Source organism: Peromyscus maniculatus, chromosome 5 (genome assembly GCF_049852395.1).
Source record: "Peromyscus maniculatus bairdii isolate BWxNUB_F1_BW_parent chromosome 5, HU_Pman_BW_mat_3.1, whole genome shotgun sequence".
NCBI classification, from domain to species: Eukaryota; Metazoa; Chordata; class Mammalia; order Rodentia; family Cricetidae; genus Peromyscus; species Peromyscus maniculatus.
The window spans coordinates 55,034,165-55,174,128 of record NC_134856.1 but is presented as its reverse complement, the minus strand read 5'-3'; the positions used below and the strand labels follow the sequence as shown (position 1 = coordinate 55,174,128).

The window sequence follows — 139,964 nt, the reverse complement described above, 5'->3', positions numbered from 1 at the left end:
ACTCCAGTCCCAGGGGATCAAATGCCTTCTCCTGGCCCCCTTGGGCACCAAGCATGCATATAGTACACAGACATACATGCATCAACACATAACATATTTTTCAAATGACCAGATAAGAGCTGGGGTGTGGCTCAGTGGGTAGAATGCTTGGCTAGCATGCACAAAGTCTTGGTTCAATTCCCAGCACAGCACAAACCATGCATGATGGTGCATGCCTGTCAAAGCCAGTCTGGGTTATCTTTGAGACCTAGAGAGAGAGGGAGGGAGGGAGGGAGGGAGGGAGGGAGAGAGAGAGAGAGAGAGAGAGAGAGAGAGAGAGAGAGCAGCCAAGGACGAGGTTGCACACCTGTAATCCCAGTGCTTAGTAGACAAGAGGCAGGTCAACTACCTCAATATTAGACTGGTCTAAATGGGGAGCTACAGGCTAGCCTGAGCTGCATACAGAGGCTTTGTCTCAAAATGACAGATTGGGGGAGATGGCTCATAGGCGTGAGGATCTGAGTTTGGATCCTACCGCCTACGCAAAAGTCAGGTGTGGTGGTGCACACCTTTAATCCCGGTGATGTGGGGGTGGAGACAGGAAGACGCCTGGGGCTTGGAGCTTGCGGATCAGCCAGTCTAGACACAATGCTAAGCTACAGGTTCAGTGAAAGACCCTGTGTCAAAACACAGGTGGAGAAGTGACAGAAGACACTTGGCATTGACCTCTGACTTCCACAGATGTACACACACACACACACACACACACACACACACACACACACACACACACAGCAAAGATCTATGGTCCTCATTGGGGGCATCGGTGCTGCCCCCTGGGGGCATCCTGGAGACTTGCAGTCTCCCCATTTTCCCATGTCCCACCAGACCCTCCAGCAATCAAACGTTCAAGGGTCTGGAAGGATTTGGCTTTCTGTTTGTTTTTTCCAAAGTTGTCACACAGCTTGGATGTTCTAGGAAGGTGCCCGCCATGTCATCATGGGAACTCCTTTCCTCTGCCTGGAAATTTACTGACCCTCTAGCTTTGTCTTGCTGCAAGGCTGCCGTGGTCTCTGGGTCTCCACGTGACACACACACCAGGATGATCGACTGGGTCACAAGCATCCGCCAAGTTGTCTGAGAGGCCAGACCTAGATACGTCTGTAAATTCCTGTCATTTCATTATTACTGTTCTTTAAGGTACACATGGGGCACTGCATTTCTCTTAGTGTGTAAGGGAAGTGTTGTTTTGTTTTTTTAACATTTATTTTTATGTGCATGGGTGGTTTTGCCCGCATGTACATTCAGTGTCCTTGGAGGCCAGAAGAGGGCATTGGATCTTCTGGGACTAGAGTTAAAGATGGTTAGGAGCTGCCATGTGGATGCTGGGAATCGAACCTGAATCTTCTGGAAGAGCAGCCAGTGCTCTTAACTGAGGAGCCATCTCTGTAGTCCCAGAGATATATATTTTTTTGTGAATTTCATTTCAAAATAATTAAAGCATCATCTTGAGTATTTTCAAAAGCCATGGTGGGGTAGGAGGGATGGACAGATGGTTCATTGGTTAAGAGCACGTGTTGCTCTTCCAGAGGACCCAAGTTGTCCTCTGACTTACACTCACAAACACACACAAACACACACACACACACACACACACACATACACACACACACACACACACAATGCAATTTTACAAAGCTTTAATGCCATTGGGTCAATGTGGTTCTAGGAGCTGCTGAGACAGGTAATTTAATTCCTTCCAGCTTTCAGAACATAATGAAACTGGATCGCAGAAACAAACAAACAAACGTTTTCCTTGACTTAGTAGAGCAAAGTGTGCGGGGCTCTTGTAGCTCATGCACTCTGTGGAAGAGCAACGTGCATCTCACAGCCGGCAGACGTCTCCGGCCCTGAGGACTCTTCGCCGATGTCCGGTTTTGTTTTCTTTAAGACAAGGTCTCATTGTAAATGGCCTCAACCTCACAGAGTCACCTGCCTCTGCCTCCTGAGTGCTAGGATTAAAGGCGTGCGCCACTGTGCCTGGTCCCATGCCAGTTTTTCAAAACAGGGTCTCCCCCCAGCTGGATCAGGCCCTCTGAATAGGTGAGACAGTTGATTGGCTTGATCAGTTTGGGAGGCAACTAGGCAGTGGGACCAAGTCCTGTGCTCAGTGCATGAGTTGGCTGTTTGAAACCTGGAGCTTATGCAGGGACACTTGGCTCAGTCTGGGAGGAGGGGACTGGACCTGCCTGGACTGAGTCTACCAGGTTGATTGCAGTCCTCGGGGAGGATTTGCCCTGGAGGAGGTGGGAATGGGGGGGTGGGCTGGGGGCAAGGGGAGGGGGTGGGAGGGGGGAGAATAGGGGAACCCGTGGCTGATATGTAGAACTGAATGGTATTGTAAAATAAAATAAATAAAATTAAAAAAATATTCATACACATAAAATAAAGAAATCTTAGAAAGACAAAACAAACAAACAAACAAAAACAAACAAACAAAAAAAAAACAGGGTCTCCCTATTTGCCCAGGCTGGGGTGGAACCCACAACCCCCGTCTCCACTCTCTGGGTGCTGAGACAGGTGAACACTGTCACACCTGGCTCTGAAGCTCAGGAGACGTCTCCTCGGTTGCCTTGTGAGACAACTTCACACGTGACCTTCAGCTGCTTGTTTTCCCTGTTTATTTCCTTTTTCCCTTCAAAAGGGTGATGCTGATATCCCGGACTGAAAGTCTTTCTTAGGCAATCTTTATGCCTTGACAAGTTACATGCTTAACCGGAATGCTTCGTCGTCGTTGTTTTACTGGAAGGGAAAAATAAAATAAGAACCAGAGCTCCAAGGAAGTGTCTGGTAACAGATTCCCACGTGCTCGTGTGGTTCGAGCCTCGTGACAGGCTCTGCTGATGTTCCCGGGGCTCGTCCCCTTCTGCTAACATGCTCTCTAGCAGCAGCCCAGAAGGGCTGGCTGGGCGCTGCCTTTCCGCCAGTGCAGAACAGACCGTTCATGACGGCTGGTGTCAGAGACGCCTTGCAGAACCCTCAGATGTGCCAGGGAAGTGGGGGGGGGGGTAGGAGGGGGAGAGAGGGGAAGGAGACTCACCCAAACAGAGCCAGGTCCACCGCAAAAGAGGGGGCACTCAGGGCTGCACAGTGTCCTCCAAAAACCCGCAGGCATCCATAACCACAGCATGTTGTTTTGCTTGGAAATAGGTTCTCTGTTGATGGAGTTAATTGGGGTAAAGTCAGGCTGGATCTGGGGATCCTGGATATGACAAGGAGTGTCTTAGTAAGAAGAGCAGAGGTCAGAGGGACACATAAGGAAAGCCATGTGAAGACGAAGACACAGGCTGGGGTGGTATAGTCCAAACTAAGGGACCCCAAGGACTTGAGGAGCTACCAGGAGCTGGGAAGGCAAGGCCAGTTCTCCATGGAGCTGTCAGAAGAGGGCAGCTGCCCACACTTAGTCTCGAGGCTGTGCAATCAGACACTTCAGGAAACACATTCTTGTAGGGTTCTCCTTGGTTATCTGTTATGGCAGACATGGGAAGCTCACCTAAGCTATATGATGGAAAACAAGAAGGTATGTCTGGCAGCGGTGGCGTATGCCTTTAGTCGCAGTCCCAGCACACAGGGGGCAGAGCCAGGCGGATCTCTGTGAGTTCGAGGTCAGCCTGGCCTACAGAGTGAGTTCCAGGACAGCCAGGGCTGTTACACAGAGAAACCCTGTCTTGGAAAATAAAAACTTATTTTCATTTGTGCATACGTACAAATGAGTTCAGTGCCCTTAGAGGCCAAAAGAGGGCATCAAATCCCTCTGAGCTGGAGTTACAATTGATGTGAGCCACCTGATGTAGGTACTAGGAATTGAATTCTGGTCCTCAGCAAGAGCAGGAATCTCTCTTAACTACTGAGCTGTCTCTCAGGCCTCTGCGTTAATAGCTTTATCAATGCATAGGAGATGTGAACTCCACTGACGAAGTTACCCTCCCAACAACTGAACTGCAGGTCATTGAATATCAGGTTCCATTAACTTGCATGATACACTGGTATAGATTATTTAAGAATGACTAAAACTGTCCTTCAAACATGTCATTGCTTGTAAACATATCTTAACTTTAGAGACGTTAAAGTGCAGTATGAGAGTTGGGGAGATCTGGTGTTAACAGCACCTTGCGTCCCAGATAAGGAATGCGAGGCTGAAGTAATGTAGCTGTTCCAAGGGAGAGCCAATATGACACCTCTAGACCTGAGTCTGTTGGCACTGTTTGTCTGTACCTCACTACGGAGCTTGCCAGCTAGCCAGCGCAGAATGTCCAGTGTCCATTCTTCCCACCATCTTTTAACATTGAACCCTTAATCTTCAGTGTGGCACGTGATCACTCACTAAAAACTACATGTCCCAGCCTCCCTTGCAGTTACATGTGGCCATGTGATACAGTTTTAACCAACTGGATATAATCAGAAGAGGGGGAACCTTCTAGGCATCCTCCTTTATAAGGAAGACAGTTCCCATTCATTTCCCTTCCCTTTGTGCGGCTGGAATGTAGATGTGATGGTAGGAGCAGAGGCATGCAGCATAGGTCTTAGGGTACCAACCCCATGTTAGGGTTGGCAGGCAAGAAGATGAACACAAAGCCCAGAGAGGCCTGTTGGCTAGAATTCCTTAGTCCTTGCCTGTTTCCTAGGCAATGATCTGCTCTTGTCTAGAAGCCGCTGTTAGTTTGGTCTTTGTTCCAGCAGCAGTGTGGATGAACCCACACCTTTCTGTCTCCATGCCACCCTGGGGGCTGTCCCTGTCCTCTGAGGGCAGCAGGCTGACTAAACAGGGGTGTGGATCAAATGCCTAACTCAAGGCTGAGCCCAGAGCCTGGACGTCAGCACCCTGTCTGGCTAGGGCAGGAAAAAAATACAATTCTCACTCTCCTGCATTCCCCTCCCCCATACCTACACCCCCAATAGCTAAAACGTCGCTTTGCTAGGCAGCCCAGACATGCCTTCCTGTGCTATAATGGGCCCTGACCTCCCTCCCCCTAACAGACATCCCCGCTGCCCCCCAAGGAGCCCCCCGGCCAGTTCCTCGTAAGCCTGCTGAGGTGGAGACTCTTTTTGCCCCCACCGTTCGTCAGGACAGGGGGCCACTTGTGACCCAGCCTGGGCAGCTAGCTAGAGTGTGCCATCCCTCTGACCACAGGGATTGTCTAGGCTTGAGGCCTTAATAACGGAAGGGAGAAAAAACTGGTTTCAGCGTTTTTGTGTCTGAGGCTCCAGTCTGTGAGGGTAGGGAGGGTGTTGTAAGATTGACTCATACTACGGAGGAGAGAGAATGTGAAGGAGAGGAGAAGGAATGAGAAGGGAGAGGAGAAGGAAAGGGCCAGGGAGAGGAGAGAGAGAGTGTGTGCATCTGCAATCCTTAGCGGTTTCCTCTCCCCCCCCCCCCCCCCCCCCCCCGGTTCCATTCCATCCAGGCTCTCAGCCTATGGGATGGTACCACCAATATTTCAGGGCTCCCCACACTCTCCCAGACACACTGGTGTGTTGCCACCCCCCCTCCCCCCCGCCAGCTCTTCTCAGTCCAGTCTAGTTGACAGTCAAGATCAACCATCAAAGGCCCTGAACCAGAAGGGAATTTGACTAGGCACGGCCTTGTGGCTATGGGCAACCTGCAGACTTGCCTCCTCTGCTGGGATATTGAGCTGTAGGAACCAAGGGAGATGTCATAGTCATGATGGCTGCATGACAAACTACTCCAAAGCTAGGACAACCCTGGCTCTGTAGGTTGGGATGAAGCCATGTTGTGAACTTTCTGCTCTGCACCATGCGGATGGGGACTGGGGGTGCAGATCTGAAGGCTGGGACTGTCTGAGGTTGGGCTGGTGTCCTGTGCACCCTGCAGTTGGTACTGGCTGCCCAGGGGGTCTCATCAGGCCCTCTCCTGTGGTCTCACTACAGACCCTAGTGTGGACTCACACCCCGTCCTCACACTCACCCGTGTCACAGGGCTGCTGGTTCAAATGGCTACATGCCACTGGAGCGAGAGAATCAGGGAGAAGCCATGTTACCTTTTAAGATCCAATCTTAGAGGTCACGTGCCCCTTCTACCTTTCCAGAGACAAGGCCAAGAGGAGTGGTCTGAAGGACACTTGCTCACATTGTAAGGACATTTGGATAGACATTAAGTTAGAACATACAACCTGCTATGGCGTGTAGGTTTGCCGGCCATTTTCCCTTCTCAAACAGACATGCCTATCTACAAAATAATCCCCAACACCCAGAGCAAAGACAAGGGTGGATAGCATCTTAGTCCCTGAATCCAGACTCATGTGTGGCTTCCCTTCCATTTACTAAGCCAATAGAGGGACTTTCGTTCTGAGCCGGTCAGTAGAGAGCTCGTCTGGTGTGCATGAAGCCCTGGGTTCAATGACCAACAGCTCATGAAATGGTGTGTGGTGGTGCACATCTGTAACCTCTGAACTCTCAGGAGGTGAAGGTGAGAGAATCAGAAGCTTAAGGTCATACTCAGATACATAGAGGGCTTTTATTTTAATTCTTATTTTATTTTGTGGGTGTTGGTATTTTGTCTGCATGTAGGTCTGTGCACTATGTGTCTGGTACCCCCAGAGGCAGGAAAAGGGACTCAGATGCCCTAGAACTAGAGTTAGAGGCAATTGTGAGCTGCCATGTGGGTGCTGGTAATTGAACCCAAGTCCTCTGCAAGAGACTGGAGAGGTGGCTCAGCAGTTAAGAGCACTGACTACTCCTTCAGAGGGCCCAGGTTTGATGCCCAGAACCCATATAGTACCTCACAGCTGGCTGTTACTCCTGTTCCAGGGGATCTGAGACCCTCTACTGACCTCTAAGGGCACCAAGCACCCATGTGGCGTGGACATACATGCAGGCAAAATGCCCATACACACGACACAAATATTTTTATTTTAATCCCAGCACTCAGGAGGCAGAGGCAGGTGGACCTCTGTGAGTTGGAGGCCAGCCTGGACTATGTGAGTTCCAGGACAGCCAGGGCTACATAGTGAGGCTCTGTCTCACAACAAAGAACAGCTGCTGAGCCATTACTCCAGCCCCAGATCCAGGGAGTTAGAGACCACCCAGGGCTTTTGAGACCCTGTCTCAAAAGAGAATGGGAAAGAGACAGAGACAGAGACATACAGAGAGAGAGAAAAACTTAATAGACCAGTAAAAATTACTTGGGGCTGTGAGTGTAGCTCATTGGCAAAGTTTGTTGTTAGTGTGATAGTACAAGTCCCCCTGAGTCCTCAATTTTACACACACACACACACACACACACACACACACACACAGAGAGAGAGAGAGAGAGAGAGAGAGAGAGAGAGAGAGAGAGAGAGAGAGAGAGAGAGAGAGAGATATTCATGCTTAGGAGTTGCTGCCATTGGCATTCAGGAAAGTCCTGAGTAAGGCTAGGCGTACACGGAGGTGCCCAGTTGGTACTAGGACACTGGCTCATGCTGTTAATTTTCCTTTGCTTGTGGATTTTTTTTTTTTGAGATAGGTTTATTGTAGCTCAGGTTGGCCTTAAATTGACTATGCAGTTCAGACTGGCCTCCAACTTGTGATCCATCTGCCTCAGCCTCCTGATTATGGATATGTGCCACCACACCTAGTCTCACTGGTACCTTGAAGGGACAGTTTCCCTGTCTAGCAGATGCCTCCCTGGTGTGAACTGTCACTCCTTACGGATGCAAGCTTTTGATCAGTCAGGTTTCATTTATTATTCTTCAATTTACTCACTTATTTATGTGTATGTTCTATGGGGAACGACACAGGCATGCCATAGTGCACATGTGGAGGTCAGAGGCCAGCTTGAAGGCACTGGTTCTTTCCTCTCAACTTGTAGGTTCCAGGGATTGAACTCAGACCGTGAAGCTTGGCAGCAAGCGCCTTTACCCGTGGGGCCATCTTGCTAGCCTTTCATGAGGTTTTTAGTGCCGAGAGCATTCCCTTCTTGCCCTGGGGACAGCACAGCATCCATCTACAGCCCCTGGATGGTGCTGGGAAGTGGCCTGGTGCAGGGGTGGGCAGCTCTAGGCTGGAACGTTCCTCCAGACCTGGGATGAGTAGCAAGCCTACAGGACTGACGTGCATTCCATGCCTGGCATCCACCTGCTGACGGACAACAGTCCTGCAGAAGAGGTCTCATCCCTCTGTCACACAATCTTGGTTGTCAGCCTGATATCAGCCTGGGAACGGGGACCCTCAGTTGAGGAACTGGCTCTATCAGATTGCCTGAGGGCATATCTGTGAAGCATTTTCTTGATTGTTAATTGATCCAGAAGCGTTCGGCCCACTGTGAGTGGTGCCAGGCCTAGGCAGGCAGGTCTGGGGTGTGTATAAAAAAAGTAGCCGAGCAGGCCTTCTGTGTTTTCTGCTTCAAGCGTCTGTGTTGGGTTCCTGCCTTGACTTCTTTTGATAATGAACTGTAATATGTAAGCTAAAATAAAACCCTTTCCTCCCCGAGTTGCTTTTGGTCATGGTTTTTTATTACAGATCAAACCAGAACATGGAGGCAGATAAAAAGTGGTACAGCATATCCAGGAGCCACCACTAAGAAGCTGTGAAGCCAGGTTGTGAGGCCAGACTTCCTTCATACCCGGCCCAAGGAGCCTGAAGGGGCACAGGGAACGGAGGCCAGGGAAGAGAAGCGGTGGGTGGTGATGTACAGTAAGGAGGGGGTGCTCAGCGGGAGGAGGGGAGGGGCTTGGCTTCTGGTGAGTCCAGCCTAGCCAGCTGAGATGGGGTTGAGTGGCTGCAGACCGCCCCCCTGCCAGTCTCTTGGCTGGGTGGCCACAGTGAGTCACACTCCCCGTGCCTGCCTGGCCCCCCCTTCTGCCTGGTCCTCGGTCTCATGATCCAAAGAAACAATGTGTCTGAGGTTGCAGGATCTGGGAGGGAGCCCTGATCCGGGTGCCTAGGGATGGAAACCTGGCTCTCTCTAACTAAGGAGGACCCTGGTGGCCTTAGCATTGGGGAGAGCCTTGCATGCACAGAGGTCCGACCGAGTTCTTTGTAAAATGCAAGAGTCTGGAGGAAGCAGAATCCCCCTATGGCCTGCATACCCCACTCCCACTCCCCCACTCCCACAGCCGCTCCCCTGCAGCCTTCCTGCGACCTAGTTGTCACCTTCCCATTGACAAGCAACTGTCCTAGCCCCATCCTGGCTAGCCAGAGTCTGCTTCTGTTATTACGGCCTCAGAGTCCCACAAATGCCAAGGTTCAGTCCCAGTGAGAGGGGCCCCGGCTCCTGCGGTGCCAGGACAGACAAAGGAGGTCCCCGCTGGAGGGATCCAGCAAGGGAGGCAGCAGCCTGTGCAGTCTGCAGGGAGGGTGCTCTTGAGTGGGGTGGGGCCACATGTGTCAGAGCTGCTGAGATGCCAGGCAGGATGTGATTAACGTTGCAGTGGGTGTGACAGCCCTCCCGCCTGCCAGCCCCCAAGCCCCATTGTTCGGCAGCCCGGCAGCCCCCTTTCCTTTGCCCCACCCTGCTGCAGCATGCCCAGCCCCTGCGTGTCAGGTCCCCTCTGCTCCCTACCCAGCACTTATCCACGGTGCCAGCCCCCTAAAAATAGCAGCCTGCCTGAAATGTAGGCCTGAGGCGGAACTCCACAAGAGGAGGCGGCCTCCCCCGTGGGCCTTGGCGCACGCCATTCATGAGCTGTCCACCCAGAAGCTGAGCCGAGGGTCTGCCTGCCTCCACGGCTGCTCTAAACAGAAGGAGAGCCATCCGAGCGAGGGCTTCTGCTGACGGCTTGGACACTGACTCTGCTTCTGCCTTTCCAGGGACACTCATTTCTCTCCAGGCTCGCCGTATCCTACTGGGTTTAGCCTTGGCGTCCAATAGGAAGGAGGGAGACCGGCCGTGACCAGACGGAGAGCTTGGAGTCCTGCACCTCTCTACCTCACCTTTGTTCCACTGTTTGGTCCTGGAATCCTCTGATCACGTCTTGTTGGCATCGTTGAAAATAGAAGAAAAAAAAAAAAAGAGCTGGAGAGATGGCTCAGTGATTAAGAGCACTGGCTGCTCTTGCAGAGGACCGGGTTCGATTCCTAGCACCCATGTTGTGGCTCACAACTGTCAGTAGCTCCAATCCTAGGGGGTTCATACATTTTCTGGTCTCCATAGGTACGGCACACACATAGTTCACAGACATACATTCAGGGCAAATACTCATATACACAAAATAATTTAGATTAAGAAAAAATTAGCAGCAGCAGAAGAGCTGAGCATGGTGATACACACCTTTAATCTCAGCACGTGGGAGTTAGAGGTGGGCAGACCTCTGTGAGTTTAATTTATATATATATATATAATCTCGGAAGAACGCTGGAGACTGGAGTGGGCTGCGGTGGGTGTGACGAAGCACTGAGGGGTCCTGTGTGACCTCCGGAAGCATCTTCGTCTCATCTCTGCCTCAGATGCTGTCACTCGCTAGTCATGTCACTGAGTTGGTAAGCCCCATTTTAGAGGGAGGAGAAGAAATGGGTGGGATGTATCCTCTGAGGCATAAAACATCTGTGAGCCTGGTGTGTTGATGTACCCGAGCACTTGGGAGACAGAGGCAGGAGGATGGTGAGTTTGAGGTCAGTCTGGGTTATATGGTGAGTTCCGGGACATTGCTCAAACAAAAACCAGAAACAAAACCCTACAAACTATGACAAAGCAGGGCGAGGTCTCTCACCTGTTAATCCCAGCACTCTAGGGGTGCGGTTAAAAGGGTCAGGAGTTCAAGCTCATCCTTGACCATACAGCAAGGCCCTATTTCTAAATAAAAACCTACCAGCAAACAACGAACACACCTTTGTTTCATAAATATCAAACTGAAAAGTACATGCTGTGGTAAACCATGGTAACTTGGGTGTATACACTATTTCAAGATTTATGTGTTTGGATGTTTTGCCAGCGTGTGCGTCTGTGCACCACATGTGTGCCTGGTGCCCTCTGAGGCCAGAGGAGGCTTCGGAGTTTCTGAAACCGGAGTTACAGCCGTGACACATGGTTATGAATCACCATGAAGATTCTGAGAGGGGGAGGGGAAGAGGGAGAAGGAGGGAGCAAGAGAGGAAAGGAGGAAGGGAGGAAGGGATGGAAGGAGAGAGATTTGAGACAGGGTAGGAATATTTTATTTTATTCAGACAGGGTCTCACTGTGTCACCCAGTGAGGTGGTCTGAAAGAAAATGGCCCCCAAAGGAAGTGGCATTATTAGGGAATGTGGCTTTGTGGGAGTGGGTGTGGCTTTGTTGGAGAAAGTGTGTGTCACTGTAGGGGTGGGCTTTGAAATCTCATATATGCTCAAGCCATGCCTAGTGTCTCAGACCACTTCCTGTTGCCTTCAGATCAAGATATAGAATTCTCAGCTACTTCTCCAGCACCATGTCTGCCTGCACACCACCATACTCCCGGCTGCCACGCTTCCAACCATGATGATAATGGATAAACCTCTAAAACTGTAAGCTGCCACCTCAATTAAATGTTTTCCTTTATAAGAATTGCCATGGTCATGATGTCTCTTAATACCAATAGAAACCCTAACTAAGAACTAAGACACCCAGGCTGGCTTTGAACTCACAGAGATCCACATGCCTCTGCCTCTGGAGTACACCTTGGAGTTAGCAGTATATGCCACCACACCCAGCTGACTTGAGTACATTTTTAAGTTTTAAAAAAGTAGTATGTTGAGGAGGAAGCTCAGTTGGTAAGTGTTTGCCATATAAGCATGAGAACCAGAATTCAAATCCATAATGTCCATGGGGAAAGTCAGTGTTGGTAGTTCATGTTTGAAATCCCAGCTGTAGGGAGGAGTAGGAGGGTCCCTGGGACTCCCTGGCCGGACAGTCTAGGTAGCTGAACTGGTGAGGTCTAGGTTCAGCAGGAGACCCTGTCTCAAAAAGCACAGTGGAGAGGGACAGAAGCCTGGAGACACACGGCTGCCCTTCTCGGTTTCCTTCCTCGGCTGTGGGAGGTAATTGTGCACGTGCCATAGGCCCGTCTATTGTTGCATAAGTACGATTTACATATGGACACACGTGCTAGCTTTTCCCAACACTCAGCAAGCTGTCTTTGGCCTATATGTGGCGTGTGTATATATGTCCATGTAGACATGTTCATGCATGCAGACCAGAGCTAGACATCTGGGAACTCCAGATCTTCCTGCCTCAGTGTCTGAGAGCCAGGATTACAGAGGCAGCCACCGTGCCGGGCTCTCTCCAGCGCCTGTGATTACTTTTGATTCTTTTAGTATTTTCTGCTTCTGTTTTCATAATTAGACCACTAAAATAACCACACCTGGCCCTTCCTCCGTTCCGCACACCAGCTCTTCCTTCCCTCTCTGTAAGGACTATCCCACTGAAGCTTCCTAGCAGTCCATCAGAGTAGGTAGGATAGAATATGGAATCATGTCACCAAAGCCACACAATCAGTGACAGCATTGGGATTCAAAGCTGGGGGCATTCTGATTCCAGAAGAAGCTATAACCATTCAAGGGGCTCTTTCTTTTCTTTTCTTTTTTCCTTTTTTTTTTTCAAAGAGTTTCTTTGTGTAGTGCTGGCTATCCTAGAACAAGCTCTGTAGACCAGGCTGGCCTTGAACTCACTGCTCGGATTAAAGGCGTGCACCACCACTACCTGGTTGGAGGCTGTTTCTTAAGAACGGAGAAGATCCAATGACGGAGCTCAGTGGGTAAGGGTGCTTACCATTCAAGTCTTGTGACCCAAGTTTGATCCCTGAAGCCCACATAAATGTGGAAGAAGACCTGACTCCACAGACCTGACTCCTCTGACCTCCATGTGTGTGGTGGCACATGCCCCCTGCCTAAGAACAAATACAATTTTTATTACTTATTTTTAATTTTTTAAGACCACAGTTTAACCTGGAGTGAAAAGAGCATCCAAGAAAAATGCCGGCTGTTGGTCATGATGCTGTGCTGTGTTTCGTAACACCAGACGGCCCCGTGGCTTGAGCAGGTCAGCAGAAACATCAAGCGTCTAGTGTTGGGCACAGATTTCTGCACTGTGGCAGAGCAGGGCGAATGAGGGGGTGGGTACTCAGTGCACACTAGGGCTGGAGCAGGCCCTGCACTAGCTTGAGACTGAGCTGCTTTGGCCCAAAGGAGCCACCGAGGGACAGCTGGGAGCCTTCCAAAAGCAGGCAGTGCGGGCTCACTTCCTGGAACTCAGCTGAGCCTTTTTCTCTAGGAGACCCCAGACGTTGTCCAAATAAACAAAAGGCTGCTGGGAAACAGTGGCCAGGAGGTCAGGGAGGCTGGTGCTGCTGTGGGGTGGGGGGGGTGGGGGAGGAAGTCACTGGTTCCCTGGATCCTGGGATTGTGGGCTGTGGGCTCTGTGGCTAGCAGCTGGCTCCTGGAGTCTAGGCTCTTTGCAACAAACAGTCCATGTGCTGGCAGGCCTGTCCCTACATAAACCCAGGGGGGTGAGGCACTGGGGACCATGGCTTGTACCGGGCTGAACACAGACGCTCATGTCCATTCTTTAAATTCCCATGGTCCTTCAGCATCTTGTGAAAGTTCCAGACTCTTGGGCCTTAGAAAGACTGGGGCTCAGGGGGTGACTGTCCATAAAGTGCTGCCCTTCAATACACCAGAACCTGAGTTTGAGCCCCATAACCACGTTAAAATAAATAAATAGATAAATAACATATGCTGGGTATAATGGCCTACACTTGTAATCCTAGCACCCTGTCTCAACTACAACAGAAAAGTCTGGAAGGTGCCTGAGGAATCATTCCTGAGGTTGACTTCTAGCCTCCAGAAGACAGAAGGCATACACACACACACACACACACACACACACACACACACACACACACACTGAATAGGTGTCTTCACTGGGTGCAGATGTATATAAATGCAAAGAGGTTTTCATCTGGACATCAGGAATGCCCTCAGCCAATCAAAACTACTCACTTCCCCTGTATCTGTGGATGCTGGGAGGAACTTTTCTCCATTAGTTCCTCTTAAAAATGACCCAGAATCATACCTTCCCTGGAGCTATATGGCACGTTCAGGACCAGGATTCTAAGTAGAGGCCAGAGGGGCCAGGACTGCCCTGTAGTATCTGGCTACTGGGAGCTGAAGATTCCCTCCAGCCAACCTTGACACCTACGAACTACCCAGAAGAGAGTAATAGAGAATGAGTCACTTTGTGTTGTAACACACCCATAAGACTGAATAAAACCAACACTAAACATGCAAGTCCTTGTCTACCCACAAGACTCATCCAGAGCTCTGTCTCTTGTCAGCCACTGTGTGTGCGTCCCAGCACACTGCATGCTGTATGCACCTGGTCCCCAATTTCCCAGCACACTGCATGCTGTGTGCACCTGGTCCCCGACTTATGTAACTTCCACTTCGAGATGGTGTGAGAGCAAGCCCCACTTCATGGAAGCTGTTTTTGTAGTCTTTTTTTTTTTTTTTTTTTTTTTTTTTTTGGTTTTTTGAGACAGGGTTTCTCTGTGTAGCTTTGCGCCTTTCCTGGAGCTCACTTGGTAGCCCAGGCTGGCCTCGAACTCACAGAGATCCGCCTGCCTCTGCCTCCCAAGTGCTGGGATTAAAGGCGTGCGCCACCAACGCCCGGCCTGTTTTTGTAGTCTTACACTTGACTTTCTCCCAGGTGAGCGCTACACCATAGGAAGATCCTCTCTGGTGGTGCTGGACAGGGACAAGGGAGAGAAACCCATGTGCTGTGCTTGCCCAGCAGTCTAGCAGATTCAGTGTACTGGGCCATTTTCAGTTTAGTGTATGAATTCAAGGATGGCTTGTTGTGACAAAGTTCATCTAGGAGCACCCATAGTCAGTTTGGGTTTTCTCAACAGGTACTACACGTAAACTTGTGGGGTTTGCTTGTGTGTGGTGTGTGTGTGTGTGTGTGTGTGTGTGTGTGTGTGTGTGTGTGTGTGTGTGTGTGTGCTGTGTCTCTCTCTCTCATACACAGGTATACGCCACCCTCTACAGCACACATTAGATCTTTTGTAGTGTGAGGGGATGATGTGGACATCAAGGCTCGGAAGCCAGGGGACCCTTACTTCATGAATGCATTTACTTATGCTCCCTCATGGGGAACTAACATCCTCAGAAGAAGCCAGGGCCCCCTGTGCTGGGTCCAGTGCTTTCCTGATTCACTACGAGACTTGGGGGACTGTCTGCCTCACCTCACCTGCAGCCCTGCCACAGGGCATTGGCAAGAGATCCCCACAGAATGGTCAGTTATTCTGCCTCTCCAGGTGGGCTGAAGTCCCGAGAGGACTCTGCTTGTCCTTTGACTTCTTGGTGTCCTTTCCAGGCAGGACTTGGTGAGCATGCCTCTGTCGCCTTCAGCTCGTGCTTCTCTTGGGTCCCCTGGGCGAGCCACTCAGGCCACCTCAGCTGTGGTGGCCGTCCATACAATGTCTGTGTTTTAGGGTTTTGTTGTTGGTTTGTAGTATGTGCGCACGTGCGTGCGTGCGTGCGTGCGTGCGTGCGTGCGTGTGTGTGTGTGTGTGTGTGTGTGTGTGTGTTCCTGTTGCTGTAATAAATTACCCCGATAGCAACCTAAGGGGGGAAGGCTTTATTCTGGTTCTGAGGTCAAAGTTACAGTCTACATGGCGGGGAAGCCAAGGCAGCTGGGGTGTGAGGCAGCTGGGCATATCACACCCACAGTCCAGAAGCAGAAAGAGCACAGTCAGGAGCAGAAAGATGCTGTGCAGCTGGCTTCCTCCACGGTATACAGTCCGGGATCCCTACCCAGGGAATGGTCCTGTCTAGTCAAGAAGGCTCTTCCACATCAATTAATATATAATAGAGACAATCCCCTACAGGCATGTTCAGAGGCCTGTCTCCAGGTGGTTTTAGATTCTCTCCAGTTGTCAGGTGACACTAGCCATCAGTTGACAAACGAGATTTAAGCAGAAATCTCTTAGAGGGCCTCTCAGGAGAAGGCAAATGGGTTTGTTTTTTAGCTCTATAAGGAGGTATTACATCTTTGCCTCCTGGTCCTGCATTGACTGCACAGTGTGATGCCTGGAGCTATGGCAGCCATACTGGTATTAGAGAAAAGACCCGAAGACTTGGGAACACTGTCCTTGACATAAGTGACCAACACTGGGCTTCCTGTCCTGTGAGAAAATAAACCCCATGTTTATGTCACTATTCATTGTCCCCAATGACGTGGCAGCATTGCAGCTGTTACTTGTCACTGTGATAAAATGCTTGGCCAAAGTGACCTAATGGATTTATCTGGGCTCACACTTTAAGAGTATAACATGTCATGGCAGGGAGGGCATGCGGAGAGCTGCTCACTGTTTGTTCACATTCAACTGATCGGGAAGAAGACTGGAACCAGAGTGGGCTAGGTTAGAACCCTCAAGGCCCACCTCCCAGTGATCCACTTCTTCCCGTGAGGCTCCACCCCTTCGTGGTGCCACAACCTCTCTAAACAGCACTATTTGGGAGCCAAGTGTTCACACACCAGCCTGTGGGGGACACTTCACATCTAAACCCCGACAGAAACTTTTGAGTGTAATCCTGAAGCAAATGAACAGCATAGACCAGCAGACCGGAAGCCACAAGAAGGGACGCTTGGACTCAATGGCAAGCTATGCGCTGCAACTCCCTTCTGGTTTCGTGGGACATTCAGCAGTGCATACACCCCGACTGATTACGGCAGGCTAGCCTCCAGGGGCAAGTATACCTACAGCCTGCCTCTGAAGGCTTCTGGAGGGCAGGTTAGTTAGACACTGTCTTCTCTAGAGACACAAGGACAGCAAGTAGCATGTGTCTTTCAGAGGGTTGTCACAGCCAGGACATGGAAGAGTCTCGCCAAACACATAACTGAAGCCAATCTGAAATTGCTAGATGGGGCTGAAAAGATAGCTCAGTGGTTAAGAGAATGTATTGTTCTTGCAGAGGACTCGAGTTTTATTCCCAGCACCCACATCAGGCAGCTTACAACTGCTTGTAACTCCAGCTCCAGGGGATGGCCCTAACCTCAGGTACAGGCACATATACAGACATACACACAGGTACACATAAAATAGTAATATTTAAAAAAGAAGTTGCTGGATCAAGCCAACCAGCTCCCCAGCCTCCCCCCCCCAATATAGTTAGTGATTAGTGGCTAAAAATGTAACCTGTTTGGTTTGTTTTTTGTTTGTTTGTTTGTTTGTTTTGAGCTGGGGTCTCATGCAGCCGAGGCTGGCCTCAAACCCACTATATAGCTGAGGGTAACCCTGAACTTCTGACCATCCTGCATCTACCTCCTGAGTACTGGCATTACAAATCCGTGTGACCATATCTGGTTTGTGCAGTGCTGGGGATAGATCCCAGGGTTTTCCTCATAATGGACAAGAACTCTACCAACTGAGCTGCATCCCCAGCCCAAGTTGCCTCTGGGAATTGACTTTTTTCATTTGCTGACTAAAGGGTTAACCTTGATGGCCCAGTAGTTTGCTTCCAGCACAGGTCTTTCCCATCCTGGGATTCATGCCAAAAGATAAGGAAATACTAACACTATGTTGGAAAATTTCCATTTTGCAAGCATTCCAAGGGAAAGCAGATACTCACATGACTAGTCCTACTTGATGGATAAGGCATACATACCATTAAGGAGGGGGACGACCAAAGTCCATAGTCTGCACAGAGTGGACTCTGTTTGGAAAAAGCATCAGCAAGACTTAGACAGAAGTCATATCAACCACTGACAAGCACTGAATAAGCATCTACTGCATACACAGGATCCTCCAAGAGTTGGAAGTCCACAGTGACAGGGAATTAGAGCGAGCCTTGTTCTATAGGACAGGGTTCTCAACCTTCCTAATGCTGTAACCCCTGATTATAGTCCCTCATGTTGTGGTGACCCCCGACCATAGATTTGTATTGCTACTTCACAACTGTAATTTTGCTACTGTTGTGAATGGTAATTTAAATATCTGATATGCAGATGGTCTTAGGTGACCCCTGGGAAGAGGTCTTGACCCTAAGGTTGAGAACCACTGATCTAGGAGCTGCTGCTCTCATTAGGTCCTGTGTTGTGTATCAGCAGGGCTGATCTTCTGCCAGAGCACCACAAGCTACATGGTGTTTGATCACATTGGTGACTGTCCTGATGGTCTGCACAGGTGTCCCAGGGGAAGTCATCACTGGAGAAGAGTATATTGGAATATCAAGGAGGATCAAAGGGTTGAAAAGGACCACGGGGGGGGGGGGGGGGACGGGACAGGTGGACATGCAGGTTTAATAACATCTAGACCCAGGGCTGGGGAAATGGCTCAGTCAGTAAAGTACTTACCCTGCAAACAAGAGGGTCTTAGTTCAATCTCCAGAACCCATGCAAAAAGAGCCAGACGTAATGACATGATGTGCTTATAATCGTAACACTGGGGAGATGGGTAGATCCCTGCCTGAGGCTGGCTAGTCTAATGGGTGAGTTCCAGGCCAGTGAGAGATGCTGTTTATAAACAACAAAGTGAAACTGGGCAGTGGTGGCGCACGCCTTTAATCCCAGCACTCGGGAGGCAGAGCCAGGCGGATCTCTGTGAGTTCGAGGCCAGCCTGGACTACCAAGTGAGTTCCAGGAAAGGTGCAAAGCTACACAGAGAAACCTTGTCTCGAAAAACCAAATAATAAAATAATAATAATAATAATAATAATAATAATAATAATAATAATAATAAAATAAAAAAATAAACAACAAAGTGGATGGCATGGGGAAGAGCAGATGAGCTTGTACTCTGGTCTCCATTTTGCACACACATGTGGGGATGATCACATAAACACATACACAGAAAATACAGACCCCCCAAACTTCTCCAAATGGGCTAGATCACAGGCACACACGCACGCACGCACGCACGCACGCACGCACGAACGCACGCACTTTCCCAGAGCCCCTGGGACTCAAACATGGGGGACAGTGGGGGAGAACACGGGCACTGTAATCAGCAGACTGATCTGCTTCCTGTCTGTGCCGGGCAACTCTCTGAGCTTCAGTTTCTCTGGCTGTAAGGGTAAGCGGTATGACACTGGTAAAGCTGTGAGGAGCCGCTGCAATGAGACGTTAAGCAGGGCAGAGGCATTTGCCTGGCTCATCCACAGCATCTGAGATGCTGATTGCCACTGTGGGCTCCCCTCCCACACAGCTGCCATCGGGACCTAGCCTCCATCTGCAGCCCTTCTTGGGGAACAGGGCAGTGTGATCAGGACCTCATGCTGTCCCCACCGCCTGACCTCCTCTGCACGTGGGGACAATGATATACTGACTTCAAAGTGTACCACAAGGATGAAATGAGCCATGAAGGTGCTCTGTCTTCTGGCATCGCTTCCCTTCCTGTTCTTGATGCCAAAACCTTTACTCTGATAGGCTTGGCAGGAAGCAAGAGAAGGGGGTCAGCCTAGCTCTGCCGTTTGCTGTGTGTCTTCCCCAAGTGACTTAGCCTCTCTGTGGTCAGTTTTTTTCACCTGCAAAATCATGATATGAAGAACTGTGGTGTATTAGAGTTAGCCCACAGGAAGTTACCAGTTCATGTTGGAGTGTCTGCCCCCCCCAACACACACACACACACACACACACACACACACACACACACACACACACACGCTGGCAAGCACAGTGTGAGGTGAGAGATGCTTGTGACGGTGAGAACCCTGGCAGTCAAATCCACCAAGCTACTGCAAAGTACCACCTAGGTTTGCCACCTCCTGCCCTCCCAGTGAGGCCTGGGTGTCTTTTCTCCATTTTACAGGAAGACAGACAGGAGTGAGACCAGGGGGAGCTCCAAGCTGTGAATTAGACAGAGGCCTGCAGGGGAGTCATCCAGATGAGGGCAGAGGTGGAGGCTGGAGGGATGATGTATTCACAAGCCAAAGGGTTTTAAAGAGGTACTAGCTACCAAGAGCTGGAGGGAGGGTCTAGAGCCACAGGGGGGAGCAGCTTGCCTACTTTAATGGCAGACCTCTGGCCTGCAGTTTTTATTCTTTTATTTTTTAACCACTGAACTTGTGACCCTTTATAGCTGCCTTAACAAGCTAGGGTTAAAAACGGGTGTTACTGAAGGGCCCCCAGCTAGATCAGGCCCTCTGAATAGGTGAGACAGTTTGGGAGGCAACTAGGCAGTGGGACCGAGTCCTGTGCTCATTGCATGAGTTGGCTGTTTGAAACCTGGAGCTTATGCAGGGACGCTTGGCTCAGTCTGGGAGGAGGGGACTGGACCTGCCTGGACTGAGTCTACCAGGTTGATCGCAGTCCTCGGGGGAGGCTTTGCCCTAGAGGAGGTGGGATTGGGGGGTAAGCTGGGGGGAAGGGGAGGAGGTGGGGAGGAGAACAGGGGAACCCGTGGCTGATATGTAGAACTGAATGGTATTGTAAAATAAAAGGAACCCCCCCCAAAAAAAAAAAAAAAACTGGTGTTAAGGGCCTGGAGAAATAGCTTAGCCATTAAGGATACTGGCTGTTCTGGCAGAGGACCTGGTTCAAATTCCAGCACCCACATGGTGGCTTACAACTGTCTGTAACCTTAATTCCAGGTGATCTGATGTCTTCTTCTGGTCTCCTCCATTACCAGGCACACACCAGGTGCTCATACACACATGCAATTTAAAAAAAAAAATAAGTTTAAATAATTTTTAAAAAGAAATATTTTAAAAATAGATTTAAAAACTGGTGTTATCAATTTTTGATTAGGGTCTGGGATATAGCTCAGTTGGTAGAGTGTCTAGAACACATGAAGCCCTTTGTTTGAACCCCAGTATCTCATAAATTGGGCATAGTGGCAGACACCAGTAATTCTGTCCCTTGGAAGGTAGAGGTAGACCAGAAGTTCAAGGCCATTTTTTGGGTATGTAGTGAATTTGAGGACAGCCAAAAAAAATTATTTTACTTTAAAATTTATTATTGTAGGGAGGTGAGGACCTTCCATAGCGCTGCCATGTGGAGGTTAAAGGACAGTTTTTGTAGGCTTGGGTCTTTCACTTTTATGTGGGTCCCAGGAATTCCAAGTCAGGCACCTGGCTTGCACAGCAAGTGACTTTACCCACTGAGACATCTTGCCTGCCCCCTACTTTATTTTCTGAGCAAGGTCACCCTATGCTGTTCAGACTGGCCTTGAACTTGCCAGGTACTCCAGACTAGCCTCAAACTCTCAATCCTCCTGTCTCAGCCTTGCAAGTGCTAGGATTACAAGTGTGTATGACCACAACAGTCTTGCTTCTGGTATTTCAGATGTATACTCCCTTACCCAACTAGTGCAGTCTGGGTGTGTCTCCTGAGACTTCTAACAGAACAGCAATGGAGGCAGGAAGGCTTGACTGGGTGGCACTAGGAGGCAGATCATTTCCTCTATCTTTCCTGTTTCTCTGGAATGTGATCCTTCTATGAACCTCAGCCCAACCCAGAGGGGACAAAGTCCAGGGCTGGTAAAACTGTCCTCAGTATCTCCCTCAGCACAGACTTGAGTGCCTAGACCTGAGAGACTTGTCTAATAGGTTAAGGTACAGCAAAGCTCTGTGCTGTCTTTGTACCACCACTGACAATAGCATGGCTGGTTTGGAGAGATGCCAGGGAGCCAAATATATATATATATATATATATTTGGCGGTGGTGGCGTACACCTTTAATCCCAGCACTTGGGAGGTAGAGGCAGGTGGATCTCTATGAGTTTGAGGCCAGCCTGGTGTACAGACAGAGTTCCAGAACAGCCAGGGCTACACAGAGAAACCCTGTCTCAAAAACAAATAAAAAAATGAATGTATGTACTCACAGCACTCAGTGGTTAAGAGTGCTTACTGCTCTTCCAGAGAAACTGTTTGGTTCTCAGCACCCATGTAGTAGGGCAACTCACAACCTCCTATAACTCCAGATCCAGGGGATCTGAAACCTCTGACTTCTACGGACACCCTCACCCATAGGCATATTTCCTCACATAAACATAACTAAAAATAAAATAGCCTTAATAATATATTATATACAAACACATATATATCCATACATTTTATAAAAGTGGTGAAATGCTTTTACTATACAGAAGTCTTTAAAAACAAATCTGTTTCAGATGAAAACAGGAAGTAGGGGTATGAGGAGTTGCTGTACTACTCCCCTGACTGGGGTATTTTGACATCTCCTTAAAGTCTTGTTGATAGGGTGAAAACAAGCAGAACCTTGTGAGGGTAGTAAGTTAGGCCCTGGCATTAAAGCACACTGTTGTGGAATACAGGAAACACAAACAGAAGGAAGAGAGAGAGGGGGAGAGGGAGAGGGAGAGGGAGAGGGAGAGGGAGAGGGAGAGGGAGAGGGAGAGGGAGAGGGAGAGGGAGAGGGAGAGGGAGAGAGGGAGGGAGGGAGGGAGGGAGAGAGGGAGGGAGGAAGGGAGGGAGAAACTCAAGTAGCAGAAGGCCATGAGAGACCCCTAAAGTTATGGGCTGTGTGACCTCAGCTCAGGAACCTACCATGCCGAGTCTTAGTTCCCCCTTCTGGAATACAAAGAGTGCCTTTGCCAAGTGGTATGCATTTAAACTCCGATCATTTTAGTTGAGCTTTTTTGACTTTTTAAAACCGTGTATTCTGAGCTGACAGTGAACTCTCTATGTAGTCCAGGCTAACAATCCTTTTACATGAGCCTCCTAAATGCTGAGATAACATGTGTGAGCCAATATACCCAACAAAGGTTTTTTTTTTTTTAATGTGGAAAAGCCCCTAGGGAGGGAAAAAGTTTTGATTTTTTTGTTTTAAAAGTACAAGGTAGCCGGGCGGTGGTGGCGCACGCCTTTAATCCCAGCACTTGGGAGGCAGAGCCAGGCGGATCTCTGTGAGTTCGAGGCCAGCCTGGGCTACCAAGTGAGTCCCAGGAAAGGCGCAAAGCTACACAGAGAAACCCTGTCTCGAAAAACCAAAAAAAAAAAAAAAAAAAAAAAAAAAAAAAAAAAAAAGTACAAGGTAAATTGTTATCAAAATATTTCATTCATAATTCTCTAATCATGTTCATTTACAAAGCCACCAAATTTGACAAAGTCAAAATTTTAAAATAAAAACTTAAAATCTCTATATTCAAACACCTTAGAGGCCTGGAAGCAGAAACACCACACCCCAGGAGTGCTTCCATTATGTGTGTGTGTGTGTGTGTGTGTGTGTGTGTGTGTATAGGGGCTGCCAGCACCATGACACACAAGTAGAGGTCATCTGGCAGGAGCAGGTTCTCTGTGCTGTCTGGTCCTGGGGATTGAACTCAGGTCGTCAGGCTTGGCAGCAGGTGCCTCTGCCTGGCGAGCTATGGAGCTATCGTGCTGGCTCCTTTGTTTTTAAGGCAGGCTCTCTCGATGTTTCTGTAGTGCTACATAGTCCAGGGCAGCTGGTCCTTGACCCTCCGGGAGACTCTTATCCCCGCCTCCCTCCTATCCTTCTGTAGGAGTGACTACAATGGCACTCTTTTACCCACTCAGCCATCTCGTTGGCTTCTACCTGTGTTTTTGTGGCAAGGGTCATGTAATTCAGGGTAGCATTGATGTTTTGATCCTCCTGCCTCAGCTTCCTGAGTTCTAGGGTGACAGGTGTACACTCTATATCTGGAAGGACTTTCCATTTAAATGTGAGTCCAGATTTTTTTTCTGTTTCCACTGGGAAAATAGGACATCTGGCCCCCCGCACCGGACCCCTGGGAGAACAGTTGGGCTATGGGCAAACCTTGCCTGTGCAGATGCTAGGTCCAAGAGTCCTGGGGGAAGATATCTGCTTATGGCTACAGGTAGGTTCAGCGGTAGAAGTCAGCATACAGAAGACAGGCTTTCTGTCTTGGGCTGGCAAAACATTGAGTCAATGACTTGTGGTGCTTATGATTCTTCCCTGGGAAGGGCACCATTGGTAGGTGATTGGCATGCCAGATTCCACTTCCAACATGAATAAGCTGCTGTACCAGGCTGATGTCTGGACTGCTCCACATCCGGGAATTGTGATTTGGATGGCAGCATTAGGACCCATTGCTGAGGCATTAGGAACCTAGGCCTGTAAGAATCCCATCAGTGGGAGCTGGAGAGATGGCTCAGAAGTTAAAAGCATTTGTTGCTATTGCAGAGGACCTGGGTTTGGTTTCCAACACCCACATGGTGGCTCACAACCATCTGTAAGTCCAGCTCCAGTAGATCCAATGTCCTCTTTTGATCTCTGCAAGCACCAGGCATATATGTGAACATACAGAGATACAAAGCATTCATACACATAATATTAAAAAGTTTTAAAAAAGAACCCCACCAGCAAGTTAGGGACTACTTGAGGTATAGCCCCCCCACTTAGGGATTTAAGGTCCCCAAACCACCTCACAGAGAGCAGGCTTGGGCCAGGGGACAGAGGCATGGTTAGAGCCTGTTCCTTCTGCCAATGTACCCAGTTTATATGGAGCTCTTTGCCCTGATCAGAGCCATGTCTTGGTTTGTCTTCATGGGTTCATAGCTGCTGGGCTCCCATGCTAGTCTTTCTCCCTGGCTGAATGCTGAGGCAGAAGAAAAGCAGGATAATGGCATGGGGGGAAGAGCACTTGGGGAGTCAGGCGATGAGCAGTCCCACAGAGTCGGGATTACTAGTACACACCCAGAAACAATCACAGGTACTTCACACCATTGGGTGGCTTGCTCTTGGAACTTGGGGGTGAACACCACATTTCTGTTTTAAGGAATCTGTGTTCTACTCAGTTCTCTTGAAGGGACCTCTTTCTTCCCATCTTACTCCCAAAGGAAGCCATTTTGGATCAAACAAATACAGGCAGGCAATCCAAGATGCCCTAGATTGGATCACACTGTGGATGGCCTCTCCAGGCATGGGGGTTTGGGACCTGAGTGACAGTCAGCTGGATTTGGACTCGGTGTACAGCCATTTCTGTTCCCTGCAGGCTTTCTCCTGTGCTGATCCCATAGAAGCTCAGCGGCCCTTCTGGTTCATCCTGAGCCCTAGGGTTAGTTCCCAGAATCCCCTGGGGGTCCCCCAGTCCTCCCAAATATTTAGTTCCCTAGTACTTTGGAAGGAGGTAGACAGGCAAGGTGAGGAAAAGACGGAAGAAAGCCTGCGGTCCCTGGAACTTACCCAAACATGAAGTGGAAGGCTCAGGAGCCCACAGGCGAGGCTGTGCCAAGGAAGGAGCCCCGAGCACTGGGGCCTGCCACAGACACCCGGAGCTTCCCAACACGAGGCCTGGAGTGTGCTGAAGTAGGGACAGCAACAGAGGCATGGCCACTGACTATCTTCTCCCAGGACAGAGTGTGCCCGGGACTGCGCCGGGGCTGGGAAGCTTGAGAAGGGAGGCAAGGGAGCAGAGACCCGTAAAGCTTGGGTGTGAGGGCTTGGGTCTTACTCATTTCTACAGCCCCAATCTCAGAATGAGGTCTGGTCCTAGAGCTGAAGCAAAGGAGGGAGTAATCTTCCCCTGGTTTCCTGTGGTTGCCCCAACCTCAATCATAAGCCACATCCTCCTCCCTGGAGGCCTTGATCTAGAGTCAAAGTGTGGTGGCCGCCGTCCCCACAGAAGGCACAGGGGAGGATCTGGCCAGCCTCTTGCCATCCCTTAACTGTAGAGTCTATCTTTACACGCACTTTCTGTCCTTGCCACCTGTGCCCCGGAAGACACACAGCTTCTGCTAGGGCATTCTCATTGAACTGGGGACCTATCCTTAATCTGGCACAGTGTGACTTGAGTCTGACCTTCATTATATCTGCGGAGACCCTATTTCTAAATAAGGCCACATTTAGAGGCTCTAGGTGGACATGAACTTTCAGGGGCTGTTATTCAATCCAGCATGGCTTTAAATAACATACCCCACAGCAAGAAGGCAGGTTGATCTAGAGGAGCTCCATCCAGGGCCTTCTATGGGTCGAGCCCCAGCTTTCCAGCCTGAAAGGGCTTTGGGCACCACCCATGACCTCCAGTGCCACCCGCCAGGCTGGGCTCTAGGCTGCCTTTACAGATGAGGAAACGGGCTCAGAAGGGTTAATTAAGTAGGTAGCCCAGGTCTCACAGCTAGCCACCAGAGCTGGGGCAAAGCACCCAAGTGTCCGTGGGTGCTGGGGCATTCCTGTAGCAAGTAGGGGGTGTGCCGTTTTCCAGGTTAGGCTTTTTTTTTGCTTCGTGGCTCTTACACTTAGGGATGGATGTCTTCTCAGCAACTACACAGAACTGTGACTCGGTAGTCTGCCCTGGGAAACCAGGTGGGGGCCTAGTGGGCTCCCCAGGAGTCCCACTTACCCCTAAGCCTCCCAGCACATGGGGCTAGCCAGAAAAAATGCGCCCAAGGGGGTGGGTAGGGCACGGGAACAGTTTACCGGCTCTTGGCGGGCAATATCCGCTCAAGGTGGGAGACGCCAGGCCAGGAATGTTCTGCCTAGAGTTTTCAGCACCTTGGACCAGACAGGAAGGCTCTATTTACCGGCTTCACAGACTTGACTGCAGGCTCTACAGCGGGGCTCAGCTTGACCCAGGTCCCGATATCCTATGCCCAGGAAGGGACAGTCGGCCTATACCTCCAGGACATCAGAGAACGCCATCCAGGAATGGGAGTGGGGCATCTCGTCCCGGGTCTCAGTTTCTCTGTCTGCACAAGGTGGGCCCTGCATCCTAAGCACTGGAAGGGGCTGGATGCTCACCTCCCCTTCCCCCAACTGCTTCTCGGTGCCAATCAAAAGCCAGGGTTGAGGCAGTCCTTGAGCCCTGCCCCTGCCCGTGGGTTTGCATTTTTCTCGGTTCCAGGGCCCGAGGTTTCCCGTTGACAGGGCGGGCTGACTGGCCGGCTGACAGACCTGGCTGACAGATGTTGGGGAGAAGGCTTGCTCTCCCCATCACCTTCGCCCTAAGCGGGCCTGCCGCCTCAAAAACGCAGGTGCTTGCCCACTGTGAGCTCACCACCTTCTCAGCAGCCCCCCGGGAGTGTATTATTACCCGCATCTTCCCCCGGAGGCGCCTAGGGCTTAGAGAGAAATAGCGACTCGCCCAAGGTCACACAGCGTGGCTCGGGCAGATCAGAGGGAAACCCGGCGCCAGTAGTTCTTCTAAGGCCCATCGCCACCTCCTTGCCATCACGTTCGTGAATAAAGTACCAAGGCCCAACGCCCGTCTTTTCCCAAAAACAAGGCTCCGGGCTAATCTGAGGGAACAAAAGCGCCCAAGAATCCATCCCAGATTTTCCACCATTCCGATTCCCACCGACCAATCCACTAGCGCCGGTCGCCAGGGGGGCGGGTGAGGGCGGGCCCGGAGTGATCGACAGTGCCTCTCAGAGGCGGGGCCTCGGCTCTGACCAATCCTGCGAAGCTGCTGGCCCGAGTCCGACCGCAGAACAGGCGGCCGGGCCAATCGGCGCGGGGGGGCGGGCCCGTCCAGCCCGGGCTGTCGCGAGAGGCGGCCACCCCGCCCACTCCGCTGGCCGCGGCCGCCCGTGCTCGCGAGCGCGCTCTGCTCAGCTCCGACGGCCCGGGCCGCGATCCGTCCGCGGGTCCGGCTGGATCACTCCGCCACGCCAGGCCCGTCCGGGCACCGCGCCCAGCCTCGCAGCGGGTAACGGCCGGCCTGGGCGCAAGCGCAGGAGGCGGCATGGCCGGGGCGGCTCCGTCGGGGGGCGGCCCGCACTGACAGACCCTGCGGCGCGCGGGGAGATGGGGGCGGCCGCCTCCCGGGCGACGACGACGACGACGAGGAGCGGCCGCCGCCGCTGCCGCGCACCGGCCGCCGCTGGGGACGGGCGCGGGCAGGGCGCCTCCCCGTGAGCGGCGGCCCCGAGGCCGCTCGCCGCCCCCAGCCGCCCCGGCCGCGGCCCCGGCTCCGGCCGCCGCGGGGCCCCTGGCGGGCGGCTCCCCCGGCCCGCGCGCGCCCGGCCCGCGCCCGCGCCCGGCCCGCGCGCGCGCGGCCTCGCCCGGCCCCGGCCCCGGCGCCCGGCCGCGGCCCTGCGCGCCCCCCGGCCGCCCGCGCGCGGCTCCCGGGCCCGGCGGCGGGCGCGGCGCGGGCGGCAGCATGGTGGAGAAGCGCTGCCCGTTGCAGAGGGACGGCGTGTACCGCTGGTTCTCCGAACTGCCGTCGCCGCAGCGCGTGGAGTTCCTGTGCGGCCTGCTGGACCTGTGCATCCCTCTCGAGTTGCGCTTCCTCGGCTCGTGCCTGGAGGACCTGGCACGCAAGGACTACCATTCGCTGCGCGACTCGGAGATTAAGGCCAACAACCCGGCGGACCTTGGCAGCCTCACCAACCTGACAGACGAGGTGGTGCGTAGCAAGCTGCTGGTGTCGCTGGCGCTGCTGGGCTCGGAGCAGCGCGAGGCTGCGGGCGTGTTGTACCGCACGCTCACGCACACCGACTCCATCATCCACAACTACGGGCTGCAGCTCAACGAGGGACGCACGGGCGATGAGTTCCTTCTGCTCTTCACCATGGCCTCCAACCACCCGGCCTTCAGCTTCCATCAGAAGCAGGTGCTGCGCCAGGAGCTCACGCAGATCCAGAGCAGCCTGAACGGCAACGGCGGCGGCGGCGGCGGTGGCGGCGGCGGCAAGAGCGCGCCCGGGCCCGGCGGCGCTCTGCCCACCTGCTCCGCCTGCCACAAGGTGAGCGCGCGCGTGCGGTCGGGCAGCGCGTCTGGGGTCCTTCACTGGCCAGCCTGCAGAGGACCCACTAGGGACCCGGTGGCCGGCGTCAGTGCGCAGCCCCTTTGTGTGTTCTGTGTCACAGCCCACGCTGGAGACGCGATAAGGCCTTTGTGCTGTCACCCGGCCTCTTGGGTGACAGATAACAGTTCAGCAGTATGTCGACTTGCTCTGGCCAGATCTGGTGTTTCTGCGAAGCCTCTGGAACCTTGGCCCAAGTGGGCCCGGCCCCTGACTTCCTGGCACAGGTGGTCCCGGGCGGGCGGGCGGGCGCGCGCGTGCATAGCAGGGGTACGATGTACGCGAACGTGTGTATGCGTGTGCGTTGGTGTGGGTTGTGCACACTGCTAATCATGACTGTCTGGAGAGCCTGGCCATTGACAAGGGTTTTTTGCAGCCTCGATGCTTGTGAGTTGTCACTAGTTACCCGACATGGGGAGAGCCCAAACCCACTGAGGTGGGATCTGGTCTTAGGATGACAAGTCAGCCTGCTGGGCAGGAAGGTCAGCCTGGCCGTCTGTTCAGAAATGCCAGCTTTGGCCCAAGTGTTTGAGGCGCAGCACCTGCTTCTGGTGAAAGCTGAAGGCCGGGTTTTTGGATGCCATGCTGAAGAGCTGAAGGAACTCATGCCCCTCCGGCCCTCTTAGCCGTAGCCCATAGTTGTGGAGGATGGAGTCGGTGGGTGTTTGGACCTTTGGAGGCCGTTAGCAGCTTTGGATCCGGCAGCCCGTGTCTGCTGTAAGAGAAAGGCTCTCCAGTGCCCGGGGGCCATCGAGGTACCACAGGGTGTCCTTGGCAGTAGGAGGCCACAATTGGGCCTCCTGCCCAGCTTCTCTGCAGCCTTTGAGTTCTTTTGAAGTCAAAGCCCTAATACTCTTCCCTCACCCAAGGTGAACAAGATGGGATGGTAAGGAAAGCAAGCGTCTTTTTGTTTTCTTTCAGCTCTCTTTGAACCTTGAGTTGTGGCTTCTCCTTTTTAATGTCTTCCTCTAAGAAGTGGTTGTGGTTCCTGGATGGGTTTCTGTGGTGTCTTATCTTTTCAGTGACATTTGCCTCTGAGATGTTTTGTTTTTGCCCCCCCCCCCCCCCCCCCCCCCCCCCGACCAATCTGGCTCCTACCCTCCATAGACAGTTTCTCACCTCACTTCTCTATTGTGTGCTGGGTATCTGTCAACAAGAAAGGCAGGGCCCAAGGAATTTCAGCTCCCCAGGCCAACAAACTGTCACCTGTCTGGGGAGTCTAGGTTGCTGTGGTCTCCTCACCTGCCATTAGTTTTGTTCAAGACCATGCACTTGCCATTTCCCATTTTTGGTCAGCCAGACTACTGTGTGAGTGAAGCTCACAGTACATCCAGGGATCACTCTATGTAAAAGGTGGTGACTCTTAGTTTAGTAGGGCAGTCAGTTCAGAATAGAAGTGTCTAGAACAAATGTCTTGGGTCCTTTCCCACCTATACAGTGTTGGAGATGGAGCCTAGAACCCTGTGCATGCCAGGCAGGTGCTCTGCCACTGACAGGCTCCACCCCACTCCAATCAGCCCTCAGAACATCTTGTATAAGAAAGATAGCCTTTGTCTCAGTCAAAAGTCCATTGAGAGGTGAAGGAGTTAATCTAGTCTCCAGGGTCAGGGCACTAGTCAGCTGTATAACCTCAGCCTTTGTCTCCTGTGCAGTAGAAGGCTGGGCTAAAGTACTCCAGAGGTGACAGGGCAGCTAGCAGCTGTGCCATCAATGTGGCCTTCCTGACCATGCCGGCTTTTCAGTGCTTTTTGCAGAGGTATGCATTGTCTGGCTTAAATATCTTAAATGTCTTGCCCTGGGCATTGTGGCTGTTTCAGGAATTACATGGGCCTGACAGGGTTGGGGTCCTCTTTGGAAATTTAGGAACACTGCTTGACCCTGGAACAGGGACTCTTGGCTTAGCAATGAAGGCTGGGTCATGTTTGCCTAGGTCCAAACAGACCTTTCTTTTTCTTCTCCCTGGCTCTAAGTCACTCCCAAAGGGACTTTAGCTCCCTTAGCTGGACTTTGGGCTCACTGGCAGCTCTGAAATTGAAACCTAATGGTGTGCTTGGAGGGGGATCCTTGGAGGATGAAGTCCAGCTGAGTGCCTGCTTAGCCCTGAACTGGACCTGGGCCTCACTGTCCTAAGGAGCAGGCAGCCTGTGCATTGCTTCCTCAGAGGTGCACTTGATCTTGAGGCTGTGCTCTCAGAAACAGAGATGGGGGTTGCTTTCAGATGTCTTTGTCTGCTTTAAAATTTTATTTTGCTCACCTTTTTGAAAACCTCATTATTTGTAGTCAGTTCTGTAAGCCCTCACTTTTCATTTTATTTAAAAAATGCACAATGTTTTGAGTAATTCTAGGAGTTTAAAAGTGCGGTTTATTTGTTTTAAAGACCAGAATCTCTCTGTGTTGCTCACTCTGGGCTGGGAGTCACTATCCTCCTGCCTCAGCCTCCTGAGAGCTGAGAGGCTAGGTATGCACCAAGCCCCGCTGTGGATGTCATTACATAGGCATGGCTTTCTTCAGAAAACCATCTGTTGTATTGAGCACACTGCTATGGGAGGGTGAGGGACTGCAGGACTTAGTCTCCTTAATGCTGCCAATGCTTTCTGTCCCCTAGACGTGGTCTCGGTGCTCTGGTGAGAACAGTGTTTGCATTTGGTTTAAATAGAAAGCCTTGATTTTGGAAGCATGTTAAATCAAGACTTTTGACTTGGCAATGAGATACTGACCTGTAATCAATCTTAGCACTCAGGAGGCTGAGGAAGGAGGATCTGGAGTTCAAGGCTGCCCTGGGGGGTAGACTTGTACACTTGTTCAAGTTGGTGGCAGGGAGCTGGTGCAAGAGAGCATTCACTCTGAATTCTTCTGGCAGAGGTATTGTGTAGTGCTTTGTAGCCATTAACATGGTGGAACTTGAGATCATCTGATCACTCTTTAAAGACACCAATGCCTCTGAGCCGTCACTCCATTCTCCCTACCAGTCCTTCAGCAGACACTCACCATCAAATTTCTGTCTCCGTGGGTTTGTCTTCTGCAGTCATACCATGTAAACGGAAGCACAGGTACTGGCCCTTTTGTGATGGGCTTCTTTCACTTGGCATGCTTTTAAAGGCTTCACTTGTGAGAGTGTGCACACCATTTTTTTATGACTCATTAATATTTATTCATCATGTGGATGGGCCATGGTTTATCTGTTCATTGGGTGTAGGGATTTGGATGGATGCTTAGTTGAGATCGTTCTTCTTGGTAAACTCCTGAATGCCCAACATTAACACATACTCCTTGGCACTCTTTCAGCACATGCTATCCCAAGGGACTTCATTCTTGGGATGGGCTGCCACCCAGGGGACTGCTGAGCAGGCTGCATAGCTGCCGGGCGGGCCCTCTAGGCACTATGGTTACAAGGGCAGAACTACTTCATGGGAGTCTTTTTCTCTTAAAGGAGGTCCGAAGTGGTGTGGTGTGTGTGTGCGTGTAGGGGGAGGTTGAGGTTCTGGTCTTGATTTTGGTGGCTGTTCCAGAGCTGTCCACCTGGTTTTGGCTGTGTGTGCCCTAGGATTTGCCCTCTGCAGACTTACAGCAATCTCCACAGACTACTAATAAAATTGCTAGTAAGCTCTTGCCTGATACAGGCTTTGCTTCCACTTGGCTGCTTGTCTGTGTTAAGCTCTTGCAAGTCATTGCAGTTCAAAGGTCAGACATTGGGGCAGTTTGTCCTTTGGGTATCATGTGAGGAGTAGATGGCTTCGCTTGATTTCTCTTATAACCCTGACACTGCACCCTGCTGCCAAAAGCCCCCAGCATTCTAAAGAGCTAGAGTAGATTGTGTCTTCAGGATACCCAGGACTGAGATAGCATTTTTCTCCAGGACAGCTGATCTTCTCCCTGAGTCCACACATTGCTCCCTATATTTCTACCTAGGTGGGAGTACTCCAGTTCATGGTCAAAGTGACTGTCCCGTTCACAGTGAAGTGCATGCTGTGGGCTTTTAGACACCCTCAAACTCTATTTTAATGGCCTTCTTAGTGGCAGATCTCCAATAGCAAGTGGAAGCCTAGTAGTGTCTTGCAGTTACAGCAGGTCCACTTGCTGCCATGGACTGTATGGCTCTGAAGCGATTGTCTTTTGCCCCCACATTGAACTCTAAGACTATTTATTGCTTTCCCAGTATTCAGCCCATGTGCACTTTAGTCATTACTTGAGCCCCATCTGAGCTGTGTGCTGGAGCATCATGCTTCAGAATCTGGAAGCTGTCACAACAGGGTCTGATGCATAGCATGGTGACATTGTATGTACAGGTAGCTAGCAAACACCAGAAACAAACTGCCAAGTCTTGCTGCTTTCTGAAGCCATTGTTTGTTGAAGTTCCATTCTGTCCATTGTGCCTCAGTCCTCTGTGCCATATTTACCTTGCCTTTGGGCTGAGAGCACACTTACGATACATAGTTTCCAGACCATTGGCATGCATACTGCTAAAGGTGCCACCTAGATGTGCTCCCTGTAGACCGGATGGCTCCTGGCTTCTGTGAGGCTGTGGGTAGAGAACAGTAAATTTTTTTTAAGATTTATTTTTATATTATTTGTATGGGTGTTTTGCCTGTATGTATGTCTATACCACATACATGCCTGGTGCCTGTGAAGGAGAGAAGAGGTATCACATCCATGGGACTGGAATTACAGATGGTTGTAAACTGCCATGTGGATGCTGGGAGTTGAACCCAGGTCCTCTGGAAGAGCAGCCAATGCTCTTAACTGCTGAGCCAGTTCTCTAACCCCACATTTTTTAAAATTATTTTTGCCTGGGAAAAATAATTTCTACATTAGGGCTCCCTCCCTCCCTCCCTTAGCAGGGTAAGATTTCAGGGAAAAAAAAATCCTCACTCCTAGGACTTCAGCTGGGACCCATCAGGGGTGAGCTCACCAGCAAGATTGCTGCAGGCTTTGACTTCAGACCTTAGATGTGTCTTCTGAGCCATTGTTAGCAAGGCAGTAGCAGGTGGCTCCATTGAGGAAAGAAGGAACGCTGTAGAAACATGGCATGCCAAAGGTAAAGTTATCTTTGTCCCTTGAGAGGCTGGAACAGGAGGCTTGTCATGAGGTAGAGGCTAGCCTTGGATACATAGTGAGGCCCTGTTTCAAAACAAAAAGCGAAGAGACCATCAGGATCTCATGAAGCAGGCAACTCTGAATAGGATTTTGTTGTGGGTTGAAAGGCTTGAAGTTATTTAAAGTGAGACCAGAATGGGAGCAAATATTCTCTTGCAGTAGTTGGTCTTCTAATACCCTACTGGGTATTAGATACATATGTGACACATGCATGTGAGCATGACACAGCTTGAGGATACTTCCCGGTATCATCTGGACAGAACTTGTTCAATCTCTTTTCTGTTGAATTACCCCATCTGGATTTGACTGGTGTGAGGGAGGGGCAAAGCTCCTTGGCACTGTACATGCCGGTCTCTTTCTCAGCACTGTCTGTTGCATGGTGGCCTTTACTCCCTAGGTGGAACTGCTCTCATCACACACCCTATCACTATCTGGATTTGTTTCTGAACTCTCTGGTTTTGTGGATATGTGGGAGGGGTTTGTTTGTTTGTTTGTTTTTTTGTTAAATTTTTAGTTAATTAATTTACTTATTTTGAGATGCAGTCTCACTTTGTAGCCCAGGCTTGCCCGGAACTCATGATCTTCTTTCCTTAGCCTCCCTAGGGCTAGGACTGTAGTTGTGGGCCACCAGGCTGGCTCCTGTGATGATGTCTTTCCCAGGGTGAGGGTTATTTGGCAAGTCCTGTATTGTCCACTCCTTTCTCCCTGACTCCTTTCCAACCCCTCTTGCTCCATGCAACACTTATGAGGATAGATATATGGCACAATGTATATGCACAGGAAACAGATGGTACATGGATCATGTGCTGTGCATGATATACACTAGGGCCATGAGTGTGGCACATATATGGTACATTTCTTCATAAGCTGGTGTCATTATTCAGTGTGGACAAGAAACAACTTTACAGCTTCTTGACTTTTTTTTCCTTTTTTAGTTAAATCACCAGATAACTTGATGCCGTAACTTTCCTTAGAAGCCACAGCAGTGTGCCTAACTTGTGACTTTGCCCTGGGTCTGGTTTCTAATGGAGGGTACTATGGTGGTGCCTGCATATGGTCTTGGGAAGGTGCTGTGGACCCCTCCCCTGTCTGGCCTTCAGTTCTCAGCATGGCATGCCTGTCTCTGTAGACCATCTTCTCTTGCAGTTCTCTGACTTCACTCCATGAGCTTGTGCAGTGCGATGGCTCCATTGCCCACTTAATGATCTTTCCATTACATCCTTAGAGATTTCTGCCCGGTTATGATCATAGATGTCTTTGTGTTTCTGTTGAAAGACTCACTCGCTGGAGCACAGAGATGGTGATCGCCCAGCATCCCTGCATTGCTCGTTCCAAAGAACATCTGTTCCAGCCAGTGAGAGGAGGGAATGGCTGGTGCTGTGGCCAGTTCCTGGTGCAGCTCATGGCAGGAACTATTTTTCTCATGTACCGTAGGCTGTTTCCAGGGACTTTCCTCTGTATCCTATGTAATGGTCTTTGACTTGATCTTTCTCTAGTGCTGGCTGCACAGCTCTCTGGAAAAATGCTGTGCCATGGTATTGGGCTGTGTGCAATCTTTACTGCCAACACATAGAATCCGCAGGATCCTGAGCAAGTGCACCAAGTGGTGGGGGTCCTGTGAAGCATTGGGAACACTTGAGTAGGCTGTTTTCCTTAGTAGTCTGAGGGGTTTAATTCATTTTTGTAGTCCTGAGAAAGGCTTGTGTGTACTGTGTTCCTTTTGTGTCCATGCTACTCTGACTTGTGGCAAGCTGGATGCTGTGGTTGCTAATGATTAGCAGTAAAGGGAGCAGCCATGTCATTCCAGTGTCTAGCCTGCTTCTCTCTTAGTTTAACCAGTGATACCAGTTCATCCTCAGAAGGGAGAGTCATGGAATCATTTCCTGATTATTTGGGAACCACAGACAGTATCAGCAGAGTTCCTACAAAGGAGTTTGTATGTTCTCAGGCCTCATACTGACTCAGCAGTGAGCCTCATTAAAGCACGCGCAGGTAGGAAGTCCTGGATGTGCTCAGTGCAGCCACAGGCACTTTTGCACTTAAGATTTAGTTTATGAAGCAGAGTCCCAACCCCCTCCCTCATCACTCTAGACATGAGAAGGATGCTTGACAGTGTTGTGGTGCTGTTTGGTAAAGTTGAAGGGACATTTGAAGGTGCCAAGTGGCAGCTGTGGGAAGGTTGGTGTGGTACACCCAGGTATTGCCAAGCACCAGGCTTTTTGAGATGGGGTCAGAGGCTTCTGTGCTGTGCAGGGTGCTGAAGGTTGGCAGGCATAGCACATTGGGAGGGTAATCTTCTGAGGGTGTGTGTGGGTGCCTGAGGTAGCTATCCAGTGGTTGATAGGGAGGCTCTGACGGCTCTGACTTCCCCTTCAGGGTCATGTGAAATGTGAGACAGAGAACAAGGGTCCAAGAAGGGGGCATGGATGGTAGCCCACATCAGCCATGTGCTCAGCAATGTCCCCAGTGCATTTCAGGGATGTGTTGAATCATCACCAGAGTTAGTTGACCCATGTTCCTCTTTTAACACCAAGAAAACAGGTAAGCCTTAGCAGTTTGCAAAGGTAGCATCAGTTGGTGGCTATTTTTATTATGTGAAGACAAAATGATGACATTTGTTTTAGTTCATTGTTAGAAATGAAAGGGGAACTCAGGACAGTGAGATGGGAAGGCAGCTTTGCTCTAGGAGGCTGCAGTGAGTGGGACTACCTGTAGGGCTCTGGCTTGGGACCCATAGTCCTCTCCTAGGACTGCACTGGAGCCTTTAGGCCTGGTGTTGCTCAGTCCTACACACAAGTAGTTCTCTAGGATTCATTTCCAGGCAACACTTAGACTGGGCGAAATGCATAGTCGCCCCCCCCCACCTCCCCCATTGCCCTGTCTTTTGACAGCTGTGTGAGCCCATGTGACACAAGCCTCTCAGGGTAGAGAAGGGCCATTTTCTACTCCCTCGATGTTTTCTACCCCATTCCTACCTTCATCCTTGCCTTCCTCAGGCTTTTTTTGCTCTTTTTCTTTGTTCTGTTCTGCTACTTTTCTATTAACTGGTTAGTTTTGTGTACTCCGAAGACTCCATTTAAGAGTTATGAAATTCCATTTTATCTCCTGTCTTCTTTCACACTGTGGGGTTTCATGGTGGATCTTGGGGTCTTGGTGTAGTCTTACCTCTCAAGTCCACTTTGAGTGTGCAGTACTTCTCACCTGTGTTGGGGGCTACCTTTGTCCCTGGGGCTGGGGGTGGTTCCCATGCCAACAACAGGGGCCCTAAACCTCACAGTACATTATAGTAATCTGCTTCAGTGGGAGGAGTTGTTTTTTGTTTTTTTAAATCAAATGAAGATAGATTCTGGGCTGAAGCTCAGTGGCAGAGTACTTACCTAGTGTGCACAAGACTTTTATACCTTAGTTCAGCATGCTGGGGGGGGGGGTGGCGCGCGGGAGGAAGGGAGGATGGAGAGAGGCAGGAAGTGGTGCCACATACCTGTAATCCCAACATTTGGAGGGTTGAAGCAGGAAGACCACAAGTTCAGGGCCAGTTTGGGCTATAGGATAAAACCATGTCGTGAGTGAGTGATTGAATGTAGACTCTTTCACACTTGCTCACATAGTTCCCATTTTGTGATTTTTTTTTTCCTCTTAGAAGACCCAGCTTGTACTGCATCCTTTCGGCAGGTGCTGGCACACAGCTTTGCTTTTCCCTGTCTCATCACTGGGTTGGTAGACAGTGGAGAGCCGTCTGGCTGTTCTGTACCTCCCTTGTGCCCTTGCCACCCTCTGACTGGGCTCAGAGTTCTCTTGTGTTGGTGGCTCTGCTGTGTGTGTCTGCATGCTCTCTCTCCTAAGCTTACCTGTTGGCTACTCTGAATGTTTTGGAGCTGTGAATTTATGCCTTTTGCTAAACTTGGGGACTTGAGCAACGCATTCCAGTCTTGTGTCTATTTCCTGTGGGGATGCAATTGCAAGCATTTACCCATTTGTTGTTGTTCCCGCATAGGTGTCCTCTCAGATCTCTCTTCTGTCCTGCTGATGGGACACCTTCCATGGGCCCGTCTTCAAAGCCATCAAGATGGCAGTGTCTTGTTATCTCAAGCCTGCTTCTAAGCCTTCCAGTGGGTTTTTAGTTCAGAAATGGCATTTTCTGATGCTGAAATTTCACTTTTTTTTTTTTTTTTTTTTGGTTTTTTGAGACAGGGTTTCTCTGTGTAGGTTTGGCGCCTTTCCTGGAACTCACTCTGTAGCCCAGGCTGGCCTCAAACTCACAGAGATCTATCTGGCTCTGCCTCCCAAGTGCTGGGATTAAAGGCATGCACCACCATTGCCCAGCTAAAATTTCACTTTTAAAATTCCATTTTCTTGAGGGGTATGGTTGCACACACCTTTAATCTCAGCACTCAAGAGGCAGAGGCAGGTGGATCTCTGTGAGTTCTAGGCCAGTTAGAATTAATGAGATCCTGTCTCAACAAACCAACCAACCAACCAAACCAAAATCCTCCCCCAAACCATCTCTGTTCTTCTATTGGTGCCCTTTGGTTCTTCAGCCTGTGCTTCCCTTAGTATTGCTTAATAAAACTTCCCTGCTGTTTCTACCTGAGACTCTTGACCAGCTTAGTCATTTCCAGGAGGCTTTTGCTCTGCCAGGGGCCTAGTTATGTTTCTCTGGTGTCTATTGATTATGGTTGCTTCTTGGATTCTGTGATGGAGATACTGTAGGACCTGTGGATTGGTTCTGAGGAATAAAGATGCTCTGGTTGGCTGGGCATACCACACATTTCTCTTCTTAGCCCATGGTCAGCTGTGATTTTCCTCAGCAATTCTAGTTGCTATGTTGGCTTGAATTTATGAGTCACAGAGAAGCAGTCAATCAGGTGTCTTTTTCAAATCCATGGTTTATTGTTCACACACCAGGGAAAGAGAAATGACTCATAGCAAATAAACCTAACAACCCGACAGTCTAGCTGTAAGTGATGCGACAGAATCCATAGGGAGAGTTCACGCATGGACAGTGGGTAGAGGTGGGACAAGCCAGTCACCAGTCTGAATGACCAGTGCACAACAAGCCACTATGTTCACATCCACTAGTGGAGAAAGGACAGTGAGTGGGTTCTGGCCCTGCACAAGACGCTGCTTGAGAGTGACAGGGGTTAGCTGGTTATGGCCTCAGTTTTGCTTATCCAGGTCACCTAGGCTGCTGGAGACTCAATAGTCACTAAGGTCAGAGCTAAGCCAGAGACAGGAGATCTTGGTGGGAGATGTGATCACTGAAAGGGTCCCTTGTTGCTAGTGTATGTGGCTCATGTATGTTGAGTTAAGCATTTTGAGATCAGCATTTGCTGAACTGCTGGGAGACTTGGTTTTTAGAGCCCTTGGGAGCATTTTTGGTCTTCCAAATCAACTTCTGATTGGTGGTGGTGGTGGGGGGGGGTCACCAGGGCTTTGCTGGTTACACCCAGGTTCTTGTTTATGATGGCAGGATGTTGAGCAGGAGTGTTTCCATCTTTGTTTTCTTTATTTTTGTGCTCTAAGTGTTCACTATGCATATAAAGTGTCTTGGAACCAACCCCATACCTGTGTTTCTCAGAACTTATGCTGAAACATGGCACAGTTGATAGGAGGGGTATAGGTATCTCTCTTGGAAGTAGAGTGGGGCGGGGGTGTCCTCTTTGTGCAGCTGAACTGGAACTTGACCAATAGGCTGCACCCTGGATCAGCTCATGGGTTCCTTTTTCCTTTCTCTGGGCACCGGGCACAGCCCACAAGATGAGACACCTGCCCCTTGTCTGTCCTGTCTTGCTGCCCTTGGTGCTGTTCAGCTTGTCAGTGTTTGTAGGTTTGGGCTGACTACTGGATAGTGCCGGTTGCTTTGGCGGTGTGGAGTCCATGTTCTAAGGCTGCACAACAGTCACTTTAGCATTCTGCTTGTTTTCAAGGGTCCATCTTAGGCAGTTGAGTTAATGAATTTACTGTGATTTGGCCAGTTTCTCATACAAAACTCCAGAGTGGAAACATGCTTCTGAGCCAGACTCAGATATACACACCTGTGGCCCAGCCCCTTGGGAACCTAAGATGAGAACATTGCTTGAGCCTAAAGGTTTGGGAGCTTGGGGCTAGCCTGGGCAAGGTAGCAAGACCCCCTTCTTATTTGTTAAAGAAACACATTCCTAGCCAGGATATTCATTGTACCAATATTGTGTGTAATGTACCTTTAATATCAGCAGTCCCTGGGATAAACACCCACAATTAGTGCCCCTTGCTGCCACTTGGGTGTGGGGTCGGGAACCTAACTCCCATTTGCAGGCTCAGAGCAGAAAGTGGCACCTGCTGCCTGAATTTAGGCATCCTGAGTCTCTCTAGTCAGATTTTCCAGGGGAAGAGGGCTGAGGAATGGTTTGCTGCTTTACTTTAGATGGCCGCCTTTGGTGTATTGGAGTGGGCTTCTTGTACTGGGGTTCATTGGGCCTTTAATCTTGGAGATGGCTCATCAGTTAAGCACTGGCTGCTCTTCCAGAGGACCTAGGAACTGGGTTTGATTTCCAGCACACCTAATGGTGGCAACTCACAAAATGTCTGTGTTTCCAGTTCCAGGGGATCTGACACCCTTTGGCTCCTGGGCCCTGCACTCATGTAGTACACAGATAAACACACAGACAAACCACTCATGTATAAAATATAAATAAATCACTAAGTGTGGCGGTGCGCACTAATTCTAGCCGATAGATCTCTGTGAATTCAGTGCTAGCCTGGTCTACATGGAAAGCTCCAGGCCAGCCAAGGCTACATAGTGAGATTCTGCTTCAAACAATAACCAACATAATTTATGGGCTCAGGGGTTAGGAGTACATCTTGCCCTTCCAGAGGATCTGAGTTTGATTGTCAGCACCATATCAGGCAGTTCACAGCAATGTGTAACTCAAACTCCAGGAGGAATCTGATGCCTTTGGCCTCTGTGGGCACCTGCACTCATGTATACATACCCATATACATACACAGAATTTAAAAAAATTAAATTTGGCTTCTGAGCATTCTTCATGGTCATGATCACACCTCACTGCTGATAGTGGAACTTTTTCTGACAACTGTGGCACTTCCTACTTCCCCCAGCCTAGCCAGGCAGCCCCTCACCACTCATCATGGAGGAGACACTGAAGCTAAAGCCTGAATCAAAGGCTGGGGTGTATTGCAGAGTTCCTTTTGCCTGTGTGTCTTCTGACAGGGCTGTGTGGCAGCTGATGGAATCAGTGAGTATGATAGGCCCCATTCTATGCTGCTCCTGAGAGCTAGCAGCTTTAGTCTTGAGGTTGATATAGCTGTTGGAGATGCCACCTGCTTCCTCTAGCTGCATGCACAACCAGTGTATGGTCCAAGGTCCCCAAGGGCATGAGTGCAGGCCATGGCTCTTGATTACAGGAGGCTGATAGGGTTTACCACCATGTTCCTCCTTCTCTCTGTCTCTAGTGCCTGGACTCACTGTGCAAACCTCAGATGGAATGGAGTGTAGTAAGGCAGAAGCTGTAAGCAGTTAGGCAGTAGCCAGCCCCAGTCAGCAAGACAGTCCCTTGGACTGCCTCAGACCATATCAGAAAGGGTATGGTGATGAGAAGCAGGTTATTACTTTCAGAGACATTGTCTGTGTACCATCTCAGCCCTCAATTACATCTGTGGTGACATGTTTCAGCACCATAAACTAGTACATGGTCACCAGGAGGAGCATGTTTGCACAGTTCCTACCTCTTTTCAGTGTCTGGCAGGGTTCTTCCAGCAGGCCTGGGCTCTTTTGCAGGCTGTATTAAGTAGCTTCCCATGCAGGATGTGGGACTAGCTTGTGGTGGGATGTCCAGGACTACAGAGCTGTGTCCTAACAGACCTCACTGGATGTGGAAGAAGCCTATTCTCTCCCCACCTTGGGGATCCCTCCCTATACATACTCTGCCACAATGGAGCAGTCTGTCTTAGCTCTCCTCTCCATTTTCTCTATCTGTCTGGTAAGAGACATTAAAAGGAATTTTTTGTGTGGAAAGTGGTTTTTGGTTAGCATTGGCTTTCATTTGGCCTAAGTCAGCAAATAGCTTTCACTATTAAACTATTTTCTTGTTCTGGTTTAGAGACACAAAATGACTATTTTGGTAAAGTGCTTACAAATCAGTTTTCTTACATTGACTTGAAAGCATATAGCAGATGTTACCCTTTCCTGCTTAGGCAAGCTGGTGGTTGACTAGACTGTGTTTGGGTACTAGTGCCAGCTCCTACTGCCTTGGTTCTACATGTACTCTTATGCTCAAAGGCCCATCCCCAGGGTTTAGTAGCTCTTCCTGCCAGTTAGGCCCTGGCTCCATGGTGGTTTCCTGACCGCTGTTCCACCCTCCCCACTTGATTATCCTGAATTGTCATCTTCCCAGTGATGAACAGGGCATCTGGGGTCTTGATCACGTGTTTCTACCCATCCCACAGTCCAGGGGTAGCACCCTGGGACTTGTGGGATGGGTATGGAGGCTACAGAAGGGGGGGGAAGTACAAGCTGTGTGTGCCTTTCTGAGCTGCTCATACCTGGTAGGAAGGCGTCTATATTTAGACTGGATCTTTAGCTTCTTTTTCTAAAAGTAGTGTCTGCTCTTTGTAGAAAAGTTGGAAAACAGAAAATTAGAAAATAAAGCCAAGACGTGATGGTGTGTGCCTGTAACCTCACTACTCAAGAGACCGAGGCAGAAAGATCACTGTGAGTTTGAGGCCATTGTGGGCTATAAAGTAAGACTGTCTCAAAAACTTAACTCATCTTTGGCTGCTTCACACTGTTGTGTCTGTTCTGATGCCATTGCTGATGAAGGGACTGACTGGCTCCACCCTGTGGCTGGCAGTGCTTGGACCATTCCAAGATGCTACTGGAACAGCTAGGGGCTCACTTCTGCTTCCTGTGTTCCCTTCTGTCTGTGGGCTAGGTCCTGTTACATCTGGAGAACTATAAGAAGCAGGAGAAAAAGGGGGGTGTCCTCCCAACATCCTGTGACCAGACAGACCATCCTTGCCAACTCTTCCTCATCATGTCTCCCGCAGTCATGATGGGCCTTCCCTAGGATCATGGTTCAATTCTAGTTACCTGTTCTAGACATCATGACATATTGATGTCTCCATGGTGACAACTGAGACCACATTTATTGGCTCTGCTTGATGGAATCCCGCCCCCCCCCCCAATAACAATAAAGTGTATTTAAACCTTTCTAAATAAATAAGTCACCTAGACATAAGTGCTGTGAGCTCTTTTGAGGCTTTCCCCCCCTACCCCCCCACCCCGTCTCTTTCCAGTGATTGTCTGCTTATAGACACATTTTCCTTTTTTCACATACCTGTGAACATTCCCCATATCTTTTGTTTCCTCTGATTCTGTTTAAAGGACTCCTTGTCTGTAGTCAGATGACTGTGGCTTTGTGTTACCTGTGAATTTGATGTGTGGTGATGTCATCATTGATTTTCATCTTGTGAAGGCAAGTTGTATCTTCCTACACACAAGTCTTGGCTCTATTGCTGGTGTATAGCTTAGGAATCTGTTGACTCCTCTAGGTAGCTTTAGAAGGTCGGAAGGTGCCGAGGTGCCACAGTTAGCTGTGTCCTGCATACTGGCTGCCCAGCAGTGGCACCAGTCAATACTTGCCAGCCAAGGCTGAGACTGCTGCTGTCTTTCTGTGATGACTTTGTTTCACTGAAATTCAGGTGATGAAATGACTTCTCAAGCTGTCATTGTTAATTTTAGATGGAGTGATGGCCTGTCGTGATGGACATATTAAGAAGGGCCTGTTTGAAGGAGGAGAGACCCCCTGTGTTCTAACATAGGGATGTGGATGTTGGGTAACTGTTTGGAATTCTGCCCAATGCCTAGGGGACATCCAGGAGGGCAGGGAGGCTCTGTAGGACCCGTGGCTTGTGACCGACCCTCCTGTGCGGTCATGTTTGTTACTGTGCTGTCCGTGGCAGTACTTCTGTCCATTGAGGTTCCTTAGCAGCCCCACTGTGTGCCGCAGCCGTAGCAGTAACAGTGACTAGTATCTGTCTTCCAGCTTGGTAAGCTTAGTAAATGCATTTTAATTACCATTAAAGCCCTGTGAGCTACTTGCTATTATTTCCACATTGCAGTGAAAGAGGCTGAAGCAGAACAAGATGAAATCTCATCAGTGAGCAAGGCCTGTGCTGCCGTCTGCACACTCTGTGCCCGTGTTATCTGCCCATACTCTGGTGCACCTTCTTTTCTTCCTTCCCTCCCTCCTGGTTATTTTGAGACAGGGTCTTATTATGTAGCCCAGGCTGACCTGGAACTTGTGATTCTCCCATCTCCACCTCCATGAGTGCTGGGACCATAGGTGTGTGCCACCATGCCCACTGGTCCCTTTGATTTCATTGGCTGCAGTGCCTCACTCTTTTCTTCCCAGCTGGGCTTATGGCCCCAGACAAAGGGTTGGGAGTTGTGCTCCAGTTTGATTTGTAATGTGGGGATAACTTGGTCTGTTGTGTGGCTGATGTGTGTACCTCCTCCAGTAGCTCACTACCATTCCCTGTTGGAGCAATGGCACTGGGCTATGGGAGGCCCAGGCTCCCCTGGTTGGCTTGTCTGTTGCAGTCTGTATATTTAGCAGGCTCTGCTTCCAGAAATATGATTACATGTGAGCATGTCCTCTTTGAAAATGGAATTGATGTTCAAAAATTAAATTTCTAAAGATTGTGTCCCTGATGTATGAATATTAAAGTGAATTTACACGTAGCTTTGAAGAAGCCTGTAAATGTGAGCTTTTTCATGGGGTATTACAGTCTGAGGAAAACCTTTTAAAATTTGTCTATGTCTGAGGAACAGTTATTAGCCATCATGATAGGACCAACATCAGCTATCAAGCCACATGACTCCCATGACTTACTTCCCTGGAAGGGATCCAAGTCCATCTGGTTTGATTATCCACATGAATTGGGATTCTGATGCTCATGTCCCTTTTTGTGGGAGCTGCCTAGCCTTTGGTCTGACCCAGGTGTAATCCTTTATTTTGAAATGTCCTGATAGTCAAGAATGCAGAATCTCAAGATCCACCTTGGACCCAAGTCAGAATACACATATACCATGATTTGGAAGCTCTTGTTTTGTTTTACATGGTCCTGGGAATCCAGTCCTAGGGCCTTGCATGTTTCAGGTGAGACTCTGAGTGAGCTGAGGACGCTCTGCCCTCTTTTTACTTTTTGAGACAAGCCCGTTACTAAGTCATCCAGGCTGGACTTGAATTTGGTCACCAGCTTGGACTGGCCCTGAACCTTCTATCCTCTTGTCCTAGTCTCCTGGTTATCTGAGATTGCATGCCTGGGCCTCCAGGCTGGACCTACAGGTCTTTACATATTAGGTCTGGATGTACCAGTTCATCTCTATGTACCTAGCAGGTATACCTCAAGAGCCAGGGGAATGCTGCTTCAGGCCAGTAGTCTAAACTCCACTCCGGCAAGGCACTTCTGAGCAAGCAGCAGCACTAGAACTCAGATAAGCTCTTCTGGGGCCCCAGGAAAGAGGAGTACATTCTGGGCTTCCACAAGAGCTGAACATCACATCTTACTGGTGCCTGAGCAGAGCTGCTGAGACCCTAGTGATGACACCAGGCAAGATGGGAATACAGAGCATCACCTGGAAATCAGTGCCACTGGGGCCATTGGAACTTGGTGCTGTAGCTGAATGTTTTACAGATGTCTTATAGATGCCTAGTGCTTCTCAATGGAAGGCATTTTTGTACATGTGGAGGATCCCTCCATGAACAAAACAGCCCCACAGGAGAAGAAACAAACAAACAACAAAAGCAAAACAAAACCATGCCTCGCTGAATGCTGGCAATGCAGTTGTGTAGAGATGAGCGGTACTGAGGGAGCCATATGGACAAGGAGCACAGAGCCACGGTCTGATAGAAGGGAATTTGTGTCCACTGGGCCAGGTAAATGAGATGGGGGGGGGGCATCTGGGTCCCTGTGGGCTGTGCCGCAGGTCCTGATGGTCTTCGAAATGTTGGCCACGATATTGAAAGGACAGTTAGTTGGACAGTAGAACCTATGACCTTTACTTGGAAATAAAGTAAGGTGCTTTGCCCAGAGAGGATTTGGACTAACAGGAAGAGCTGGGGAAGGGAGTGCCTTGGCTTAGTCTACAGGCCTTGCACAGGATGGGAGGGCAACATGTGAACATCAGGCCCATTGCAGCTCGGCTGAAAGTGAGTCAGAATATCTGAGTTGAACTGCAGGTCACGTGGCCAAATTAACCTAACCAAAAATAACCTAAAACAGCATTTCTGGGAATTGCAGTTGAAGGCAGCATTTAGTGTAAACAGGCAAGCAAGAGACTAGAGGAGGAGGCAAGAGGAGGAAGACCAGACCGATAGACAGGCAGACACGTTTGGCCTTGGGGTCATCACCTCTTAAGGCATTTTTTTTTCCCCCGTGTGTGTTTTCATCAGGCAGCTCACAGCTTTGCCCTGTCCTAGACCTGGCCACTGGCCTAATAAGGACAGCAGCCCTCAGCTCTGGGCTGCGTCTACATGGACATAGGAAGTGCTTCCTGTTGTTGTCACTTACTGAAGTCAGCAGCTGGGCAAGCTGATTCTTTGTGAAGTAGTCCTTCCCTCAGCCTGGCTCTCAGCAGCTGGCAGCACACAAGGATAAGCCCCTGCAGGACTCTGGCCTGGATGTGGAGGGTACCCTAGTGAGACCTGTTGTCAGCACACCCCTTCACTACCTTCACATGGAGGCTGGAGTCGGGGAGCTGGGGTTTGCTTAGTGGTCTTCTGGTGATAGGGGATGCTGGTTTCTGTGACTAGTCAGAACCACCATGGCCTCTTGGAACCAGGATGTAGAGTCAGGAGCTGTGTGAGTCAAACAACTGGGACAAGCTGCTGGTGGCTGGTAGCCATATACTGAGAGGTTGTATCTGAGCTGCTCACCGAGTTGGGTGGGAATCTTGTCTCCCCATATGGGTGTTTCTTGTTCTTAATGTTCTACTATTGAATGATGAAAAAAACTGCTACACTGAAGGCAGCTTGTGGTGTAGTCCACTTTAGTTTGGAACTCAGGACCCTCCTGTTTTGACTTCCAAGTGCAGGGATTATAGGCAGATGTGAAATGCCAGGTTTATAATTTAACATTCTTCTATGTCTTTTATAATTATATTTTATTGTTATTATTACTTGTATGTGCATGACAGGGGTACATGTCTCCATGCCACTATGCATGTGGAAGTCAGAAGACAACCCTGTGGAGTCAGTTCTCCTATCTTTTTGTTTTCAGGGATTGAACTCAGGCTAGTAGTCAAATGTTTTTATCCACTGAGCCGTTTTACCCAGCCCTCTTTATTGACCTCCCTCCTTCCCTCCCTCCCTTCTTTCCTTCCTGAGACAGAATTTCATGTAGCCCAGGTTAGCACTGAACTTGCTGTATAGCCAAGGGAAACCCTGAACTTTTGATCCTTCAGCTTCTACCTCATGGGTGCTAGGTTTACAGGTGGGAAACATCATGCCTGGGGATCAGACCTAGGGATTCATGGATATGCTAGGCAAGCACTCTACCAACATCTCAAGACCCAAATTTAACTTTCTTTCTATTTTTTTTTTTTTTTTTTTTTTTTAGATTTATTTATTATGTATACAGCATGTATGTCTGCAGGCCAGAAGAGGGCACCAGATTTCATTCCAGATGGTTGTGAGCCACCATGTGGTTACTGGGAAATGAACTCGGGACCTCTGGAAGAGTAGTCAATGCTCTTAACCTCTGAGCCATCTCTCCAGCCCCCCAAATTTAACTTTCTTGACAACTTCTTGATAATGTTAGCCACAATGAATTGTATTTCTAAAGTGAATGAATGACTAGGATTTGTTTCCTTGAGTTCTGTTCAAGTTCATAGAGACTGGCTGGTGGCATACTGTCATAGGCATCTGTTGTGCTCTACTGGATACTGGGATGCAGAGTAAGCCTTTTATTGTTGTTGAGTTGGGGTCTTTCTGTGTAGCACTGGATGGCCTGGAAATCACTGTGTAGGCCAGGCTGGCCTGTAACTCGAAGAGATCCACCGTCCTCTGCCTCCCAAGTACTGAGGTTAAAGGCGTACACCACCACACCAAATCAGAGGTAAGCCTTCTTGACCCCAGTTTGACCAGGCTTCTACTGAGTGACTCTGACAAACTGGGTGGTGGTCTGTGCCTTCATTCAGCTGCCTGTTTACCTCAGAGCCTCAGGCGCTGGGTCTGGCCTCTGAACAGCCAGTGACACCTGCCACCACCAGGCAGGTAACAACAGGAAGCCATGGGCAAAGGGCTAGGATATCAGGAGCAGGCATGTCCCACGTGCTCACTGCTCAAGTTAAAGGCTGGACCAAGAGTGACTTAGTTCCTCAACTTCTGTCCTAGATCTCACTTTGTAGACCAGGCTGGCCTCGAACTCACAGAGATCTGCCTGCCTCTGCCTCCTGAGTGCTGGGATTAAAGGTGTGCTCCACCACACTCGGCTAATATTTGAAATCTTAGTTAAGACTGAAGTGAAAGCACTGATGTTTTTTTAATTTTATATCTAGTTTATTTGGGCTGTAAATTTTTCTAATACTGTTAAGGGGGAAATGGAGAATACTGTAGTCCACCCCCTTCCCAAAGACCAGTCAGCTGTCCAGGGCTGTGGGCCCAGTTCTGTGTGTGCACATAATAAGAACCTTCTTACACCCAGCAACAGCAGAGGCTGATTGTGTCACAGTCTAGCTGTGGTGTCCCCTGGCTTATATCAGCAGGTCCCTGTCTCTAAATAATGAAGTTTTCAGTGTCAGGTCTCTTCCTGTGTAAAACTTTAATGTGGTGAATCCTTTTGTGTGACAAAACTTTTCCTGGGGAGATGCAACACACATCTCACCCTAGATGGGGATCCCAGGACAGACCAAAGTATGTATTTGGTGAACCAGTGAGTTTTATCGGGGTTACTTGCGTTAATATAGTGAGGGTTACTTATAAGGGCACAAGTGTCTCCAAGACAGCTGTATCACCAAGGCCCACCCCAGCCGGGTGACAGCTACAGCGCTGGGAACCAGGAGCGCACTGCACACCTGCAGGCAGCTCACCAGGTTGGAGAGTGCCCATTCCAGATGCCTCAGTGGTCTAAACCTCTTGCAGGCGGCTCGGGCTGGTTTCTACTTCTTCCAGGCAGCTGTTGAGCTGTCCTGGTCCCAGAGTCTTCTTGTTCCCCTTTGAGAGTTAACTTGGCAGCTCAGCTGGTGTTGCCCACTGCCTTCCATCTGAATGGACTCTCAGCTCTTATTGTTCATTCTGGCAGGGAGGGGCCTACTCAGTCTGGTCAGTTTCAGGCACTTCCGGAAGCTATCTTGAGTTGTTTACCTTCCTGCTCAAGGAGCTTCCCTTCAGGGTGGAATGTTTCAATCTTGGAGGAAGGTGTTACACAACAATCCCTAGAAGAGGAATTGGCGAGGGAGTCTGTTGGGTGTTGTTGGAATTGTTACCTGGCCAGATGTGCTGTGCCCTGTTTTTCTGTGGCTTCCAGAGCTCTGTGGAATTTGTTATAGGAAAGCATTTAATTTAAAAATGTAAAAACAGGGTTTTGCCTCAGATGAAGGCATATGATGCATGCCACCATGGCTAACTAAGACTACTGTTCTGTCTGATGTTGTGTTGTGGTAGGAAAACTCAAAGCCACGTTTGTGTGTATTAACTTTCAACAAGAGACACTCATGTAGAAAAAAAGTAAGAGAATGATATTCTGTCTCCTCAGATGGCGCCCAGAACCGAGACCCCTGTCAGCAGCATCAGCAACAGTCTGGAGAATGCATTGCATACATCAGCACATTCCACGGAGGAGTCCCTGCCCAAGAGGCCTTTGGGAAAACATGGCAAAGGTGGGTGAGTTATGCTGGACATTAGTGGGAGATTCCAGGTGCAGGGAGAAGGCATCCACAGTACAGAGCTGTGGACTGTTGGGACATAGTGTCATTATTGAAAGGAAAAGTATCAGCTCAGGACCCCAAGACCGTTTTCTCAGCACAGAGGAGATTTATTTGCTCCAGAGGGACAGAGGACAGGGAATAAAAGACAAAGACAGGAGATAAAGGATGAAAGAGAAGGGGAAGGGAAGAAGGAAGAGGGGGTAGGGGTATTTGTCCTGGAGGGGACAAAGGACTGCCTCTGGACAGAGAGGAGACAGATGTGGCATATAGGAAAATGGTGGTTTATAAAGGGCCAAGGGGAAACCTTGTGTTTAATTTTAATTGGGCATGTTAATTAGGTGAGCCAAAGGGACTTTTGATTGCTGGACTTCAATACTTTGACAGCTGGACCTTGGTAGTCAGCCTCAGGAGGAAGAAGTGGCCAAATAAGGGAATGGACTTTGGTGGCTAGCTTTAGGGATGCAATCTAATGATTTTTAGCAAGGCAGAGGGAATCAGGGAGAAAGACAAGGCCTGACGGAGCCAATGTTTGCCACACTCAAGCTGACCAGAGTCCCTTCAATCAGGCATGGTCAGAGGGGGCTGTTGTGTTTCTGATTCTCCCAAGGAACTCACCACCAAATTTCAGCAATATAAACACCAAATGCTAGCTGGGCAGTGGTGGTGCATGCCTTTAATCCCAGCACTTGGAAGGCAGAGCCAGACGGATCTCTGAGTTCGAGGCCAGCCTGGGCTACAGTGTGAGTTCCGGGAAAGCCTCCAAAGCTCCACAGAGAAAACTTGTCTCAAAAAAAAACAAAAACAAAGAACATCAAATACTGGTGTTTATTAAGGGAGAAAAAAGGAAGGTTTAGTTATCCTCTGCTACTCACACCAGAACAAAGCCTAGAATCTAAAGCAGCTGGGCTGTAGAACACTTCTTTCCCAACTAAATGGGCTCCTGAGACTTACTCCATGCTGATGTGGTGACAGGTACTCCTGTCTTCACCCCCTCAGTGCCACCGGCCTCAGTGAAGTTCCACACTGCTCGTGCCACTGAACAAGTGCAACTTTTAAAAATATAATTGGAGTGTGGGTTTGCTCAGTATGGATCTGTAGCTGATGAAACCTCTCACCATAGACCCTGGGCCTCCTGATTTCCTGCTAGATTGATTCAGGAAGCACCCGGGCAGGCACAAAGTGATTATTTGAAATGGGATGAGGTTATTGGTGGGACCAGGTCTTAGCAGAGTTAGGCAGGGATGTCTGTCCTGGCTGCTCATGTGCCTTGAGGCTCCTGGGAGGCTGCCTATCCCCACTAATGACTTGCTCTGCTTCGCTACTCACAGTTGTGTCTGTGCCTTCTGCACCTTGAGCTGGTCCCTCTGCCCTTCTCTGTCTCCTGTGTCCCAAGCGTCAGCTTTTTCTCTCTCAGGTGCATTCCATGCTGTTGCTTTAAAGGCCTACGCTTACTCTACGTGGAGTGCTGTCTGCTCTGCTAGGTTGCAGCTCTAGGTGGTCTGCTTCTTTGCCACTGTGCCACATCTGTGTCTTAAGACCATGGCACAGTGGAGAGCAGTGGGTGACGACAATCCTGGGAGACCTGTTCTCCACCTGGCCTTAGCTACAAGGTCACAGTGCATATGATGCAGGAGACTGTGTTCCTCTGTTGACTGTCCCACCAGGTTGGAGTTGGCACCTGGAGAGCAAGGCTGCCTACTGGAGAAAGTCAGCTGAGAGCAGGGCCTCTTGTGAGGGCCAATTCCTTTCTGTAGCACCCTCCAGACCAAGCAGGGCATCCACCTTGTGCCATAGTGCTTTTTCTTGAGACATAACCAAGACCCTGGGTTGTGGGGTATAATTTCAATTTCTTTTTTCTTTTTCTTTTTCTTTTTTTTTTTTTTTAAGATTTATGTTTTATGTGTGTGGGTATTTTGCCTGCATGTATGTCTATGCCATGTCTGTGTAGTGTTTCTGGAGGCCAGATGAAGGAATCAGTTCCCTGGAACTGGAGTTGGAGACAGTTGAGAGGTGAGCATGGGTGCTAGGAACTGAACCCAGGTCTTCTGGAAGAGCAGCCAGTGCTCTAACCACTGAGAAACCTCTCTAGCCTCTGGGTAAAATTGAAAAACATGGCTGTTGTCTGCTGTTCTCTGATTGTGTGCTTTAGTGCCGAGGAGGATGAAGGCTGAGCAGCTATGGCCCTGGCTGTGGTGGAGCATGCCAGGAAGACTGTCCTGTAAGACCATGCTGCCCACTTTTAGCCAGTCCAGCATCCCACCACTCATCACCAGCCAACACCAGGAGTTTCTTCTGTCCAGCATAGGCAGGCAAGCTAGCTGAATTTTCAGTACCTTTCTCATGATCCCTTCCTCTGTGCCGGACATTGGTCTGTGGTCACTGTAGTCTGAAGTTCTATTCAATTTTCTCTGTTGCCTTAGAAGTCTTACAGCAGTACGATGGAGCTTACAGAGTGATCAGGCTTTGGGCAGCATTCCTAAAGCATCTGTACTCCTTCTCTCTCACAGAGCTCTCAGTGACCCTGGGGTCATGGAACTGAATCCCTATTCCCAGGAGTATACACCCCACTTTGCAGATGAGATTGAAGTCTTGGTGAGCTCCTGAGGCACAAACCTGTGTGGTGGGGATGAAGAGAGTGTTAGGAGAGTGAAGGTGTTAGTGGCAAAGTGCACTCTGTCCTGGTGCCGTTTTTACCTTGCTGTGTAGGAGCAGAGGTCTTAGTTTGGTGCGGGAAGTCCACAAGCCTGGTGAATGGTTGTCCTCCCTTCTTCCCTGCCATGGTTGGGGACCATTGTACAAAAGATAACTTGTCTCAGGTCCCAGTCCCTGTGCCAGTTGTTACTGGTGCCAAAGGGTCAGGAGGTATAAGAGGAAACAACCCAGTGATGCTCGGTGCTTGTGGTTTGTGCCCTCACCAATAGAATTGGAGTCTGTCTCTGGCAAAACAGTGAAGGAGGGCTGGTTCTGTCACCTTGATTAAACTGCAGACACGAAATATCTCTGAACTAAGGTTCTTTGCACTCTTAAAAATGATAGACTTGAAAGAATTTATGTCTGTAGCAACTTTACAACATCAGACAAAGTGGAATATTTCAGCCTGAGCAGTGTTTTAGTTCTGTGCTACTGAGGCTTATGGCTTTGTTGCATAATGTTATCATGATGAAGAGCAGCTTATAAAGACTATGAGCCTGGCAGTAATGGTGCACAACTTTAGTCCCAGCACTTGGGAGGCAGAGGGAGGTGGGTCTCTGTGAGTTTGAGGCCAACCTGGTCTACAACGAGAGTTTCAAGGCATCCAGGGCTACACAGAGAAACCATGTCTCGGGGGAAGTGGGGAGAGCCTGAACCTCAAAACCCTTGGGCTTTTCTTATTTATTTTTTTGTTTTCCGTGACAGGGTTTCTCTGTGTAGCCCTGGCTGACCTGGAACTCTTGTTGTAGACCAGGCTGGCCTCGAACTCACAGAGATCCACCTGCCTTTGCCTCCTGAGTGCTGGGATTAAAGGCGTGCACCTCCATGCCCAGATCATTCTTGGACTTTTAATAAAAAAGAAACTCAAAATCCGTGCATGAATTTTTTTTTTTTTTTTTTTTTGTTGTTGTTGTTGTTGTTTTGTTTTTTCGAGACAGGCTTTCTCTGTGTAGCTTTGCGCCTTTCCTGGAAATCACTTGGTAGCCCAGGCTGGCCTCGAACTCACAGAGATCTGCCTGGCTCTGCCTCCCGAGTGCTGGGATTAAAGGCGTGCACCACCACCGCCTGGCTCCGTGCATGAATTTTAACAAGACAGTAATTGAAGATAAAAACTAACTCCTGAAACCACAGCAGTGTATTATTACCTCTCCTGAGATTCATGTGGATCATAGTGTAGCAACAATAAGAAGCCTTAGTGCATGGGACATTCCTGGTTCTGCATTTGGGCCTCATTGTGAGGACAGACAGCAGAGTTCAGAGTTTTGAAATGAGTGTCCACTCCCCCGGAACACACAGTTTTATTTTACTGTACTTATTGTATTTTGTGGTTTTAATTTATTATTGTCATTGTTACTATTTTGCAGTGCTGGAAATCAACCCCCGGGCCTTGCACAAATTGCGTTAGGACAGCATTAGGTCATGCTGTCCCCATTTCTAAGCAGTCTATCACAGCCTTCCTCAGCAGTTCTCCTTTGAACCACAGGACATATAAAACTATCCAAGTGACTGCTTCCTCACTTTCCCTAAAGAAAATGAGGCTGGGATTTGGGAGTGAGGGACATTCCTCTCACAGAGTTTCTATAGGCAGTGGGTGAGTCGGAGGAAGTGTAGTGTGTACCTTTCACTTTTCAGACTCTACTTTGAGCTAATGTCTTGATAAAATGTAAGGATCTGGGCTAGAGAGATAGCTCAGCAGCTTAGAGCACAGGCTGTTCTTTAGGAGGACCCAGGCTTGGTTCCAAATGATGACTCAAAGCATCCTAACTCCAATTCCAGGGAATCCATTGCTCTCTTCTAACCACTTTGGGCATCAGGCACACATGTGGTACACATCCATACATGCAGGCAAAACATTCATGCACATAAAATTAAGTCTTTTTTTTTTTTTTGGTTTTTCGAGACAGGGTTTCTCTGTGTAGCTTTGTGCCTTTCCTGGAACTCGCTTGGTAGCCCAGGCTGGCCTCGAACTCACAGAGATCTGCCTGGCTCTGCCTCCCGAGTGCTAGGATTAAAGGCGTGCGCCACCACTGCCCAGCTAAATTAAGTAAATCTTTAAAACAGTTTTTATTTATATTTTATGTATGAGTGCTCTGCATGTATACCTGCAGGCTAGAAGAGGGCAGAATAGCCTATTATAGATGGTTGTGAGCCACCATGTGGCTGCTGGGAATTGAACACAGGACCTCTGAAAGAGCAGCCAGTGCTCTTAACCTCTAAGCCATCTCTCCAGCCCAAATTAAGTAAATTTTAAAAAGCAAAAAAAATCTAAGAATCTTGAAACTGTGTATGTGTACATACTCTTTAGAGTCAATACTGAACTTGCAGATGTCCCTTGGTAGCAGTGTTTACACCTCTGGAAGTGGCAGGTGCTGTGAATGAGGGTATTTACAGTATTGGCATGGTTTCCACGTGTCCTGTGCAGAGGTGCCACATGTACCACAGCTTAGGTGTTGTGCTCCTTGTGCCCCCGTGATAGAACCTTAGAGTTTTTGCATATATTTTGAGACAGGGAGAGAAGGATAGTCTTTGAATGCTCTGTGTGTTTACCCCCTGCCTGCCCTTTTTCTTCCCGAAAGCTGGTGCTCCCAATTCATTTTGTGCAGCTCTGTGGATGAGGATTCTGCCCGTTTTCATTAGTCTGAAGATGTGGTTCCCTGTGACTTCATTCTTGCTGATCATGGAATGCTTGGCTGAGTTGGATTTGCTCTTTAGCTTTACCAGAGGCAGTCTGTCTGCCGGCCTCCTTTAATGAGAGTCTTCCTGCAGTGTGCGATTGGCTGTTTTTATGCCAGTGCCATTTTTCTCTGGTTGTTTTTATAGTTTTCTTCGGTTGGGATTCATTTGACTACAATGTCCCCACATGTGGTTTTTCTTAGAGCTCTTTTGCTTGTACCAAGTCTGGAGGATTTCCAGCTGTTATGGACTCATTCCCCCTCCTCCTCCTTTCCAGCTGGCACTCCAGAGGCTGTGTGTGCTGTGCCCTCACCATGTCAAGTCCTGTAAGCCATGTATACCATTTCCACCCTCACTCCCTCCTCTTTAGACAAGACACTTTTCTTTGCTCTGTAAATTCAGTCCCTCTTTTTATTCCCAGCCTGTTGTCCACTGGATGTTCTTATATCAGATAATGTGTGTCTTTTATTGTGGTGGTTTTTGCATTGCTTTGTTGTGGTGGTGGGATCTCACATAGCCCAGGCTGGCTTCAAACTCAGCTGCATAGCTGATGAGGGCCCTGGACTTGTAATGCCCCTGTCCCTACCTCCCTAATGCTGGGATTCAGGTTTGGCTCCCACACCCAGCACATTGATTGTACTGGTACCGATGGTAATTAGCGGCACATAAATGGTTTGTTTTCTCCATTGAGCACAGAGTTAAAAGGTAGGAAAGCAGGTTTTCAAAGAAGACTCTATTAGCAGTGACAGTAAGATAGAAAGCAGATACCTCAGTAACGAGGGCTGGAACCCGGGACTGCAGCAGAGCCACTGTACAAAACTTGGGGCTGCTCTTAGTGCTCTTGGTCTCACTAATAGAATAATTTAAGAAGGGACACAAATGGAAGCTTGAAGACAGTTTTCTAAAACCTCAAAGGAAAACCTGAGGCAGGCAAGCTGTAAATCTCACAGCTCCCTGGAGGACAGTAGAGGCGATAAGCTAGTGTGGAGGGCAACTCCATAGCAGCGTGAGCCACACAGAGGGCACTTTAGGAAAAGAGCACGGAAGCCTAAAGCTTAGTTAGGATTGAAGCCATAGTCAGGCCTTGGCCATCTGAAAGAAAAAGAAGTAATTACACCTTTCTAAGTCAGGACCCAGGAAGGGGAGCAGACCCAGCCAAACCTACCCCTACTCTAACGGGTAGGAATTCTGGGAAGGAAAAATATCTTACAGTGAACCCGAATTTCTAGAGATGGTCCCAGTCTTTCTTTTCCTTTCTTTGTTTTTTTTTTTTCTTTTTGTTGCTATTTGTTTGTTTGTTTGTCTTGCTTTTCAAGACCAGATTTCTCTGTGCATTCCTCACTGTCCTGGAACTCACTCTATAGACCAGGCTGGCCTTGAACTCAGAGATCTGCCTGCCTCTGTCTGCTGAGTGCTGGGATTAAAGGTGTGTGCTACCACCACCTGGCTAGTCCCAGTTCTTGCTTTTGTTTTTATTTATGAGTGTTTGCTAGCATGAATATATGTATACCATGTGGTGTCTGGTGTCCACAGAGATTCTAAGAGGGCATCAGATCCCCTCTGGAAATGAAGTTACAGACCGTTGTGAGTTGCCATATGGGTGCTAGGAACTGAACCCAGGTTCTGTGAAAGAGGAGCAAGTATTCATAACTGTAGAGCCATCTCTCCAGCCCCCTTAGTTACTTTATGTTGCTATAGTAAAACACAATGACCAAGGCAACTCATAGAAGGAAGAGTTTATTTTGACATAAGGTTCCAAAGAGTTAGAGTTCATAATGTTAGGTCAGCAGCGTGGTGGTGTAGCAGTGTGCCAAAAGCTCACAGTTTTGAACCACAAGCACAAAGCATAGACAGAAAACTGGAAATGGCACAGTCTTTTAAACTCTTAAAGCCCACTGGATGGTGATGGCACACACCTTTAATCCCAGCACTTGGGAGGCAGAGGCTGCTGGATGTCTATGAGTTTGAGGCCAGCCTGCTCTACAGAGCAAGTTCCGGGATAGCCAGGGCTACAAAGAGAAGCTCTGTCTCGAAAAACCAAACAAAAACACAAAAACAAACCAAAACAAAAAATCCACTTAAAGTTCACCTCCAGTGACATACTTCTTCCAACAAGGCTACACATTCTAAACCTCCCCAAATAATGCTATCAACTGGGGACCAAATGTTCAAGTACCCCAGACAGTGGAGGGCATTCTTATTCAAACCACCACTTAGGACCAGAGTTTGAATCCCAGCACATACATGTTGGTTCAAAACCATGTGTAACTCTAGTCCCGGGAGATTCTGTGCCGCCTCTGACCTCCACAGGCACCAGGCACACATGGTGTACATACATATGTACACACATATATACAGGCAAAACATTCATACACATAAAATTAAAAATCTGGAAAAAAAATCAAGAAAAAGGAAATGTCAGACAACTTGTCTTTTACATCCGCATCATTCTGGGCTCTCTTGCCTCCATCCCTGCCTCTCTGTTTTTATCCTCCAAGAGAGGACCATTGTCCTAGCTCACAGCCCAGCAGCATCTCAAGCCCCAGTGCTGTCTGTATTGGTCTGCTGGGCTATAGACTCCTGAAGCTGGGCTAGGATTTCTCTGCCGAGGTGAGTACATGCAGCTTATAGGGACCTGGTAACTGCCAACGCTGTGAGCACCAAGCTTCATACCAGCAGGCCATCTGAACGGAGCTGTAAGCTGACCAGAACCTGTAGGAGAGCTCAGAATTCCTTCACATGCCATCATAGTTACGGCCTATGTTCCTCTCTCTTTCCCCTGGCCCTGGTCTTGTCTCGCCTGACATTACCCCCACAGTGCTTGAGAACAGCTGCAGTGTCCTGCCCCTGGACCCTGACATGCACCAGCTGTGGCTAGTCCACACTAATACTGAGTAAAATCCAAGTGACACAGTGTCAGCCGCTCTTCACATGATTCTCTTGAGTATCTGCTGTGAACTTCATTTTTGTAGATCAGACAGTTTAGTTCAGAGCAGGGCATAAGAACCTACACACTGCTAGAGTTCCAAAGTGTGGTGCAGTGTATCCCAAAAAGATACAGGAAAGGAACAGCATTGGAAGCCAGTGCTCAGACCTTACCAGTAATTGCAGGAGGTGTAGGTATCCTTTGGTCAGAAGTTGGTTAAGAATTAGACACTGCACAGAGCAGAGGGATGTGTGCATCTGTATGCCCTGCTTCAGCCTACAGGTACCAGTCCACCAGCCAGCTCACTGCCATCCTGACTCAATGAACGATGACCTGGAGGTGGGGTCCATATGTTCACCTTGACTGACTTGAGATATTGCATTTGCTCTGTGTAAGTTTTACCCCAAAGTGTTAAGACGTTCTGTGGGGTGAAAGCCAGGTTGTGTATTATGCAGGAGACAAAAATGGCTTCCTTGATTGCAATTGTAATTCCTAAGTATTTATGTAGCTTGATTTCTGAACAGCATCACTAAGCATGGAAAAACCCTTGGAAATGCTTTTCTGTGTCTGTCATTATTTAATTAGGTTTATTTCGAAGCTGAGCATCAAAACAGGCTATACTTGGGCTAGAGAACTGGCTCAGCAGTTAAGAGTACTGGCTGCTCTTCCAGGGACCCGGGTCTGATTCACACCTGTCTGTAATACTAGTTCCAAGGGATCCAATGCCCTCACACAGACACACATGTAGACAAAACATCAATGCATGTAAAAATTAAAAAAAAAAAATTCAAAACAGGCTACACAAACCACTGTCCCACAGCCTTCTCAGTTGGTGAGCCTAGTTTTGATCATGGGCAGCATGTTTTCCAGGATTGGTATGATCCCTGGGCCTGCACCCAGCACCTGTTTTTGATAATAAGGTATTAGAAGAATTCTTTGAGGAACTACTGACTGTCTGGTGCCCTGTTAAAACCTACTGTCTGCCATTCTTGTAGCAGCAATGGCCGTCAGTAAAGGAAGATAGCACACAGTCACAGCCAGGAAAAGTCAGTTCACCCTCCCAGCACTCATACATGTAGACCAAAAAGAAACAAATAGAGGAAATAAAGTTCTCCAGGGTAGCCAGGCCTAGGTAGAAAGACTCTGCCTCAAAATAAATAAATAGAAAGAAATAAATATTTTTTAAAAAAAATTAAAAGAGGGAAAGAAAGGTTGAAAAAGGCGTTCCCTGTTGCCCATGAAGCTTCCAAGGTATCAGCTGCCCTGCACTGTAGCCCTGGGAGCTGTTCAGACCGGTGGGCAGGATTCTGGCAAGATCTGCCCTAAAGGCAACTGCAAAGCTGCGGCGCCCATTGTGTTTGAATGTCTCCGGCTCTCTTGGCTAAAGGAGGAGGATGGCAGACCCACTCGCTGCTCCAGCCAGCTGCAGTATAAGGTGCCATTGGTGTAAGAGTCATAATTCTCAGTCCTGAAAACCCAGCGGTTTCCTGGGAGTTGAGACTTTCCCAGTTCATGGTGCTGCTTGGAGGAGATGTCTGGCCTCTGGCATCCCACACACCCTTCAGCTTTGTTCAGTTGTGTGAATTTTGTTTTGCCTTTGTGATAGTGGGGCTGGAACTCTGGAACTCAGACCCATATACATACGAGGCATGTGCTGTACCACAGAGCCAATCCAGTTCCTATAATCATGGCCTCTAGTGACTCCAGAGTTGGAGAGTAAACTGAAACATGGTATTTTAAAACATTTTTTATTACATTTATTTGTTTATTTACTTATGTTTATTGTGTGTGCTGTGACATGGCACATCTGTGGAAGTCAAAGGACTTGCACGAGTTAGTTCTCGTCTTCCATCACTTGGGTCCTGGGGATTGAATCAGGCCATTGGGCTTGGTGGCAGGCCCCCTTACTTGCTAAGTCCCTGCCCTGCCCTGGCATTAGGAGCTTGGAAGAAGAGCCCACAGTTAGTTGGGTGCCGAGGCTAGCAGCAGTAAGGCAATGAGATCAGTACTAAGGTTTAAAACATAGCATAGGCAGTGGGCTGGCTGTGAGTACTTGGTCTGGTTCCAAAATGCTTTTATATGCAAACAGCTAAATGATATTCATCTGCTCTGCCCGTTTTCCTGTCCAGCTCTGAGTCATTTCCCTTGGTTCAAATGGGTTTTTTCCTTTTTCCTTTCTCATACACCCTGATGCTCTTTGGTCTGGGAACACTGGATACAGATTGATTCTCTTTGGGCAGGGCAGGCACTGGTCCTACAGTCTGTTGCTTAGAGAAGGAAGGCGTTTAGAATGGTGTCACTGAGTCTGTGCCGAGGGCTTGCTTCCTGCTGGCCTCTAGCTGAAGGAGTGGCTGATGGCAGGGGTGCTGTGATGGCCATCAGGATGTGGCACATCTCTTCTCCCAGGGGTTCCTGATCTGCTCCCATTTCTCCTGCAGCTGGCATTGCTAAGTGTAGTGGGTAAATGCTCTGCTGTGGTGTGGTGCAGCATCCAGACTGAGGCCCTAATGTAGTGTCTGTCTCTGCTCTTGAGTCCAGCTTCACCGTAGTAGGCGGACAGTAGCTGTCAGTGGTACTGGAGCAATTGTGTAGTCATGTGCTAAGAAAGCTGTTTATACAAATGGGAGGAAGTGCTTTGGTCTGTGTGCTAGTCCATCCACACAGCACTAACAAAAGACCCGTGAATACAGGAAATATCCGTTCTTCACCATCCAGAGGGGTGGCCCCACACATGTGTCTGTTCCATCCCTAGACCAGAGTTTAGTCCATTTTGATTCCATTTTACTACATTTAAACGAATAGCACAGTGAGTGGTGACTCCAGCATGGAGCACCACAGGTATAGGGACCTCCCAGTGCAGCCTCACAGAGCAGGTTGCCATTGCTGAGGGGTTTTTCTCCTCTAGATCTTTTGTCTATAAAATTTCTGGGCTGTCCCTCAACATCTCATAGAACTGGCATTCTGGAAGGCTCTGGCTTTGCTGACCAGAAGAGTGTACCTGCAGGGAGTGTAAAGCCTAGTGAGTATGTCACCATCTATCACTAGAGTTCAGGGTGAAGAAAGCTCTGCAGGGTGCGGCGGTGGCTTTCTGGAATCCTGGAAGCTCTACCAACATAGCAGTACTCCTCAGCTGTAGTCTCCCCCGGGTGCCCAATGCGATGGGTTATGTGACTCTCATCTCATGCCTGCGGAAAGGAACTGCCTGGAAAAAGCAGCTGAGTCCCTGGATGGGATCAATCAGCAACACTGTCATCTGGGGGAGGATGTGTGTGCCCGGATAGAGAGCTTGATTGTGAACACATGTTTGGGCTTGCCTGGAAACAGTGCTTATAGTTTAATGGTGCCGTTTCATTTCTGAGGAGAAAAGTTTAGAACAGGAAGTAGAGTGAAGCCTCAGAATTCCATGATGACAGCAACTCTCCTTTAGCATGGTCAGTCCCCAACCTCATAATCATGTCACACTGTCTGGGAACCACTGTGATTCCTCCCAGACCTTGCCATTCAGAGCTCCATTTTTGCCCTAGCAGCAAAGCTGAGCAATGGCATACAGGTCCATGGAAAAACCCTCAAAGAATGTAATAGGTTTCTTCTTGTGCAGACCATTCACCAAGGGAGACATGGTCATGAGCTTCCTAAAAAGTGGACCAAGTTTTCAACTGTCTTAAAGGACAGCATAAGTGCTCATAAATGTACTGTCCCACTCAAGCTCCTTACACTCCCTTTCTTGGGATTTGGTTGGTATCTGAGTATCACTTAGTATTCCAAGATGCCAATACCAGCTGAGGCTGATGCAGTTGCTACTCAGGTTTTGGTTCTAGCAGCCTTGTATAGAATAGCTACTTGTCACATGCCCAGCAATCATTTGTATCTGAAATTTTACTGCCTCCTTATAATTTTGTGTTTGTTTTTACAGTGAGTGTTGAAAAAATAGACCTGAAGGGATTATCACACACAAAAAATGACAGAAGTGTCGAGTGTTCCTTTGAGGTAAGATGCTGTTTTTTTCCCTTACCTTGGAGGTATTGAGGGGCACATTGGTCACAATTAACTACTTTCTGTACTGTAATAAAAGCTGTGCTTCTTGTAGAGCAATGGTGCTGAGTGAGATGAGCCTGGAGCCTGGCTGGGGCAGGTGTCTTTGGAGTGGGCTAGGGTATTGGAGGACAGCTACCTTCTCAAGAAGAAGCTAAGCTCTAAAGAACATCAATTCAGTCCTTGTCACTTGTAACTAGGACAGTGGCTGAACCTGTTTGTGGCCTTCCTCCCAGGTTGCATTCACACTGGGTCTAGAGAGAGTGAAGTCTAGGCTATGACACTGGTTACTCGAGGACAGTAAGTACCCTAGATGAGACATACATACATGCTGATGCATGGCTGTGGCCACTCGGTCTCTATAGGGGAATGTGCTCCTAACTGATGCACTGTGAAGAAAGGGCTGTCTTGTGGGAGAGAAGCCGGCCATAACAAAGGCTCAGACAGTCCAAAGTTCCTCTTATTCTCTATTGTGGTGTTCAGGGAGGCAGTCCCAGACCTTCATCAGACCTCGGTCCTGGCTGACCCAGCTTCTCCTGTGTGTGTACGCGGGATATACTTTTTGACCTTGTGGTCCAAGCTGGCAGCCAGGGCTCTAGTGCTCACTTGAAGTGGGCAGATGCAAACTAGAGAGGAGGAGCACGCTCAGAGCAGCTAGAAGAGCTTCCACTTACGTTTTGTTGAATTCAGACCAAGAATTCAGTTTCTTGGTCTCACTTATCTGCAAAGGAAACTGGGAAATGCATTGCTGGCTTGTATCAGGGTTTTGTTACCCACCTGGCCTGGCAGGTTAGATATTTCTTAGACTCTGTCTTCAGACATGGACAGATCATGAGAATCTGCCCTGGCAGTACTGGGAAGTCCACTCAGAAGAGACTCTTGTTTAGTACTGTGTGTGAGTCAGCGCTGTTTTTCTAGAGGTACTGTGTGTTGAGAATCCTTTGTACCACAGGTAGGGTCTTTTCTGAACACAAGGAGAACCTTGGTATATGTTCTGGAGGCTGTTGACTGGTAGGTAACCCTGTAGCACCGTGGACCCACCAAGCTCCCAATGCTCAAGGTAGTGCTCAAGCAGGTTTTACAGGACCCTGGACATGCTGTGGTAGCTAGCTATCCACCTGGAAGCCTGGTGTCTCATGGTGTTTGAGGATGTGTTCACAAGTCACTCCTGTCTGTCTGTCTGTGTTGCTCTAGTTTATCTGAGAGGGATGTTGTGTTTGTAGAGATGATGTGCAATGGCGCTATCCTGGGAGCCAGCTTTGCTTCTGCCAGTCTGTCACAGTGGGCTCGGATCCCCCTGGTTTGCTTCTGCCAGTCTGTCACAGTGGGCTCGGGTCCCCCTGGTCTTCAGTGCAGCTTCTGTGGGCTTTGGTGACATGGTTCCCAGAACTGCCTACAGCTTTTCCACATAGAGGTGGATGTTGGTAATACAGCAGCTGCCTGACCTCTTCTGGAAGGAGGAACTCCTACCAGAGAGGGGAAGAGTAGTTGTTGCTGTATGTTGAGGACAGAGCAGCCAAGGTTCAAGAGGTACAGTGTAGCTGTGCTGGAGCAGACTTGCTTGGTGCTCATCCAGTGACTCATCAGTGCCACAAGACCAGAGATGCTTTCTGCCCAGAGGGCTGAACTGGTAGGCTTCATAGGGAACAGGGCTCAATGAAGACAGGCTAGCTTGGAAGAGACACCTGCCCTAGACCTCTTTCACAGGTGTTAAGTCAGAAATGACCAGAGACCGGACTGGGAGGCAGAAGCTATAAAGCTTCCAGAAGAAAGCAGAGAAAAGCTGGGCAGTGGGTGGCACACAGCTCTAATCCCAGTACTGGGGAGGCAGAGGCAGGTGGACCTCTGAGTTTGAGGCCAGTCTGGTTTACAGAGTGAGTTTCAGGACAGCCAAGCCTACACAGAGAAACCCTGTCTCAAAAAATCAGAGGTGGGCGGGGGAGAGGGAGGAGGAGAAGGGAGAGAGAGGAGAGGGGGAGAGAGGAGGGGAGCAGAGGAGAGGAAAGGGAGAAGGGGGCGGGGGGGGGGGAGGAGAGGGGAAGCTTTGAGAAACAAACTGGCAAAAGGATTCACATCCCAGTGCTAAAGTGTGCTCTATAAAAGCTGCAGCTAATAGATAGGACTGCTATCCTCTGTAAAGCTGTTGTCTAGGGCTCTGAAGAGAATGGGTGAACTAGCCATAAGGCAGGAAGAGTTGATACCCAAAGTCTACAGAGAGCTCTCAGAGCTTACTAATAAGAACATGGGCTGGAGAGATGGCTCAGAGGTTAAGAACACTGACTGCTCTTCCAGAGGTCCTGAGTTCAGTTTCCGGCAACCACATGGTGGCTCACGACCATCTATAATGAGATCTGGTGCCCTCTTCTGGCCTGCAGGCACACATGCAGACAGAACACTGTATACATAATAAATAAATAAATCTTTTTTAAAAATGCAGTCAGATGGGCGATGGTGGTGCAGCCTTTAATCCCAGCACTTGGGAGATAGGCAGGCGATCTCTGGGAGTCTGAGGATAGGCCTGGTCTACAGACTGAGTAAAAAACAAACAAAGGAGAGGAGGGAGAAAGAAAGAAAGAGGGGAGGGAGGGAAGAGAGAGAGAGAGAGAGAGAGAGAGAGAGAGAGAGAGAGAGAGAGAGAGAGAATGAATGAATAAATTGGCAAAAGATTTGGACAGAGTACCAAGAAAAAGGCATGGCTGGTAGTGAGCATGTGTGGAAAGGTGTGCCAACAGCCTCATAGCTGGGGTACAGTGTTAAAGCACTATGGAAGAGCTCTTGCCTATGGGAAGGGCTCACGTGAGGAAGGCTAGCCATATTTGATTACTTGATTTGTTTTATTATTATTATTTTTTTTGGGGGGGAGGTTTCGAGACAGAGTTTCTCTGCGTAGCTTTGCGCCTTTCCTGGAGCTCACTTGGTAGCCCAGACTGGCCTCGAACTCACAGAGATCCGCCTGGCTCTGCCTCCCGAGTGCTGGGATTAAAGGCGTGCGCCACCACCGCCCGGCGATTACTTGATTTGTTAAGACTAGAATTCTGTGTGCTTCTGCTGCTGGGAGTGGGGAATGGCTTATGCATACTGGGCAAGTGACAACTTTGAAAAGGCAAAGGGACTCCTCAGTGCAGCCGTTGAATCCACGTCTGCTGTAGACCCTCATTTACTTGTGTGCTGCACAACTGCATTTGTGATGCTTCAGGCTGCAAGGTGAATGGTGTGAGTGTCTGCCCTAGGAACCCGGATCCCCAGGACTGTACTGTCCACAGGTAGAACACTGCTCAAGAGAGGGGCACAGAGAGGCACAGTGACTCAGACTCTCCTCAAACAGGTTTATGCTGTGCAAGCCAGTTCCATGAAATAGAATGGCATGCACAATCTAAAATATAATTCTATAAAGTGCAAACTACTCCATGGTGAGGGAGCATGTCAGAAAGCTCCCATAGAAAGAGTAAAAGTGTGCTGAGGGTCTAGGGGTGATGTGCTCAGCTGTCCTGAGTGGGAGATGTGTCACCGGTACCACAGCATCTGATCACACACTTGGGTGTGGCTCACCATCAACTAGAATCAAAGGTGAACATTTTTGTCTCACTTCTTGATAGAGTCTAAGGTTTTGCTGTGTCCCCCAGGCTGGCTTTGAGTATGCCGTTTTTGGCTTCAGCCTCCCAAGTGTGGCTTACCATACTTGGTATCAAAATCTTAAAATTTTGTTTGAGGACCAGCGTACTCCACAGACTAGTGGAGTAGAATAGAAAATGGTGAGAATAGTAAGTAAAAGCAATAGCTGCTTCACTGTGAGTTGAGCGCTGGACAGCTGAAGTGTCTGTTGGGCTCTGTGTGCTTAGGGAGAAGCCCAGAACTTCTGCCCATCCTTATCTTTTGTGGTTCTCTAGATTCCATTTGATGGCTGCCAGTGTATCGTAATTAGGATTTCTTTTTCTTTTTCTTTTTTCTTTTTTGTTTTTTGAGACATGGTTTTTCTGTGTAGCTTTGTACCTTTCCTGGAACTAGCTTTGTAGACCAGGCTGGCCTCGAACTCACAGAGATCCACCTGCCTCTGCCTCCCGAGTACTGGGATTAAAGGCGTGTGCTACCACTGCCAGGCTCGTAGTTAAGATTTCTATTGCTGTGATAAACACCACGACCAAAGAAAGCAACTTCTGAAGGAAAAGGTGAAAAGGTTTATTTCAGCTCATAGCTCTCAGGTCACACTCTAAGGGAAGTGAGGACAGGGACTCAAGACAGGTACCAGAGACAGGAACTGAAGCAGAGGCCATGAAAGAATATTGCTTACTGGCTGCTCCCCCTGGGTTGCTCAGCCTCCTTTCTTACAGGACCATCTACTCAGGGGTGACACCACCCAACAGTGTGCTGAGCCCTTCCCCATCAATCATTAACCAAGAAAATGCACTAGAGACTTGCCTACAGGCCAGTCTGCTGGAGTCACTTTCTCAGTTGAGGTTCGTTCTTCCCAAAATTACTCTAGCTTGTGTTGAGTTGACAGAAATGTAATGAGAACACAGTGTTTCCCAGCACGGAGTTAGTGGATGGAGGTACTCAAGAAGCACCTGCTGCAGACAGGTGTGAACCTTCCTGCTCTTTTCCAGAGAGTTAGTGTTGTTTTTGCTGCAACTGCACTTGCTAGGCCTGAGGAGACCCAGCCAGAGTTGCAGGAAGCAGATGGGGGAGTATGTCTGAAGAAAGTCAGCTAACAGGCTCTTCAGAAGCTTGCTCAGCTTGCTCCCTACACCCGATGGTGTACAGGAGGAACAGTGGAGGGGTGCCATTTCGGAAGCACAGTAGCTGAGACTTTGACTTGAGTTCCAGGACACCGCTGTACGCTGTACAGTGCACCCCTCAAAAGCCACCTGCAGTTACTGCTCTGTTGTGTCTTGTCTTAGAAAGCTTGTTTTCAGTTGAGAGCATTCTTTACTAGCCAGGCAAGGTGGTGCTGCCTGCACATGACTATAGGGTGGCCGGGCAACACAGGCCAGCCAACACTGAGCCTAGCCTCATGATTTTCTGACTCACTCAGGTCTGTTCTCTTAGAGTTGTGGTTTTGTTTTGTTTGTTTTGTTTTTAAGCAAGGTCTCTTTGTGTAGCCTAGGCAAGACTGGAATTTTTCATCCTATCTCAACATGGGGTTATAGGAATTGTCAAGAGTTTTGGAGTTAGATGTGTGAACCACGGCCCTTACTGAGTCATCTATTTTTAAGAGTGTTTCAGGATCTTAGCCAGGCGGCGGTGGCACACGCCTTTAATCCCAGGTGCGAGGCCAGCCTGGTCTACAGAGTGAGATCCAGGACAGGCACAAAAACCTTTTCTCGAAGAAAGAAAGAAAGAAAGAAAGAAAGAAAGAAAGAAAGAAGGGAGGGAGGGAGGGAGGGAGGGAGGGAGGGAGGGAGGGAGGGAGGGAGGGAGGGAGGGAGGGAGGGAGGGAGGGAGGGAGGGAGGGAGGGAGGAAGGAAGGAAGGAAGGAAGGAAGGAAGGAAGGAAGGAAGGAAGGAAGGAAGGAAGGAAGGAAGGAAGGAAAAAGAGTGTGGCAGGGTCTTAAGGACTAGCCAGGCAATACCATTTTGATGCTTCCTGTTGGAGGTGTCTCATCTTTGCCCCACCCCACCCCCTGGTGGTTGATAATGGGCTGGCCAAGTTTTTTTTTTTTTTTTTTTTTTTTTTTTTTTTTTTTTTACAGTTTCATTCATTTATTTAGTGTGCTTGTGGGTGTGAGTATGTGGGCATGCACTTGGCATGGCACTCCTGTGGAAGTTAGAGGACACCCTATAGAACCTGGCTTCCTCCATGTGGGTCCTGAAGCTTGAACCCAGGTCACCAGGCTTGGTAGCAAGCATGTCTACCTGGCATCTCTCTGGCCACTGCATATATTTTCAGCTAGCACTAGGAGAAGGATGTCAGGGTCTTTCTATGTAGTCTTGACTATCTATGTAGACCAGACTGGTCTTGAACTCACAGAGACCCTCCTGCCTCTGCCTCCTGAGTGCTAGGGTTTAAGGAGTATGCCATCATGCCTGGCCTAGCCATAGCTTTCCTGAGGGATATGGGAACATGCTTACCTGGTTTCACTCTGGCTGGATCTCTGGCAGCCTCAGTGTCTCCAGCCAAAGGTTTTAGACTTCTGGAAGAGTCTTGGTGTCACCTGCCTCATCCATCTTAGAGGATTCAGTCTCCCCTGGAATCATGTCTCTGCTCAGCTTCTCTGGTTTTTAGTGTGATGTTTGGAGGTTTCTTTGCTTTGGGCTCTCCTCCAGATCCTTCCCTGGGGCCTGAGCTGTCTGCTGTGCCAGACCATTGCTCGCCACCATTGCCTCAGCCAAGCTCTTCTTTCTGTTCTTGGCATCAAGTCCCCTGAGAATGTGGATTGCAGGCCTTCATCCTCCGTGCTGTTTTTCCTTAAGATGGCTGAGAGTTTGGGAAGAATATGGGATCTTACAAGGTACCTCGTAGGCTGGGTGGGGCCAGTCTGCCCAGCACCTGGCTGGTACAGAAGAAAGCACATGCCATTTTAGTGGCTCTAGACGAAGGTGCTGCATGTGAATAGGAAATGAGGCTGCATTTGGGGCTGCCCTGAGCCTGTGTGTTGCTCATTTCTTGTGTGATGAAAGATTCAAGTCAGCCCCAGTATGGCTCTGCAGCTCTTGGAGGAAGTAATTGGTGCAGTGTGCCTCAACTTTGTTGCAGTACCTGCTGATGGAGTGGGAAGGAATGGGTTCCTGGAGGAGGATGGCAGATGCCAGCTCTGATTGGATGCATTAGCATCTCCATGCCTTTGTGGTGGCCTGTCTTCCTCCAGTACCTTGTGTTGTGTGGAGAGTGAGTGAGGCCAGTGCAGCCTTGGACCCTGGCCAAAGCTAGGCAACTTGGAAGTGAACCAGATCCCTGAGACCAGGCTGTGAATCCTCCACTCTGTGTTCTGGCCTGTGAGGAACTCAGGAACACACACAAGGCAAGCCATGCCATGGCAGGGGTTAGACTATTCTTTTCAGCATGGCTGTCGTACTGTCCTTGTCTGACTGGGCTTTGTGCTTTCCTTGGGTCAGATGTGGGGAAAAAAGACTCCTGCTAGAAACAGATTGCCAGCTGTCTCTACTCAAGGCTCTGGGTGACTCAATCTTCAGTCTTCAATCTGGGATGTCAGGGTTGATGTGGCCCAAACTGAGGAACCCCAGCTTTGTGGGAGGGTTGGAAGCCAAGAAGCACTGAGGTATCTTTCTACAAAGTGCACACAAGTTGGGATGGAAGCCACACTCCTAGCAGCAGGTAGCTCAGAGACTGTAGTTGCCTCACCTGTTAAGTCATGGGGTCTTCTCTCCCATTTGCTGTGGCTTTGGGAGAGCTGCCACACACTGCTGATGGTGAAGTATGCAGATCCACGTACATCTCACAGATGAGAGGAACATGATTGAGCCCTCCCAGGTCAGGGCTGTCTCAGCTATGCAGGGAAGGGATTAGGGGCTTGGCATCTTGTACTCTTGCCTCCACACCATGGTAAATGTGATGTGTCTCTTTTGGGCAATGACTTCTGGGTTTTAGGCAAAATGTGTGTGTTTTGTATCTCTAAGTTGGCCTATTCTTCATGCCTCCTGTCTTTGCCTTTCTAAGTGGGTTCATGTCCTTTGCACATGTTGCCGCTACCCCCCCCCAAAAAAAAAAACCCACACATATACACCTGAAGAAGTAGCTGCATTCAGGCTGCATAGCACTGTTGTGAGCAGTAGGCTTGTTGTATTCAAGAAGGGATGACAGGAGAGCTCAGCCAGTGTCAGGAGCTTTATGAAGTCACAAGATGATGCCAGCCCAAGTGCCATGGGCTAAAGTAAGTATTAAGCCTACAGGCACGTGCAGCCTCTGCAGGCTCCAAGCCCTGCTCACCTCTCAGACGCTCTTGGCCTGGTGCAGCCCTCCTGTGGAGGACCTCTCCTGTTCCACGTTTGTCATCTGCCCGAGGGCCCAAGCTAGGCCTGGGCTCACGTTTTCACATAGCCACAGCAACTGTGTGACACAGACACCTGCTTCCAGAGGAAAAGGGTGATTTCTAGTGACTTGATGCTCTGTCCAGAATCACATGTACCATGCAGAGAAGGAAGCATGCCTGGTGCACATGGGTACTTAGATGGCAGAGATGCCCTAGGAGTGGCCCCCATGCTCTAGTGACTTGGTAGTACATGAATGGACTTGGATTATGTGACTTTTGTCTTCTTAGCAAGTCAGGAGTGTGAGTATACCATTCACCAGGCAGTAGTTACTAGCTGTGGGCCCTAGGCAGTTGGAATCTGAGTATGTGGTATCTGTTTGTTAAGACTTGTATATTTGTTTTTAAGGTCTTATGGTCTGATTCTTCAATAACATCAGTAACCAAGTCTTCCTCAGAAGTGACTGAATTTATTTCAAAGGTAAGGTGACCAAGGGCTCTTCAAGCAGTGAAAACTACATGGTGCAGTGGTACCAATGGCTTCTGTCTTTGACCTAGTCATGACAGTCAGCAGAGAGGTTCTGGGATCACAAGCATGAGCCACCCCACCTAATTTATCTCTTGACAGCATTGACAGTAGTCTCCCTGTCCCTGTATTTTCTCATGTTTTTGAAATTTTTATTTCAATTTTTTTTTCAAATTTTTATTATATAGTCATTATGTTTGGAAGGCTGCAGAATCTGAGGAAACAGTAGTCATGCCTATAGTGGATACTTGTCTCCTGCTAGGCCAGCAGTGAGGTCCTAGCAGGGTCAGTGTAGACAGGGGTGGCTGGCTCTGGACATGACTGTAACATCTTTGATGGGCTGATGCTTCCTGGGTCTTGAGCTGCCAGAGGTTTGCTTAACACTCGGCTTTCAGGTGTCCCAATACACTGGAGTGGCTCTTCCTGATGTATCCTCTCTCAAGGACAGGCTGCCAATGCCCATTACCTGGTGCTAGACTTATGGAAGGGTAAGAGGAGGATTCTCCGCTCTCCTGTCCTGGTCGTGATCCTAGACACAGGGCTGTTGTGCCTGGGTTTTGGAGGCTAGACTTTGTCATAACCTCAACCCCTTCCCCGTAGTAGATGACCTCTGCTTGTGTGTTAAATAGGGTCCTGCATCCATGGGGTTTTCATGAAAGTCCTTGCTCCAGGGCCAGAAGATGTTTGCTTTTCTCTTCCACCCAAAGTACTGTTGCCTAAGAAACTGGGGTCTTTTTTTATACACTGGGCCAGGAACATATCATGTTCCAGTTCCTCCCCTAAAGGCTAAGAACCTTTGCCTTAGAGACAAGGCCCTGGGAGTTTAGATCTGTTCCCAGGGAACTTGTGCCTGATAAGTCTAGCACCAGGTAATGGGCATTGGCAGCCTGTCCTTGAGAGAGGATACATCAGGAAGAGCCACTCCAGTGTATTGGGACACCTGAAAGCCGAGTGTTAAGCAAACCTCTGGCAGCTCAAGACCCAGGAAGCATCAGCCCATCAAAGATGTTACAGTCATGTCCAGAGCCAGCCACCCCTGTCTACACTGACCCTGCTAGGACCTCACTGCTGGCCTAGCATAAATGGCCCAGGGGGATATATCCATCTTATCCCATTTGTGCTGACCATAGTATGGTATCGAAGAGTCTTTGAATTTTCTTTGCAGTCCTGATCCCTGTTCAGCTTCTGGTCAGGAACTGGCCCTGTGGCTCAAACTATGTTAGACTCAGGGATAGTTAGGATGAGTAGATTGTGGGGTATCTCCTGCCTGTGGTGGGGTGTCTTACATGTGTATAGAACCTAAGCAGCTGAAAAGGTCCAAACTGTCCTACCTCAGATGTTCCGGAGGCCCCTTGTCAAGCCAAAGGCAAGGTGCTGGTGTGCTGTGGAGACGACCTTCTTCTGCCTTGTCGTTTCTTTCAGTTATCCCAGCTCTACCCTGAAGAGAACTTGGACAAACTCATTCCTTGCTTGGCTGGCCCAGATTCCTTCTATGTGGAGCGCAACCATGTGGATTTGGAAGCAGGTCTGAGGTAAGTAAGGCTCTTGGCTAGGTGGTGTGACTGCTCTGGTCTTTCCTTTATCTCCAGGACTATCTGTTAGAAGAGTTTGAAGGATATGGACAACCTTGGGGTGAGTTGAGGATGAGGTGAAGGAATCAAAAGCTTGTGCCGTGTGGGCTTTTGCTGTCCTTGTGAGATGATATGAGCAATCAGCTGTGTCGTGTGGTTAAAAGCCAAAGCTGTGGCTGGGTGGTGGTTGTGGTGTACACCTTTACTCCCAGCAAGCACTCAGGAGGCAGAGGCAGGCTGATCTCTGTGAGTTCGAGGCCAGTCTGGTTTACAGAGTGAGTTCCAGGACAGCCAGGGCTACACAGAGAAACCCTGTCTCAGGGAAAAGAAGAATCTGAAGCTTGTCAGATTGAAAATAGGTTCTCTGAATCTTCAATCGTGGCCCACACATGGTCCATGCAGTACTGAGGCTCACTAGTTTTGCTCTGTTGTTTGGAGACTGAGGATGACCTTGAATTTGTAATCCTCCTGCTTCCACCCCCCAAGGGCTGGGATCAAAGTGTGCCCCAGTACACACAGTTGATGTGGTGTAAGGATGGAACCCAGGGCTTCATGTATGTTGGATAAACACTCACCAACTGAGCCACAGCTGTGGCCTCTTGCTGGTTCTCTAGTGTGTAAGAGGTCATGATCCTCTCTGAGCCCTGGAACCAGTGTCTTCACATTGTGACTTAGTTGGGGCAGACTTGGGAGCATTACAGTTCCAGTGCTCATGTCCCAGACTCTTGATTCACTCTCTGTAAGAGACGAGAAGGGACTTGAAGGGAACTATATAAGATGAATAAAAGCAAGACGAGTATCAGGCTGTCGGACATTCTCTTGGGTGAAGTTTTCAGATTTTCCCACTGTTGTGTGTGTGTGTGTGTGTGTGTGTGTGTGTGTGTGTGTGTGTGTGTGAGAGAGAGAGAGAGAGAGAGAGAGAGAGAGAGAGAGAGAGAGAGAGAGATGAGATTGAGATTGAGATTGAGATTGAGATTTCAGTGCTGACAAGCTGCTGTGTTACTCCCCAGGTACTTGGCTTCCATACCTTCACACACACTGAAACATGACCACGTTAGGAAGTTCTTCAGCACTTCGTCTCCCACCCAACAGCTCCAAAGTCCAAGTAAGTTTGTGAAATGGTTAAAAAATAAAATAAAGCTATATTATTGTCTGTCAGTTTCTATGACACTTTTCTTCTACTTTGTAGGTCCTGGCAACCCCTCCCTTCCTAAAGTAGGTGCCATGATGGGCGTGTCTGGGAGGTGAGTGGTCCTCTCTAGCCAGCATGGCCAGCACCGCCTCCTCCTCTGTGTGTGTGTGTGTGTGTGTGTGTGTGTGTGTGTGTGTGTGTGTGTGTGTGTGTGTGTGTGTGTACCAGCTGCTGTCAGAGCAGTCTGCTCAACCTGTATCTTGGATAATGACAGGAGAGGAGTTGGGTAGAAAGAATCCCGTTTTGGCTTCCCAGTTTCATGTTTTTTTCCCCAGTGCTGAGTAGCTTGTTTTAACTCGTGATTTATTGGTATCATCTTGTTTTTTAGAAGTGACAGACACCAGGTAGCTCAGCTGAATCTCTGGTGCACATGGACACACACAGCATGTGCACACAGAAGTGTCCCTGTGGGCACTGTGTTGTGAGGAGGGAAGTTGTGATGGGGGTGGTAGCAGACAGGACACTGATTAGACTCAAGTGTGCCATGAGCTGAACACCAGATGCACTAAGGGAGTAGGTGCCAGCATGAGATACCTCTAACCTCCTGGTGCCAGCTGGCAGTCTGTAGAGCGGTGCCTGTACTCTGTTGTCCCCTGTCCTGCAGGCCTGTGTGTGGAGTGGCTGGCATTCCGTCCTCGCAGAGCAGCGCCCAGCACCACCTGCCTCACTCGGCCAGTGCGTCTGCTTCCCTGCCCCACTGCTCCCACACAGCGGGGACAGGCTCAGCACTGGCCTACCGGACCCAAGTGGACAACTCGCCTACCATCCTGATGCCCTCTAGTCTGCAGGCCCCTCAGCCCCAGGAGCAAAATGGGATTTTAGACTGGCTTAGGAAGCTGCGTTTGCACAAGTATTACCCTGTCTTTAAACAGCTCACCATGGAGAAGGTATGTTGGCTACTCAGAGGGTCACACCTTCGAGTGTTCCTCTCTAGCCTGTGCCCTGTCCTCATTCCTAGAGGTGTCAAGAACCTGGGTGGTGATCATATAGCTTGATGTTAGAGGGACCAAGAGTTCACCCCCAGGTGTTCTGCCTGAAGCCAGAACAAACCAAAGCAGGAGTTGTCATAAGCACATAGCTTTTCTAGATGTTTCAGGTCTTGACAAACCAGGGACTCTGTGACTTCAGTTGGCTCCATCCCTCAAGCTACTGTAGGCCAGTGCTCATTCCGATGCCATTTTCTCCTCTTTGAAGCCGCTCCGGTGTAGCTCGAGCCTCCGTGTGGCCAGCTCACAGAGTCATTGCCTTGGACACAAGCAAGTGGGGCTCAGACAGCCAAGGCTACATTGAACGGTGGAGTCCTGGGAGGGAGGGTGGCCTGCTCAGAGAGCAGTGTTTGAGTGGGCAGTGTTGACTAGAGATGCCTTTTGGTGTTTTCTAAACCTCAGTACCACTGGCTAAGCCAAATGATACCTGCACAAGGTGTTTGAAGTCTGAACTCCCCCTGCTGGACAAAATGACTCTGTAATAGCTCCACACATCTAAAAGGCCACTGTTAAACCTGGAGATGGAGCTTTGGAGGTGGGGAAACGCAGTGTTTCTGTTTGCCATGCTGCTGCTGAGGGACCCTGCATCTTTTTTTTTTTTTTTTTGAGACAGAGTTTCTCTGTGTAGCCCTGGCTGTCCTGGAACTCACTTTGTAGACCAGGCTGGCCTCGAACTCACAGAGATCTGCCTGCCTCTGCCTCCCTAGTGCTGGGATTAAAGGTGTGTGCCACCACTCCCAGCTGGGTCCTTGAATCTTAAGGACAAGAGATTCTCTAACATTGGTCATAATCAGTTTGAATTTTCTACTCGGAACTATGATGAGATGCCTGAATCCCACAGCTGGCTGTGAGTGGTAAGCCAGTTGTGTTGCCAGTTGTCCTGGGGCGTCAGGCCTGTGGGCTAGTTACCACTTTGTCTGGATAGTGCCGCCTTTCTAGATGATTTGGGTCCTTATCAACTACTGAAGGTTTGCCAAAAAGAATGGTCGTAAGGCAACTGTGCTTTGCTTCTGTGTGCAGAGGCTGGTGCACACCAGTGAGACCTTCCCCACAGTATAGGGACAGCGACAGCCTCAATTATAATAGTGGTTCAAACTGTCTGAGGTGTGCAGGGACCAGAGGGCTGCAGGGTGCCTGTCAGCTGCACTTGTCGTGAGGAACAGAGGAGAGAGGCCACAGCTCTTTCAAGCAATGGGAAATGGCGTCCATATCTCTAGTTTTTTGTTTGCTTGCCCTTTGATCTCTTGTCCTGCACTCAGATTCAGGTTTGTTGGTTCCAGAGTCCTCATGGTCATCTCAGTAACTGTCCTTTGTTTGTCCTATGCAAGTTCCTGAGCCTTACTGAAGAAGACCTGAATAAATTTGAGTCCCTCACCATGGGAGCAAAGAAAAAGCTCAAGACTCAGTTGGAGCTGGAAAAGTAAGCATGAAATCATTTGATATATGCTGGGTGTTGTTGATGCCACATGTCTTTAATCCCAGCACTTGGGAGGCGGAGGCAGGTGGATCTCTGTGAGTTTGGGGCCAGCCTGGTCTACAGGGCTAGTTCAAGAACAGCTAGAACTACACAGAGAAATGCTGTCTCAAAAAAACAAAAACAAACAAAAAAAGAAAAGAAAGAGAAAAAAGAAATTACTTAATGTGTGCTTTTCTGGGTGTGGCCACACTGCAATCCTAGCACTGAGGCTGAGGCAGGAGGATAGGGATTTGAGTTTGAGGTAACCCGTGACTCAAAACACCAAATCAACACAGAATAAATTGTGTTCATTTTAGTTTCTCATGTGCCCAGCAGTGTTATAACCTGCAGGTTTTTAAATGTCAGGGTCTGGGTTACTTTCTTTCTTACCCAGGCCTCAGTTGATGCCCAACATCACCTGGGAGGACCTGCCTGGGAGGTGCACTGGAAGCTGGAGTGTGGTGGTGCAGAAGCTTTCTGACTATGCTTACTATGCTTACTCACAGGGAGAAGTCAGAGAGACGGTGCCTCAACTCCTCAGCCCCATCCTTGGTCACCAGCAGTGGAGTGGCCCGAGTCACCCCCACCAGCCACGTGGGGCCTGTGCAGCCTGGGCGTAGCAGCCATGCTGCAGGTGTGTGAGGGCCTGTGGTTCAGATGTGTGGCGTGTGTACAGGTGTGGTATGGTATTCTTTTGGATCAGAATTAGACTTCAGATCACTCTTGTTTTTTATTTACAGGTTTTAAATGTTTATACTTAGTCTTCTTTATCCTGACTCTATAGTGTTTACTACAGGAAAGTAATTGTATGGTTGGCCTTAGCTGCCAGACACTGATGCCTCGCCTCAGATTATTTGGGCAGCATTGTTAGACCCTGAACTCTCATGCTTTCAGGGGAAGCAAGATACAGTTCAGAGAGGTGAAAGGCCCTTGCCACACAGGTACCTGTCATGAACTGTAGCCCGGTGCCCTTTCTCTGACCACTGTTGTCTTTCCTGTCTTCCCATTGGAGACTTGAGAGGCTTAAGGACTTGGGTTTTCAGCCTCCGTCCTCCTCTGCCCCTGTTCCCTGTACGTGGAAGAGGCTGGGGACATACGAGTTAGTGGCTGTGTTTTCCTGCAGGAAAGCACTGAGCATTGCTTTATTCATCAACAGGATGTGATGAATAGCAAGAGTCATGGCAGATGGGTAAGAAATAAATGTCCAGCTTGGACAATTCAGCCTGCTGTAGGGAGCCTTCATGGCAGATAATACAGTGCTGTTCTGCACTCTTCAGGATGGAACCGGCCCCACAGGGACTGGGCATCACCCTTGCAGTGTGATAGCCTGAGTCAGGAGTCCCCCTTTGCTCTGTCACCTAACAGTACGGCCTTAAGTGGTTGGTTCAGTTTTCAAGATTCTGGGAGTGTAATCTGACCGTGATTGGGGACGTGTTTCCTAGTGTTCCTAGCAGGGTTCTCTTGCCTGTGGGCGAGTGCCATAGAGCTATTGACCTCTACCTGCCTTCTCCACAGAGCTGCGGGTGGAGGTGGAGCCACCGGCTCACCAGCTGCCCCGGGAAGGCAGCTCCTCAGAGTATTCCAGCTCTTCCTCTAGCCCCATGGGTGTGCAGGTGCGAGAGGAGAGTTCAGACAGCGCTGAGGAGAGCGATAGACGTAAGACACCTGTGCTGTGTGGCCTGTTTGCTGTCCCTCCTTCTGAGCTCAACCCTGGGCGCACGCTGTGCTAACAGTCTTTTCCGTCCTCAGGTGTGGACATACATGTTGAGGGTACTGATAAGGAGAAGCCTGTAATGTTGCTGACTCACTTCCCATCCAACTCTGCCAGACCCACGGCCCAGGTTCTGCCTGTGCAGAATGAGGCTGGCTCCAGCCCTGCAGGTCACCATCCCCTGCCCCCACAGCTGATGCCTGCAGCTTCACACCTGGCACCTGTCCGCATGCTGAACTCTGTGCACAAGTCGGACAGAGGCAGCACGGATGTGAAGCTCCTCTCATCCTCTGTCCACTCCCTTCTGTCCTTGGAAGAAAGGAACAAGGGGCCTGGCCCTAGAAGTGGCACAAAAGTAGACAAGAGCTTTGGTGGCCCTGTGCTGGACACACTGCCCTCAGCGGCACCCCATCCGCCAGTACAGGTCCTCTCGGGCATTGTGGAGAACAACTCTGTGTCACCCACGGTCTCCTTTGGTCCCCGGGCCAAAGTTGTGCATGCGGCCACACTGGACAGGGTGCTGAAGACAGCGCAGCAGCCAGCCCTGACTGTGGAGACCAGCTCAGCCGCCACAGGGACACCGAGCACCGTCCTGCATGTGGCCCGGCCGCCCATCAAGCTGCTGCTGTCCTCCTCCGTCCCTGCTGATGCTGCCATCTCTGGGCAGACTTCTTGCCCCAACAACGGGCAGATCAGCGTGCCCCCTGCAATAATCAACCCCCGGACTGCTCTGTATACAGCCAACACCAAAGTTGCCTTCTCTGCAGTGAGCAGTGTGCCTGTGGGCCCACTGCAGGGCAGCTTCTGCGCCAACAGCAACACTGCCTCCCCCAGCAGCCACCCCTCCACATCTTTTGCGAGCATGGCCACTCTGCCCAGTTGCCCTGCCCCCAGCTCCAGCCCTGCCCTCTCCTCTGTCCCTGAAAGCAGCTTCTACAGTGGCGGTGCTGGCAGCAGCTCCCCAGGAAACATTCCTGCCTCAAGTCAGAACCACCACCACCACCACCACCATCAGCAGCCCCCCGCACCCCCACAGCCTGCGCCGCCCCCACCTGGCTGCATTGTGTGCACGTCCTGTGGGTGCAGTGGCAGCTGTGGCTCCAGTGGCCTGACTGTCAGCTATGCCAACTACTTCCAGCACCCATTCTCTGGGCCATCCATGTTTACCTTCCCTTTCCTACCCTTCAGTCCCATGTGCAGCAACGGCTACGTCAGCACCCAGCAGTACGGTGGCGGTTCTGCCTTCCCTGTTGTGCACGCGCCCTACAGTGGCAGTGTGACTCCGGACCCTGTCCTAGGTGGGCAGTCCACTTTCGCGGTGCCACCCATGCAGAACTTCATGGCTGGGACAGCAGGGGTGTACCAAACCCAAGGCCTGGTGGGCAGCACCAATGGCTCCAGTCACAAAAAGAGTGGCAATCTGTCCTGTTACAACTGTGGAGCTACTGGCCACCGCGCTCAGGATTGCAAGCAACCGTCCATGGACTTCAACCGGCAAGGTAAACTTGGGGAGGGGCTGGGTTTTCCCTGCTGCGCTGCTGGCTGTGGCTCCTGGGAGAAGTACCCATGACTGCTTGGCTTTTTGAAAACTAGTAAACTTGTTTTTAAAGCCAACTTATTTAACCTGAGTTCAGTTCCTGTACCCATTGTTAGGCCATTCACAACTGCCTGTAATTTTGGCTCTAGGAAATCTAGAGCCCTCTCCTGGCTTCTGTAGGCACTCAAACATATGAAAACACACACACACACACACACACACACACACACACACACACACACACACACACACACACACACACACACACACCTTAAAAACAGTACACCTTATTTAAGCAGAATGAGCTGGATGGAACTTCCAGGGCTGTTGGAGCAGCCAGTGATTGCTGCCACCTCCTGGAAGATATGTGAAAATTAAGGGTGGGGCAGTGGTTACGGTTTCCTTGGCCACCACAGCCGCCTCTGCTGGTCTGTCCATTCAGGGCTGCTGTGTGCCCTTGTGTCTTGCTGACTGGCTGCAGCTTCCTTCCCCTTGTCTCTTATTTTCTATAGTTTGTCTTCATTATTTAAATTTAAATATGTCTACCATATTATACCAGGCTTATTCTTGTGGTGTTGTTTTATTGTCTGGCTTTGAACTCATGTTCCTCTTGTCTTGGCCTCCAGAGTGCTGGGATTAACATTATTACCACACACCTGGATCACTAGGTTTGCAACTGCTATTTGTTTTGAAAAAATTATAGTCAAGTTAGGAAAGTTGGTCCCACTTTGCCCATCTCTGGGCTCCCAGCACCTCCATGTCAGGTTGTGCAGTTTCCTGTTGACCTTCACCACCTAGAGAGCTTTTAGAAGCCGAAACCTGTGACCTGAGAGAGCCAGTGGTGGTACAGGTGGCTGCCTCCCTTCCCAGAGCTGGTCTGCACCTTCTAAGTCCGGGCCTTTCCTGCCCGCGTGGGTGTGCTGCCAGCCCGGGTACACGGTCTGTGTCCAGAGAACGAGATCCAAGGCGTGGAGAGGCGGGCTGTGCTGCTCTCTTGTCGCCTCTCCCAGCGTCTTGGAAACCCGTAACACCCAGCTGTGCAGAGTAGTCGGTCCTCAGTGGAGCGAGCTCAGGGGAAGGTGGGTGGGATGTGCACTTCCACAACTGACGCAGGCTTCACCCTCTTCTCTCTCTTTCTCTCTCTCTCTCATTCTTTCTCTCCAGGAACTTTTAGGTTGAAATATGCCCCTCCAGCAGAAAGTCTGGACTCCACGGACTGATCCTTTTTTTTTTTTTTTTGGCAACAGAACATTTTATTAAGCCATGAAAAATCACATAGAGAACTGAAGTCAAGTTGCTATGGAGCCATGGAGACCTAAGGAAAATCACATAGAAAACTGAAGTCGAGTTGCTGTGGAGCTTAATATTTTTAACCCAAAGGTGCTTTACTTTACTATACTGGATAGAGAATCTAGCATAGAAGTGCGTCAAACTCGATTTCATTGCCAAAATCCTAGTTTGGAGCTTGATATAAGGACTGCCTAGTAGACATCTCCACAGCAGTGATGTGGCCACCACACCGTTGTTGCAGTATGGAGACCTGTCTCCTGAAGATCGCTGGTCCTTCTAGGCTCACACATAAATTCCAGGGCAGCTATGCACGACCTGAGTTAAGACTGCAGGTCGGAGTTCTCTCAAGTGGAGTTCCCCAGTCGGATCCAAGACCCCTTTGGGCTAGGAAGTGCCAACTGGATTTTGCTGTTTCCTAGAGTGGGAGCCTCATGTCTGGCTTCTTAAGGATTGCACTACCTGACAAGGACCCTTTCAGTCTGGGAGGCAGACTCTTCTGGGACCCGACAAGTAGGGGACTCCATCAGTGGGCATTGGAGTTGGCACCAGCAGGCTGCTCGGCCTAGTACACCCAGAGGTCGCAGGGTGTCCTTCTGCAGACACGTGGAGCAGTTCCAGGTTTTTAATATTCTTTTCTGTAAACAAATTTACACAATATTAGTAGATAAGACATAGCTCACTCTTGACAACTTCGTTTCTAAGGGTCCAAGTCCCAGGGAATCCAGTCACCGAGGCTTGAGACCACCCCTCCCATTGGTGGCTTTGAGCCTGCTCTCTCCAAACAAGAACCAACTCCTGAGGACATGGGAATGACTCGACTTTGTGAGTTGGCTTTGACCGATGCTCCTCATTCTTCAGGAAGCTGGCAAGTTGTCGTGTCTCAAATGGCTTCCCCCAGGACCCCAGCCCCAGAGCTTACTGCTGATGAATTTACACTTGAGACAGACATTCAGCAGTAATACAGTCCTGTGATTTATGAACAAGACTGGAAACTGTCAGCTTCTTTTGTGGTAGGCTGTGTGTTGATAGTTAATTCCGTTAAAATTGCCTGGAAAACTTCAGTAGAGAGATGCAAGACTCCTCGAAACCACTCACCAGTTACAGTCCAGACCAGGGGTGGGGGTGGGTCCTCACTCCTCAACAGGGTATGAACGTTTCAACCCACCACAACGGAAGCATGAGGGGCTTAGACCTTCGAGGTTAAAGGGAATTTTATGCTCAAATAATATTTAAAATGCTGAAGCCTTCGGTGTTAAAAAATTAATGGTAAGATCTTGCCAAGGATTTTCCAGCTTCGTATTTATGGAGAAGAAAATCTCAGTCCTTAGACCATTCTTCAGATGGGACAATCACCCTCATGCAAAATTAGTGTAAATCACAAAATACCCTATAATTGGAGGCGCTGTGATGCAAGGCTTCATATTCTAAGATGGGCTTTCTATCCGTGGAGACCCACACGGAAGGCTTGAGTGTTGTCGATTCTATGCAATGCAGGATTGATAGACCTCTGTTCTGTCCATGGCACACAGTATCACATCTGTTCTGAGGTGATGGTGATGAGGCGTTAGGGGATGCACTGTTGATCTCTCACTCAGTAACACTACAAATGTCAAATACAAGAACTGACACAACTTTGCCTTAAAGAGCACCAGACTGGGATTGGTCGCATTGTGTTAATAAGGAAGACTTAGAGTGTTCATTGATGTTTACGATTTTAATATTTCTGAAGGCCGTTACAGTGGCCTGGATATGTGCTGAAAGCCAAACTTTTAAATTTTTTGGTTTTTTTAAACAAAGAAATATTTTAAATAAATCCTATTTCAACACAGAAATTGTTGAAAACTGTCTCATAGCAAAAGAAAAAAATCATATTTAAGTTTTTTGTTTTGTGGTCAGTATAGGGAATGGAAGTGTCTTGTTACCCTTTCAGCTGTTAACCTGAAAGACAGCAGTCTGCTGTGGCAACTCCCACATGACTTGGCATTCAGCTGAGGCAAGTGAGCCCCAGCACCATCTCCGCTGTCCAGACAGAAGTCTGTGTCTGGAAGCCGCCGGTTGTCTTTGGAAGAGCTTGTGTGGTGTGGCATTTCTGTGAAGCCGGCAAGGATTATATCACGCAAAGGAGCATGCACAACATGGGATCATGGGCAGATGTTTGTGGGTGGGGCTCACTCCCATAGCCTGTAGAGGCCATCAGCATGGCCAACACTTTCACTGGGAGACTTGTTACACACCAAACAGACCAGCCCTTTCCAGTCATTTTCCTGAAACTGCTGTGTCAGGTGGCAGTGGTACCCAGGTGGGCATAGCCCCGGGACTGCGGCGTCAGTTCGAATCCTGTGTTAACATCTCAGGGTAGGAAGTGGGATATTCAGATAGGAAGGAGGGCATGATGTTGGGACAAAACAGCTATGTGACCTTTTTGTTGTTTAAGCAAACTACTCAATTTTCTACCTTCCTTTCTAGTTTTTATTTCATGCTTGATAGCGAAAATTGGAAAGTGTTTTAATGTTGAAAACTCCTAACTTCTGAAGAGCACTGAGGAGTGGGAGCTAGCTCTTACAATAAAGACAAAATACTTCTTCAACATATATACGGTTGGGTATTAGGAAACCAGCGGCACGCTCATCTCGCAAAGATGACAGCAGCTGGCCTGTTAATGCAATAGTTAGCAGCTCCCGTGTGGAGCTCGTCAGGCTTCCGGTCCTGCGCGCAGGTCAGCCTGGGGTACCACGCGCACGTCAGAGGCATTCGCAGTGGCGGTACCTTCGCCTACATGTGTGCCATGACAGTCCCTTGAGGACAGCCCGATGGGAACTAGGTCTCTCCGCACTCCGTCCCTGTCACTCTATCTTGCTTCCCTGGCATTTGGTCTGACACGTGCTAGTTTTACAGCCAGCTAACGGGTGACATTACTTGCTAAAGTCTTAAAAGGTTGTAGGGACTCTGTCTGCTCAGCCTCATCCCCAAGGGCAGTCTTGGGGAACCTGAGCAGGGGGAGCTGTCCTTTCCAAAGCGTAGATGACTCCCATAGAGCAAGTCAGGTGGCCTAAGAACCCACGGGGTCCAGAGACTGGACTGCTGGCCTGTCCGAGTTTGACTGAATGCAAGCATCTGTAGTCAACACTTGGCAATATTTCAGAAAACCACATACTGTACTGGCAAGGCCAGGTCCAGGTCCAGGTCACTGCCCTACCACAAGGCGGGCAGTGGCCCAGCCCTCAGCACAGGTCAGTTCTCACGCACACACAGAGGAGATGTTGGTACCAAGACTGAAACCTTCAGATTCTATTGGGCATATTTTCTTTTTAGGAATGAAGGACAATTCTCCCCATTTTTGAGCCATTCTTTTGTCAATTCTACAAAATTGCATGTAACTTTATAAATATTTTTAAAAGATATAGTTTTGTAAATATTTAATATTCTGCTAATTTGATTTTGAATTGTAAATGTCAAGTATTCTGTTTTTGGGGTTTTTATGTTTTATTATACTTTGTTAAAAAGGAAAAATTGTACATTTTTAGACTGTTTTTATGAGTAAATTTAATGTACGGAAAATAAAAATTAAAAAAAACTCAAGTGTTCGATGTCCTCAGATGTTTGTCAGAGGCAGGACCCTTTCCCAGCTCAGTTCTCCTCCAGGTGAGGCACCTTCTTCCTTGGCTCCTCCAATTTCCAGGACTCTTGGGCCCTGCTCTGCTTCCTGCCAAGGTTCCCAGCTTTGAACAGTGTCCTCCCCACCGTACAAATATTTGACTGGGTTAAACATGTTTCAGCTGCACAATCTTTGACAGTTGGAACCCTGGGATGTGAGATGGCCGACCTGGTCTTGCAGAACGGGGACCTGGTGACAGCGCTGGTGAGACTCACTTGCCAGTGGAAGCTGAAGTTGCTTCCACTGTCTCCCAGTGTCAGCAGCTGTCCGTCCACATGAGTAAAGCCGCCCACCCCACACTCATCCTTGGCTGTGCGTGCTCTGGTGGGCAAAGCCATCGTGTGTGTTACTACCACAGCTCCAGCTTGCATCCTGACAGCTGGCAGATGAGTCAGCTATCCAGAGATTTTAAAAGCAGGAACTAGTGGCAATGTGTTGACCAAGGAGAGGAAGATGCCCTCCCCCTCAGCACACTGCAGGCCCAGTTCGTACGCTGACACCATGAGACAGCTCTCAGGACAGGTTCAATTGTGCCTTTATTCACTTAGTGCATCAAAGTGTACATGTGTCCTATAAATGAAGGCCGCCCGTCTGAGCAGCATTTTTAAAGCAGTATTACAGGAATCCTTATTGATCGCACCGTAGTTATAAAAACCGGGGACATAATAATGACGCACACAACCTACACGAAACAGGGTAGTCAGAATATACATGATGTAAATAAAATAACAAATTGAAAGTTAGCAAGTGGACAGCTGCATGCAGGGAGGGGGAGGGGTACTGTAAGGAGTAGGGTAGGAGGTGGCTATGTTGGTTTCCCTCCATGACAGCAGGCAGTTCTCACTGAGATTCTCAGATCACAAAGATGAGTGAGTGACCAAGGATGGCCTGAGTGTCACAGTGGACCACATGCAGGTAGCAGGAAGCAGTGGTTTGCATTAGTTGGAACTGGCCATGGATATCATCAAGAGCATGTGTCTGTCTCCTGCTGCTGTTGACTTCACAGCTGACATCTAATGGACTGAGGTGACGTGGGAGAATCTCAGCAGCTCTCTGACAGAACTACTCTTACAACGACAGTTACACACTGACACATTATCTATAGCTGTAAGCCAAGTGCAGATGGGAGTGCATTTCAACTTCAGAGTTCAGTCTACTGTTGGACAGCTGCGGCCGAAGGCCAGCACTGCACACCTGCCTGCTCCCCTCCCTGGAGCAGGGACGGGCCAGGCAAAATCCAAACCAGTTGAAAAACACTTTGCAGCCTCTTAAGAACGAAGCTGGACCAAGCAACCCCTTGTTCAAGGCTGGACCTGGCCTCTGAGCAGTGGTGAGTGCTGTGGTAGCATCTAGACAGCAGCGAATAAGTTTCCTTGCACCGTTGAGGGTGAACGTGGTGGTGCAGCTGGGGGTCAGGACCAGGCTACTTAGAGCTACAGCCTACATATCTGACCTGTGTTGGTCAAAGCCAGAGCCCTGGGGTCCTCTGCTAGACAACCCGGGCCAAGGGACCGCTTAGGCAGACTTATCTACTGAGTTGAAGCCCTTTTAGAGAAGGCAGCAGATCCCAGGAAGAGACTGCTCCTGATGATGCTGTTCCATTTTAAATCCCTACTGAGGAGAAAAATGTCAAAAGAACTTGGTCTGTTTTATTGGCAACTTAGGATGCAAAGTATTTTATTTTTAAACTTCTAAAGTTTGAACACAAGAGAGCCTAGTTTAGATGAGTTTCCAAGCTGAATGCGCTTGCATGGAGCTCAGTTTCTGGCTGACAAATAGTTCCTAACACCCTAGGTGGGCGCCTACGTTCTGATCTGTGAGTGTGAGCTGACCAGCATCCGCTGGTGACGTCCCTTTTTTCCTTGATAAGGGCTTAACAAACATTAGGCATTGTTTTAGTCTTACACAGCCAGTGCTGTTCCAAATGTCTCCTGGGAGGCATACACCATGTACAGAAAGCCGTCTTCATCCTTCTCACTCTCGTACACTTCAGAAATGGGCGTGGACACACTCACCATGCTGTGCCCGTTCACCAGGAGGAAGAAAGCTTGATTGGCGTTAAGCTGTAAGCGCCTTCTGTGGAGAGAAGGCAGTGGGGAGACTCACTGAGATTGCCATACTGTGAAGAACTTGGGCCACTAAAAAAACCAAAAACAAAAAACCAACCCACTAATCTGGCACAACTAAGCAAGCCCACAGCCCTCTCCTTAGCATGTCACAGCCCTCAGCGATGGCTGGAATCAGGAGGGACTGGCTCTCTACCTGACGCCAGTTTGAAACTGTCATCCAAATAGCCATCAGTATTCAAAATCTACAACTGGCCATAGCCTTTCAGGTTGCTGCAGTTCTGAGTCCACATTCTCTTACTAACTCTCACTGTCCACAAGCTTAAGTACTCCTGACAGTTTACTAGGATAGGGATCTCCAATGAGCCAGCAGCAATCTAGTAAAATTTCAAAGAATCGTCGTACAGTGTATATGTCCACTTTAGCCCCTCAGATGTGATGGCTTCTATCAATGCTAGACGACATTCATAGCTGTCCTGAGATACATGCAGCTGCAGGGGGGACCCGCCTGACTTACAAGGACATTAAGAAGTAGGAGGGACCTACGGCTGGCACCAAGATGGGGAAAGGAGAAGTGTCACTCAAGGAAACAGGTAAGAAATGGCCCAATACCTAATTATCTTGATGAGCTCGCTCATGTTCACGTGATCAGGTACAAGGAACTTGGTTTTGTCCAGGACGGGCAGTTGCTTCTCACCCTTGTATCGCTCTATTATCACCTGCAAAGGCCGGAGACACTTAGCAACAGGTACAACGCTCCCCATGCTGTGGCCAGCATGTGCTATGTAGAGTTGGGCCTAACCCAGTCTTCCATTAGCTTCCCCATAACACTCCTGTGACCAGCATTCATTCACAGCTCTGTCTGCGAAATGTGGCACAGGACATGTACTGGCCACCAGGCACCCTTTTTGTTGTTAAAACTGTTTTGCTAGGATTAAAGGTGTATGTCACCATATCTGGCTGTTTTTTTAAAAACAGTTTTACACCATAGCCCAGGATAGCCTTTAACTCATGGCTATCCACCTGCATCAGCCTCCTAAGTGCTAGGATCACAGACATGAACCTCTTCATACCCAGTAATATATACAGCCATAAGTTTTATGGGTCAGATGGCTGTGAGCTGCCATGTGGGTGCTAGGAATCAAACCCAGGTCCTCTGTGAGAGCATCAAGTATTCTATGCCACTGAGCCATCTCTCTACCCAAAACATAATTTTTAACAAATGTTAGTAAAAGCAGCCGGGTGTGGTGGTGGCTCACACCTTTAATCCCAGCACTCAGGAGGTAGAGGCAGGTGGATCTCTGTGAGTTCAAGGCCAGCCTGGTCTACAGAGCGAAATCCAGGACAGCCAGGGCTGAAATTCTTTCTCAAAAAAAAAAAAAAAAACCAAACAATTTAACAACAACAAACCCAAAAAGCTAGGTATGGACATGGGGCACATGCATAATCCCAGTATTTGGAGGCTGAGGCTCACTGCCTCGAATTATGGACTAATCTGGATTATAGAGACCAGCCTTAACACCAAAACTACACAAAAAGCTGCTGTGAAGATCTGAGCATTGACTGGCCTTAGAACCTCAGCACACCAGTTTCCAAGTGCCATGTATCCACCCAGAGAACAGAAATCCCTGCCTGGTCATGGAAAAAGGAACACAGCGACATGCTTCTGGAGGGAAAGCGCCCATCTGCACATGACCTACATGTGGTTCCTCGAAAGGCCATCTCTCAAAAGCTGCCATTCTCATTCCTGGGAGATTGAAAACTTCATCCTGTGGATTGCTCAGAAGCATGGAATCCACAGGAAATGCCAGCTGTGGGTGCCACATACCTGGGTTTATGAGGCAGACCCTTCAAAAGTGCAGGGTAGTTAAGGACATGTAAGAAAGACTGTGGCACTCTTCTAGAAGGTCATTAGTGTGGGAACGTTAGAGGGCTGTCCCTGAGCAGGTTCCAGCCCCTTGTTGGGAATCCCCGTAATGAAACAATCTTCTAAGCATATCTGGCTCCCTCTCCAGTTCTTTTTTTTTTTTTTTAAAGATTTATTATTTATTTTATGTATGCAGTGTTCTGTCTGCACATATCCCTAAAGGCCAGAAGAGAGCGTTAGATCTCATTACAGATGGTTGTGAGCCACCATGTGGTTGCTGGGAATTGAACTCAGGACTTTTGGAAGAACAAGTAGTGCTCTTAACCTGAGTCATCTCTCCAGCCCATTTTTTTTTTTTTTTAGATCTGAGGACCGAACCCAGGGCCTTGCACTTGCTAGGCAAGTGCTCTACCACTGAGCTAAATCCCCAACCCCCCTCTCCAGTTCTTAACTTCTGCTTTTCCTTCACTCTCCAATTTGGGAAGATGTACAGGTCATGGTGGAAGACATGTGACTGGTTGGTATGAAACAGGCCTCTGCCCTCAAGGTTTCCAGCCTGGAATGCCTGGGAGCCAGACACTCTGGCCGCTATTCTCAACTAGGCAGCGCTGAGCCTGGCTCTCACACTTGCTTGGTGTCACAAGCAGATCAACAGCTGAGTTTCTGCAAATATCCCAAGCTGCTGTAGAAAGGAGCTGCTGCTGTACACGCAGACCACAGCCTTGCAGGAAGTTGCCTGCAGATCCTGGCAGGCTCAGGCGGCTGTGTTTCCTGCAAGTAGGTCGGGCAGGCAGTCCGAATGAAGGACTGTTTCAGTTCAGGAAAAGCTCCTTACCGGGCCCTGCCCAGGAAGCTTTACCCCCGCGTGAGGACAGACTGGGAAATGTCCAACCATTTAGAACAACATGTCCCCCTCCCCCACCCCTCCCTCTTTGACTTGTCCCTTTGAGAATGGTATGATGGGGTTGGTGAGAAAGCTACACAGAGAGACACCTGCAGCACTTGGCACTAGGGCTCCCTTCTAACCCAGGGACAGCTGACATCCTGAGAGGCTAAGTCCTCCTCTACTGTGAAAGAGCAGGACACCAGAATTCCGCCCAGAATGCGGGGACTGGTGTAGAACATGAGACACTTTGAACCCTGGCCTGTCCATGCCTGACTTCAAACCAGGGAGCACCGCGTAGGGGGTACTGATGGCTGTCTGTCAGCAAGACACTCAGTAAGGGGCTCAGTCATGCCCCTTCATCTCCTGCAAAGCAGCCACGCCACCACCCTGAGGACTGCGGAGTCCCACAGAAGTCATCCTTGTTTCCCTAGCAGTGACGGCTGGAGCAGAGTTTAGTAGTCACGTGCTCAGGCCCTGGGTTCCATCTGGATACCACGGAGAAAAGGAAAAAAGCTAAGTTCTGGCCCACTTGTCCCTTTCCCCTTCGACAGGCACAAGAGCAACAAGTTCCGATTCGGAAGAGAAGCGTGTGGTTAGGTGGGTACACAAAGCCAGAGTCCAGGGGCTCCTGTGGGGGGAGGGGGAGCTGGCCGGTGGTGGGGCCAGAAGTATCGTCACAGCCACAGTAGGACCTACCGGGATCTTGGTGGGGTGCTGTTCCCGTATGAGCCGGACATCTTCCACTCTTTGTTCTGCAAGAAAGAAGAGACACAGTGACATCAGGGGCCATGCTACCAATTCCTGCTGGTGATGGTCCCGTATTGAGGCAGAGCAGCAGTGGGGACCTTTCCCTGGACTTCGGGTACGGATGACATCTCACCACTGAGCACGGAGGCAGTCAGTGGGCCCCACAGCAACAGCAGGTCTATCAGGCAGTTCAACACAGCCCGGAGGGTAAACCCTCATTCCAAGGGGCTGCAAACCCAGATGGATAGCCACACAGAGCAGGTTAACTGTAACTTGGGAAGAAGGGGGTGTCTTCCAATCTCTCCTGTGCTGCGGGCCGCAGGAATATCATAAGAACTCAGATAGTTATGGCAAAGTCACTACCTGAAGGGATCAAGGAATTCCTCCAGAGGAAGCCAAATCCCAAGGAGTTTTTGGTGTTACTTGGCTTGTTATACATCAGCTGTATTCTGTTACGGAAATCATGTGTGCCTTCATAGTTTTCCCAGTTGGTTTTTTCCTTAGAAGGGCTAACAGTGTAGACTGATCACTCTCTGGACATACACATTCCAGGTATTTGGAGAACAGCCTCAGGAAAGGCTTTCTCTGGAATCAGATTATCTCTCTTAGCCACTTTCAAGGACTACAGGAAACACCGCCCAGGTGGGCGCCCAACTTCCGAGGACTAACAATGATAACAACCCACAGGCGAGTCTCCTGACTTAAGGTAAATTCCACAAGGAGACACCGCCTGGGAGAGGTGGACGTTAAGTAATAGCTTTACGCAATTTAGCTTGGACCCTCCCTTTATATACGGGGACTTCCAGGGCACAGGACGAATGGAAGAACTAGATGGGTAAGAACTTGAGAGGAACAAACTGAGATGGGGAAGAACTAGATTGAAGGGCTAGAAGAAAGGACTAGAGGAACGAGATGGAAGATGAGGAAGAGCCAGATGGGGAAGAACAAGATGAGGAAGAGCCAGATGAGAGAGGAGGAGATGGGAGAGGAGCTGATAAGGGAAAGAACTAGATAGATGAGAACCTAGAAGGGACAGAACTAGATGAAGGAATTAAGATAGAACCTAGAGGGGACAGTAGTAGATAAATATAGAGAGAAGTCAGGCAAGAAAGGAGCTAGACATGAGAACAAAATAGAATCTTAGAGACTATCACAGAATAATAAAGTGTATGAACTAAGGAGTTTCGTGTACATAGAAATTATCAGCTGGTTGTATATTCTTCCCAGACCCTGGGGACTATCAAGGGGCTGGACCCCCATAGTCCCCGATACTCCTGTCAAGTTTTGTTAGTTTTTCAGTCCAACTTGGAAAAACCAAGGACTAATGCAATTTTCACTTAGCACTTCTGGTTAAGGAAGGGGAGCCACTTGGTACCATTGAGGATTTGTTTCATTTCTTTTCTGAAATGGTCTATGTATCCCAGGCTGGCTTCAAACTGCAGACCCTCTTGCCTGAGTCTTCCCAGTGCTGAAACTAGAGCTGTGCACCTGGGCTACAGTGTTTGACGCTCTCTCAAACCCCCCTACCCCAAATCCAAACCCCATAGTCTGCTGATGAACACTTTTCCTGAGAATAGCTCTGTTTCATTGTCTGGTTTTGGAGATAGTCTCCTGTGACACAGCTTGGCCTCAAACTCATCACGTAGTTAAGGATGACCTTGAACTCCTCGCCTCCTGGCTGACCAAAGCCGGGAGGCCAAGCGCCAGTCTTATCTTCATTTTCAACACTGCACCAGGCTTTCTACGCTAACAGGAAAAAGCCCACGACTCGGCCATACAGCTGGAGACACGTCACTCACAAAGGAGGAGGTGGCGTTAAGCAAAACAAAACAGAACCATGACACTTTGGGTAGGACTCATGGTGTTTGCAAACAGTGTTGTGAAAAATCTTGAGAAGGCTCCAGAAAAAAATGATGCTGTGGCCAACATGACGGACAAATTTCTGTATCACTGCCAACTGCATGTGGGTTAAAAGAACTTTTTGATCACCTTTTAGAAAGGCCATGGAAATAACTCCTGTGTTAGGTGCAATCACATGGTTTCGCTCCCATGTTCCTAGCCAATACTTAAAATCACCCCAGCTGGGCAAGCTTCCTTTTTTGGTTTTAAGAATGCTAGGATTAAAGGTGTGCACTACCACCTCCCAGCTTGAGCTCTTCTTTTAAAAATAAAAATAAAAACTGGGCGTGGTGGCCCACACCTTTAATCCCAGCACTTGAAGGCAGAGACAGGAAGATCTCTGTAAATTCAAGGCCAGCCCAGTCTGTTTAAAATAACCAACCAACCCACCACAACAAAGAGCCAACTAGTTAAGACGGGAATGCTCAGGCAGAGTCAGATTTCTTCGAGTAGGAACAGTTCTCACCTACAATTTGAGAAGGAAAAGAACGGGCCAAAGGGCTCCACCAGAAACTACGATGTCACTCTCATTTGTCCCAAAATAAGGCCCCAAAGGGAAAGACAGGAAGCTTTAGGTTTTGCTTTTTTTGAGACAAGCGTCTCTCTGTGTAGCCTCAGCTGTCCTGGAACTTACTCTGTAAACCAGACTGGCCTCAAACTCACTCAGAGATCCACCTGCTTCTGCCTCCTGAGTGCTGGGATTAAAGGCGAGCACCACCACTGCCCAGCTATTAGTTGTCTTTATTAATTACTTTAATAAAGTAATAATAAAGTATAATTACTACAAGGGACAAAACTGATGGCCCCGTAGGACTTGCTCAGCCTTTGGCTACAGGGACAGTGAACTGGGGTATCCCTGGAAGAGTGGGGACATTCAGGGCATGCTAGGGGCATCTGTAAGCAGACAGCTGCTCTGAGGCCAACAGTTTGTACTGGAGGAGACCGGTCCTTTAACTGTAGGACATATCTATCATGCCTCTCTCCAGACACCAGCCCATGCAACCATTGACAGCTTCAGCCTCTCAGCATCCCAAGTGCCTCCCACCCAGGCCTGTAGAGAGTTGACTAATGACCAAATAAAAAACACAACATGGCAGTGAGCTCCTACAGACGCCCAGCAAAGTCCAGGCTTAGGCTCCTTTCCTTAGCCTCTGGGAACAGGAGTCGCAGGAGCAGATAATCAGCGGGTAGAAGTCTAAGTATTGTTTTTTCTAGTGCCTGGAAGAACAGATGCCACCCCAGCCCCCATTACTAAGTTATCTCTCCATTGGGCCCAGCCCTGAGCGACAGCTTAAGTTCCCGAGCCACCTAGGTTATTTTGTTTGTTTTGAGAGGGGGAGGGTCTCACTATGAAGACCTGGCTAGCCTGAAGTCAGGCTGGCCTCAAACTCAAGACAGGTCTGCCTCTGCCTCCCCAGTGCTAGGATTAAAAGCTTGATTGACATCTAGTTGAATTTGATGGGAATCTTGCCTCCAGGAGTCGGGTCAGTCCCTGGGGCTATATATTTTGGCCACAAACTTCCCTAGAGACACAGGTTCACTGGTGCTTAGGACCATCCTGAAAATAATGAGCACTGGGTGGGAAACAGGTTTGTTGGTAAATAAATGGGTCACCCTAGCGGGGGATGAACCACTTTTGAGAAGAGTGAACCCTGAATTAATTTCATCAGTTTTGTTTGTTATTTTTTTTCCCCCCAGACAGGGTTCTCTGTGTAGCGTGGCTGTCCTGGAACTTGCTGGCCTTGAACTCAGATCTGATCCGCCTGCCTCTCAATCAGTTTTAACTTGAAGTTGGTCCTGTCTTTCTAAGGATCTGTAAGAGTGCCTGGCCTCCAGAATGTCTTAGTCCCCTTTCAGCACTGGGGATGATGGCTACTTACTGGAAGTGCAAGAATGTATGACAGAAAGCTAAAGGGATTCTGCCACTAGGCGGATCCTGAGCCTCACTGCCCTAGGCCCCACCCAGGTTCTTCAGCTACAAAGGGTCTGTTTGGAGTGAGCCCTACATCCACCCAGTAAGCATCCCCTCAAGGCAGATAGGAGACTCCAGCGCTCCACCAATCTAGATACTTTAAAATGGAGAAGCAAGGCTGGCGTGGCCTCCACAAAGGGGCCGCTCCAAACAACAACATCTGTATGGCACACCTCTAAACTCTGTGCCCACACTCAGGACCACTAAAGTCAGAAGCAAGGAAAGCGGCAGTCATCAGATCCCCGCGTTTCCTTCAGAATGCTGGGATAGGGGGAGATGAGGGCGAACTCGAGAAAACCACCTAAAACGCGTTCTAAGGTAAAGACGGATGGAGCTTTGGAGAGTTTACCCTCGGCCACTCGGGGGATCCGGGTTCTGGCTAATGTGCACGTCTCACTTTTCGCACTCCCCTTACTCCTGTCTTGACAACTGTTCCAGAATAACTAGAGATCACTATAAGCAAATTGAACAGCTATCAAATTTCCATTAGCAGACAAAGGCTAATCTCTCCTACACCAACGTCCCCAGGCGACTGTCCGAGCGGAGGCGGCGGGGTGCTGTCCCGGGGCTTGCGGGCGCCCGGACCTGGGGCCCACTAAAGACACAGCCGAGAGCGCCGCGGTACGGTCCCCTCCGCCAGTCGGGTCGGGTTTCCTGTCCCGGCGGGGACGCCCAGACCACCGACGACCAAGGTGACGCGCCGGGCCCGGGCGACCCAGGGGACTCAGCCCGCAGGGATCGCGAAGCTGGGGGATGGAGAGGGAGACCCCACCGGCCCCTGGCACGTCCCGGCCCCTGATGACACCACCGGGATCCCGGCCACCACCCCTCCCGACACCACCCGGATCTCCCACCCCAGGGCCCGGGGCACGCACCGAAGCTGCGGCGCTGCTTGAAGGTCTTCTCGGACGGCATGGCGCGGGAGTCCTGGGTCGGAGGCTCTAGCTCCCGCGACGGCGACTTCCCTTGTGTCTCTTCAGCCCGCAGCTGAGTCAGGTGACCCGCGGTACGTCAGCGAGGGCGGGACCCAGGACGGCCCCGACAACCGCCATGACTGGAGTGGCGGAATCCCGGGCGGGGCGCGCGCGTGCGCGCCAGCGGCCAAGGAACGGTCTGTTCTGCGCGTGCGCCAAGCCACGCTGGGCCGGTGCTGCTGAGCGTCAGTTAAGGGGCTCCTGGAGCGGGTGCTGCAGCCCTGGAGAGCTGCCGATATCATTGCCCCCTCTGCCCACGCATGGCCCAGCCGGTGTCCCAGTGCCCGCCCCTTTGCCGATGTCATTTGTCATCCCCTAAATTCTCAAAAGCAAACAAAAAACGGCCGACTTGAAGTCTTGCCTGCTAAATAATCTTTACGTTTACGAACCCCAAGACTTCTTGTTGAATCTGATATTGTGGCTCCTTCCCCTGCGTGTCCTGTACCGCCACTGACACAAGTACGTACTCCTAGGTTGAACCTGGAGAAAAGCAAGGTCTCAGGAACTTCAGACTTGTCGGGATAGGTCAAGGTCAACTACGTGTTCCAGCAAAAGTTGATGACCCCACCTAGTGTTCAGCATGTCCGTTTTCCCTTCCTATAAAAGCCCCTTTGTGTACCTGAGCTCCTGAGCATGGACTTTGGGGGACGCGGCTCACCTAGACTTCCCAGAGTGCCAGCCCATGTGTAACCCTCATTTCCTTCCCACCACCTCTCCCGCTTTGGTATGTGAGCAGAGTCCTGGAATACCAGCAGAAGCCTGATCCAGCCATGATCCACCTTGGAAAGTCCAGGACAGTTCTGTCTGGAGACCTTTACCTCAGCTGTCCCTTCACTGACCCCTGGGTGGCTTTACCACAGGCCTGCCCCCACTTTGACGCCTGCTGACTGCCTCTGCTGCTACGGCAGAGACTGGGCATGCGCACTCCTCAGCCATGGCTGCCTATGGTCTGGGGCAGGTTTCAGTCTCATTAGGCCATGACGACATGACCTCAGCTTGTCAGCCGCAGTCTTAGCCTCAAGTTCCCTGTGAGAGGCACCGCTGCCTTCCCACTTCAGCTGGAAGAGCAGGTGACCGGTACAGAGTGCAATCCAGCAGTGTTGAGCAGCCACCCCACCTCTGTGTGTGTGATGCCGTGTGTGTGCCAGCCTGGTGTCCTTGCAGATCTACTGCCTGGCACTGCACCATCCCTACCCCCGGAACTTCCTCCTCTAACTCTGGAGACAACTTTCTTTACATACTGTTTGTCATACGGATTGACTGCCTTATACATCGATGTGAACAGGAAGCATTCAAAACATATTACTGAGTAAAATCACAGCGGTCTGTTCATCTTTGTTGGTTTCCACTGTTTGCAAACTTGAGGGCTGTTGTTTTGAACGAAACTCCTGCACCGAGGCCCCCCAAAAGCCAGACTAAAAATCAAAATGGAAGCCAGGTCTGGTGGCACAAGGCATGTCATCCTAGCACCCTGGAGGCTGGAGCCGGAGTATCAAAAGTTCAAGGCCACGTTGGGCATGGTGCATAGACCTCTAATCCCAGCACCCAGAGGAGAGGCGGTCTGATCTCTGTGAGTCTAAGGCAGCCTGTTCTCTATAGCAAGTTCTTACGTAGTGAGAACCTATCTCAAAAGGGGGGGGGGGGGTGAAGTGGAGTGGGGCTGGTGGGATGGCTCAGTGGTTAGGAGCACGGACTGCTCTTGCTGAGGCCCTGGGTTTGGGTCCCAGCACCCATGTGGCAGGTCAACTTTAACTCCAGCTCTAGGGGATCTGGAACCCTATTCTGGCCTCCTCAGGCACCAGGCACCCACATGGTGCAGTGCATATGTACAAGCAAACATTCATATACATTAAATAAAAATCTTTTTGCATGTGTATGTTTTTTTTTTTTTTTTTCAGAGTTGAGGACCCGGGTTTTTGTTTGTTTGTTTGTTTTTTAACGACGGATTTCTTTGTGTAACTGCCTGCCCTGGCTGTCTTGGAATGCTCTCTGTAGACCAGGTTGGCCTTGAACTCACAGAGATCTGCCTGCTATGTCTCCTGAGTGCTGGGATTGAAAAGTATGAGCCATCCAGCCTCGCCCATTGTAACCCTATCTCAAAAGATAAACAAGAAAAAAATGTAGTCACAGCCGGGGGCGGGTAATGGCATACGCCTTTAATCCCAGTACTTGGGAGGAAGAGACAGGCAGATCTCTGTGAGTTTGAAGGCCAGCCTGATTTACAGTGATCTACAGAGCGGGATCCAGGACAGGCACCAAAACTACACAGAGAAACCCTGTCTCAAGGAGAAAAAAAAAAAGAAAGAAAGAAAAAGAATGGAGTCACCTAAGCATGGCGCATGCCTTTAATCCCAGCACTTGGGAGGCAGAGCCAGGCGGATCTCTGTGAGTTCGAGGCCAGCCTGGGCTACCAAGTGAGTCCCAGGAAAGGCGCAAAGCTACACAGAGAAACCCTGTCTCAAAAAACAAAACAACAACAACAAAAAAAATTGATGGTCCAAACATAAAACTAGGATGGCGGCGCACGCCTTTGATCCCAGCACTCTGGGGAGGGGGGGCAGAGCCAGGCTGATCTCTGCGAGTCCAAGGCCAGCCTGGTCTATAGAGTGAGTTCCAGGATAGGTCCCAAAGCCACAGAGAAACTGTCTTGAAAAACAAAAACAGGAACAAAACGGATGAGCTGGGCACGGTGGCCCACACCCTTAGTGCAGCACCTGGCAGGAAGAGGCAGGCAGATCTAGTCTACATACTGAGTTCCAGGCCAGCCAGAGTGTCAGAGGGAGACCCTGTGTAACAGGTCTCAGGCAAAACAAACACCCAAACCAGGAGCTGTGGAAGAGCCACGTCTCCCTGCAGGCTACTTCAACTAGCTCGGAAGGTTTCTTCTGCCTTTAGCCCCTTCCGAGGAGGTCTGACGTCAGCTGGTCAGTCTGCTCTTGTCTGTCCCCACCTTAGAAGGAACAGGACTTGGAAATGGGCAGCCTCACACTGCCGCCTGCTTCAGTTTAGTTCTCTTTTGCTTGTTTGTTTATATACTTACTGATCGATGCTTTCCGCAGCCTATCTCTGGCTGTAAAACCCACCTCCTGCACCTGGCTCAGGAGAACACAGTTCTGGTGTGTGGAATGAATTGTTGCCTGACCTCAGAACAAAAAAATAAAGGAAATGAAAATCTTCTAGGTCCCAGGGAATGTAACCGAGTGGTAGTGGTCCCGGTCTGTACAAGACCCTGGGCTGAGCCGTAAACTACAAGAAAAACCAAGTTGTAGCTTTGTCCCCTGACGACAAAGGAGCTCCTGTTTTTCTGGATGTTTACGACAGTGAGCCTTCCCTGCTGCAGCTTTCTTGACTTAACTACTATTGTGTATGTGTAAGAAATGAGTTCTCTTTTTTTTTTTTGAGACAGGGTTTCTCTGTGTAGCTTTGGAGCCTGTCCTGGATCTCACTCTGTAGCCCAGGCTGGCCTTGAACTCACAGAGCTCCACCTGCCTCTATGATTTTTCTTTTTGTTGTTGTTTTTTTCTTTGCCCTGCAGTGGTGGCACTTGGCATTAATCCCAGAACTTGGAGGCAGAGGCAGGCAGAGTGTGAGTTCAAGGCCAACCTGGTCTACAGAGCAAGTTCCAGGACAGCCAGGGATACACAGAGAAACCCTGTCTGGGAGAAGAAAAAAAAAAAGAGAGAGAGAGAAGGAAAAAGGAGAAAGAGGAGGAGGAAGAAGAAGGAAAAAGAAATGGGCTGTCTTTTTCTGTGTTGCTGAACTTCACAAAACACAAGGAAAGGAAATGTCAGATCTGACTTGTGGCAATGGGGGAAGGAAAACAGGGATTTTTTGGCTTCCCCCGGGGAACCCCGGAATCCCAGGCCTCTGGCTTATCAAGGAAGGGTTGCTCTTTTGTTTTTGCAATGCTGAAGTCTACACCTTTGAAAGCTGCTTTGATGCCACCCCAGTTCTCATTGCAGTGAGTCTAGAATCATCTATCCCAACCCGATGTTGTGAGAAGAAAACAAACGGAACCCAGGGTAGTCAAATGAAGCTTTACAAGTCCCGCCCCCCAGGAGAATGGCGGTTTATATTTACAGAGTACAGATTCTACTCAGAGCGGGCTAACTTTTCCTCGCACAGAAACACAAGAAGCAGACTCGTGGAAATTTGCAAACAGTGCCTGAGTCACCTAAGAGATTCCAGTTCACCCGAGTCTGTTTGGTTTTCTTTAGCAGTGCAAGGAACTGAGTCAGGGCCTAGCGCTTGCTAGGCAAGTGAACCAACAACACCCTCAGTGGTGGAGTGCCTGCCCAGCTCCCAAAATACCCTAGGTTCCAGCTCCAGTCAAAACTCAAAAGAAGCATGGCTTATATGACACATAGTTGATTTATTTTGGATATCCATTTACTTTTATGTCTATGAATTTTATCTGAATGTATTTCTGTACACCATGTATGTGCAGAGGCCACAGAAGCCGCATCAGATCCTCTGGAACTGGAGTTGCAGACCGTTCTGAGCTACCATGTGGGTGCTGGAAATTGAACCCAGGTCCTCTGGGTGCTCTAAACCTCTGCGGCATCGCTCTAGCCTCCACAGTATAATTTATTTTTAGTAATATGATTGTTTTTTCTCCAGGAGTCAGTCCACATACAGTAGAAAAGCAAGAACACAACGTTTCTACAGGTTTATTCTGTTTACTCAGAGAACTTTCTGGTGCTTTTAAATTTAATCCCAGCACTCTGGAGGCAGAGGCCGGAGGATCTTTATGAGTTCCTGGCCACCCTGGTATACGCATAATGAACCCTTTTCTAAAAACACAAAGTAAAAACAAGCGTATCAACCAAACATTCTCGAACCCAGGCGGTGGCACCTTGAAAAATTCCCACCTCACTGCTTATTCATATTCCTGGGAGGTAGATGAGGAAACACCTGGAAATCAACGCTGGCTTCCACCGTTGAGCCTAGGCTGGAACCTGGGCACCTCGGAACGCGGAAAACCGGAAGCCAGAACACCACAAGACGGGAGGACACTTCCGCCCGCAGCACAGAGCCGAGGCGCCACACTCAACATGGAGGGCGCGAGGGGCCCCGGGCGTGCGCAGAGCTGAGGGGTCTGCGCACGGCCCGCCCCGCCCCTATCTCTTTCTGATTGGAAGAAACCGCCCATCAGCTTTGTTGTCTACGAAGCTATTGGCCAGCTGTGCAGTCAATCTCAGCATCACCGGCTCTTTAGAACAAGTAAACAAGAATTGCTCAAGAACGTCTAGGGGAGCAGGGCAATCTGTTGGGTGTCCGAGTCCGCCGGGGACAGCGGCCTGGGGAGACCTCTGGGCCACTGGGACGGAATTGCGTCGTCGTTCCGTCCATACTCCGCCGGGCCGTTCATTCTTGCAAGGTGGTCGTGCCTTGGCTCCCTCTTGGCGCCTCCCGCACTTTCTACCACTCTGCACTTGTGCTTCTGACTCCTGGCACCGACAAATAGACTCTTTCCACCATTTACGTATTTATTATTTCAAAGGTCTCATACTATAGCCTGGACTGGCCTGGAACTCGCGTCCTTCCTGATACTTTAGCCTTCTAGGTTCTGAGATTACAGGCATGAATCATGATGTTTACCCAAAGTACACCCTTTTTCTTTCTTTTCTTCTTTCTTTTCTTTCTATTTTTTTTTTCTTTCTTTCTCGAGACAGGGTTTCTCTGTGTATCCCTCCCTGGCTGTCCTGGAACTCGCTCGGTAGTCCAGGCTGACCTCTGTAGACTTAGAGATCTGCCTCCCGAGTGCTGAGATTAAAGGTGTATGCCATCACTGCCTGGCAAAGACAACATTTTTTGCTTTTTTTTTTTTTTTTTTTTTTTTTTGAGACTTGGTTTCAGGTAGCTTAGACTTGACTTCCAACTCCAAGTGCAGCCCAGGGTGAACTGATTCATCCTCGCAAGTGACTCTCTCCCTCCCTCCCTCCCTCTCTCTCTCTCTCTCTCTCTGAAATACTTTAGAGGCAACCCACTGAAAAATACACTGTTCTATTTTCCTATTTTCTCTAATACATCACTGTTGCAAGCCTGGTTACTCTTCCGTGTAGTTTTCCTGCCTTTTGTAGGAATGTGAGGCTGCAAAAGCATCTTAAGTATGACACACCAATCCGGAGAGGCCCTGTTGTCACCAGCTGGGGTCTCTTGCCTTCTTCCCCAGTCTGTGCCGGAGTCTACACTGCTCTTTTTCCCTCCTGGCCAGGAACCATTGGTTCCTTGTGTCTGGTGTCCAAGGCTGGTTTGCTTTGCAAACCCTGCGTTCTGTCCTCTCCTTCCCTTTAGGAGTCTTCCTCCCCTTCAGGGTCTCTGTTCTATTTTTATGACCTAGATTACATACACACATAACCTAGGGTCCACATATGAGAGAAAACATGCGTTCTTCATCTTTCTGAATCTGGCTTATGTTACTTAATAGAATTACCTCCAGTTCCATCCATTTTCCTGCAGACATCATAACTTCATTAATCTTTACAACTAAATAGAATTCCCTTGTGGACATGCACATTTTCCACATCCATTCTTCGGGTCTCAGGGCTGTTGTAAACAGCTGCAGTGAACACTGTGTAAGTGTCTCTGTGGCATGTGGACTTTGGAGTCGTTCAGGTTTGCACCCAGGAGTGGCATGCCTAGATAGTTCCATTCTTAGATTTTTGAGGAACCTTAATACTGATTCCCATAGCATCTGCATCAGTTTCCATTCCCAATAGCACTGCAGAGTCCCACGATTTTCTTTCAAATGCCCCACTTTTATCTGAAGGTTTGTAAAAGAACTTGGTTATATGTAGAAGTATCTATGCAACAGAGATTTATAAATTTTCTGTACTAAGTTTTCACCTGTGCATATCAAACGCTAAACCAAAACAAAATGTGTTTGGTACCATGAAACAAAATCTTGCATCTTCATCTGCATCCCACGCTGCACTGGAAGCCTGAGCTGGCTTCCCAAAACACCACCTTCAGGATTGCGTCATCTCCGTGGTCCTGGCTCCATCTCCTGTTTCATCTGCTCAGATTCCATTCTGGCCTGAGCCTGCCTTCCCTGCCTTTCTGTCTGTTCAGTCCCTGCTTCCTGGAAGGTCTTTGCTTTCCTATCTTCCTGTGTGTCATTGCCTGGCACAGCTCTCAGCTTACTTTGCTAAGTTGGTATTTAGCAAAAACTACCTCTTGTGTTTTCCTCATAGCTAACTTCATTTCTTTATATATGTACATGTTCTTCTATATTTTTTGTAATTTTTCCTCTATATGTTTTTTGTTGTTGTTGTTTTGGACAAGGTCTTGCTATGTAGGTCTGGCTGGAACTGCTTGCTATGTAGATCAGGTTGACCTTAAACTCACAGAGATCTGCCTGCCTCTGCCTTCTGAGTGCTGGGATTCAAGGCGGGCTCCACTTCTGAGGTCTCACCCGTTTTCTTCGATATTTTGGTGTTGGGGAGTGAATTCAGGGCCTGTGCACTTACTGTAATCAGAAATGCTGCTTTCCCAAAGATCCTTTCTCTGAGTCTCCAAACAAAATCCAGTTTCCTCCCTGATCATTAGCATCCCTATACACTGATTAATAGAGTTACATATGCTGTGTAGCTTTGTGTCTGTCTATCTGTCTGACAGTTTTTAATTGCAGAGTTTCAGAAGTCACGTTGTAAACAGAGGCACATTTATTCTTCTAAAGAGGAAAACTTAGCCAAAGTATTTTATGTTTTGTTTTAATAAGCTCTCAGCGCCTCTAGGGAAGGGTGTGCTGTATTAATCCTTTTCTGCCCGGCTCCTGTTACTGATATTGTGGGTGGATAGATTTGTTGTCTGTATTTCTTGAGACAGGCTCTCATCTGTAGTCCACTGAGTTGCCTGCCTCAACTTCTGTTATGTGTTTGGGATTGCATGAATAAATTTTTAAAAGTAGTTGTTATTATTCAATTATTAGATTTATATTTATTTATTTATTTTCTTTTTTTTTTCTTTTCTTTCTTTCTTTTTTTTTTTTTTTTTTTTTTCGAGACAGGGTTTCTCTGTGCGGATTTGCGCCTTTCCTGGAACTCGCTTTGGAGACCAGGCTGGCCTCGAACTCACAGGGATCTGCCTGGCTCTGCCTCCTGAGTGCTGGGACTAAAGGCGTGCACCACCACCGCCTGGCTAGATTTATATTTATTTAATGTATGTCACCATTTATTTAATTATCCTTATATTTATATTTAATTATTTATTATTTATTATTATTATTATTATTATTATTATTATTATTATTATTATTATTATATAGTATATACAGAGAAACAACAAGAGTTTCTCTGTGTAGCCCTGGCTGTCATGGAACTCTCTTTGTAGGCTAGGCTGACCTTGAACTCACAGACCCACCTGCTTCTGCCTCCCAAGTGCTGGGATTAAAGGCATGTGCTACCATTGCCCAGTTCATAAATAAATTTTAAAAAGAGGAAGTTTTTTATTTCTGGCTCCTGGACCTGAGAGCGCTTCCAAGATGCAGTGCCTAGCCATATTAACCCAGGCCTTTTAAAGGCAAAAAAATAGGATTACATGTATTTTGTCTATTTATCGGCAGGGTCTAGTTTTAACATATATGTCTTGTAGTTGTCCGAGTCATTGAGCAGAGTAAGAAAGTTTGATTACAAAAACAGAAATATTGGGTTAGTCTTATGACCTACTATCTTGCTAGAACAGCAAATTCTACAAGATCAGTCAATTTAAGAATAGCCTTCATAAAAAGAAAAAGAATAGCCTTCAATGTCTGGGAAAAAAATTAAAGTGGATTGCTAGGGTATAGCTTGTACAAGCTAGGGGCTTAACATGTTAGAGGAATTTTTTTCTCAAAAAACTTTTTAAATGTAATGTTAACCATCACACTTCCACAGTGCTGGGGTTACAGGAACCTGCCACCATGGCTGGCTTTGTTTTTGATCTTGAACAGGCCCAGATGTAAACAGAGCAAAGATCACATTTTGGAATGGAAGGGTGCTCAAGGCAGTAGTGCCCAGTCTAATCGGGCAGCTGCAAAAGCTGATGCAACCACCAGTGCCTTGGGTTCCCTCTCAGCCTCCTTCATGTTCCTCATTCCTCACCATGACTCCTTGTTTGTTTCCACTGCGAACACTCAGAGAGTAAATATGCATTTCCCCACGTGCTGTGCTGGTTGCTACATCCACACGGTGTTTATACTAAAGCAGGACCTTTGCTCTGGAATAGAGTATGTCCCCTGGGAGACAGCATAGGATGCTTCCTAGAAGGTTCAGTTTTGAGGCTGGGGAGTCGGGGTTCAGGCAGATGGGAACTGCATTTTCCAGGGGACATCCCTGCTCCCTCCCACCAGGGCAGCCAATATGGAGGTGGACAAGAATGGAGGTGAGGCAGCAGGTAGCTAGGGCTAGGCTGTGAGGAAATGTGTGACCTGGTGAGGGGTCACTGAGGTCAGTGGGTATTTTCCAGTAAGTGAGCAACACAGCAACACGCTGGCGTTTATGTGTTACCATGCAAGGGAACAGCAGCCAGGAAGCTTGCAGGCAGATGCCTCTGTGAAGGGAGACCCTTGAGACATTGAACTGAGGCTCCCGGGTGCCTGAGGCTGATTTGGAACTAGGACACACACCTCACACTGTTGCTCTGTCTTCTCAGTGAAGGCCCATGGACATAAATAAAGCTTGGAGTGGCCTTAGCCACACACCAACATGGAGCTACCCTCCCTGTGGGCCTTAACACATCAGAACAAGAACAGTGTGTGCTCAGCTACACTCTTACCTGATGTTAATGTTAATATTATTATGTAACTTAAGTTTTTTTTTTTAAACATGAAATTTTGCTGTGTTGCTCAGGAAGTCCTAAAAGTTCCCATCCTCCTGCTTCAGCTTCTTCTTTTTTTTTTTTTAAATGCCGAATGCATTTATTGAAGGAGGGAGGAGGTCTTAAATACAGGCTAACAGCACAATGGGAGAACCCCGGAGGGCAGAAGTTCGCTGCCGAAGTTTTACTATCTTGCATCTAAGCCCATTATGCAGGATACACAGACAAGGATCTTCCCTTAAGCATTCAGGAGGGTGGAACCCGGCAGGGAATTAGCATAGGGAGGATATCAAGGTCAAGATCAGCAAGCAGCTGCCTCAGCTTCTTAAGGATTGGGATTACAGCCCACCAAATGGAGCTTTCGGTTAATGTTATTATTAACCAATCAATCAATGAATTAGGTAATATTTGTTTGCTTATTAGGGGGGATAGTTTACTGAATGGACTACAAGGGGGCACACAGGTCAGTAGTAAGTAGAGCCTCATTTGGCTTTTTATGAGACAGGGTCTCATGTAGCCTAGCTGGCCTCGAAATCAATAAGTAGCCAAGGATGACCTTAAACTTCTGATCCTCCTGCCTCGACTCCCCAACCCCAAGTTGGGATTAGAGACCACCATGCAAATGACTAATTTTAATAATTTTTTAAAAAGTTGAGTCGGGCGGTGGTGACGCACACCTTTAATCCCAGCACTCTGGAGGCAGAGCCAGGCGGATCTCTCTGAGTTCGAGGCCAGCCTGGGCTACAGAGTAAGTTCCAGGAAAGGAGCAAAGCTACACAGAGAAACCCTGTCTCGAAAAACCGGAAAAAAAAAAAAAAAAAAAAAAAGTTGGTAGAGTCATATAGGGTCATGAAGTGGAGAGAGCTGCGGAGAATACACCTGACTACTCCTTTCCAGAGTGCCTTGTGCTGTGCCAGGAAATGTGAGCAGGTTGAGGACACCAGCAATTCCCACCTCACTGAGCACCAGACATTGCTTTTGCAACTGAGGCGCAACCTGGGCAAGTCGGTTTAGACGTGTGGCGTTGCTAGGCGACGGTAGCCTGGTATCTCGCTGCGAGGCCGCCTGTGCAAAGGTCCTGGCTCAGAGCTGGTTGCTAAGGAGCCTCGTTAGCGCAGTAGGTAGCGCGTCAGTCTCATAATCTGAAGGTCGTGAGTTCGATCCTCACACGGGGCATCCTGCACTATTTTGTTTGGGGCAGGGATTCCCTATGTGGAACCTTTGTAGCAAGAGGGATCAATGGTGGGAGGGGGTGTGGCCATTTCTAAGGGCGGGGCTTACCGGACCTGAACCCCCGACCCCCTTTTGGTGAGCAAGGGTCGGAAGGAAAAACGCTCTGGGGCGGAGCCTGGCAATAGGGCGTGGCAACATCCTTGGGGGAGAGCCGTAGAGAGGGCGTGACCACATACAGGGGCGGGGCCTATCTGCTCGAGGGGCGGGACGAAGCGTCTGGGTGGGGCCTGGAGGGAGGGCGAGCCCACGCCTAGGGGCGGGACCTATTCCGCCCTCGCGGGGCAGGGCGAAGCTCTGTGGGTGGGGCTTTGTCGGAGGGCGTGACTATGTTTGGGGTGGAGCTTGAGGCTCTGGCAGGCCAGACCGGGGTCCTCTAGCCTACGCAGAGCGCTGTGCGTGCGCGCTCGCGTGCGCGCATCTGCGGTGGTGGCGGGCATGGCGGTATGTGCTCGGCTCTGCGGCGTGGGCCCGGCGCGTGGGTGCCGCCGCCGCCAGCAGCGCCGCGGCCCGGCCGAGACAGCAGCGGCGGACAGTGAGGCAGACACGGACCCCGAGGAGGAGCGTATCGAGGCGGGGCCGGCGCGCTGCACCCTGCTGGAGCTCCCTCCCGAGCTGCTGGTGGAGATCTTCGCCTCGCTGCCCGGCACCGACCTGCCCAGCCTGGCGCAGGTCTGCAGCAGGTTCCGCCGCATCTTGCACACCGACACTATCTGGAGACGGCGCTGCCGCGAGGGTGAGCGGGGTCATCCCATATCTCGGGCATTCGGCCGAGATAGGAGCATGATGCAGAGTGCCAACCCGGGCCTGGCTGCAGAGTGAGACTCTGTCTTAGAAAACCACATAGCCAAGAGGCCTGGGCTGCAGTGTGAGACTCTGTCTTAGACAAGTAGCTAATTAATTAATAGGCCTGGGCTGCAGAGTGAGTCGCTGTCTTTAAAACCCCCACCCCCCAAACAGATAAACAAACAAACAAACCCCAAACCTAGCCAGCCAGTCCGTCAGCTCACCCATCCAGTGCGTTACAGCAAGAATGAGGACGCAAAAGCTGTCAAAGTCTCGTTTGGAAGGCCTTCCTTCCATGTGCACACAGTAGGGTACTCTCGCGTCCCGAGTGGCGTGTTGGTGTGTCCTAGAGCTTTCCTGGTGAAGAGAGCTTCAGGGATTTCGCTGCCTGCATGCCACATAGGCTAGTCCCCTGACTGGGCTTCAGCACTTTTCTGTCTTCTGGCCACAGCACTCTAAAGACTGCTTTGTGCATTTTGTGGAAATTCAGGGGATTTACACTTATCTTCTGGAGTCCCTGAGGTGATCTTCGTGGGTTTGCACTTCAAGTGGGATTGTGGGATGGCAGGCTGTGTGAGAAAAGCAATTTCCCTAGGTCCTCCCCAGCACCAGGGTTCTTTTACCTTGGCCATGTAATTTCATGGTTGACACCAGAGTTCTGGACTTGGCTCCATATACCCACTGTGGGGTGTTGGGCAGATTACCCCAAGTTTGAGTGGGAGCATTTGGTGGCAGGTGCTTCTCCCGAGGGTTGACTTAGATGGTTTTATAAGAAGCATGCAAAGCCCTCAGCCCTGGACGTGGCTGTTGGTCATGTCTGTTGGCGATGTGTAATGGTTTGTTTTCACTTTCTCTCCGAGCACTGTCTTTTCTTTTTTGTTTATTATTATTGTGTGTGTGAGTGGGGCATGCATGTTTATGGAGATCAGAGGACAGCGTCTTCATCTATGGTGGTGGTTCTCAACCTTCTTAATGCTGCGACCCTTTAATACAGCTCCTCATGTTGTGGAGAGGGATTATCTTTGTTGCTACTTCATAACTGTAATTTTGCTGCTGGTGTGAATCGTACAGTAAGTCTCTGTGTTTTCCAGTGGTCTGAGATGATCCCTGCGCTCCGGTTGTTCGACCCACAGGTTGACAACCTCTGCTCTCTGGGCTCAGGGGGTGGGAACTCAGGTTGTTGGCATGGCAGCAAGCGCTTTTGCCCGCTGAGTGGACTGGTCTTTCATCCGATGTTTACTGTGTACACCTGTGACACTCAGCTTCCTCCAAAGTGCTCTCCATCAGCCAGCTGAGCCCGCGCTGATCTTTAGGGGAACTGTAGGAGGTGTGGGTAGGTTATTGCTAAGCACAGGATTACAGACTTTTTCTTAAACCAGAAATTTCAAAGGGGTGCTCCAGTCATGCCAACTGAACTGGAGCTTGGGACACACTCTGTGGGTCCTGAACAGAAATGTGTAGTGTCCCATTGACAGTATGGAAAGCAGTGGCAGCTTGGGAGGGTCTCTTCTTACCCCCCCCCCCCCCCCAGCTCTTGGGCAGCTTTATGGGACTCTAGAGCCATGACTAGAGAATAAACCATCTCACCTACACCAAAATTCCAATTTTGAGAAGTTAAAGGCATGAGAACTGAAAGTCTCTGGAGTATTGGTGTTATGGGTATGAGCTCCCACACCTAGTATTAAAATTTAAAAAAAAATTATTGTTTTTATTTGTGTATGTGTGTGCGTTTGTGTGTGGGGGTATGTGCATATGGCTGCAGGTACCTACTGGTTCCAGAAGAGGTGTAAGATCCCCGGGAGCTGGAGTTCAAATGGTTGTGAACCACTCCATGTGGATGCTAGGAACCAAACTCAGGCACCCTACAAGAGTAGTACGTGCTCTTAAGTGCTGAGCAGTCTCTCCAGCCCTACACCCAGCATTTTTTCCTTTGATTTGTGAGTTTTATTCAGTTAATCAGAAGGATTTCTGTTTTAGGTGGTCTCTGGTACTCTAAGGTGTCGCACTTGGTCCGTGCTGGTGCTGTCTGGGTTCCTGGCAGCCTTTTGTGAGACAAGGTCTCCCAGTGCAGACCAGGATGGCTTTGAACTCTCCATTCTCCTGCTTCTACCATCCGTACACTGGGTACAGGCATGTTGGAGCACCTACATGTACAGGCAGGGGTACTCTAATCCTTGCAGGTCAGGGATGGCTTGGCTGGCAGGCCTGGATTTGTGGCTCTCAGAGGCAGGTGCTTTGTGTGTAGTTTCCTTGGGGAACTGCTGTGTGTGAGACAGTCCTGCCATTCTCTGAGTCCTGGAGCAGCTGCTGCTGCTGTTCTTCTCCTTCTCCTTCTCCTTTTCTCCTTCTCCTCCTTCTCCTTCTCCTCCTTCTCCTCCTCCTCCTTCTCCTTCTCTCCTTCTCCTTCTTCTCCTCCTCCTCCTCCTTCTCCTTCTCCTTCCTCTTCCTTCCCAAGACAAGGTTTCTCTGTGTAGTTTTGGTGCCTGTCCTGGATCTCGCTCTGTAGACCATGCTGGCTTCGAACTCACAGAGATCTGCCTGGCTCTGCCTCCCGAGTGCTGGCAGGGCTGTGGTGTTGGCCCAGGGGAGTAGGTGAGACTTGTTTGAGTGTTTATCGCTGGGATTTATTGTTTCTGAGACTTGGGCCATGACTGACAGTCAAGGCGTGGATGGAACATTTGCTTTAATAAGTTTATAAGTGGGGCTTGGTGGCCAGGCTTGCAATCCCAGCTCTCAGGAAGCTGAGGCAGAGGGATCAGAAATTCAAGGCTTGCTGGGGCTGTAGAATGAGCTCAAGGCTAGCTCTTGTCTCAGAATAGAAGGCAGACAGAGCCTGGGAGTAGAGCTCAGAGGGTGAACGCTGGCCCAGCATGTATGATTTCCATTCTTGTAACTGTCGAAAATCAAAACAAACAAAAAAGCCAAACTACTTCTTTCTGCAAGGGGTAGGGTGGTCTGGACCTGGGAGACACTTGAAACCTGGGATGATGTCATCAGTGTGTAGACTGTTGCTAACACAGTGAGCACCTCAGAATCTTCTGCCCCCCCATTAGTGACATATGCAGGTGCTGCCTTGGTCCCTCTGCTGTGGTGGCACACATGTCAGGTGGTAGAGAGACTTGGGCAGCTGAGTGCTGTTGGGAATCGTTTCTGGACGTCTTTTCTGGGCAAGTCAAAGAGTGCTTCCTGTTAGCCAGTTCTGTCCTGCCTCTAGGGCTGTGCCATGGGTGGTGATGCTGCCCCCAGAGGAGAGGGACAGAGCCTAGTACCCAGCCACCTGGGCATAAACATCTTTTTGATGAGTCACCCCCTTGGCCAAAGGCCACCTGCATCTTATGTCATGTGGGAAGGGCTGTAAATAAGTCCTGGACTCCAGAGCACCGAGGGCAGGAGCCTCAGGGCCTGTCCTTGCCTGGCAGGCCTCTGTGGTTAATGCTTCATCCAAAAACTGCTGCCGGCCAGTTTTGATCCGCTGTGGCTGGATGTGTCTCCCAAAGCCAGCCCAGGGCTGTTGAGTTTAGGCATTTCAGGTCTGAGTTCTAGATCAAAGTATTCATTCAGGCGCTGGCAAGATGGCTCTGTCAGTAAACCCCCTGCCGCCACGCCTGATGCCCTACTTCAATCCCTGGATCCCACCTGGTGGAAGGAGAAAACTGACCCCTGCAGGTGATCCCTGACCTCCACAGGGGCTCCTGCGCACATACAAATATAAGAAAATGTGACAAAATAAAAGAAATGGAATTCCACTTTTTTTAAAGGTGGAATTCCAAACAAGGAAACAGTTGCTTTCCCCTTTGGCCCCTTACAGGGACTGGAGGGCAAGCGCACTTGACTCTCACCGAAAATGATGCTCGTAGTTCCTGTACGGTGAGTGTTGTGGTCCGGAGTCGCCACGTCCCTCACTGCCTGACCCGATGGTGGTGGAGAGAAGCCAGCGCCCCCTTCATTCCCAGCTGACTCTCAGGATGAGCTCTGTTACCTGGTTAAGGAGCCGAATTTGGAGGTGTTGTCTTAGGAGGAGGTCTGAAGTTGGCTTAGGAATATTTAATGTCCAGTGGACATGTTGAGCTCGCTCGTCCTGTGGAGGGGACCCAGCAGAGAAAATAGACTGTCCAGGAGACAGAGGGGCCGAAGGCCCAGAGTTGAGAGGCATCTCCCCCAGATCCCACACTTCCCTGCTCCAGGAAGCAGTTAAGCTCTTGGGTTGGGTTGTTATGCTTTTGTTTAGGTCGGTTTGCTGCTTTCTTGGGAGGCAAGGTTGTACTCTGTAGCCCAGGCTGTCCTCAAGCTTGGACAAATCTTCGAGCCTCAGCCTCCTGAGTGCTGAGATGGCGGATGTGAGCACCATGCCTGGCTTTGGGGTTTTTTGGGGGGTGGAGTGGGGTGAGGATCAAACCCAGGCCTTGTACCTGGCAGGTGAGCTCTCTACACTGGACCTGACTCTCAGCTCTTCGTGTCTGCTTGCTTTTTTTTTTTTTTTTTTTTTTTGAGACAATATTTTGGTTTGTGGTCCTAGTTGACTTCGTCTTCCACAGTGCTGGGGTTATAGATGTGCACTACCACACCAGGTTTAAGCCTGTTTGACTTTTTGTGAGACAAGATCTCACTGGGTAGTCTAGGCTGGCTTTGAACTGTCCCCTCCTGCCTCAGCCTGCAGAACTGGGATGGCAGGGATGTACCATCGCAGCCCGGTTCTGAGGTGTTCAAAAGCTAGCTTCCGTGCACAGCCTGTGTGGCCTTTCTCTTGGCAGCAGAGGCAGGAGAAACATCTGTGCTTACAAGGTCTTTCAGGCTGCTGCTTTGCCATAGGAAAACAGGCTGAGTCTGTCTGTTTCTGCAGGCCTAGGGGAAGGCTGGCCTGCCACAGTGAGTGGGTGGACTGGCTCTCTGAGACAGCCACAGGGCATCTGAGGAGCTGGGTGTGTCTTCCTTCTGGGCAGAGTGTAAACACAGCGTGTGGGGCTGTGCAGAGACAGTCACCTCCTGAAGGCCACACACCTTCCCTCTCTCCTCAGTGATGCATTGTGTCATCGTCCTTTGGCAGATGTCCAGTTGTCCCCAGTGGAGACTGGAGGGCTGGCCAGGACTCATAAGCCTGGCATCGGTAGGCAGAAGTACCATGTCCCAAACCTCTGCAGGGTCCAGGGCAGCCTACTCCAAATTCAGACCACAGATGAGTAGGGCCTTTGCCCACAATGGGCCCCTGCTGGGCAGGTGTCTTGGGGATGACTTGGTGGTCAGTGGTGCCTGTCAGGAGAGCAGAATGGACTTCCTGAGCCTGTCTACGGAGGCCTGGATTGCTCCCCTCTGTCTGGCTCCTTGAGAGGCCGCATTGACTCTGTGTGCATTTCAGCTGGTCTGTTTGTTAGCCCGTGAATGTTCAGGTGCTCATGGATAGTACAGGCAGAAGCTGCAGGAGTGGTATTCTGAATTTGCTTTATTTAAGATTGAGTGTTTGGGATGGCAAGGTGGCTCTGTGGTGAGAGCATTGGCTGCTCTTCCAGAGGATCTGGGTTCAGTTCCCAGCTCCCGCATGGTGCTGCACAAGCCTCTGTAACTCCAGTTTCAGGGAATCAGCGCCCTCTTCTGGTCTCCACATGCACTGCATGCTTATGATACACATACATACATACATACAAAGCACTGTGCACATAAACAAATGAAGAAATGTTTAAAAAAATAAACGAGGACTGGAAAGCTGGCTCAGCAGCTAAGAGCATTGGTTGCTCTTGCAGAGGACTTGATTCCTAGCATCCACAGTGGCTCAGAACCTTCTGTAGCTCCAGGCCTAGGGGATACAACACGTTCTGGCTTCCTCAGGCACCAGGCACACACATGGTACACAGACACACACACACAGGCAAAACACTCATCATACACATTAAAATAAATAAATCTTAAAAAAAATAAAGGACTGGTGTCTCCTGCAGTCCAGCAGTGGCTGAGTCCAGTGTCTGTGGCTGGGCAGACAGACGTCTATGTCCAAAGCTGGGACTGTGGGTGGAGGGGTGATCTGAGTGTCCGCCCTGTCACTCGTGAGCTCATCTGTCACCACTAGCACATGGCCTGGTCCTGTGACTTGACTAGGAATCTGCCTCCGAGGACCTTGTGGGAGTCCAGTATCACTTGCTGGCCCCTTGTCCATGCCCAGAGCTACCCATGCTGCTTTTCTTCCTCAGCTTTGTGCTGTCTGTGTTGGACTTCCTCTGGAACACATGTCAGGGGTTCCCGAAAGAGACACTTGAGGACAGTGACACTAAGTCCCCGGTGATTGAGAGATGGACCATCTGCAGGGAGCAGCTGTGTTGCAGAGTTGGCCTCCCTGGGCCAAATTCCGTGTCCAGAGGCTGCATCTCTGCACTAGAGCCCTGAGGGTGGGGGAGCCCAGTGATTTTTTTCTTTTTTCTTTTTCTTTCTTTCTTTTTTTTTTTTTTTTTTAAGATTTTATTTATTTATTTATTATGTACATAGAGGAGGGCGCTGGATCTCATTACAAATGGTTGTGAGCCACCATGTGGGTACTGGGAATTGAACTCAGGAACTCTGGAAGAGCAGTCAGTGCTCTTAACCTTGAGCCATCTCTCCAATCTCTCCAGCCCTCTTTTTTTTTTTTTTTTAAATGTCGAATGCCATTTATTGAAGGAGGGAGGAGGTCTTGAATACAGGCTTACAGCACAATGGGAGAACCCCAGAAGGCAGAAGTTCACTACAGATGTTTTACAATCTTGCATCTAAGCTATTAATGCCCATTATGTAGGGTACATAGACAAGGAGCTTCCCTTAAGCATTCAGGAGGGTGAAACCCGGGAGGGAATTAGCATAGGGAGGATATCAAGGTCAAGGTCAGTAAGCAAGACAACAGTTATCCAAAACGGGGCCAGGGACCTACAGGTCCCCCTTTTATTAAAAAATGAGCTTCTGACTTAGGTTGCATGGGATATCAGCAGGTCACCTTACCCGTCATGGAGACGTCTGCCCAGGCCACACAGGTGCTCTGTCTTAGGTTGGTGAGCGCCCCCCAGGTATTAGCCGTCTCTGAATACTCATTATCATATAGGCTCAATCATGTGTGAGCTATAGAGTTAACTGCTGCCAAAGATCTCAAAGTGGTGCTGGGGAGCCCCGTGATTTGACTGTAGTCCTGGCTGGCCTGCAGCTTGCTAAGTAGACCAGGCTAGGCTCAAACTCACAGAGATTCGCTTACCCCTGCCTCCCAAGTGCTGGGATCAAAGGTGTGCCCCACCACACTTGACTTCAAAGTATTTTTTTTTTAAATAGTTTTTTGGAAGTTTTCCCATCGGACTATTTGGAATATTTCCCCCTTAATAGCCCTATCCCCCTTTGGAGCACCCTCTTCTTTTTTGTAGTCCAGCCCAGGCTTGCCTAGGACTCACTGTGTAGTTCAGTGCTGGCCTCAGATTCATAGGTGATCCTCCTGCTGCAGCCTCAGCCATCCCAGGATTGTACCCTGTGTTAGTGCGTACCTGCTTTCTCTCTATTTTCCTTCCTTCCTTCCTTCCTTCCTTCCTTCCTTCCTTTTTTTTTTTTTTTTCAAGACAGGGTTTCTCTGTGTGTAGCCCTGGCTGTCCTGGAACTTGCAATGTAGACCAAGCTGGCTTCAAACTCACAGAGACCCGTTTTCCCGCTTCTGTCCCCCAGGTGCTGGGATTAAAGGGTTCACCATCACACCTGGCCTGCTTTCCTTTTTTTAATCATAAAACTTTCGTAGTATTTCAAGTGAGGTGACAGATTTTGTTTTATTTTTTTCTTTCTTTCTTTTTATTTTTTTACTGGAGTAAAAAAATGTAACAACTGGATATGGAGGTGCATGCCTCATATCCACTCAGGAGACTGAGGCAGGAGTATCACAAGTTTGAGGTCAATCTGTGTTACACAGTAAGGTCCTGCCTCCAAAAAAAACCCGACAAACATTTGTCATTAAATCTAGTTTCCCTTAGGTGTGTGCACTCAGTTCAGGGATGGTAGGCTTACTCTTGAAGTGCGTTGCCGGCTTGCCCTCTCCAGAACTGTCTATCCACACTGAGGCACTGTTGGGGTTCAGTGCTGCCCCTTGCAGCCCCTTCCTCATTCTTCTCAAGCCCATGAAAGTGATGCTCTAGGGAGTTCAGAAGCAGAATGTAGGTGGGCTTTTCTTTCCTGCCAGCCAGTTTCCAAATAACCACACAGAGACTTATTAATTATAAATGATCGGCTAATAGCTCAGGCTTGTTACTAGCTGACTCTGACATTTTAAATTAACCCATATTTCTTATCTATGCTCTGCCACATGGCTCAGGACTTTTCTCAGTACAGCAAGTTCATTTCCTGCTTCCTTTGCATGTCCTCACAACTCCTGAGACTCCTCTTTTTTTCCACACTCTCTTTGTCTCCCAGTTCCTCCTAACCTTTACCTGTCCAGTTATTGACCAGTCAGCTTCTTTATTAAACCAGTCACAGTGACGTATACGCACACAGTGTAAAGGAATAGTCCACATTTCCCTCCTTTTGTCTAATTAAAAAGGAAGGTTTTATTTAAAATAGTAAAATTATATATAACAAGAACAGTTATTAAGTAAGAATTACAGTTACAATATCCAGTCCATTTGTATTTGGCAAATTTAGAGAAAATTCTATCTATGTTTGTGAGTCTAAGGTTTTATACTTATTATCTTTTTATCATAACTAAGGAAAACTTTAAGTCTAACTATTTAGTCTTTAGTTCCATCAAAGACCCCAGAAGGGTGTAATGTTATCTAATGACAGGGACATCTGGTTGCCTGGACAATCACCCGAAGTTCTTCTGTAACACTGGGGCATCCAACTTTGGCCTACAGGCCTAATATATCTGACAGACTTTTTTTTTTTGAGAAGCAGGAAATTTTGCAGGACTGTCCTACTTGACAAAGTTTGACAGTCACTTTGATGTGTCCTGCTGGTCCAGTTTGGACATTATACTGTCAGTAATTGAGGCAAGGGCAGTTTCCTCCCCAGATGGCTAGCTCGTGCCATAAAGAAAGCAAACTCCGTATGGACTTTGTGAGTGGTCGGTTCACACAGCGTCAGGTCCTCAAGGATCATCCATGTTGTAGTGTGGATCAGAGAAGTGTCTCATTGCATGTTTGTGCCACAGACCCCACAGTTGAACTGCTGTGAGGGGTGTGTGAGCGGGGAGTGCAACATCCCTGGAGATCCGACTCTCGGTTCCCTGGGCCTAAACCTGGCAGCAGACAGGCTGGCCCATGGTGAGTGTGGGCTGACTTTTCTGTGGAGCCGACACTGCAGGGTTGTGGCTGGCCTGCGCTCTGCTCATGCACCCCCCCCCCCCCAGGTGTTGTCTCTGCTGTTGGTCTGTTGTTTCTGCCTGTTGTGGGGTAGATGCTTCTCAAAGAGAGCCACTTACACCTCTTCACTAGAGTAGGAGAAACAGCCAACCTGCAGTACTAAATCCAGGGCTTGAGGAGCACCATGCACTGGGCTAGGGATGGCCCGCCCAGGCTTCCATCCCTCACACCATGCAAAAAACAAACAAACAAACAAACAAACAAACAAACCAGGTTGGCACGCTAACTTCAGACCTCTTGGCTGAGCTTGGCGCAGGATGATGGCCTGAGTACTTGTTCGCTTTCCTGGAAGGGGAGGTACCACCTAGCTGCTGGCCAGGGCCCAGTGTGGGAACTTGTGGGAAGGTGGCAGAACAATGCCAGGATGTGGGATCGTTCTCAGCCCCGTGGAGACGGGAGGAGCTGTGACGTCAGAATGACTCCGCTCTTCCCCGGTGGGGGTTCAGATTCCGTGAGAAGGAAAAACCCACTGCAGCTTGCTGCCTTCTCCAGTGGTATTGCAGCACACAGTGGCCGCTCTCCGTTCTAACGCGGTTTCTGTCGGGTTAGGTCACCAGTCTTCCGTGCCGGGAAGAAAGGGAGCTGCATGCATGACCGCGGGGCGACAGTGGAGAGTGTCCGTCAGATGTGTGCAGGGTGAACAAGCCGTGCTAGCTGGCTGGTCCCTGAAGGTCACTGGTGGTGGGTGGGGAGCTCCTCAGTAGCGTTGGGTGGACCAGCGGCTGCAGTCCCCTGGCCACCAGTGGGTAGGCCTGTTTGTAGCCTGCCCCTGGGCCTGACCACACTGCACCGGCTGAGAACGGTGTTGCCGAGAGATAGCTGTTCACGCGCAGAGCTTGCCAGAATTTGCAAGCTCACGTCACCGAGGCAACACTGTGGTGGGCAGCCGGAGGTGTTGGGAACGTTCATCAGGCTGGCGCCCACTGGTCTAGTCCTGCTCCAGCTGATCCGGCATCCTGTTAAATGCCACTGATGGAGTGAGTCCCTGCTCTGCACCAGGAGAAGCTGCTGTGCCTCAGAACCCAGTCTCGACGGCCACTGCCATTGGTCAGGATCCTGCACAGCCTCACCCCCCTAAGTCTGGCTGCCACAGGCTTAGAGGGGTATGAGAGCAGTTTTATTTTCCCTAATAGCTGTTGCTGAGTTAGGGAGGGCTTCTCACCAGTTCTAACCTAGCCCCCCCCCCCCCAGTTTTTAAATGGTTTTTTTTTTTTTTTTTTTTTTTTTTTTTTGGAGCTGAGGATCGAACCCAGGGCCTTGTGCTTGCTAGGCAAGTGCTCTACCACTGAGCTAAATCCCCAACCCTTTTTTTAAAAAAAAATTTTAAGACACTGTCTTATACTATGGCCCAGACTAGCCTGGAATAAACTCTATAGCCCAGTCTGGCCTCAGACACATTGTGCAGTTAGGGTGACCTTGAATTCTTGGTCCTCCTGCCTCTACCTCCCAAGTGCTGGGATAGCACCATGCCTACCTACTTGGTGCAGTGCTGGGAATTGAACCCTGCCTTTGGCATGCCAGGCAGGTATGAGCTACATCCCTAGTGCAAATTGTACTTTTTTGAGAGTAAATAAAGCTTCAGTAAAAAGACATATCCAGGTGTTTGGGGCCACCTTGGGCTCTGTGGTAAGTACCAGGCCAGCCAGGACTACAGAATGGGACTCTCACAGAAATAAAGGACAAAATCAAACCGTTGTCACAGTGTTAGGGTGTCTCGAGGCCCTGGCTTAGTAGTGATTGGCAGATAGGTTTTTAACATTGTTTTCTGAGAGACATTCAAATATTGCAGAGACCTTCACAATCCCATGGGACAATCCCGCTGCCTGACCACTGGACAGGCTCTGTACAAATACCGTGGAATGCACTACTGCAAGCCACCACACACCTTGGCCACCCTCCTATGTCAGCCATTGGTGGAAGCCTTGTGACGACTGAAATCACTGGGTAGTCTGTCTGAGGGAAACCCCCCCCCCCAAATCCCTGGTGCTGGGGATGGAGCACAGGCCTTGGGATGGGAGGCACATGTTCTCCTCCTGAATTCTGCTCCCAGCCCAGGATAAGAATTTCCTGTGTTTAATCTGCAGACTTAAATCATGTTAGTGATCAGATTTCCTCTCTGAGGTTAGCCTGGTTCCTGGATCAAATCTGTTGGTGCTTCATTACAAAGGGCTGAGGCCTTCCATAGCATGTCCTTGTGATAATCAGGTGGGCATTTAAATGTCCCTTAGCTGCTGGTTACTCCATATGGAGTTGGCTTGGGCACTGGAGTTCTCGGCTTTGGAAGGCAGTTGACGCAGATAAATTGTAGGCCTGAGGACGTGAGTAGGGGCAGCCGTGAGGAGCTCAGGTTAGACCACATTAAGATCTGGTGCCTCTCCCATCATGCACACCACTGTGCAGTGAGACCCACTACCACTGTGCTTGGTAGTCCGTTCTGGCTCTTCCTGCCAAGGACACCTCCATGGAGGTCAGGCCCAAGGTGCTGGGTCTGAGCCACACTGCTGTCCTTGTCTGAGTCCCTTCCTCCTCCACTGACTTTATAGGAACCACTTAGCTCCAGCAATCAATTGCAAGGATAGACTTGTGCTGGGTCAACATATCTGAAGTTGTCATCTGGCTGTAGGGTATGGTGGCTTTCCGAAGGTGAGCCCGAGACACATGGCTGAGATGCCTACATCCTGGCCCACCTGGCCCGTGGCCTCTCCACTTCCTGTCTCCTGCACATTTGTTGATGAGCATCCTTTCCTCCAGTTCGAATTGCTGTGAGTAGGCAGGGCCTTACAGGCAGCTGGCCTGATCCCTGTGATGTGCCAGAGATGAGATCACCAGTGGGAGGTGCCAAGCTATGCAGCCTTGGAGCCAGGCCGTGACCCGTGTGACTCAGTCTCTGAGTTTAATCATCAGTAATATGCATTCACACGCATACACACCAGTGTACCAGTGCTGGGACCTTGCCTGGACCTTCTCCCTGGAGGGGACTGCCAGGCACATCTGAGAGGAGAATGCTGTGTGGGACTTAGGGTGGAGGGAGGGAGCTTGACAGAAACTGGCACATCAGGCCCCACCAAAGCCACCCGGAGAGCCCCCTTGATGCCTGCATACGGCAGCCCAGGAATTCTGGCAGAACCACCCATCCAGAGCATGGGGCTGGTGGCATCTCACTGAGGGGGAAAGACCAGCCTCTGGGCACCATCAGAACTGAAGTGCTGAGGGCATGGCATTGGAGACCCCCCCACTGGGTTGCACTGTGTCCCATCCCAGGCAGCTGGTGTCCCGCCCTGTGCAGGGCTGGAGTCCTGACATGGGAGGTCACTGCGAACATCTGATATGATGCCCAGCCTGACACTTCACAGAGTGTGATACTGCAAGTGTGAACTGTAGCTGTCTTTGGATCGCAGGGTCCCCTTACCCCTTCTCATGCCGTGTGCTCACCTAAGGGGTGCTGGCCTAGCTTTAGTCCTGGGTCCCCACTCTAGGCCTGTGGTCCTTTGTTCAGGTCACATCACCTCTGTGCGTCCATGGGCCTTTCCTGGGCATACTGGCAGGTCTAAACACAGTGGATCCTGGCTAGCCCTTTTCGGGGTACCCTGGTGAGGGATGGCACTGTGGATGGAGGATGCTCAGTGGCAGACAGCTCTCTAGCGGTGAGGGCTGGTGCAGTTGGTAGCTCCCTCTCCCCTCAGCCTGAGGCCTGAGGCCTGAGGCAGAGAGCTGGCATTTGGTTGAGGTGAGTTGGGTGTGGGGTGGAGCTGTGGTGAGATGGAGGAGGCGGGAGTGTGCTAAGGACTTTTCCATTGATGTGGTGTTAGAAATGGGTCTGGGCTGTCAAGAAAATGACCACATCATCCGAAGCATTTTGAAAAGGAAAAAGATTTACTTCTGCAGAAGGGTTTGTGTGTGACTGTGTTTGTGTAAGCAGGCAGCCACACTCAGTGGGGGTCCCACTTAGTTTTTATTCCTAAGGTCCCTTGTCTCACTCTGAGTGGTCAGAGCTCGACCTCACCCTCTAATACCTCTGACTAACTTTTTTGTTTGTTTGTTTGTTTGTTTTTGTTTTTTGAGACAGGGTTTCTCTGTGTAGCTTTGCACTTTTCCTGGAACTCGCTTTGGAGACCAGGCTGGCCTCAAACTCACAGAGATCCGCCTGCCTCTGCCTCCCGAGTGCTGGGATTAAAGGCGTGCGCCACCACTGCCGGCCGTCCTCTGACTAACTTAAAGGGACAGTTATTAGCCAAGTACAACCTCTGGTCTTTGAGAAGGGAGGGTTTCCTGTTGGATGCCTCCGTATAGATTTCTCTGAAGATGGAACGTCCTTTGTCCCGTTCAACCCTTCGACGGAAAGGGTGGCCCATCCATTTCCATTTCCTTCGGTGGGACTAGGGCAGTTTGACCGAGGAGATACTGGGTGCCCCACTGCTCTCCAGCATCTGTGGTGAGGACAGGTCCAGGGTTGAGGTGAGCCATACTGTGCTCCTGGGACCCTAACACTAGTGTAGACTTCATATAGGTGTGAACAGTCACCGTTTCCAGGCTGCTGAGTACCTCGCCTCATTGTACAGTTAGGATGCTGGACCACCGCGGAGCAGACGGCGCAGTGGGTGTGCATTGAGGGAGGGCCTAACTGCAGGGGAGCAGACAGCACAGTGAGTGTGCATTGAGGAGGGCCTGACTGCAGGGGAGCAGACGGTGCAGTGGGTGTGCATTGAGGGTGGGCCTGACTGCAGAGGAGCAGACACACAGTGGGTGTGCATTGAGGAGGGCCTGACTGCAGGGGAGCAGACGGTGCAGTGGGTGTGCATTGAGGATGGGCTTGACTGCAGGGGAGCAGGGCCTTCATTTGTGAGCCAGCAGAGAGATCACCACAGTGAAGGGCAGATTCCTACTAGTAAAGGAGTGTCTGCCTGTCCCTACCTGCCTGATCCGGTCACCATCTCTGCTGCTTTGTGAGGTCTTGATTTTACTTCGAGTGTGTTTCTTGTTGCAGAGTATGGCGTTTGTGAGAACCTGCGGAAGCTGGAGATCACAGGCGTGTCTTGCCGGGACGTCTATGCAAAGCGTGAGTCGGTCCCTTTGTCTTATCCACCACCCTTCCCTTTGCAGTGATGGTGGCAGCCGTGACTGATGGTGGGGTTGCTGCTTTCTCCTGTCCTGGACATACCGCTTTTAAGTTCACAATGGCTAAAGACATCCTTTTTTAAAAAAATTAATTAGTTAATTTATTTTATGAATGAGTGCTCTGTCTGCAGTACAACTTTATGCCAGAAGAGGGCACCAGATCCTACTATAGACGGTTGTGAGCCACCATGTGGTTGCTGGGAAATGAACTCAGGTCCTCTGGAAGAGCAGCCAGTGCTCTTAACCTCTGAGCCCTCTCTCCAGTCCCCGGCTAAAGACATCTTAATCAAGATATCCGGGGCCTGTGTTTCTATTTATTTAATCTAGATTTTACTTCTGGTGGTGCTGGGGGCTCAGTGCTAGGCAATGCTCTCTTTGTGACCTGCATCCCAGCCCATATGTTCTGCTTTTAACATACATGATAATTGTTTATGTTTGTGGGCTACAGTGACCTCACTACATGTACACAGCGTATACTGGTCAGGTCAGGGTGACTGGCGTATCTGTTGCCCCAAACATCTATTCCTGTGTTGGGAGCACTCTGTCTGTCAGTGTGAACGGTTGTCTGCTTGCTGTAACACAATGGTGCTGCCTCCTGCCCAGCTACAGCTTGCCCCTGTTACCAGAGGCCGGCACTGTGCAGTGTGGGCTGGGCAGGAACACTCTGGTCTTCTGGAGTTCAGTTGGGCCTGCAGCCTGGTGAGATGTAGACAGCTTGCAGGAAATGAGAAGCAGAGCCCTGTTTGCCATCAACTCCCCCAATTTTCAGAGTGGCTGCCAGTGCACCATGCTTCCCATCCTTCTGGAGCTCTACGTTCCCTTTTCTGTAAGCGTGTTAACGCCTGGTCATTTCTCATTTCACCAGCTCCTTTACTTTCTAAACACCCCCCCCCCCAAGTGTTCAGCATCCCGTGTCCCCAGTCAGCCTCTCTCCAGAGCCTGTGTGGCTCATATGTCCCACAATGTGGCCAAGTGGCTGCCATTCATATTTTGGGTGATGCCGTCCCCTTCTGACTGCTCTGAGTGTGGCTTCCCGACCCTCATCATCATCCTGAGCCAGCAGACACAGCTTGCTCCTTGGGAGCTATGAGCACCAGGCATCTTATCTTCACAGGGACGCAGCTGTGGACACTGCCCAGGTGTCAGTGTCCTGTGGGAGCCCAGGGAGCACACAGAGATGGGGTTCCTCAGCTGAGCTCCTCTGTCCTGTGGGAGAAACCACCTGGGTACAGGGCCTGGAGACAGTGTTGCCGATGTGGGTGGAGGCAGGCAGGTGAGGACAGCAGGGTTCTGCTGTTTGGCTCTGTGAATGCGCTGCAGCCCAGAGCCCATCCTCTGCCTGCCTCCTAGCGCATGCACGGGGCTTTGGTCTGCCCTGGCCAGAGCATACTTGAGGGGTGACTCCTGCATTGTGGGAGCTGAGATTTTAAAAGCCTGCGTGACCACCGCTAAACTCTGGGACCAATGGTTGAAGAGAGTCCGTCTGCGTCCCTGAACAGGTGACCAGGCTGGTCAGCCTAGAGTGAGCAATGACAGGTGTGACGTCACCTTAAACACACAGCACGGGGACAGGGAGCTCCTGAAGCTGGCTGTGGGCCAGTGTCTTTGTAGGGAAGGAACCCTGTCCCACTCTCTAGGGACCCATCAGCCACCCCTGCTCTCCCACTTCTAGGCCCCAAAGAGCTGTGACAAGGGAGAAAGGAGGTCCCAGGGGCCCCCTGAGTTTATGGCCTCCGTGAGTTGCAGTAAACAGAGAAACCTGCCCCGTAGTCTGCCCTGCAGCAGCTGTAGGAGAGGCAGGAGGAGGAGGTGCCGAATCACATGGCATCTGCTCGCCCGTGAGAGGGGACCCTCAGCCTTTCCTGCTGTGTCCGTTCAGGTATAAACCCTCGCGTGAAGTCAGGCCGCTTCATGAAAATCCTCCCCGATTACGAGCACATGGAGTACAGAGATGTGTACACCTGCCGTACGTACCCCCCCACCCCCACCCCCCTGCGCTGTGGCTGCTGCTCCTGCTGCATGGACGGCCACAGGCTCACTTCCTGGCCTGGGGGAGACGCTGACCCCGGGCCTTTTCTCCTTCCCTCCTTTGCTCGTTGCAGCTGTGGTCTGTGGTTTGCCGTGGTGGGCCATGCTGGGTGGTAGCCTAAGCTCTGTACGCGTGGGCTGCGTTTCCACAGTAGCTTCTAGGGCCCTGGGCAGCACCGGTCACAGTGGTTTGGGGCAGGCATATCTTACCTATATTTTTTAGGGCAGTGACAGAAAAATTCAGGTAGAGCAGAAGGCAGTGTAGAGGCCGTTAAAGCTCCTCCATTCCAAAATAACATGTAACTGGGCTCAGTGCCACATGCCTGTGAGCCTAGCACTCATGAAGCTGAGGCAGGAGGATGGCGGTGAGTTCTCGGACAGCTTGAGCTATAGAGTAGGACAACTTTCAGAAAACAAAATAAAGAAAAGCAAGCAAAAAAAAAAAAAAACCCAATGAAATGTAAACCACCCTCTAAGTTTGTCAGTTAATCGTGTGAACTCACAGAAAAATCACCCTTCCCCAGCCCCCCAGCCCCCGTCAGACGCAGGAAACCACTGCTGCTGCTTTAGAACTGGATTCTTGGGCCAACAAAACGGCCCAGTGGGTAGACGTGCTTGCCTTGTAAGCCCAATTACCCGAGTTCAGTTTCAGGAGCTCACGAAAGGGTGGGAGGGGCCGACTCCATCAAATTGTCTCAACTCCACGTTCCGACAGTGGTGTGTGGACACAGACAGACAGACAAAATTCTAATGAAGTTTTCAAAAAGTCACCTGACTTCCTGCTCTGACTGAGTCCTGGAAGTTTTCCTCGACACAGGGAGAGTGAATTTCAGGTGTCAAGAAGGAAATCAGAGTGGCCGCAGAGATGGCTCAGAGGTTAAGAGCACTGACTGCTCTTCCAGAGGTCCTGAGTTCAATTCCCAGCAACCACATGGTGGTTCACAACCATCTATAATGAGATCTGGCGCCCTCTTCTGGCCTGCAGAGATGCGTGCAGACAGAGCACCCAATACATAGGAAAGAGATCAGAGCTGGGAGTGGTGGCCCAGCCTGCCACCCCAGCTCCTGGTAGAGGATTAGGAGGCCGGTGGAGGAGGCAGGAGGATTAGTTTAACTATATTGTACTATATAGTTTGACTATATAGTAAGTGTGAGGCCAGTCATATCTCCAACAAAACCCCAAACAAAAGTTATGAATGGCCATTTCCCCTCTAATAAAAGCGGTAGAATGAATAGACAAGCTTGTGCTGTTTCCCAGCGTGCTGTCAAGGGCCGGGCACATAGCTACACTGGACACCAGTTCCTGACTCCCTGTGGGAGCTCTGTGAGACGCTTGCCTTTGTCTGGTGTGCTCCTGAGTGGCGTGTGGGCACTCTGAATAGCCACTAACAAACACCTTTGCTGTATTGGCTGGCACAGAGGTAGACTAACTGTCAAGGTCATGACCAGGGGTATGGGAAGCCCTGGGCAGGGGAGGGCACGGGACCTGGCCAAGACTGAGCTTGGGAGGGCTGGCAGTTTGCAGAGTAGAGACAGTGTTTCCAGAACACTGTGTCCTGAGCCAGCCAGCCCTCCCTGCTGAGCGGAGAGCTCTGGAGAGCGAGACTGGCAGGTCCTGCCAGCCCCACAGGGAGGAGGTGGCTCTGGGAAGCCATGGGAACAACTGACCCCGTGCAGGGCCAAGGATCTTCTGCACCCCCGGTCCTGCTGCAGCCATGGAATTCTTCTGGAACAGCATGGAAGCCCAGCCCTCCCAGGAGATCTGGAGAGCATAGGGCCTTCTCCTTCATTCCTGGGAGGTACTGCTGAGTGCCTGGGTTTTTTTAGCCTCCTGTTTGGTGGTCCTGCCGCTTGTCACTGGCAGCAGAGTGGCGGAATTGCTGTCCTGCCAAGGTTTGAGTGCATCTGAGTCACACACAACTTGGTAGGGGCTCGGAAAGCCTGGGCACTACAAGAACCGTCGCTGGTGGTGAGCCCCTGGTAGCCCATGGCCTCTGAGTGCCAGAAAAGAAGAAAATGAACCCCACTATCTGACCTGGAGCCCTCATGCCTCTGGCTTCCAGGCACTTAGCACGTGTCAGCTGCGCTCTGAGGTGTGTTTTCTCACCAGCCTGCTGTGATGCCTTGCACACAAAGGCTTTGGGACCTGGCCCTCTCTGGGTTATTGTCACCCACGGGGGTCTGTGTTGGGACTTATGTGTAAAGTCCCTTGGATCCCAGGCTCCTGGGGTGGAGAGGTGATGAGAGGTCTCCCGAGTGTGGGACTGTCCCAGGCAGACGTAGGTCTGTGGAATGCCTGTGACTGGCCTCTGTAGAGCGTTCAGGGACACCTGTGTCTTTGGTTGGTGCTGTCAACCTTCCTTGTGTGGGTTGAGGGGAACTGCAGAGCGTTCTGAACTTACAGGTCACTTGGAGTGACTGTGGGGGCCAGGCCTGTGGGTGATGTGCCAGAGTTCTGAGGCAGGGGCAGGATTGAGGACATGGCCTGGCCTGTGGTAAGAGGATATGGATGGCCCCTGTGAACCTTGGGCTGTACAGTGGAGTATGGTGGGAGGCCTCCTGTAGAGAGAGGTCCAGATCCTCCCTCCCTAAGAAGCCTCTAACATCGATGCTCCCAGAGAGACGGGGAGCGCACCAGAAAGTCTAAAAGCAGACACTCAGAGTGGGCTCATTTCTCATTCTTGTGCACTATGGCGCTTCTGGCTTTGACCCAGTGACTAGGACGAGAGGCTTATCAGTTGCATTTTTCCTTTTGGACAAGAGGGAAGTGTGGGGCCACTCAGGCTCACCCACTGTCTGCAGGCAGACCTGAAGACGTAAACGCATTCAGTTATTTTCTGTCTTTGGTGGGGGCCATGTTTGGGCTGTTTTTCTGAATATTGCTTAACTGACTTTTTGTTCTGGGCAAGCCGAGGCTATCACTTGGGATAGCACAGGACTCACCCTGGGAGGCAGGGTTAGTGTTTCAGTTGACTTTGTAAGCACCTGTAGACTGGCTGCCGGGAGAAGCAGCTGGTTTCTTCTCCTCTGGGTGTCCAGCTCTCTTGTTGGTGTGAGCAAAGGGAGGAGGCTGGCTTCTTCTCCAGGGTTTATGTGTAAGTTAATGCACCACCAGATGGAGTCATCTGTGGCATGTCCTTCCTGTTCCCATGGCACACCGTCACTAATGAGTTTGTGAGTTGCAGTGTTTTCTAAAATGATTCTAAAATGGGTGATTTCTCCAGCTTTTCTATTTTTCAACTATAAATGATGACAAAATGTTACTTTTTCCCTTTTGCACCGGCCCTTTATATATGCTGCAGGATGACACAGTGGCCATTCTTTGGAGTGTGCCCGGATCACCCTGCACTCTGGGCTCTGATATTGCCTGCCATGCTTGTGAGTTTAGAGACAGGGGCCAAGGCAGTCTTAGGAAGCTCTGGTCCCCGTGGGTCAGTGTCCCTGCAGTCTGGGTATTCTTGTAGTTCTTTGGAAATGGCTGGTGGCATCCCAGGCTAACTAGCCAGCCTCCTACTTGTTAGAGTTGCTGAGGATGTGGCTGGTGTTTGATGCATTCAGACTAAAATGTCCACATTAGTGTGCCCCGTGCCTGGCCCCTCCCTGGACTCTTCCTTGTGTTGAGTTTGGCATGTGTCTCTGAGCTGTTTGTCAGTAGCTCGGGTGTGAGCATCCGTCAATCACGGCCGCTTCATCGTTTCCAAAAGTCAGAGAGCCTGAGCCTGACCCTGGGCAGAAGATGATCCATATCTTGTCTTTAGAATCCCCCGTGATGGTCTTGGGCTGAACCTAGGGGTGGTAGCAGTTCTTAAACAGCGTCAAAGGCTGGGCTGTCCCTCACCCTGCACCCCAGGCCAAGGCCTCTGGCCCCTATCCCTTTGTGGTCCTGCCTGGTCAGCCTGAGTGTAGGCTGTGCTCAGTAGCCTTCTGTGACTGTGTGGCCTTCAGAGACTCCATGCCCCTGCACCGGGCAGTCAGGACCTTTAGGAACACCCTGATTCATTCATCTATCATTCTGAGCAGAAGCAGTGGCCATGGTGACAGGCACAGGCTGGACTGGCATCTCCAGTGGCTTATGGTGGAGGTGTTTCCTGTGCCTCAGGAGCATACTGGGTGAGTGGAGCATGCTGGGTAATAGTGCTCCTTCTCTCCCCACAGTGCTTCACCGATACAGACACATTTTGGGGCTGTGGCAGCCAGACATCGGGCCGTATGGAGGACTGCTGAACGTGGTGGTGAGTGGGAGCCTCGTGGTGGTTCTCGTGCGAGCAGGAGGTGCCCACACTGGAGAGCGGCAGCACCGTTTCTTGGCTCAGTAGAGGAGACTGAAAAGCCAGATGTTACTTTGCAAGTGCACACAGATTTGTTGTAAGCAGTCCATCAGCCTTCTCGCTGTGCTCCTGGACTGCTGAAAGACACTCAGGCAGCCGTAGGGTCCTCAGCTCCTGGATGCGGAGGTTGCAGGATCCTGGCTGCAGCCACAGGCTCTGATGTGCAGTTGTGGGCTGAAGGAGAGGACAACCCTGCCTGGCGTGACCCACTGTCTCCTTGCTGCAGGTGGATGGCCTGTTCATCATCGGCTGGATGTACCTGCCTCCTCATGACCCCCATGTTGGTGACCCCATGCGATTCAAGCCACTGTTTAGAATCCACCTGATGGAGAGGAAGTCAGCTACGGTGGAGTGTATGTACGGCCACAAAGGGCCCCACAACGGCCACATCCAGGTAGAGGAGAGCGAGGTCCCCTGTGACGTGACACAGGCATGCGTAACTGAAGGGCCATCCTCCTTTGATTGTCACGGTCCCATGCCATCCTGGTGGGTGCCAGGAACGTGTGCCATGGCGCCTTTAGCTGTGGTCTGTCACAGTTCTACTATGACCCCTGGCTGTAGGCTGAGGCTTGTCCAGCTCAGTGGTGTGAGGAAAGGGTCTCCCCGACGCCGTGTGTGTCTGTGTGAAGATGGAGGTTGCCGGGGCCCCCGGAACTCCCTTTTGCCTGGAGCTGTGCTCTTCTCCCCGTAGGCCAGTTTCTGGCCTTCTGCTGGCTGGTGCGTCAGTGTGCAGGCACATGCTCCAGTCTGAAGCTGGCTCCCGTGAGCCCAGTGGGGGAAATGCCGTGCCTGCCTCTGGAAGTGCACATGCCGGGAGATGGGGCTCTGGCTGTCTTCCAATGGCGTGTTACAGATGCATTTGGGTCTTTTTTGTTTTGAAAGTTAAAAAAAAAAGACAAATCAACCTGTGTGTGTGTGTGTGTGTGTGTGTATGTGTGTGTCCGCGCACACGCGCGCGTGCAAATGTACATGCCACAGTGCACATTTGAAGGTCAAAGGACAACTTATGAGAGTCAGTTCTCTCCTACTATGTACGTTTTAAGGATCAAATTCAGATCTTCAGGCTTGGTTGATGACAAGTGCCTTTACCTGCCAGGCCATCTCACTAGCCCCTCAGAAAATTTATTTGGGTGGGCATGTGTGCATATATTCACCTGTGTGTGGATGTATGTGAGCTGGTGTGTGCACCCATGTGGTGGTGGGGCCCACCTCAGGTGGTGTTGTTACCTCTGAGCCGTCCCTCTTGTGTTTTGAGTCAGGGTCTCTTGCCGTGACCCGGGGCTGGCCAATGATGCTCGGCTGGCTAGCGAGCCCTAGGGATCGCCCTGTCTCTGCCTCCCCAGCTCTGAGGTTCCAAGCTGTGCCACCACATGACCACCCAGGTCCTCATGCTTCCACTGCAGGCATCTCACTGACAGCCATCACCATCACCACCGAGTGACATGCTCCAGCCCTCCTTTTATTTTGAGACAGTTTCCCTGAGTTGCCCATCCCCATCTGGAGTCCACCCTCTTGTCCAGGCAGAACCTGGAATGTCCTGCCTCAGCCTCTCAAGTAGATGGAATTACAGGCCTGCACATCAGACTTGACATGTTTGGGTCTCAGTGGGTTTGGTGGGGAGGGTGGTGGACATTAGGACTCATTGATCCTCCTGGTCCTTTTCCTTCTGTGGTCACACTGAAGATCGTGAAGAGAGATGAGTTCTCCACCAAGTGCAACCAGACAGACCACCACAGGATGTCCGGTGGGAGGCAGGAGGTGAGTCCTGGGGTCTAGGAGGGAGGCTGTGGAAAGATGTTTGTATGCCTGGCTGTCTTTTCTCGTGGGCGCGAACCTGGCCTCCTGCTGGTTGAAGCAGAGGCACGGGAGGTCCCATCATTTGGAACTGCCACCTCATAGCCAGCATCATTGCTGCACGTTGTCATGCCAACTCCTTCTGTGCAGAGCGTGTCTGTGGTCCACCTTAAAGCAGCATCCACGCGGACATGTGCATGACATAGCTTCTTTTCCCCCAGCAGTTGGAAATCCCTGCTCTCCCAGCACATTCTAGTGGGATCCCACCCACTTAGACCTCTAGAAGCTGTGTCTAGACGTGTGATGCAGGGGCCCCCTGAAAGCTGCTCAGGGCTATTTTCTCCACACAGGGGACCTGGTGGCCTGGGGTTCTAGAGCATGGCAGCACAGTGGATACCCATGTGTGCTTGGCTTCCTGCCACTTGCACAAGTGAGTTTATGTTGCTTTTGAGGTTTGAGCTTTGAGCTTTGATTTTTGAGCATCTAAGTTTGCACCACCACTAAGGACAACTTGAGATTGTTGAATGTGGGTGTCTGGTGGAGCTGTTTATGATGGGTGTGCATCTGTAGCCATTTTCTGAGTTTCCAGGGTTCCTGGTGGCCAGAGACCCACAGGAGAGTTCCAGTGAACAGCGCTTGCACTTGGTGGCGTCCCTGCCCCAACACTGCCACTAAACTTCGGTTTCCTGCGGTCATGACTTGCTGCCCCTCTGAGATTGTTGGAATTCTCATTTACGAAGCCCTCAGCTGTGAAGTCCTTAGAGGTCATGGGCTCATTTTCTGGAAAAATGGGATGGGATTTGAGGGGTTCTAAAGGCTCCCAACACAGTGCGCTCCTGGCTGAAACAGGAGCAGGTGCTTTCCTGAGAGCTGAAGTGTCTTCGTGAGGAATGAGCCAAAGACATCCTGTGTTCATAAGTTCTGGGTTTCCTTGGCTCTGAGCCCTGGTAACAAGTGTAGATCTCTAGTCACATCCCAGACAGGCATGTCCATCCCAGGGGTCCAGAGACACTGCCCGAACTTTTCTTTACAGCAGCTAAACCAGCCCCCTTTCCTTGAGACAGTGGCCTCTGGGGGTGCGAGAGAGCTGGGGAGAGCAGAGGTGCCGGGAGAGGAGGAAGTTTGGCCATGTCGTCATCCTTGGCCGTCTCCCAGGGCTCCCGGGAGCATGATGGTGATTGCTGAGTGCCAGGCACAGCGTGTCCCCTGGATGGATATGACAGTCACTCCTGAGCTGTGTTCCAGGCCCTGGTGCTGTCCTCGTGTAGCTGGGGCTTGCCCTGGTGGCTGCAGACCTTGGCTCTGAGCAGTGGAGACCTTGGCTTCTCAGTGGTGTTCACTCCAGTCCGCTCAGTGTGCTTCTGATGAAGTCTTTGCTGCTCCCATTTGATTGCTTTTATTTTGTTTGTTACCTATTTGGTTTTTATGAAAAATGTTTCCTCCACAAGACCAGCCACTGTAATGAAAGGTTTAATTTTGAGGGTGGGACAGGTTTTACTAAGTCTTAATTAAGCCAGCCTGGTTGTCCTGGGGCTTACTTTGTAGATTGGGCTGGCCCAGCACACAGAGATCTGCCTGCCTCTGCCTTTTGAAATTTTTATTTTTAATATACGCGTGTGTGTGCGCGTGCGCTTGTGTGAATATTTGTCCGAGTTCAGAAGAGAGAATCAAATCACCTGGATCTGGAGTTATAGGTCATTGTGAGCTGCTAGATGTGGGTATTGGGAACTGAACTCTGGTCATCTGGAAAACAGGAAATGCTCTTAGTCACTGAGCCATCTCTTCAGCATGAGGAGTTTAATGTCAGTGGGGCCTAATTTTAAAACAATTTTTTTTTGTTTTATTTATTTATTTATTTATTTATTTATTTATTTATTTTTTTCTGAGACAGGGTTTCTCTGTGTAGTTTTGATGACTGTCCTGGAATCTTGCTCTATAGACCAGGCTGGCCTCCAACTCAGAGATCCACCTAGCTCTGCCTCCTGAGTGCTGGGGTTTTGGGGGGTAGTTTAAAAAGCCTTACCCCAGTTTGCAGACAACCTTTCCTTCCTCTGTTTGATGAAGCACATTTCTTTCTTTCTTTCTTTCTTTCTTTCTTTCTTTCTTTCTTTCTTTCTTTCTTTCTTTCTTTCTTTCTTTCTTTCTTTCTTCCTCTCTCTCTCTCTCTCTCTCTCTCTCTCTCTCCCTCCCTCCCTCCCTCCCTCCCTCCCTCCCTTCCTCCCTCCCTTCTCTCTCTCTCTCTCTCTCTCTCTCTCTCTCTCTCTCTCTCTCTTGTCTCTCTCTCTCTCTCTCTCTCTCTCTCTCTCTCTCTCTCTCTCTTTCTTTTTTTCTGGAGCTGAGGACCGAACCCAGGGCCTTGCGCTTGCTAGGCAAGCGCTCTACCTCTGAGATAAATCCCCAACCCCTTTTCCTCTGTTTAAACAGAAGCATGGAGACCAACTGTTAGTGTTTCAACCCCTCCCTTGGGATCGAGGCGGACCGGTTTTGATTTGTGGTCATGTCTGTTGCCTCTTGTGTGTGTCGTGTAAGGAAGGGGTGACTTGTTGGTTGAAGACTTTCAACCAGAGCTTGGACATCCTTGTTGAAAATGGGCCAGATTGTGGTCCTGTCTGTCTTATGACTCTAGGGACCCACCCACTGCTCCTTATGTCTTAGTCTGTGGATGGACGGTATTAAGAGTCCTGGCATCTACCTGTTTTGTCCATGTGTCTGGAGTCTTTGCATTTCTGTATGGTTCCATGAGGTGCTGGACCCAGAGGTCAGTTTGTAGCCTTGACAGGGCGGAGTACCTGACTTTTCCTTCAGGCCTTGCCTCTGCTCAGTTTGTTCTGTGGCTTGCACAGGAGCGGCCCTGTACACAGGGCTTGTGTGATTTCAAGCTCTACTTTGTACAAGATGCTGGAAACAGAAATTGGTAAGATTTCGTGTTGTGCCTCTGGCTTCCTTTGGGCCCTGCAATGGCTTCTGGGTTCCTGCAGTGACATGTTAAAGAAACCCGTCCCAAGATTGTAGCTTTCTTAATTTTGCGAATTGCTTTTGCCTCCATTTGTGGAGCTCATGCTAGTCACGGGAAAGGCCAGGTCAGGTTTGGAAGCCTATGTCAGTTAATTATGTAGAATCAAACCTTTGGGCAGGGGTTGTCCTGAGCAGGGTCTGGGTGGCCTGTCCTGGCCGATCAGGGGCTGTTTCTCATTGGCTGGGGTTAGGATGGGGCTCTGCTGGGCCTGCACTCTTCCCGCTGCCTCAGGTCTCTTGGGTGGTGCAGGGTCAAGCTGGATCAGTATGGATACCAGTCTCCCACCATGGGCACATGTTGCCCAGGACAGGAGCTCTGATCCCAGCCTTGCCTAAGGGAACCCTGTGACCTTGCTGCCCCCTCCTGGGAGTCTGAGGCTGTGTGCCCTGGGAAGGTGAGGACCCTGTCCTTTATCACAGGTGGGCCATCCTCAGACCCACATCCCAGGGGCTCACCAACTCTGGCTCATACCTGCCCACCGGCCAGCCCCTTCGGCTTGGAAGTATTCGTTCGGTCAGCATCATACAGCAGCCTCTCTCCTTCCATTGTGGTGACTGCCGTGCCCTTGTTCTCTGAAGGAGTTTCGGACATGGCTGAGGGAGGAGTGGGGCCGCACGCTGGAAGACATCTTCCACGAGCACATGCAGGAGCTGATTCTGATGAAGTTCATCTACACCAGTCAGTACGAGTGAGTCAGGGCCTCTGGGGTGCTGTGAGCGCAGTCTCTTGGTACTGTGAAAGTAGTTCACCTCGCTGGAGGTGTGAGTACCGCCCTCTCTTTGGGTGAGGGTGGCCTGTTTCTATAGAGACTATGCGGTTCCCATTCTGTGGGGACTATGAATGCAGTCCTTCTTCTCTGGGTACTGTGAATATAGTTGATTCCCCTCTTTGGATACTATGAATTCAGGTCTCCTTTTTCTGGGTGGGTACTGTGGACTTAGTCCCCCCTTTCTGAGTATTGTGAATGTAGGCCCCCTATCTCTGTGGGTGCTGTGAGCACACTCGTACCCTCTACCCCTACTGTGGTATTGTCACCCTAGTATAGGTGTCAGTGGCCAGTGTGTGCTGAAGCCAGGTGGCTCTGGGTAGCCTGGTCTTGGCCTCCTCCTGGCATCTGGCTCCATGCCTGACCATGACCCCTCCCTGTGCTGGGGGCATGGGCTCCTTTCCTGAGGGTAACGGTGAGCTGTGCCGTGCTCCTGGGCTTGCCCCTCCTAGGCCCTGAGGGTGCACATCGGTGCCAGGAGTGCTGTGCCCAAGAGCTGGGGGCTTAGTCTAGGGGGCTGCCCAGGCACGGAGGACACCCGTCCAGTCAGGCTGAGCCCCTTGCTTCTTCTGTCTACGCCCCTGCAGCAACTGCCTGACCTACCGCCGGATCTACCTCCCACCCAGCCACCCCGATGACCTCATCAAGCCCGGCCTCTTTAAGGGCACCTATGGCAGCCACGGCCTGGAAATCGTGATGCTCAGCTTCCACGGCTCACGGGCCAGGGGCACCAAGATCACGGTGAGCCGTACCGGTGTCTCACAGCCGTCTGGTGGGCAGGCATGAGTCCACTGTGCTCCAGAGACCCGGGATCCAGCGAACGAGGACCCTGCCGGTGCTGCCGGGCGTGCTGATTTTTAGGCCCTCTCCGCTGATGACCCAGACTTCCTAGGTTCTGAATGAGCAGGAACTTGGGAAAGGCTGCCTAACTAACATCCTTGTGCAGCCTCACTGGGACCCACTGCCCTAGCGGGCAGCCTCACAGCGCATGTCGGTGTGGGCACTCTTGTGGTCCGGGCTGGGATCTGAGCCTCAGATAAAGCCCCTCTTCCTGAGCTCTGAAGAGCTGGCTGGCTGCACGTGTGGCTGTGCCTTGCCAGGGCCACTTTGCCGCCACTGGGCTCACCTGTCACCGAGTTCTGGGAGGTGGGTTTTAGATGCTACTACTGTGTCCTGAGCAGCCAAGCCTCCATCGGGGGCTTCTGTGGCCCATGTCCCTGAGCTGTGGGTCAGGGTCCTCATGATACCTGACTGCTCCCCTGGGGTTTTAGCACTTCACCACCACGGAGTGGCTAGTGGAGGGAATGGGAGCTTCCTCCTGTCAGGCTCAGAAACTGTTCCAGTCAGACCAGCCTGAGCTGAGCTTCTGGCCTGGTCTCAGCCAGGCCCTGGGAGGGTGCGCATGCTTCACTGGCGGGGGTCTCTAGACATCTGTGTGAGCCTGCACTCAGGGCGTCTTGCATCGCTCACTGGAATCACGGTTGTTCTTGGGAGCTGATTGGTTAGGGAAGCCTCAGACTCCATCCAGTGCCTTGTGAGGTGCCGCTGCAAGACCTGGCAGAACTTGAGCACGCTGCCTGCCGGGAGGTCTTCCTGGGCCTCTCAGCCCTGCTTACTGCCACCTGTCCCTTCCTCAGGGCGACCCCAACATCCCCGCGGGGCAGCAGACTGTGGAGATTGACCTGCATCGCCGCATCCAGCTGCCCGATGTGGAGAACCTCCGCAACTTCAATGAACTCTCCAGGATCGTCCTGGAGGTCCGCGAGCAGGTGCGGCAGGAGCAGCAGGAGGCCGGCGAGGACCCCGCCCCACCCCGGGAGCCTTCCGCGAAGGGCCCCGAGGGGCCGCCACCCGCTGCCGCCGCCGCCGCCGCCGCCGGGGACAGCAAAGAGGCTGGCAGCGGAGCTGAGGCAGCCGCCGCCGCCGCCGCCGAGCAGTCGGCCTCAACTGGGCAGGGGCAGCCGTTTGTGTTGCCCGTGGGCGTCAGCTCGAGGAATGAAGACTATCCCCGGACTTGCCGGCTATGGTGAGGACCCCCTGCCTCACAGCTTAGAAGCCTGTTTTTAGATGTTTTGTTATGTGGGGGTCCGGGCGGGGTGCACGCGCCATGGTGCACGTGGAGGACAGAGGACAACTGTGTGGAGTCAGTTCTCTCCCACCTTTATGTGGGCTCCAGGGATCGAACTCAGGGGGTCAGGCCGCATAGCGAGTGCCTTTACCCACCGGGCCATCTTGCCGGCTCAAGGTCTGTTTTTGGCTCATGGTTTCAGCCATTGTGGAGGGAGGCTGGGCTGCGTTCCTACAGCCTGTGGCAGAAGCAGGCTCACATGCAGAGCAGGAAACAGAGCATAGGCCTGAGACGGGGTTTGGCTGTCCCCAGCAAATTCCTTCCTACAGCTAGGCCCTGCCTGCTGAGGGCCCCACAGTCTTCCAGGACAACATTAGGGCCCGGGGGTGGCGTGGGGCGGGACACACAGCATTGCAGATCCAAGGCAACACCCTATAGAAGGACCCAGGCTGGGATTTTTCTCAAGAGCCTTTAGCACGTGGGGCCACTTCAGGTGGCACCGACGGAGAAGGCTGGAAAGATGACTGACTTGGTTAGTCAGGTGAAAAAAAGACAAGGAAAATGCCCCACAGATTCGGCAAGTGGGTGGAGCAGAAGGTTCCGGTCCTGCAGTGTGCCTGGGTGTCCTGTGGGTGGCGCCATCGCACACATCGCAACACCAGGCTCTTCGCTTGTTTCCTGTCCCCCCCCCCCCCACTACCTGTTTCTGCTCCTTTGAGGTCACACAGCCCCTTGGTGGTTTTTGTCATGTGTGCCCGCACTGGTGAGGGAGAGGGGGCATCTGACCCACAACCCAGCCAGCTGGGCAGCCGCTCAGACCTCCTCGACCTTTGCCTCTTAGGCTTTAGCCCTGGCCACTGTCTTCAGCTCATGATGGGGCCCCCCCTCCCCATCATCCAAGCCATTCTACAAAGGGCAGTAAGGGCCAGGCCCCTGCACTCTGAGGCAGGAAGCCTCTGTGGCCCTCTCTAGGTACCGTGGCCATTGATTACCCTTCTGGAGAAGAACAAGCTTTTCTCCCCCGTCTGAGAAGCCTCTGATCCAGTGTGATGCTCTCTCTGCTCTCCTCAGCAGTCTGTCAGTTGATACGTGCCTGGGTACAGGGAGGGGCGTGGGAGGAGAGTTCTGGCGGGCCTGCCTGGCACTCCTACCTCAGTTGCCACAATGTTTTCTGGGCCACAGATAGGCAAATCTTGGTCTCTTGCACACAGACTACCTAAGTGGCTCAGAGCCCTTGGGGCTCCCATGTGCTTATCCTTGACAGAGTTCAGTCAGGGACCTGAGCCTGACCCTAACCCTGAAAGGGTTAACCCACCTCCTTGGGTGCTGTTACTGGCTAACTGCTGTGGTATGGCTGGAGCTCTGGAAAAACACAGTGTGCACTGTATGTGTGCCCCATGTGGTGTGGGCACCTGCTCTCTGGGCGCCTTCTGATGGCATGCTCCCTTGTCTCTCTAGTTTCTACGGCACAGGCCTCATCGCTGGCCATGGCTTCACCAGTCCTGAGCGCACTCCTGGAGTCTTCGTCCTGTTTGATGAGGACCGCTTTGGGTTTCTCTGGCTGGAACTGAAGTCCTTCAGCTTGTACAGCAGAGTTCAGGCCACCTTCCAGAATGCCGATGCACCGTCGCCACAGGCCTTTGATGAGATGCTCAGGAACATCCAGTCTCTCACCTCCTGACCTCCACGTGGGCGGAGAGGCTGCCCTGGGGCCTGGGGTGGGGGAAGCATGCACTTTGGAAATGAACGCACACCTCCTCACGAGGGCCCCGTTGGCCCCGAGGCACTTCTTGTATAGTGTGTAACATACTCTTGTATAGTTGATCTGTCGGTAGCTGTGAGGGAGAGGAGTGAGCACCGTGGGGGAGTAAACAGTTGGCCAGGGGGAGTCTGACTAGCTGGTGGCTGGGGCACAGAGAGTCAAATGGATGCCTTCAGGTTCTCTGGAGAAAGTGAATCTGTCTTTAGGGAAGGTTATGACCCAGCCGCCATGGATCATGGGAGGTGTTCCCTTTGGATGACCTGGCAGTCACAGCTGGAAGGTGGCCTCAGTGGAGTTTGGAGTATCGGGCCCAGGGACCCTGGATGGGTTTCTATTTCCTCACTAACTTGCTTAGACAAGGGCATTCTACCATGACCTGTTTTCCTGTTCTGGCTGATAGGAGCCACCAAGGAGTGCCCCTGCTGCCTCCATCCTGGCCCCCTGGTGTCCTCTGCGTCACACCTGCTCTAGCATTAGAGCCAAGCTGCCAGGCCAGCCACTTGCTTGTCCCCAGCAGCCACACACCACTCCCTTGGTCTTCCACACACACGATGGAGAGCTGGCCCTGTCTGTTTGTGGGGCCTGTCCTTGCTGCACACCACGTCCCTGTTGCTTTCACCTCATGCTTGTGCAGGTGCCTCCCACAGCGTTGGTGTCAGCAGAGAGAGAGGGCCGCTTTCTAGACGGTCACACTTGTGTGTGGTAGTGCACTGGGATCTTTGCTAATTGAGGACTCATCTGGTCAGAGACCCTGAGTGCTGGGCCATGCTAATGTTTGTATGGGGAACCCTTTCTGAGGACATTAGTGTCTCCCCCGGGGCAGAGACCAAGAGCTCAGACCTTTGGAACTCCCGCTATCACTTCCAGTCCTCAGCAGACTTCTAGGCCGCCTCTCCCACCCTGGCGGCTCAACCCTGAGGGTGAGCCCTTGTACTTGGTGTTCAGAACTCAGCCTGTTGGTGAGAGACCTTAGGAAGGTGGCGGCCACACGAGGATGGCCGTACCCTCCCTAACAATGGCAGGCCTTTCCTGTCAGAAGGGCCTGCAGACTCGGGAGGTAGCGGGCAAAGGACCCTTGTGAACTGGCTTGGGGTACTGGCTTTTGCTGTGACAGCCTGCAGCGAGTTGCCGGGGCTGGGTTCTGGTCTCTGGCATCTTTTGCAGGACGGAGTCCAGCCTTTTGTTACTTCCTTTGTTAGTCATGAGTGTTCCTATTGTGCCAAATGAGGTAGGCTCTGGACGGTGGGGACTATGACTATGAAGACCGGACAGCTGGGCATGCAGGTGGCTGCTCTTCTGGTCTCGCTGTGTTTGGAGAAAATCAGGAATACGTTTTACCCAGGCCCCGAGGCTTACTGTGGGGATGCTGTAGTTTGGAATTTTCTAAAGTGTCCCCAGGCACTTCCAGTTTAGTAAGGGCGGTCACACGTATTAGCCAGTCACATATTGGCTTTCCTGAATGCATGCCCCATTTGCTGCAGGTGAGGGTTGACAAGGGCTGGCATCACTGTTGGATGGAGGTGGAACAAACAGTGCTGCCCAGTGTAGGGAACAGCCAGGCCCAGGTACTCTACAGGAGGCAGATAGATGTCTTTGTCCCTTGCCACCCCCCCCCCCCAATGTGAGAACTGTTGGCTGGCCTTATCATTTTGCTCCTCAGGCTGCAGAGTCCATGGAAGGTGGAGAGAAGGCCTCTTGTGGGTCTCCACACTTGGCCTGCTCTGCTGTGTGTGTGTGTGGTTGAGGTCAGGTGCAAGCCTCAGGAAGTTTTTCTAGTGGGGACAGTTCTTGTGTGTGAGGATGTTGCTGATGTCTGTTTAGGCCCTGATGTGTTCAGGCCCTGAGGCAGTGGCAGGACATTGGCTATCATTTCTCAGACTTTCAGCATCTGAAGTCCGCCCTTGGGAGGCCAGTACCGGGAGTCCCAGACTCCTTGCTTTGGTCCTGACTCACCTTTGTCCCTCTGGCATCCACTGCCTGGCTGTTTGTGGCATGTGTTCAGACCCTGGGCCCCTCTGCTCTGGGCTGTCAGCTCCGCAGCATCCCTGCGCCTCCTCTTGGGTCCTCCCTGTTCCCGCATGTCTGCCGATAGAGTGGGTGCTTGGCAGTTCCTGGCCAGATGCTGGTCAGCCAGCCCTTCCTCACATCATGCGATGAGCTCGGAGGCACTTGTTAGACTTGTTCCTTCACCAAGAACTCGGGAGCTGGGCACTGCTGGGGCTGGACAGCCGGGGCGCCTCCCCAGCTGCCGGCTTTCTATCCCAGTCCTCCAGTGGCTCTGTCTGCTCGCCAAGCTTGCTGGGAACAACACCCGCGCATTGTATGTTCACTTTTTAGTACTTGTGGGCATTAGTGGGGAGGAACCATCCTCCTCGGCTGTCAGGATTTTGTGAACCCCAGGACACCTAGTTTGGGCCTCTTCCTCAAGAGAGTGATGCACGGGCGACATCAAGCACCTGACCTGTAATGTGATGCTGGGCAGAGCGTCTGGGTCTGCTGAGCTCCTTCTGCCCCTGCCTTTCTGTCCTGATTGGGCAGAGTGTCAACCTCCTCAGGTCATCATCACCCATTTGCAGTTATAGATCGAGTCTGTGGTTCTGGGGAAGAGTGGGATAGATGTCTCCCAGGAGAAGCTACAGATAGGAGGGCATGGTTTAGAACTTGAGAATGAGGCCCTGGCATTCACAGCCCCTTGGCCCATATGGCTAACCTTCAAAGAGGGGTTTCGTGGTGGACACTGAGGCACCCACAGGACCGTTTTCTGTGGCTGGATCTTTTGTGTTTGCATGGAGACCAACAAAAAAAACACCAGAACGTGCTTTTTCAGCCCAATTACTTGCGCTCACAAGCCTGTTTGGAAGATGTGGTTTGTCTGGAATGCCTCCGAGCTCTGGACAGAGAGTGGCTCTTAGAAGCCCTCTCGGGTCAGCTCAGCTTTGCCTAAGGATCAGGGAAGGGCCCTGGAACAGTAGCTGCTGTGCGTCTGGGGCCTGACATCACCTGTGACTCTGTCACCTAGGATGTGTGGTTGTTTCTCCTTTCAGTAAACCTGTTTTTGAAGCCTTGTTGTGGGCCTTGTGATTTGTTTCTCTGGGGTGTTATTAAGATGGGGATGGGGGCCCCCAGGAGGGGTGGCTGGGGCTGTACCTTCTACACACACACACACACACACACACACACACACACACACACACACACACTTTTTATATTTTATATATGTGTTTTGCTTGCATGTGTGCATCACACTCATGTCTGGTGCCCAAAGAATTCAGATGTCAGATCCCCTGAAGTTACGGATGATTTTGAGCTGCCACGTGAGTGCTGGGACCTGAACTCGGGTCCTCTGCAAGGGCAGCCTGCTCTTGGCTGCCGAGCCATCTCTCCAGCCCCCTACACTGATCTAAAGTGAAGCTTCAGCTTTTGCACATGAGGAAGGATCAGGGTAAAAAACGCTGGCCGGTATCCTTGGCCCCATCCCAACACCCCCGAGGCACAAAGGAAACTCGGGGGAGGGCAGTCATGCCCTTGATGGACAGAAATCGGTGAAGTGTTGTGCCAGGCGTCCACAGCAGGGTGGCAGCTTTGAGAACTCTGATGCCTCTCTGGGTGGCTGAAGAAAGCTGAGGAAGGAACACCCGGCCACCTAGAGGGCATGGGCAGGCAGAGCCCAGGGCCAATGTGCATGGATCACTGTTGCATGATGGGATGTTGGAAGA

At 50.2% G+C, this 139,964-nt stretch overlaps 3 protein-coding genes and 2 non-coding genes across 19 annotated transcripts; 3 read left to right on the top strand and 2 right to left on the bottom strand.

Moving 5' to 3' along the window:
- The first annotated feature begins 27,945 nt into the window (after positions 1 to 27,945).
- On the top strand, positions 27,946 to 81,982 carry Zcchc14 (zinc finger CCHC-type containing 14). 12 transcript variants are annotated; one of them, XR_013051360.1, is made up of 15 exons: positions 28,733 to 28,843; positions 36,087 to 36,251; positions 49,467 to 49,590; positions 61,842 to 61,915; positions 70,291 to 70,362; positions 71,830 to 71,939; positions 72,989 to 73,083; positions 73,168 to 73,222; positions 73,775 to 74,057; positions 75,485 to 75,576; positions 76,119 to 76,246; positions 77,128 to 77,268; positions 77,362 to 78,822; positions 80,025 to 80,768; positions 80,853 to 81,982. XR_013051360.1 is itself a non-coding variant. In XM_042277791.2 (14 exons), the coding sequence occupies exons 3-14, from the start codon at positions 49,467 to 49,469 to the stop codon at positions 80,078 to 80,080; spliced, it is 2,691 nt and encodes an 896-aa protein (XP_042133725.1). In that variant the 5' UTR covers positions 28,748 to 28,843; positions 36,087 to 36,251; the 3' UTR covers positions 80,081 to 81,982. The 12 variants fall into 12 exon arrangements, 8 of the variants coding, with proteins under 8 accessions (XP_076428339.1, XP_015863911.1, XP_006990202.1 ...); XR_013051358.1 differs by lacking the exons at positions 28,733 to 28,843; positions 36,087 to 36,251 and adding an exon at positions 27,947 to 28,556 and having other exon boundaries at positions 80,108 to 80,768; XR_006072270.2 differs by lacking the exons at positions 28,733 to 28,843; positions 36,087 to 36,251 and adding an exon at positions 27,948 to 28,556.
- Positions 81,983 to 84,324: 2,342 nt separating this feature from the next.
- On the bottom strand, positions 84,325 to 95,129 carry Map1lc3b (microtubule associated protein 1 light chain 3 beta). Its single transcript, XM_006990139.4, has 4 exons — positions 94,118 to 95,129; positions 89,321 to 89,376; positions 86,484 to 86,590; positions 84,325 to 85,881 (listed from the first exon to the last, which is right to left on the bottom strand). Exons 1-4 carry the CDS (start codon positions 94,155 to 94,157, stop codon positions 85,707 to 85,709), a joined length of 378 nt encoding a protein of 125 aa, XP_006990201.1. The 5' UTR covers positions 94,158 to 95,129; the 3' UTR covers positions 84,325 to 85,706.
- Positions 95,130 to 105,117: 9,988 nt separating this feature from the next.
- Positions 105,118 to 105,190, top strand: Trnam-cau (transfer RNA methionine (anticodon CAU)). Its single transcript has one exon. It is a non-coding gene; the product is annotated as a tRNA-Met (tRNA).
- Positions 105,191 to 105,595: 405 nt separating this feature from the next.
- Positions 105,596 to 139,313, top strand: Fbxo31 (F-box protein 31). Of its 4 annotated transcripts, XM_006990141.4 has the most exons (10): positions 105,596 to 105,980; positions 120,356 to 120,427; positions 122,366 to 122,452; positions 126,670 to 126,746; positions 127,069 to 127,236; positions 128,526 to 128,600; positions 132,231 to 132,340; positions 133,006 to 133,159; positions 134,056 to 134,444; positions 135,945 to 139,313. In XM_006990141.4, exons 1-10 carry the CDS (start codon positions 105,683 to 105,685, stop codon positions 136,165 to 136,167), a joined length of 1,653 nt encoding a protein of 550 aa, XP_006990203.1. In that variant the 5' UTR covers positions 105,596 to 105,682; the 3' UTR covers positions 136,168 to 139,313. The 4 variants fall into 4 exon arrangements, with proteins under 4 accessions (XP_006990203.1, XP_076428338.1, XP_006990204.1 ...); XM_006990142.4 differs by lacking the exon at positions 122,366 to 122,452 and having other exon boundaries at positions 105,597 to 105,980; XM_076572223.1 differs by lacking the exons at positions 120,356 to 120,427; positions 122,366 to 122,452.
- Trnaa-agc (transfer RNA alanine (anticodon AGC)) lies at positions 116,601 to 116,673 on the bottom strand. The gene has a single exon. It is a non-coding gene; the product is annotated as a tRNA-Ala (tRNA).
- Positions 139,314 to 139,964: the final 651 nt, after the last annotated feature.

Bases quoted from the DNA above. Each gene is read 5' to 3' on its own strand.
- Map1lc3b (XM_006990139.4), bottom strand. From the start codon at position 94,157: ATGCCGTCCGAGAAGACCTTCAAGCAGCGCCGCAGCTTCG. The intron at 89,377-94,117 runs GTGCGTGCCCCG...TCTTTCTTGCAG, and splicing joins CAAGCAGCGCCGCAGCTTCG to AACAAAGAGTGGAAGATGTC. The intron at 85,882-86,483 runs GTATTGGGCCAT...TTCTCTCCACAG, and splicing joins GAGCTCATCAAGATAATTAG to AAGGCGCTTACAGCTTAACG.
- Zcchc14 (XM_006990140.4), top strand. From the start codon at position 27,972: ATGGTGGAGAAGCGCTGCCCGTTGCAGAGGGACGGCGTGTACCGCTGG. The intron at 73,084-73,167 runs GTAAGTTTGTGA...TCTACTTTGTAG, and splicing joins CCAACAGCTCCAAAGTCCAA to GTCCTGGCAACCCCTCCCTT. The intron at 76,247-77,127 runs GTGTGTGAGGGC...CCTTCTCCACAG, and splicing joins GCGTAGCAGCCATGCTGCAG to AGCTGCGGGTGGAGGTGGAG.
- Fbxo31 (XM_006990141.4), top strand. From the start codon at position 105,683: ATGGCGGTATGTGCTCGGCTCTGCGGCGTGGGCCCGGCGCGTGGGTGC. The intron at 127,237-128,525 runs GTAGAGGAGAGC...GTCACACTGAAG, and splicing joins CCCACAACGGCCACATCCAG to ATCGTGAAGAGAGATGAGTT. The intron at 128,601-132,230 runs GTGAGTCCTGGG...TGTTCTCTGAAG, and splicing joins TGTCCGGTGGGAGGCAGGAG to GAGTTTCGGACATGGCTGAG.